Source organism: Perna viridis, chromosome 12 (genome assembly GCF_037379345.1).
Source record: "Perna viridis isolate PV_CMFRI_1.1 ecotype Kerala chromosome 12, ASM3737934v1, whole genome shotgun sequence".
NCBI lineage: Eukaryota > Metazoa > Mollusca > Bivalvia > Mytilida > Mytilidae > Perna > Perna viridis.
This window is the reverse complement of record NC_142456.1, coordinates 19,953,118-20,097,296: the sequence shown is the minus strand read 5'-3', so window position 1 is coordinate 20,097,296 and position 144,179 is coordinate 19,953,118. Positions and strand designations below refer to the sequence as shown.

Sequence of the window (144,179 nt, the reverse complement as noted above, 5' to 3'; positions counted from 1 at the left end):
ACAAAATAAAACAAAACAAACAAAAAAATTGAGATAAGGAAACAAGATGTAGTACATAATAATTAAATCACTGGCAATATGAAGAAAAAAAAACAAAACAAAAAATCAAAAATTAACATCAGGTGCTCCTGAAGGGTAAGCAAGTGTAATGTTTTATAAGGAGAAGTTGAAATGCCAAACGTACTAAAGTTGGAACTTTCGTAGACAAAACAATTTCTCCACATTGGTATTAATCTGAACGAATATGACCTAAGACTCTTGAAACTGAAAGACTGGTTTCAGTCAGACACGAAGTGAAAATATTTCTAGCGCATATGCAGAAGTTAAAAACTTAACAAGAATGTTTTTTAATTGTCAAGCCTTTCTTGCCTGTCACGGTATTTTCTGTAATATTTTTTTTTCATTTTATGCCAACAATATTATATGTCTTAAACCAAACCCAAATGTGTTTGTTAAATTAACATTGTAAACACATCGCTTGGTCATAAATTAACAGAGGGAAAGTTAAAATAATGCACCTTAAAACTGAAAACAGACTACCCTGTTAAGACAAAAGTTAGCTGTAATAGTGGTAATCAAAAGCAAGTAATCCAGGGACAGACCAGACATGAAAAACAGACATACACAACAAAGAACATAATGTAACTAAAATCATACATACAAAGTAACAAAAGCAAATGAGCAACTCGGACTCCACTAAATCTGGGAGCATGGATCAGGTGCACCGGTAGGGTAAGGGTTCTCTGCTTCTCTAGAAACACCCGCTCATAAAAAGTCAAGTCCGGGATAGACAAACGAGGAAAGAAAAACTATGACACGTTGAATAAATCAGTTTTCATGGCGCAGATAAATACACCATAACGACCCACGAGTTCATGATGACGATTGTTTGTTTGTTGGGATTTAACGTCCGAGCAGCAATATTTCGGCTATATTCAAACAATGAACATGAAATGGATGATAAAATGAACGTGAAGTAAAAAATAAAGGATGGGACACAAGGACAATAGGGTCAACAATTTTGATTACCACAAGAAAAAGGGGGGATGGGTAAGGTCGGGCAATTTAGCCTCCTGTGGCGGAGCGCAAAGGTTCCTACTCCTATCGAATACCATAGCAGGGTTCCTTAACGTGCGAGGAAGTGACATCTTTCCCAACACGGTGCATCACTATGGTTTCCGGTCAGGTTTTCCGTATTATAGCCTGACAACCCCAGCATGTAACACGCCAGGGGTACCCCATTCCACCACCTACGGCACACGTCCCAGTTGCTCTGAGGGCAGAGCGCCTAGCCCCGGCTAGGTTGGTTCCTGAGCACTATTTAGTCGCCTTTACGACAAGCTTAGCACTGCTGCAGGCCTTTTCTTTTGACACCCGGACCTGCACGGGCCTCATGATGACGACCATAAAACTTCTGTAGTAATGAATTCAATCTTGTAGCAACATAATCCTGTTCCAGAAACCTATTTGTTAAAGTTCAAGCGCGATACAAAAAGCCTGCGTACTTTCGGCAAGCTCTGGCATAACGTATGAGTTGTGATACGAACACTCCATGTGCAGGTGCTGAAGGGATATTGCCACAGATAAAAGGAAAATTGACAATTCTGAATGAAAATTCATCACGTTTGTCGTAAAGTTTGGTAATTAGTTTTCCGTTATCATCGATTTCTAAGTGTAGGTCAATATATGAGGCTGACCTCACAGTGTCTGCAACATCCTTTATCTCAAGTTCTTTGGAGTAGATTCGATGTATCAAATCCCAGAAATTAGGATTGTTTAAAGATAATACATCATCTATATAGCGGAAACTGAGATTAAAGGATCTAGCCCAACGGTATTCTTTCTTTTGGATCAGATCAGCTATAATGACAGCCTCATAAGGGTGAAGGAATAGGTCAGCAAGTAGAGGAGCACAATTTGTTCCCATTGAAATGCCGACCATTTTTTGAAAAACACGTCCACCACACTGGACAAATATGTTGTCGATTAAAAATTCCAGCATTTTGTCAACCTGCTTCTGTATATTTGGAAGATGATTTGAAATTGTTTCTTACAAAGAATGAGGAATCTCTACCAAGAACTATATTTGTATCTAGGTGTATCATCTTTTTTTTTTGGAAGAAACAACGATATATGTTTTAAATCGGGATTTTAACTGAGTATGGTGAATAGAAGTATACAGTGTTGACAAATCATAGGTTTTAATGCTATTATATTCAGATAATAGTCTTGAACTGATTGTCTTCAAAAGATCTTTTGAATTTTTCAGGATCCACATTGAATTAATACCACTACGGGAATAACAACTGTTGTGGTAGGACTGCAGACCAGCTTTGACAGTTGTGAGTATAGAAGTGCTGAAAGAGGTTTTGTGGTACATTTTGCAGATCCAGCCATGAAACGTTTTTTGTATGGATTCATGTGGAGTATAGGAATCCAGTACATAGACGGTAAATCACAATCACCGTCCTTGGTAGAGAGACCAAAAGAGGATAGCACAGATTTATGGTTTTCCACAATCTCTTCTTTGGAGAGTGTGGAAGGAGTATAGGTCTTATCACTGCTATTATTTTCTACGTCTACCTTTGATAATAAACATTGGATGTGAAAAGTTTTGCAGACAAAAACAATGTTGCTTTGGGCTTTGTCTGCTGGAACGACAACATATTTGTCATGTATAGTAGACAATGTCTTTGCTACATCGGGGTTTTTGAAAACCGATGTAGCCTTGGCACTCATTGACCTACTTAAAACTTTCATTCGTTCAAAATTAAAGACCTCACGGCCTTTAACCACTCTGACAGAGAGTCAATGTCTTCTTGTTCTCGTTTTATCCATTTTCTTGCAAAGTCCTCGACGCCATCCATAAGAACTTAAAAGTTATAATTCCAATTTATGGAGCGTGGTTCATGGTACTTGGGACCTTTAGAAAGGATATTACTCAGAGATTCGTTTTAGATGATGGTTAAATCTCCCGTGACGACGTGACCAAAAGGACCATATTTGAATGGAGATTTTTTGCAAGAACAGTCAGGTGGTTTAGCCTTGAAGTCCTCAATCTCGAGGTTCTGCAATGGCCTTTTATAATTGAAAATTTTGGATGCAATAGGTGAAGTACAGGAATATGAAATAATTGGTATTGATTTGTCTTTGAAATATGGGGGAATTTTGTAGGTAACGTTTTTGTGATGGAGGTTGTTAGCCAAATTAATTGCATCTATACCTTTGTTGACAAACGGTAGTGGAAGAAATGATCGTTTTTATTCATTTTGACTTTTCGCACAAACTGGTTTAAAAAGTCTGTGGAAACGAAACCACTATCAAAAATGATGGCAACAAGTCTGTATAATGATGAGGTGGGGTCAGAAACAGGAGTGTCAAGACTTGTTTTGTAAAGGGAGTGTAGTAAAGTGAGAGGTATAGAATAAAGTTTGGTTCTAATGTAAAGAGGTTTTTGTATGAAAGGAAGGAGACCATCTATGGAGACATCATGTAACTTAGGTGACGTATAGTGGCGATGGCCATGACTCATTTCCCTTCTTGGATTTTTATCAAATAAATTAATCACATTCATGCTATTTTTATATTGGCTTGAAAGGTTTTCTATAATTATGATGTTGTCATTGCATCCGTAAGGTATTGCAGTACTTAGTCTGCGTATCCAGTACACCTCTCTTTCCCTACGACAGATTTACTAGAACGGAACAGTTCGTAGGCTGGTAATTGTTTTCAAAAATACGAACTTACATAGAGAGGATTGAATGATCTTGTTGATTCAAATGTTGATATACTGTCGGGAATTTGGTGGTGTTAATTCCCGAACAATGACGGCACATTCTTTTGTTTAATTGTTCTTGTGTTTCTCCGACACATACTAAACAACATAAGTTGCATTCTAATCCATATATTACGTTTGTTGATTGCCAACTTAAGTTATCGTGACTTCTTGTATGGAAGGTTTTGTTTGTAAGGGAACTGGAGAAGTAAGGGTCGGTTATAAGAATGTTGCATGTTTTGCAATGTTGATATGGTACAATGTGGTTCGTCATCGTTGTAGTCAAATATATCATTTAAAATGATGGAACATGGGTTGATAATTTTGAAATAGTCAGAATTAAGATATAGACATTATAGTTTTAGTGCAACCAAAAAAGTGAGTCTTCAACGGCTGTAAACTATAAGATAAATTTAATCCAGATTTGCGACATTGCTTATGGACTGCATATGACAAAAACGCATGTAGTTATAAATTTATTTGTACTCATTAAAAGACGAACAAACAAAGACTTTTTTAACGGAATATTCTACATTGTATTCTGCCAATCAAGCAATTGCTTAAAAAATGGAATAAAACACACAATTCAAACAGTAATTATGTAGGAACGAAAAACATTATAAATATGTTTCTTGCTGTTTTTATTCAGAAACCTTTCGCTAAAACTAAAAGGAATTCTGAGAAAAATACTTATCATTTAACCAACTACATTAAAACATTTGTTATTTGTTACAAATCTTATGACAAAGAGTACGGGGATATTAAGTACCACTACAGATATACATGTGATACATCTAAAAAATAAAGGGCACACATTTTTTATTTTTGTAATTAAGGTGTTCAAAAGGTTTATACGAGGAAATGTATAATTACTCATTCCAATCTGGCTGTTCTAACGAGATAACTAACATTAACAATCTAATGCTTTTTATTGTATTTCAGTATCAATTACATAGTTAGTTCACTTATTTTTTTTTTAAATTCTGCTGTACACTCTATATAATTTATATTTCCTAAAAACAAAGTTTATGAATTAAAAGCCGCATGTTACTTTTTGTGTACTATGGCATTTTCAATAAAATATCAAAAATAAAAATATGTAGCCTTTTTTTCGGGTAGCATTTACAAATGTTATTTAATTGAAGTTTGAGACCGGACAAAATAGGGAGAGACAAGCTACAATGTATATATAGCACATCTTAGACCAAAAGGAATAGGGAGAGAGACAAAATACCGTATATATCACAATCTGAGGCCGAAAGGAATAGGAAATGAGACAAGTTACAACATATATATAACCCAGCCTGAGACCAGAAGGAATGGGAAGACACAAGACAGACATGGCGAAAAACCAAAGAAAGGAAGATAGGTCACTTTAGATTTCCTCATGGGTAGGCAATGCAAGAGAAACCCCAGGCAAAATAGAATGTCGTGTTCATATTTTCTATAGGAGATAATTAATTAAATTGAACACAATTTACATCACCTTATATCACATTGAAATACCTCAATAATCCACAAAATACTTAAACACAAATTTGCTTTAAAGGTAATATGACTATGACTATGTTCTTAACCTTACACAATTAACTTGAAAATCAAGAAAAAATATACAAATTATATGTATAATTCAATAATAAATGATAGAGTAACTGCAAACGGAGATTTTCTAATTTGGTTTCCAAAGAACAGTTGGTTTGTATTCAAATTCTAGTTCTACCATGGTTTATTTACGACCAATCGCTTTATTCTATCCTTTGTAGTGATAAAAGCATAAATATGAAAAGGAAAAAAACATCTTTTGTTTTCTTTTCAAAGGAAGCGTTTCTATTAAATCCGTTTATTGAAAAAGTAATTTAATATCTTGCAGTAATGATAATTGGAATGAAGACAATAATTGACTCCCATGAAATAATAATAGTTGGACGTTCCAATTATACTTTTTATGTACAATGAATAAAACAATGACTTGAAGCTTTTTTTTTTTAAATCAGATATTGCATCGATCATTTTTAAATGAGATGAAGATACAGGATTGTCTTTATGAGGCTAATCAAGGGAACCAAGATTTTAGCGAAAATCAATAGAATGTAACTCTGGGACAAAGACCAGAAATGGAAAACAGACAAACACAACAAGGAACATAAAGTAACAAAAATAATACATAAAAAGTCTCAAAAGTAAATGAGCAACTCGGACCCCACTAAAACTGATAGTATGGACCATATGCACCGGTAAGGTGAGCATCCTCTGTTTTTCTAGGAACACTCGCCGAGTCTTTATAAATATTCCAATTTTTTAGGATTAAAATTCTGTTGGTTTTTTTTTTCAGAATTAATTATTGTATATAATTTGATCACGTACTCATTCAAGACGGATATCCAAGGACGTTTGTCAGATTTAGTAATTTATCAATTAATTCTGGAACGCATAGTTTGTTATTGGTTTTTAATATTTGTCTAATATGATGTTATAAAATTGTTTTGTTTTTTGTTTTTTTGTTTTTCGTTTTTTTTTTTGTTTTTTGTTTTTTTGTTTTTTGTTTTATTTTGGTTGTTTATTTCATTTATTTGTTTTTTTTTGCTTTTGTTATAGTAGTGGCCACTTAAGCATCAGACTGAAAAAAACAAAAAGGTGATTAAAACATACCTTAAAATACTGTACAAATTTTAAATAGTAAAAAAAATATCTGTAACTCAGTTCACATAGAAATGATGGAATTCGTATCCATTCTATTGAACGAACTTCATGCTGTCATACACAGGATGTCGAATGCATTTGTTTCCAGAAATGTCCAGACAACGTTAACCATGAACGTATAGATACTTTCAATGGTTTAGAACAATAACCCGAATCGATGTGAATGAATGAAATCAATCTGCCTATTATTAAGCGTTGATTTTAAACAAACCAAAGTACAAAACAAATATTGCCCTAAACATCTCTGAATGAAAACTTGAAATATTATGAATTTCAAAGTTAATACACAAGCGTGAACGGTGCACCTTCCTTTAGTCATATACAGTAAAACCTGTGTCCAAGGTGGGTGAGCAGAGTTATGGTCGCATAGGACAGGTTTCCTTTATGTACAGGTTAATTTTACTTACAATGACCTCATAGGGATATTTCAATTATAGATTTTTAAGACGTGTTATTGCTAAACACAAGTACAATGTAATTACTAAGTCTGGTTTGACTGTGTATTGAAACATTATTTTCTGCTAACAGTAGTTTGAACTTGCAAACATAACCAGTCTCAAGCGTTTTCGAAATTTTAAGAGAATCATGAACGAATTGTTTCAATACTTGTCTGGTACATGAATCATAAGGAGAAAGCATTTATTTTGGCATTCATGAATTTTACCTATCTGACTATGCACGTGGTCTGTACAATCTGTGCAGTAAATTGCACAGATTGCACAGACAGTTTGCACAATAAGATTGGAAAAAGTCATGAGTGTCATACATTAAGTACAATACTCTTTTCTTACAGTAACAAGAAATTTCTGTAGGCACATAGTTTCATTCAAAGCATATACATTATCATTATTCAAACTTCTTTCTTTTAAACAAAATTTTATTTTTTTTTTATATAAATCACATTCAATCTTTGACTATGTTTGTGCACGTTTTTACTTTGTATTCATATCATATGGTGTTACTGTGAATTATCAAACTGATTATATCTAGGTAATATTCCGTGTCAAAATGGCAATATCAAGGTAAAAATCGGAATGTTGGAAACCACCGCAATGATCTTGACTTGGTACAGGTATATGTATTTACGATAGGAAAGTTTGGTTAGACTTGGTTTTATAGCACACTAATTATCTTTAAATTCTATTAAAGGGTTTGTAATCCCCAGACAACGCACTGGTGCTATGAGTAGTTATCGCGTTTGAAGTTTTTTTTGTTCTTCAAAGATGACTTAACATTTTCTGGGAAAGTGTTTTGAAAGCCTACGTATTTTAAAGTCTTCAAAAATAAATGCTTTATAGGGTTTTTTTATGGAATATTGACTATTTTTGTTCCTAATATCTAAGAGTTTCAAATTATAGAGCACTTCATTTGATATCATGTCCACGTTTAATCTGAAATGCATTAAAATTCTATGATTTTTTGCGAACGTGATTATTTTCTAATGAATTTTACAAAACAGTCGATTATACTCAGTCAATGTTATTCTGAGATGAGTCATCAGTATTGGTCTTGGTAACAGAAATCTTTCATAAAATAGATCTTTCGACGTAGTTTCTTATTGTCACTGCTTGTTTGAAAGTTGTAACTATCAAAGGCTCAGTTATTTCATACACATACAGGTAATGCTACTTTTACATTTCGCGGTCTATGAGGCCATAAAAGAGATTTCCACTAAATTGACGAACGAACGGACGTACCAATAGGGATCGTCTGTTTTGTAATGTTGAATGACTGCAATTATAGTAGAAATAAAGCTCAAACTAAAGTTTAACTCATTTTGGTTTCATTCAAATTATAATTAAAATTAATGTAGTGCCTCTACAAACTGGGCCTTTTATTTATTAGACTCAAAATCGAGTTAATAATATCATTCATACCGTTCGTTCGTTACGATAAAATACATATCGCTAGGATTATGGAAAGACAGGAAACTTTAAAATGTTAATTGTCGCTCATTATCTCTTAGCCTAATTTTCTTTTCTTATAGCTTTTTAAATATTATATTTTATTATATAACCAGAATAAAAGAAATAAACTAAATGTATTTTGAATTTCTAAACTGTGAATTGTTATTTTTATTTTTTTTTTTGCAAAATATTTGCAAAAGCTAAACATCATTTAAACATTATAAAGGCAAATCATTTAAACATTATAAAGACAACAGTGTAGCACCATATATAAAAGTCGAATAATATTTCGCAGTTCTTCAGTAATCGTCTTTTCAACAGTTAAAGCTGCATCAGCTGCCAAATTTGTTCAGTTTTGATTCTACCGAATTTTGCTGCTTCAATGAAATAAGTTTGTGGTAATGCAATTGAAGCAATATATGTCGATAATACTTACAGAATACTGTGAAAACAACGTTTTGAAGTCGCTAACAGTGTTAGCGACTTCTTGCACTCGTAATTTCTGTATTTAGTATTCGCATATGATTTGCATTAATTTGTAGTTATACGCCACATAATCAGCAGATCCTCGCCGTGTTCACGTCTTTGTTCTAGCTATAAACCAGATAAAAATGTACCTCTTAAATATTATACACGTGTGTTCTACTTGTGTTTTTTGCTTCTATGAGAACGGGAAGATTACATGAAGTGATCAGATAGCTTTGAACTTTACCCGGTTTCCGATTTAGGCACTGAGACTAGTTATAAGACTATATAAGTCATATACATTAGAATGCCCGATATTTATGAATATTCATATAATATTAAGGTCACCAGAAGTCACATGCATACGAATTTATGTAGGGCGATTTTTTGTTTTTCAAGACAATAAATATATAGACCCCTATTTCATGTATTTAATGTATTTTTGTTGTGCATATCAAATGAAATTATGCAGGAAATGTAAACTTTAGTAGAAATAATTCAAAGTAAAGACATATTTCAACAGAAACCAAAAAAATGCGAAAATGACAGCTAATGCAGCTTTAAAGTGGCGAAACCGTTTGAAATATATAAATAAAAGTGGAGAAACCCTCCCAAATCCACGTGAGGTCTGCCAGAGCACCTACAGAACAGCCCTGCCCGAGTTCTTCGGTCTGATATCCCGAAGGCTGGGCTCCGCTACCAACACCAATTAGTTCTACTCACCACTAACATCCGACCGTGAGAGGCCTGTTTTGGTATTCAAGTCGTTAAAAACTCCCAATCATCAAATACTATTACAGTAACTGATGTCCAGTAGCCATTGACTATAGCTTATCTGAACCTATGATGTAGACTTGTAGTTCTTATCTCGATTAATCTGATCTGTCTATAAATTCATGGATTTGAGCATGTTACAGTCATTCCCGCTCAAGATGCATTGCGCAAGGTAAAAACGCGTAAAACTGCATGGCGTTTTTGACAAGGGTATTTTGTGAAGTTTTGTAGATATGCATACCTTTGCAGAGTAGACTCGGCGAATGACTTCTTAGGTACTGAAATATTTCACAAAGGAAGAATATCACCCGAGACAAAGTCTGAGTATGGTGATTTAGTGCATGTGTACCTTTTTCTAACTGCAATCAATTAAGTCGATTTTGGAAGAAAGTATATATGATCTGCACCTGTATATGGTTATTTTAGTGGAGTGGAAATGGCCGCTGATCTTCATTTACAATACGATGTTAGAGTTGAAATCAATATTTCATGCCAATAGAATTATTCTTCCCAATGTTTTGGGGAATGGCGCGTTCGCACGGTACGACTGTCCTTTGATCCGTTGATTCTCATCACTTTATTTTACACTTAAGTACTAGTATTCAAAAAGAAATTAGCGTGCTAAACTTAAGCGCATTTTTTATTTAGTTACTCGTATGCGGACACTTAGCATTCAGAAAGATCGAGTATTAAAAAACAAGAATTTTTTTTTAATTTTCGGAGAAACTTGTAATGTAGGCAGCTGGGAATTTAGACTAACAAACTTGTACATGTAGTATTTATAGGAAAATAACAACTGTAAATGAAACCAAACTCTTAAAATAAAATAGTGCAACAAAAAGCGTCGTCAAATCGAATTACAAAACATAGAATAGGTTTTACTTTGAACACGTCATTGAATATAAGGGGGAGCTAGCTAGTTATGCGTTTACTTTGTAGCACTTCAAAATGTAATTCTATGTTGTTTGTTCCTGCAGGAACAGTATAAATACCATAATTCAATTCCAATCTTATTGTTGAAATCTGTTATAAATAATACTTCAGACACACATTTATTTTCAATACTATATCTCAAATATCGAGGTATGTTGTGGGGCGATTTCCTTGCCATTAGACGTTTAAAAAGTGACAAAACAAGTAAATTGACTTTCAGCGGCATTTCAGAAGTTGCATAGTGTCATTGAACGGGACAAAACATCCCGTGTTTCATAGAAAATATGCGTTACTCCATACAATATGACCAATTAACTACAAAATCTTTCAAAATATGACACATATCCAGAACTTTAATTTGAAGTTTAAACGAATTATGTGTATATGAAACGCACTCAAGCTTGTATGCATTCGAACGACATTTGGGTTGATATATGACTAATTCTATGACTATAACTAAATAAATATCTGTGAACTAAAATATGCATTTTGCATTTACTTTCGCAGTGACATAACCGGAAGAAGTGCGGGGTTTGGAAACACTTTATTATTGGAAAAATTCACTACCTTTATGCATAATAAGGACAAAACAACTATTCATAGCTTTGTATCCTGCTTTTGCTCCCGCCGATCCTCCCTATTTTTAATCACTGGAACCGCTCCTTCTGTTGCATTTATCCGTTATCGAAGAACTGCACAGAATATGAGATTTGAAAATGTTGATCTTTAAAAAAGTTGTGAACTGTGAAATAGATATGAAGGGTTCCACGATTTTCATCTGCACTAATTATAAATAATTTACCCCTTCTTCACGGTCTGTCGCATAAGGTTCTGTTAGGATGAGTTTCGTTGAGTTACGGCGAGTTTTGTCAAATTAGCGGAAATGTCTTATTGGTGTATTGGATAATGCGTGGTCAAGTGTAAAGTGTGTAGTCTGCAGGTCAGTGCATGGTCTTTGGGACAATGCGTTGTCTAAAGGGTAATACGTTTGTATTTGGTGTGTGGAAAAATTCATAGTCTGTGGGCAAATGCGTAGTCTCAAATGCAATGGTATGTAGGGCAATGCATTGTTTGTAGGGCGATATGTGTCATATAGGGTAACGCCTGTTCTGTATTGAGAAAAAAAGTGACGCCTGTTTTGATTGTTATAACAATAATATTTCAGACTAATCCAAGGCAGTGAATGTCTCAAATTGTCAATTGTACATTCTGAATAGCATATTTATAACATTTTGTAACTGCCTTGAGATTCATGCAAAATTATACTCAGTGATTCATTCAGAAAAAAGAGTAATCAAAGGAAACCAGATTCTAGCTGAAATCAAAAGAAAGTAATTCAGGGACAAAGACTACAAAGGAAAATCAGACACAAAACAAATAACATAAGATAACAAAATAATACGTAAAAAAAGTAAATGAACAACTCTATTAAAACTGGGGACAAAACAAGGGACAAATACCACGCAGGGAAAACTGTTGTATGTCGATAAAAGAAAAACAAAGTATGTCTAAATTGTTATAACAATTATATTTCCGACTAAACCTGAACAGTGAATGTCTCAAAATTGTGGAGAACTCTACTAAAAACTGAGAGCAAAAGCAGGGAAAAGAGACACACACAACAAAGAACATAAAATATCCAAAATAATACAAAGAAACATAACGTATATATGAATTGTGAAAACTCCATACGAAGGTGCTGATATGGACATATGGACACTACCATAAATGAAAGGAAAGTTAACCATACGAAAAGAAAAACCATCGCGCCTGGCGTATAGATTAGTCTATATTTTCCTGTACCATCGTACTCTAAGTGTAGGTCAGGATATGAGGCTAACATAACAATGTCTGTAGTAACCTTTATCTCAAGTTCTTTGGGTATCAAATCTGCGAAACTAGGATTGATTCACGATAATACATCATCTTTAAAACTGAGATCAAAGAATCTAGCTAAACGATGTTCCTTGTTTCAGATCAGATCAGATAAGCTATAAAGTCAGCATCATAAGAGTGAAGGAATGGGTCAGCTAGACGAGGAACACAATTTGTTCTCAATGGAATGTCGACCGTTTCCTGAAAACGAGTCTACCACACTTAGCACATATTTTGTCGATATTCCAACATTTTGAAAACAACTTATTTGGTATATTCGGAAGGTGATTTGGAATCGTGAGAAAGATCACATTGCTATTTATTTTTTATGTATTTAAAAGACATTTTATTCAGTAATGGACAATGATTTTTCATAATTCATTAATGCCAATCAGGTAAATATTGCAAATTTTGGTAATCTGTACACGTGCTTTAAGGAGACACATATCACCTGCAGCAATAGAATCTAATACGTTAGTCATAATTACCATCTTGTAAAAGATATTAAAAATGTAAGTTATAGGACAATGTGTCCGCAAAATCAAGACTCCCCCCCCCCCAAAAAAAAAAATGATATACCATGCTACTATATAAAAACTTCTACTACAGATTATTTGAAACCATTGAGAAGCATCAATATTATGAAGCACTCTATACAATGTCAAAGTGAAACAAATCCTTCGGTTTATCAATTCTTAAAAAGTAAACCTATTTACAAGTATAAGTACAAATAGTCAGATGTTTGTACCAGTGCAAATATTTTAGAAAAAAAAAGGTGTTCACGGTTGCGAAGCCGGTCAGACATTGAAAGTTGTGATAAAAAAGACCACATGAAGGCTAACATATTCTCATAATGGTCTTAAAAAAAACAAACATCAAGGTGTTCTTTCTCTTTCTTGTTTTTTTTTTTTTTATTTCCTCAAGCTTTTCTTCTTAAAACAGAACTAACGTCAAAAATCCATGCTGAGTATCATTTAATGCATTTCATATCAGTATTTATCAATCTGTATTATTCAAATTGTAAAATAAATAAAAATTATAGTCTGAGTATTTAAAAAAAATGTTCTTTGTTCGACGAAATGTTTGATTATATCAATATAGCTAATTGCAATTATTTTTGTAAATAACCTAACATATCAAATGCTTTTTTTATTGGCAGCTTTTAAGCATGTTATTTGAGTTTACTTTAAGTGTACAAAAAATAATTATGAACGAAATAAAATACCTCGGATCCAGTGCTTCATTTGTATCAAATGCATTGTTGATAAAAGGGCTAAAAGTGAAAAAAAATTGTATTTGATCGAAAGGTTAATGTTGTTTAGTTACTTTGAATCTTTTCTTTTTTATTACTTTTGGAAAAGCATTTTATTGATAAAAACATAACAAAACCCATTGCAATGACTTATATTTTTTTCCTTTCTTGTAATTAATAAAGGCCTTTTTTGAATATTAACATAAGAAACCCTTCAAGACTTTAATTAACCCTATATTGACATAAAAGACATTTAAACCTTTTGCACGCACGAGATCGAAAATCTCATTTTCTAGTGGTATAATACAACACTTAATTTCTATTGCCAGCGAGTTTTAGCAGCAAACCCAGCTCTAGTATACATAGGTAGTCAATACACTTCCCATCAAGCAAATATGAGATGGATAGAATACTTTTTTAGTCGCTGTTATTGTTTGGGACTTCTTGAACTCGTAATTTTCAGTATATATTCGCATATGATTTGTATAAAGATGTGTTTATATACCACGCAATTCTGCAGATCTTCGCCGTGTTAATCGTCATTGCGTGATAGTTCTAGCTTCATACAAGATAACAATGAACCTCTTAAGTATCATACACGTGTGTTCTACGTGTGTTTCTTGCTTGTCCAAGAACGGGAAGTTTACATGAAATGATCAGTTAGCTTTGAACATAACCCAGTTTCCGATTCACAAGACTATATAGGTCATATACATTAGCATGGCCCGATATTAATGAATAGTCACTGCCAGTTGCTTAATCTGGTTCCTAAACTGGTTCTCTGGGCAATATCATAAGCGACACAAAGATCGCTAAAACGTACCTCTTTTACAACATATCATGCACATGTCTATGTGTGTGTGTGTATTTTTTTTTTTTTTTTTTTTTTGTTTTTTGGCTTGTATGGAAACGGGAAGTTTACATTAAAAGATAAAATGATCGGTAAGCATTGAACTTATACAAAATTACCCAGTTTCCGATTCAAACACAGGCATTCGTTACAAATGACTATATAGAAGTCATATATATTTTCAGGACCCTGATATCTGTATACATGTATAGGCATTGCCAGTTGTTTAATCTTGTTCCGGATGATTGTTTTCTTTTTTCGTTCGTTTTAACACAGCATCGACTTGGTAGAAATATAAGAATACCAAGTAGTTCCATACATGACTTAGTCCAGGTGATAAGGTAAACTGTTTCTTGGACTGAAATAATGAATGATCTTTAACCTTGTGATATACTTTCCAGAAATTTTTAGATGAATTTTCACGTAAAAATCCGAAGCTAGCATAAATATTGATGACTATCAAGTCCAGGAAATAGAATTCTTACAGTCGATTTAAATGTACTAATTAGAAGTCGAAGTCTCTGTCCTATTAGAGTATGGTATTGTTCTCCAATCATTTGACAAGTGACAGCCTGTTTCCTTTTTTACGTTATCGTTGTTTATCATTTAACTAACATTTTATTGTATGTCGGACTTGGTTCTTTGGTTTCTTTATGCAGTCTTTTCGTACATTACACTAAACATTTTACAATTTTTTATCAGTATTTGATTACATTTATGACGTCAGACAATCCCTTTCAGTACACATCATTGCTAATGAATTTTATGGATTGATCAAATTATAAAAAGAAGAAATACGCTTTCTATTTAAGTCGATCCGTGCGAATCTGGGAAATACTAGTTTTTTTTCTTCAAATACAAATGTTTCAAAGATTTCACGTGACGCATTGTATTTAATAGACAAATTTCTTTAATTGTCATAAAGATGGATTTTCAAGCAATACGTTTTTATCTAACGGAACAATAGACCCAAATTACGAACCATTGATATTGGTTTCAGATACTTTAAATAAATCCAACTTTTAAATTTCTGCAAGGAATAATATTACAAATACGCTCAAATTGGGGTAATTCTAGAGTCATTACAGTCTCAGTCTACATATGCTACATTTTCATATAACGAAAGGCCTTTTGCAAATATCTTTTTTCTTGGTTTTGTTTTGTTTTGTTTTGTTTTGTTTTTGTCTTTGTTTTTTGTTTTTGTTTTTGTTTTGTTTTTGTTTTCGATTTTTTTTTCATTCCTTAAAAAACCTATGCTTTCATGTCCTACATAAATCATGAGAGTGCATCTATATGGTTTTAAACTCAAATACAAAATGCAGGTAAAGTGGTATGTAATTGTTACTTGAAAATGATTTAAAATGAATTTTGGTAAGTTTTGACATGCATGAATGACCTGGTGTGTGAAGAACTGTTACTTATATTTTAATGAAACAAATAATATTTTATTTGAATTATGAACAATACATAATGATAAAATGTAACATAATTAAATATAAAAACTAGTAAGTATTAAGTTCGTACGTCATTAATTAGATTTCATAATTTCATAGATGTATTATTTTTGAAAGGTGTATACATATATGTGTTAGATTCCATTTAATTGATATATCATAAACATTTCGTGTGATGGTTGTTTTATTGTAGAATATTTGTATTAACCCGAAAGATTGGTCGAAAGAGTTGTTGGGACAATGACTGGTCTTGATGGCAATCGGGCAATCCGTTTTATTGGGTAATGCCTAGTATTTGTTGAGAAATAGAGATGTCCGTTTGTTTGTTTATTATATTTTGAGCTAAGACTACAGTAATTAATAAGACAATTGTCGATTATGTTTTATATAGCGTCCTTTTCTATTTCGTTTTCCATAAAAATATAAGTAGCTATGATTCACGCAAAATTAGAATTAAGTGATACTTACATACAAAGGTCACACACAAATGTATCTCATTTTTTTATGGGAGAGAGCTTGCATTTAGACATGAATTGAACAATGATGATTTTCAATAAAAAGCCTTCTGGCAAAAATATAGGCAAAATGTATAGGATATTTTCGAAAAAAAAAATAAAACAGTCCTCTAAATTTAAAAGAAAATAACAGACTATGCTGTTTGTTACTGGCTCATTACCATAACGAAGTAAAAGGTTTTATGCCATTGTATATATTTTTAAAGGGAATTACTTCGTTGTCTCATATTTAAATCTCTGTCACAAAAAAAAAAAGACAAAAAAAGAAATCAAGGAAAACAAATATGGCGCATAACATTTTTTTTAAAACGATTCTGCTGAAACTACTGGGCAAATATCTATATAAATTAATATCAAATATCGTAAAATTTTGCAAACTTTCCACTTGATCCAAAGACCCTTTTGCGATTTCTACCATTTTTTTTTTGTTTGCCGATTTTGGTTATTTACATGAAAACTATAGCAGTCAGATTAAAAAAAAATAATCATTTGTTTTTTCTTTTTTTTTCTTTTCTTTGCTATTTTATAGGATATGTAAGTCTCGTTTTAGTTTCATTTTCTTTACCGGAATTTACGACATAGAACGTATTGAAAACCGAAGACCGATCTACATTTTATTGTTTACTTCCGGGTACTCGAAACGCTGTATAGCAATGTAAAATTTTCTATTTTATGTGTTTTCTCATAAAATACCTTTATCATATATAAACAGATATTTGTCATTATTATCGGTATTTGTTTTACACAAAAAGATGTTTTGACCTCAACGCTGAACTTAACGCTCTCTAAATGGTGAATCTCCATGCTTTTGAATGATAGACAAGAACTCATTCTCGTGAAATCACGTAGTCACATGACGAGACTTACATACCCTATTGATATCATTGCAAAGGGTCTTCTTTTCCGAAACTACCATGATACTAATTAAAACCCAACTTGATACGTATAGTTCTTATATTTCGTATAGGTATTCTGTTAAGTATAAAATGTTGATGACCTTTATCCGTGAACAAACATGACTTGTATCGTTGTTACTTACGGGGTGAGCACAACAGTTTTGCAAATATCTATAAAACTATTAGGTGTAGACAATTTATGAAGTTTAACACAAGAGTTCAGCAAGATAAAACCTATTCATGGTGGAATTTATGTGAAATTCTCTTTACCAATGTTGACGTTATTGTCCTTTGTACGTATTTGTCTTTTTCGTGTTATTATTTCTAACATTTACTTCTCTTAAACTGTTAAACCTAATTTTACTAAGCTGTGTAAACTGTAAGCTGGGATATTATGAACAGGAATGATGTGAGGGTTTTTTGAAAATATGGCTGTCATTATAAGATATGGACAGTAGGGTCAAATAGTAGCTTCGGTTAGACAAAGTCGAACTTGGGTTGAAGTGTTTAGCATTTTTTGATACCATGGAGATATTTTCGTAAAATATGTCGACCAATGTTCGAGTTATTGTCCTTTTTAATCTTTTATTTTGCAGTTTTATTTCTTTAGTGCTCTTTATAAATGACCTAATCGTTGTGATGCCCAAATTGTTCAGCGAGTATCAGGAATGACATAAATATAGAGCCTATTCCAAACTAAGCGACTAAATGATTTATATTCATTTAGGTGAGCAAAAGGACTCTTTAGAGTATCAAGTTAATTTCCGCAACAATTAGTGTCTGAAAACAAGTAAAAACTAAAAATCGAAGAGTAGCCTTTTTTTTATGCATTTCATGTCAATATTTGTCTAATCGTCTCAGCACATTAATTTGTGAAATAATTAATAGTATAATTACTTTTGTTACTTTGTATGTATTTTTTTGGTTATTTCATATTCTTTACTGTCTGTGTCTGTTTTACATGTCTGGTCTTTTTACCCTGAATTACATTCATTTGATTTCCACTAGAATCTTGGTTGTCATTAATACTATTTCTCTTACCAGCGTTTTTAAATATCCAAAAATATTTGCCGATATTAGCATGTAGCAAACGCACTAGTGAGTAATTTTAAACTAGGAGCAAATTTAACTCAGTACATGTAATAGAAAAAAGTAAAAACGGAATTTTATGTAGATCGATTTCATTACCCAGATTCCATGCTATAGCATATTTGTATATATCAAGTATCAAGTAGTGATACGTTACTACAAACAAAAATTCAGTTCTCCCAACATATTGTCAATCTATAGAAAATATCGATTAACAGAAATATAAAATGTCAACTCAAAAACAACCCTTTGCCATGCATATAGCTTCTATCAAAATACCAAGATGCTGTGATTAATAGATTGAGAGAAAAGTAAATGCTCGGGTCAATTGCAACTTCTCGGCTAATCTCGGGATCAACCTCCGAGCATTGCATAGTCACTATGCTAAATACTTCTTTATACAATATTTTACACATAATCATGCAGCCTTGATAAATGCTACTAAAATCACATTTTGCAACCAAAAAGTGTAAATGCTATTTTTTTAAGTACATGTGCAGCTTTACAAGAACATTTTTTTTATTTTGATATGTATGCTGTAGGCTAAATATCTAATGCAGTGCAAACTACCATTAAGTTGTAACAAACAGCCAGATTTGAATGAAAATTTAATATCTTATGTTTATTAATTTTGGTTTTAGCTGAACCGTGCCATACTATATCTCATTTCATTTAAGTTAAAAGAAATGGCTATTTTTTTTTCAAGAAAACTAATGGAAGCTTACACTGGGAAACAAAACTATATAAATTTCAGACTAATATTGACAGCTGTAGATTTATTCTAAGATATGTTGTTTTACTCTTTTGTTGTTTATGTAATACAAAGTCATAAAATATGTTTCCCTTATTGAAGTTTACCTTGTGTATTAAAAGCATACAAAGATGCAGTTAGCAAAATTCCAACATGTAATGCATCATTAAAACTATGAATGAAAATATTTCAGTAAGGAATGTCCTGGATATCGACTTTAGTGGAACATTAAAGAGGTAGACCTAGGATAAGAGACACAACACTTACAAATCATTGGAACGTTTGTACTCAACATTTTACCTCAATCTTATGTAAGCATCGAAGTAACTTGGACTGATTTTATTCGGGGTCAAATGAAAGCTTTGGTGAAATAAATATGACACAAAAGTATCACTGATTTCAAGATTTATGTCCCTTACCCAAGTTCTACCTCCTTAAGTTGAGGTGATATTTGTTTAATATGTGGTAAATGCAAACTGTTTTATGTTATCGCCATTTATAGTATCTCAACATAATAAACACTATAATTTTGTCGGCCTTGGTCTTTTGGTTTCTTTTTTCAGTCCTTCTGTACATGGAAACACATTAGAAATATGACAATTTCGGATCAATATTCAATTAGTTTTATGATATCAGACAATTGCTGTCAGCAAACCACCATTGCTGATCAATTTCATGAATTGAACTTATAGCGATAATACATCTTTTTAAAACGACTCATGCGAATATTTTTTCTCTCATCATTTTATAGAAAACAAACTAAAAACAAAACGTGTCAAACATATCACGCGAGGCATCGGATTTAATCGACTTTTTATTACCAAAGAAATAGCTTTTCATTGAACACTTTTTAGTAATTATCAATAATGATGTGTAGACAGTTGTAAAAAGGCAACACAAGGGTTCCTAAAAAAGAATCTTTCACCTTGGCCTCTAATTGGATCTGTAAATCCCGTTCTAGTTTCATTTTCCACACCGGAAATTGCGATGTAGAACGTATTGAAATCTGCAGTTTATTATTAACTTAGGGATTCTCGAAACCCTGCATAACAGAGTAAAATCTTCTATTTTTTGCTTTTCTCAACACTTTATACGATAAGCAACATTATAAATTGAGTGTGATATGATTAACAGTTTTCATATGATCATTGAATGACTCTCTCTCTCTCTCTCTCTCTCTAATATAATATGTAATCACGTAACTTTTTCCAAGGTGTCCATTTGTTGTTTATGTATCATATCTGTACAGCACTACATGTAAGTTTCCACTTTTTATTGGGGCATAAAAGCTTATAGTTCATGTGGTAAAATGGAACGGTCACTCGAAAATGGCCATTTTGTCCATTTCTGGCCATTTTTGCTACATGTGGGGTTCAACAGGAGGAAAACAGGAACCAAAGCACATTCATCCCACAACCTGTATCCGGTGAAGGTCACTGAAGCCAAATAAGGGTCGTTACAGTCACGAGTGGGGGTCAGGAGTCCCCCAAAGGATCACTAGTGTGAACAAATGAGGATTTTTTTTCCAATTTTTGGCCTCTGTTTAGCACCTGCGTATGGAGGGTTCATATCACAACTCATACGTTATGCCAGAGCTTGCCGAAATTACGCCGACTTTTTCTATCGCGCTTGAACTCTAACAAATAGGCTTCTGGAAGAGGGTTATGTTGCAACAAGTTATATCTACAGAAGTTTTATAGTCGTCATCGTGAACTCGTGTATCGTTATTGTGTACCCATCTGTACCATGAAAACTGATTTATTCAACGTGTCATAGTTTAACTTTCCTTGTTTGTCTATCGCGGACTTGACTTTTTATGAGCAACTCGGCGGGTGTTTCTAGAAAAGCAGAGGACGCTTACCCTACCGGTGCGCCTGGTCCATGCTCCCAGTTTTTAGTGGAGTCCGAGTTGCTTATTTACTTTTGTTACTTTGTATGTATGATTTTAGTTACTTTATGTTCTTTGTTGTGTATGTCTGTTTTCCATGTCTGGTCTTTGTCCTTGGATTACATTCTTTTGATTACCGCTATAACCTTGGTTCCCTTGATTACTCTTGCCTAAAACCGGAATTAGTCAATACAGGGGGTCGACATAGAAATGGTGGTGACAGACATAATTCTTATTTAGATTTCAGGCGAAATAGTTTACCATATTGGTTAAGTTATTGGCCCGAGGCTAGCCATATTGGACTGAAACGTAGCCGAAGTCCAATATGGCTAGCCGAGGACCAATAACTAAGCCAATATGGAAAACCTTACACAATTATATCTTTATTGACTAACTAGGCCAGTATTTTATATTTGCCTATGCCAACCAGGCCAATAGGACGTATTGGCAGTTTTGATCATATTTTGTTGAAATGATAAATTCCATACCTTGACTAAAAAATTTTAAACATATTTAAGCTCAATTTGTTCGATTTAAGTTTGTCTAAATTCAAAAAAGGATGAAATCCAAACCAAAAACCAAACCACAAGAAAAGACCAATTCAAATTAAAAGGTTGACACATGCATCACTTCCATTCTTAATACAACAAAAAGATGATAATGACGACAGTGCTGTACCATATTATCACTCCAAAAGTGAATTAAAGAAATATGTATGAAATAATCCAGAATTTAATTTCGAACTTGTTCAATAAATCAGGTTATATGAACATTTTTTTCCAACTTTTTCATTAAATTTAATGTTATGAACAATTTAACAGAGAATAAACCATTCAATTAGCCAGTTCTAACTTTGTAATTGGCTCAGATTGTTCCTGGGAAGAGTTACAATTAATGGTCGACATTTTTTTCTCGCCTGAATACACGTTGACGTTTATTGCACCTCCTGTCACAGTAGCACCACATAATAATGCGAATGGAATATCATGTCTGACACCCAGTCTGACGGATTGTAGTTGCGAAAACTTTTCTTCCAGAATTATTAAATTTACGACCTTCTAATATACCCTTCTCAGTCATGGCTTTAACCATTTTGCTAAGCTCATCCCTACCAACAGTTTACCATAATTACCATTTGGTATGGGGAGTTGTCTTGAGTAAAATCTGAATTCATCCGCAAGTGTAGAAGCCGGTCTATGCTGCATGTATTCTTTATAAGAAAAAGTGGACGTTTGTCTCCTCCCTCTACAAACACTTTTGGGTTAAGTAGTAGTCTTTGTACGAATCATGCAAAATCTGAAAAATGTGATACACTCAAAAAAGGCTACACATTTATATTTTTGTAATTAAGTTGTTTTATGGGTCTATACTTTGAAATATGTAATTATTCATTCAAATCTGCCTGCTCTTAGGAGATAATCAATATTGAAAATCCAATAGATTCTATTGTATTTGAGTGTCATTTACAGAGTTATCTCCCTTAATTTTGAAATCTACAGCGTGTTCTATACACATTTCCTAAGAACACGGGTTATATGAAAAACTGAATGTTAATTTCTATTTACTATGGCAATTTAAATAAAATATCAAAAATAAAAATATGTAAGCTTTTTACCCATGAATCACATTTTGCATGATTCTTAGCTGGAGTGCTACATAACATCTCGATAGTGTGTAGTCTTGGTGCCATTTCTGCGCAATTGAGTTATTTACGATGATCGATGGACAGATAGATACATTGTTTGTATTGTGTGCGATATTGTACTCTAGATCAGTTTCCCTCTGTTTAAGAACTAAAGAAAAATGTAATTGATTTGAATGTTTCGTATTTACCCCTTGTATTGTGAGACTTCTCTTACTTATAAATAATTACCATTGAATTCTGAATATTCCTTTAATTCCGAAGTTTTCTTCATTTTGATAACCCCTCACGTTATTCAAATGCATCCTTTTTCAAAACATCAAGAAAAAATCGGGCCATGATGTTGTCGAGCTCTATTGCTGGAATATCAGCTGGGTCTCGTCTTTCATTAATGTTTTCCAAAAAGTCTAAAATTATTTTGATGTCACTTTTGGTTTTCAACTTAGTATACTTGTTTTGGTTTTCTTTAAAAGAAAAAAATCGTCCGTGTCATCAGTTGTCACCGCACGGAATCTGTTTGGACTTTTTCTATGAGCAGATTCTTCTTCGTCTGAATCTGACTCTGAGACTTAATGATTCTCTGCGTGAATGTTGTTGATATCTTACTGTTCAGGTTCATGTGCGTTAGCATTTGATTGTTGGTCTAAATCAATCAGTAGTAAGATCAGCTGGAAGATCGTCAACTTCTTCAAATATTATGTCACTTTCGTTTTCCGTTTCTGTTATCAGCTATACATGTAACTCGAATAACTTGCTTTTCCATCCTAGCAAGGTCTTCATAATAATAAACATCTTCTACCAAAGCACTCTGTACATCTTCTGAAGACTTTAGTTCCCTATTTGGTCTTCTTTTTCTGTTGCTTCCTCCATCTCCGACTTCCATGTGGTATAGACGACCGCTTTGGGAATGCCTCGGGGTTTATCCACCGTGAACAACTGATACCCCGAAAGGATTCGAGACGACTAATATTGGACTGGCGAACCGGGCAAATACGACGTATTGGACGGCTAAATCCCTTATTGGCACACTTTTATATTTTGCATCGCATTGGCAGTTTTTATCATATTTAGGCCTATATTCGTACGTTAGTCAATATCAGATGGCCTTATTTTAAAGCACAGTTGAGCTGTTCGCTGATAGACACCAATTGTGCTTTTCTAACACCGCCAGCACCAATAAAACGGAACCAAGGCCAATCCCAAACAGGTCCGGAACCAGCTCGACAAGGGTTAAAAGTTCAGTCTTGCTTTTTTTTAATAATAATTCAATAATTCAGTCTTATTTCCTTTGTAGTAGTTTTGCCTTGAAAAAGTAGTCAAGGGGGCCAACAACTGAGCGGAAATCAAATGAGTATTTTCCATGAAAAAGACTAAACAGAGAATATAGATAAACAAAGCTATGAAAATGAAATAAGAAAAATGATGCCTACAAAAAACATAAGTAAAGGAGCAACCCGAACTCCACCAAAAACTTGGAGTAACTCGTACACAAGAAAGGTTCTAGCGTTATCAAATACGTTAAAGGTTACTTATATCATATGTATTGTACCAAATACAAAAACATTTCAATTAAGCTATCCGGCAAGGAAGCTAACTCTGATTCATAACTTTAGGTTAGTCGCCTGCACATACAAGAAAGTAGTTCGTAATGATACGAAGCAGTCCAAATATTGCACCCTATCATTCTCCTTGTTTAGTAGAGGTATACAAACTTAGTGTCATCTGAAAGCTACTTAAATCAGCAATACTCTAAAAACTTCATTTACTTTATTCAGTGCAGGGTAAAACAATTCTGAACAAAAACACTAGGCCCCTTGATTTGAATAAATTTCAAAACGAAAGTAGTGATTTCTGCACCTGTCTATTTTCACTTTACCGTTCTTTTTAGAAGGCACATAAGGTATGTTAGTATTTTTATGAGAGTTAAGGTAAAGGGTGACCATCATAATGATACCCCTCTAGCACCATCTGTATTGAAGTAAAAAATTTTATGTGCCTTTTAAAAAGCCGAATTTAACACAGAAAGTAATGGAGACCAGAAATAGTGGTATGACACCTTTAATATCATTACGTTTAGATAAATAAAAAAAATCAACAATTATCGAAAGCAAAAGTTAATAAAATAGATTTTACTGCACAATTTGCATACATGTACCTAACACTTCTAAAGGGAAAAGGAATGGATTGCGAAAAAATGGATCTGCGATCAATTATTCACAGGAAATTATGAGGAAGTGCCTTTACAATGCAAACTTACATTGTAAGATACGGATTGTTATGCTTGATCAATCTCTATTTTAATGTACTGATCGATTTATTGATTTTTGGGGTTTAACGCCCGAGCAGCAATATTTCAGCTATATTCAGGCGATGAACATGAAATTGATGATAAAATGAACATGAAATGATGATGAAATGAAAAAGGGATGGGACACAAGGACAATAGGGTCGACAAATTTTGGTTGCCACTAGAAAAAGGGGGATGGGTAGGGTCGGACAATTTAGCCTCCTGTGGCGGAGCCATATGTTTCCTACTCCGGGAGAATACCACAGTAGGCTTTTTTAACGTGCGAGGAACGTGACATCTTTCCCAACACGGTGCACCACTATGGTTTGCGGTCAGGTTTTCCGTACTATAGCCTGACAACCCAAGCATGTAACACACCAGGGATACCCCATTCCACCACCTGGGGCACACAACCCGGTTACTCTGTGGGCAGAGCGCCCTAACTTCGGCTAAGGTTCTGAGCACTATTTAGTCGCCTTTTACGACAAGCTTAGCGCTGCAGCAGGCCTATTCTTTTACCACTCGGACCTGCTGCTCCTCTTACCGTAGAGATTTCACTTACTGTAGACCATAGTATTATCGCGGATACTCGTTTTCGTCATTTTGATTTAGTATCACTCATAAATATGTATTTCATAATTAAAGGACTTGTTCTCGGCTATTATCTTTTCCATTAACGACATATAATAGATCGCTTTTAAAAATAAATTGGTATATAGTTAAACGAACAAATAACTGATATCATTGCGAAAAATGTTTGTTTGTTGGGGTTTAACGTCCGAGCAGCAATATTTCAGCTATATTCAGACAATGAACATGAAATGGATGATATAATGAACATGAAATGAAAAAAAAAGGATGGATCACAAGGATAATAGGGTCGACAAATTTTGATTGCCACTGGAAAAAGGGGGATGGGTAAGATCGGGCAATTTAGCCTCCTGTGGCGGAGCGCAAAGGTTCCTACTCCTATCGAATACCACAGCAGGGTTCTTTAACGTGCGAGGAACGTGGCATCTTTCCCAACACGGTGCACCACTATGGTTTGCGGTCAGGTTTTCCATGTTATAGCCTGACAACCCCAGCATGTAACACGCCAGGGGTACCCCATTCCACTACCTGGGGCACACATCCCAGTTGCTCTGTGGGCAGAGCGCCTAGCCCCTGGCTAGGTTTCTGAGCACTATTTAGTCGCCTTATACGACAAGCTTAGCGCTGCTGCAGGCCTATTCTTTTATCACCCGGACCTGCACGGGGGATAAATAACATTCAATATTAAAAATGCGAACAAGTTTGTGGTCATTTTAACAGGGTTTTGAAGATGGCAAATAATTTAATTTATTTTTTTTCTTGTTTTTTTATTTACTTCGTAATAGAACAAAATTGTCTTGCATCATTTCAAAAACATCAAGTGTGATATCATCTGTTGTGATGAAATTTTCCTGTTAACAATGATCGAACTTAACGGTTTTATTGATGAATTTAATTTTGTAGACAAATATAACTTGTGTTATCTTTACTGTTGCTAAATTGAATTGATATTAAAACCACTTAAGGTATATTGCTTTTAGACAAATGTGACAAAGGATGCTATCTGAAGTTTGTGGTTTAGTACAAAAATAGAGAAAGCTTTGTTCATTTTTTTTAATATTTCATTTTTCTATAACACTGTTTCTTTGACCACTTCAAATCAATCCCGTCCTTTGAATCCGTTGTCATCACATTTATCACGACAATTTATCAGGTGAACTTGGCGTCATATTAAACCAAAAATTCAAAATGGTGGTCAACTCACAAACAGGCTTTTCTTTTACGTTAAAGTACATAGTTCTTAGTGCCGAGATTGATTACTTTAAATATGTACCAAATGAATTGATTTTAACTATACCGTAGATTATTGTTCGTTTTCGGATTCTGATGGTACCATTCCAGATCGTACGATTGAAAATCGAAGACACGGATGCAGACTACTTATGTTATTCGGTTTGAGTAAACTATAAATACAGCAACCAAAATGCACTTACCATAACTGAATGTAAGAACCGGATGTTCAGAAAGTTAATCCATAAATAACTCCCAAGCTATCTCGTTAATGTATGGCGCACTAAATTATGATAGCAAAGTTGGATTCAGGTTGGAGCTTCGCGGCATGGTGAAATACATTTTTTATTCGAAACTTACTCAAATTGGGAATTAACAGCACATTCGGTTGTTTTGTACTAAATACTGAACTTAGGTTATAAAATTTGTTTTGAATAGGGAAATGTAGAATTGGTTACGACGCTTTAAATTCCATAAAGACTAATTCGTGGCAAACGGGTTTCTATCATTACCCAAGTGCTTCTCGTACACGTTTCCGCTTTTAGAAGGTGAACGAATAAATTTATCTTGCATTACATACCTGCGAATTGCAAAACGTTCGAGCCCCGTGCAAGTCCGGGTGTCAAAAGAATAGGCCCGCAGCAGCGCTAAGCTTGTCGGTATTCATAAGGAGGTGGAACCTTTGCACTCCGCTTAATTGACTGACTCTACCTACCCTCCCTATTTCCAGTTGCAACCGAAATTCGTCAACCCTAGTATCATTTTGTTCCATCTCATCATTCATTTCATCGTCATATCATGTTCATTTCATTACCCATTTTATGTCAATCGCCCGGATATAGATAAAATATTGCTGCTTGGGGGTTAAACACAGACAATCAATCAATTAATCAATCGATCAAAATTGCGAAAAAATATTTCTAAGAACGTGACAATTTAAGAATTTATTTAAAATTTCAAAATACTGACAGGAGGTCATAATTTTACCAAAATTTCACTTCACACTACAAATCCCGCTTCAAAGTTGAATCTGAAAATGTAACACCAGGCCTCTTTCAAAACTACTAATGTCCATACTAGCAGTTGTAAAAGAGAGTCTTCAGTCTAACCACGACAGTTACTACCAATTCAATGTGAATCCTAAAGCATTCGAAAGATTTTTTGTGGAACTCTAAGTGCTTGATTATTTTCGGGATATAATAGCATAATATCATCAAAGCGTATCTTAATATCACTATTACCCATATTCAGTTGAAATACATACTAAAAACCTCTACAGCGTTACTCTGAAAAAGATTGAACATAAAGTAATAAATACGTAGTACTTGATAAATTCTCCATACTTCGTAAATGACTCCAATTCATCTCCAAATATATGGAAGATGCTTTCAAATTGCTGGATTTTTTTATCGACAACGTAAGTGGCCTAAGTGGTGGACATATTTTCCAACAGATGGTCGGTTTTCCAATTAGAACAAATGGTTCTCCGCTACTCACTGGCATCTTTTTATTCACGTATGAAAGAACATCGTTCAGTCAGATTCTTTTATATCAGTTTTCGCTATATAGATGGCGTTTTATTTTAAAACAGATATTGATTTGGGATTTCTTACCTCTTATCTACCATGGAGAACTTTAAATAAAAAAACACAAGAGACACTCTGAAATTACTAGCCTCATATTGTAACTTACTCTTCGATCGATGTCGATATAAAAGCAAAACTCATTACGAAACTATACGCCATACGCCTCTAATTTCAAATTGTCCTGTGCGGGTCCTCAGCAGCATTAAGCTTGTCGGAAAAGACTCCTAAATTGTGCTCAGAAGCCTGGCCGGGGGCTAGGGCGCTTTACCCACAGAGAAACTGGGTTATGTGCCCCAAGTGGTGTAATAGGGTTACCCTGGCATGCTACATGCTGGGGTCGTCATGCCATAATACGGAAAACCTGACCGCTAACCACAGTGGTGCAACGTGTTGGGAAAGATGCCACGTTCCTCGCACGTTAAAGAACCCTTCTGTGGTATACTCCCGGAGTGGGAACCATAGGGCTCCGCCACAGAAGGCTAAATTGCCAGACCCTACCTTCCTCTCCCTATTTCCAGTAGCAATCAAAATTTGTCAACACCATTATCCTTGTGTCCATCCCATTTTTCATTTTATCATCATTTCATGTTCATTTTATCATCAATTTCATGTTCATCGCCTGAATAAAGCTGAAATATTGCTGCTCGGGCGTTAAACCCCAACAATTAATCAATCAATCAATCAATCTAATTCCAAACCTCTCTACAGAATTTTGTATGGTCGAAACCCCGTGTCCTTGATTTTTCCCTTGAAGAGTATTCTTCTTTGATATGATGCACGTAGAATATGGCTGAGATGTAAACTGTTAAAGCATATTGTCTTACTTTAATGTTCAACAATGGAATCTGCTTAAAAAAGCAGAATATGCCTCCAAGCTTTGCGGGGATGGGTTTGTTTTTGTTTTTGTTTGTTTGTTTGTTTGTTTGTTTTTTTTGTTTGTAATACGGTCAATATTGTCAGAATGTGAAGTTACAGAACAGAAAAGTAGAATACTGGATTCTGTACACTGTTAAGGAAGCAGTTTTTTGGAGTTTTATGTCTCAGTCTCTTCAAATTTACATTTTAAAGTGAAGTGTTCATTTCTTTGGTGTAAATTTTGTAACAGTTGCCTATAATTCAGTTGTCTTATTGACATACATAACGCTACTAAATGAATGCCATTAATTCACCACAGCCCTATCCGGATTCTGGTTGTTCGATCGAAACTTAATATCAATCTCCTCCTCAAATCCGTATTTAGTTTGATTGTCCGTATTCCAGTTTATTCCAATTGTTATGCCACTTGTATGAAATATTTCTTTTAACCGGAAAATAATCCGGATTTGATTCTGTAATTTAGAGTTACGATGGAAGTTCCCGCTGTTAAACACGTTTAATATTCTGCTTGAAAAATCATCTGATGCCACGATGTAAGTTTTTATTTCTTATATGTATTATGTATTTTTGCAAAAGTATCATCTACATTACCTAATCGCCATGTTTGAGAAGTTCGATAACTGTATGAACATTGATTTAACTACAGTGTACACGGAATGTAATTTGTCAATCGAATAAATAACTTGTTACGGTTAAAGTGACGTGCATCACGATTTGCTATTAGTGAATCGTAAAAGTGATTTCTTACGAGAAACTTTTCCAACTTTCATACAAATGATGCATTGTGTTTTTTTTTATTTTTAGTTTGTATTTTTTCAGCTTGAACTTGAGACATACACTGGATATTTATGTTAGTCATGACACACACAGACACACATACTTAGTACTTGATTTATTTGATATGATTATTTCATGTACTTCTTTATTTGACTGTTGTCACATTGAAACTGTATTTCTTTTGTAGCTTTTCACCAATACGTTTATGTACGAATAAAATCGTAACTCCCTGATTTGTTTGTCTCCAAACACCTACATAAACTGTGGTTTAGCTGGACTGCGGCCTTGGCAGTCACAGTGAAAAGATCTAATCGGCATGAGTTTTCTGGCGACAAAAAAACACGGAAACACATTCAGACTGAAAAAGGACATGAACTTTTCTTTGCAACTGTTGATAACTTTGGCAGAAAACTTAGTCGTATATCGAGAGAAATTGAGGAATATTATAACATAGTTACAACCGGCCAGGGTGACCCCAGAAGTATCTCTGACCATTTGGAGTATCGTCACAATGAACTTCGTAATTACATGACCAAATCCGATGAATATGTTAGTTTCTTACAACGCACAAGGACTGATGAAGCTGAACAGGAATTGTCAGACCACATGAAATATAGAGAGAGTAATCAATGGAACCAAGGTTATAGCGGTAATCAAAAGAATGTAATCCAGGGACAAAGACCAGATATGGAAAACAGACACACACAAAACAGAACATAAAGTAACTAAAATCATACATACAAAGTAACAAAAGTAAATGAGCAACGCGGACTCCACTGAAAACTGGGAGCATGGACCAGGTGCACCGGTAGGGTAAGCGTCCTCTGCTTTTCTAGAAACACCCGCCGAGTTGCTCATAAAAAGTTAAGTCCGGGGTAGACAAACGAGGAAAGGCAAACCCGTTGAATAAATCGGATTTCATGGTGCTGATGGATACATCATAATGATCCACGAGTTCATGATGACGACCATAAAACTTTTGTATTGATGACTTCAATCTTGTAACAACAGAGAGTATTTAGTACAGAAAGTTGATTAAGTTTTTAAATCTTATTCAGCCACCAGAAACATGAACACATGACGTGAAAGGAGAAAAGATGTCCAAGAAATCGTCTAGAAAGGCGTCCTCTAAACGTAGTCATGCTTCAAGTACAAGTAGTTCGCTGTTAATGAGACAAAAGGCAAAGGCAGAAGCAGCAAGGAAAAGACTCGAATTTCTCCAGGAAAAATCAGACTTGTTAAATCAAAAGGCAGAGTATGGAGCCACTTATATATTACAGAAAGCTCGACTCGATGTCAGAGAAAAAAGATTGTCAGCAAGGAAAGAAGCAGCAGTCGCCATGGCTGAACTAACGGTATTTGAAGTGGAGAAAGCTGACGACGCTGCTAGCCATGCATCACCAGATGCCTCAGAAATAGAAAGAACAAAATACAAGCTCACAGAAAAGTATGTAAAGAAACAAAATGACATTTTAAATTCAGATAAGGATAAACAATATGATGTTATTCCATCAGCAGTCGAACATGTTAAACCTAAACTGTCTCCTTTTGCAGTAGAGTTCACACCACATCAAATTGCAAATGAAACGACTAATGTACCGCTCACTGACATTGCTATACCAAAGGCCAATTGTGTGAGATCTGCACAACCCGTACAATCAGCAAAAACGACCACAGTAGATACAAACAATAATGTAGATTTTGGCAAATTCCTTCTTCAAAAAGACCTGCTTACTTCTAGACTCCACAAGTTTGATGATCACCCTGAAAATTATATCGTGGAAGGATATCTTTAAATCCGTAATGACAGATATTGGTGCATTTTCTTCGGAAGAACTTTTATCTCTTGCTACAATTTAGTGGTCCTGATTCTTTGAAACAAGTACGATCCATCAAAGTATCTAATGCTGGTAAACCTGACATTGCGCTGAACCTAGCCTGGTCTCGTCTCGATTCTCATTAAGGTTCGCCCGAAAAGGTGGAATTCGCCCTGAAAAGGAAACTAAATTCTTTCCTGAAAATAACATATAAGGACAAAGATAGAATGTACGAACATTCTGATGTACTTTGTGAAATCAAAGCTGTGAGAGAAAAACCTGAATATTCTACCTTATTGAGTTTCTTTGATACTGCCTCCGGTGTTAACCCTACTATCTCAAAATTGCCACCAGGTCTTCAGACAAATGGCGTGACTGAGCCGCTTCATATAAACGCAACAATCATTTACTGTTTCCGCCGTTCACATTCTTTTGTGAATTCATAAGGGAAATGTCAGAAACAATCAATGATCCTAGCTTTGATTTTGAAGTCAGTGGACAAAGTGATGAAGTTCGAAACAGACAAAATCCTCGATATGTAAATGTTGCTAAAACAAGTATCTCAAACTCGAGTGACAATAACAAATTGAAATGTCTTATTCATAAAGCCGATCACACACTGAATGATTGTCGAGCTTTTAGACACAAGACGATACTAGAGCGAAAGGCTTTACTGAAGCAACATGGCATTTGTTTGCGTTGTTGTGTTGCCAAACATTTAAGGAAGGACTGTCACGGTCAGATAAAATGTTTTGAATGTAACAGCACATGGCACACAACAGGAATGCACATCTATGGACAAGTAAATGAACAATTAGAAGACAAACAATCTGTTCCAAATCATGGCAAGGAGCCTGGTATTCCCAAGGAAGTTGTGTCTATATGTACTGAGATATGTGACTCAAAGGGGGTTGGAAAATCATGTGCGAAAATAGTATTAGTTGACATTTTCCACTCATCTAGGCCACAGAAAGTGTTGCGTTTGTATGCAATAATTGATGAAAAAGCAATTCGTCTTTAATTCGTGGTGAGGCGTTAGACCATTTCAATATTGATTTTGAATCAAAACAATATTCACTGAGCAGTCGTCGAGGAAAAACTGTCATAAGTGGCCGACGAGCAGATGGATTTGTCAGTCAGTCTTTAGATGGACAGCAACTAAACCTTCCTACTCTTCTTGAGTGTGACATGATTCCTAATAATAGAAGTGAAATACCAACTTGCCAAGTAGCATCTCATTATCCACATCTTTCTGAAATCATGCCAAATATTCCACATCTTAATCCTCAAGCTAACATATCTCTTCTCATCGGTCGTGATTTGATTCCTGCTCACTACATTCTTGATCAGAAAATTGGAAAACCTTTGGAACCATATGCTCAGAAACTCACATTAGGTTGGGTGATAGTCGGAGAATCTTGTCTGAACGGAGCTCACTTACCTGACATCACTGCAATGAAAACCTTTATTCATGCAAATGGACGAGCTTCAATTTTGGAACCGTGTAGGAATGTGTTTCATATAGATTCTCAGGAGTCCAACTTATTTAGGACGACAAAGGCCGACAACAAACTTAGCATATCTGTTGAAGACCAATGTCTTCTTGACTTAATGCAGAATGACATGCAACGTGAAGAAAATCGCAATTGGTTAGCACCACTTCCATTCAAATGTTCACTTGCAACTTTACCTAATAACCGTGAGCAGGCTGTGAGTAGAGCCATGAGCTTTGATGCATCTCTTAGAATGGACTCTCGAAAGCGACAGCATGTATCTGAGTTTATTGAAGCTCTTTTTGACAATGGACATGCTGAACGTGCTCCTGATATTGACAATGATACTGAATGTTGGTATTTACCTTTATTTGGAATTTACCACTCACAGAAGAAAGACAAACTCCGTATAGTCCTCGACTCATCCGCTAAATTCAACGGGATATCACTAAATGATGTGCTAATGACAGGACCAAACATGATGAACAATCTCGTAGGAGTTTTGCTTAGATTCAGATCAGACAAGACTGCTGTGACAGCAGATTTACAACATATGTTTTATAGCTTTTGTGTCCACAAGGATCATAGAGACTACTTACGTTTTGTGTGGCATGAAGATAATGACTTGTCTAAGGAACTCTTTGATTTTCGTATGAAGGTACACGTCTTTGGAAACTGTCCGAGTCCTGTGGTAGCGAGTTGTGGTTTACGTAAGACGGCAGATGTTGCTGGTGAGACAGCAGGAAATGATGTCAAGGAATATATTTACCGTAATTTTTTACGTGGACAACGCTTTATCGGCTCATAGTACTAGTGATGAAGCAGTAGATCTACTGAAAAGGACTAAATCAGCCTTATTTGACATAGATAACTTACGACTACATAAGATATGCTCTAATTCAGTTGAAGTTTTGTCGGCATTCGATAAGGACGATTTAGCTAGTGAGCTTAAGGAATTTGACTTCGATCAAAAGGATAAGGATCTTCCTTTACAAAGGAGCTTAGGAGTATGTTGGAATCTCCAGCAGGACACATTTACTTACCGTGTTGTGACAAATGAGGAACCGTTTACACGTAGAGGAGTGCTCTCCGTTATCAACGTGCTTCGACGTTTCTGTGAAATTGAAATCATACGCTCAGACTGTAGAACACACATTGTAGGGTCAGTGAAGGATCTTAATGCGAACGTAATCAGTATACAGGATCGGCCAATTAAACAATATCTGACAGAAAAAGGAATAAACTGGATTTTTAATGCTCCCCATGCCTCACACATGGGAGGCATTTGGGAACGAATGATAGGTGTAGCAAGACGAATGATTGATGCTGTTCTCTTACAAGTCAAACAACTAACGCCTGAAATTCTTGTCACCCTTCTAGCAGAAGTTACGTCTGTCATCAACTCTCGTCCTCTTGTTCCGATATCCTATGATCCTGATGCTCCTTTTCCGTTGTCTCCGTCTAATCTACTTACCATGAAAACCGACCAAATTGTTCATTCTTTTCGCATCGATGATTTCAATCCGAAGGATATTCCCAAAGGTCAGGGGAAGTGTATTCAACAACTGAATTTCTACCATCGTTACAGTCACGGAAGAAATGGCAACAAGATCGAAATGATTTGCAGTAGGGGGACATAGTGCTAATACGTGACACCTCCGTACACCGTAATAATTGGCCAATAGGTGTGATCGTTCAAACACACAACAGCGAGGATAATCATGTGCGTAAAGTCGATGTTAGACTTGGTAGGGATTCGAAAGTGTTCAGAAGGCCTTTTACTGAAATAATTCTTCTCCTAAGCAGAGACAGAGATGTTGACAATTACTGACAGAGTCATTTCCTTTCTACAGTGCTACCATTTTATCATGTACTTTCTAGTTTATCTGAGACATGTAATTTTGAATTGAGTATTCACATTGATATAACTTAATATTAGAGTGTTTTTGATTACTCACAGATGTTTTGTAGCATATGTAATTTTTGCAGGTTACTTTATATTTTTATGATTTTTTAATTGTGTTTTGACGGCATCAAAATCTGAAAATTTTTGACAATTTTAGACCCTTTAATTTTGGATTATAAGGACTTTTGATTTTTGAACTCTGATAATTTGCATTTTTTTAAAGTTATTTGAGTGATATTAAATTATAATACCAGGCGATGAGTGTTATGCCACTTGTATGAAATATTTCTTTTAATCGGAAAATAATCCGGATTTGATTCTGTAGTTTAGAGTTACGATGGAAGTTCCCGCTGTTAAACACGTTTAATATTCTGCTTGAAAAAAACATCTGATGCCACGATGTAAGTTTTTATTTCTTATATGTATTATGTATTTTTTGCAAAAGTATCATCTACAGTACCTAATCGCCACGTTTGAGAAGTTCGATAACTGTATGAACATTTATTTAACTACAGTGTACACGGAATGTAATTTGTCAATCGAATAAATAACTTGTTACGGTTAAAGTGACGTGCATCACGATGTGCTACTTGTGAATCGTAAAAGTGATTTCTTACGAGAAACTTTTCCAACTTTCATACAAATGATGCATTGTGTATTTTTTTTTTTTTTATTTTTAGTTTGTATTTTTTCAGCTTGAACTTGAGACATACACTGGATATTTATGTTAGTCATGACACACACAGACACACATACTTAGTACTGGATTTTTTTTATATGATTATTTCATGTACCTCCTTATTTGACTGTTGTCACATTGAAACTTTATTTCTTTTGTAGCTTTTCACCAATACGTTTATGTACGAATAAAATCGTAACTCCCTGATTTGTTTGTCTCCAAACGCCTACATAAACTGTGGTTTAGCTGGACTGCGGCCTTGACAGTCACACCAATCATTATCGGAATTGGCTCATTTCGTTAATTATTTAATGGGATCTTATAAATAATGAATGAAATCAATAACTTTAACAGATTTTGTCAGGCTGAATGCGAAAAAAAAACGGGGCAAATGCGGAAAGGTATGCCCAACATGTGAAGGTTCGAAATGGACAATTCTACTTCTGGTGCATTTTGCTTCAGTTATTCGACAACAAAACTTGCTTGTTTGAACGTTCAAACTCATTTCTATACTGAAAATAATCAAAACCTAATAACATCCCATCTATTTAAACACTTTGGTAATAAAAGTGTCATAGAGTTGTGGCTTTATATATATTACAGCGGTACGAGTTCGAATCCCGCGGAGGGAACGACAAATTTACAAATTTGACAGTTCTAACATCGTTGGGAATTTTTCAGAACCTTCTATAAGTTTACGTTATCTTCCCTGTATCAATTTGATCCGATGGAGCAGTGTAGTGAATAGAGTCGTAACATTCTGAGACGTTGTATAATATTGATTTGTTGTGACCTGCATATTTAATTTGATCCTCTATCCTACATAATAACACCTAGATGAACTGTCCCGTACTACCATACATCGTGTACTAAGTTACAGCCCTAGATTAATCCTACGAGGCGGAATCACCCGGCCAGCGAAAGCTGTATTTTTATATAGCCTTACTGGCCGAGTGGTTTGGGGCGCTGGACTTAGTGCAGGCGTTGTTGCTAAAGATGTCACATCGGTATGAGTTCGAGTCCGTGGAGGGAACGATCAAAAATTTGTTTCGCAAATTTGACAGCTCTAACATCGTTGGGAATTTCTCAGACCCTTTTGTGCTTACGTTATTTTCAATGTATCGATTTGATCCGATGAAGCAGTGTACCGAATCTAGTCGTCACTTTCTGAGACGTTTGTATAATATTGATTTGTTGTGACATGCATCATTAATTTGATCCTCTATCCTAATTGATAACACCTAGATGAACTGTCCTGTACTACCATACATCGTGTACGAAGTTACAGCCCTAGATTAATCCTACGAGGTATGACCTGGCCAGCGAAAGCTATATTTTCATATAGCCTAGCTGGCCGAGTGGTGTAAGGCGCTGGATTTTGAGCAGGCGGGGTTGCCATAGATGTCACAGAAGTACGAGTTCGAGTCCCGCGGAGGGAACGACCAAAATGTTGCATCGCAAATTTGACAGATCTGACATCGTTGGGATTTTTTTCGGACTTTTTATATATACAATGTATATAGATAGATAGATATTGGTTCCGTATTATTTCATCGTTTTTGTTCCAGACATCGTAAGGGGTCAGCAAAAAATAATTCTTTAACACTATCTTGTTAAATAGTTTTTAGGAACCTAGTATTTAAATTTATAAACTATCTCCCTTAAATACGTTCAACACATTTGTTATTGTTAGTGCCTTGGGGAATCTTCCCGCTTACAAGGCCAAAGTTCAATTTAAAAAACGGTTAAGAAGTTTATATTTCAATTATGCAGATAAAATTATCCTTTTAGTAAACAGGCCCTAATTTCTTCACCAGTGAAGTACTATCAATAAAAACGCCAACGAATGTACGGCCATGATATCTATTTTCATTAAAAATTTTAAAGCTATGATGACGGATTAAATATCAGTTTGACGTGCGTATTCATATCTGTCAAACTTGAGATCAATCGATATGGAAATTAGTTTGTTTTTCTTTTAAGACTGTAACAGGTATGCGAACCATTTGTACGTAAGGTTTAAAATTTATGAATTATCGGTTATCAGTGTGGGCCATTTAGTCAGTAATATACGCTTGAATGGGTTATAGTTACTTGTTATCTATTTCATACGACTCGCGATGCATTGCAGAGGATATAAATAAGTAGTTACGGAGAAAATGGAGTGCGATGTCGTGTATGGGGAATCCAAACACGGGCATGGGATACTTAACGGCATCGCAGATCATTCTGGGACACAGACCGATGTGGAAACGAGCTACTGGATGAAAAACAAACCGAAGCCTAAGAAATATGCTGATAAACAAGTGGTAAGTCTTGTTATTGAGGCCACACAAATGATTTTTGTTTTTCGTAGGAGGGGGCGACTTTTCATTTTGTGTGCCTTTATTTGCTATGTGTATGTTGTTAATATGTACTCGAGTTTATTTTGTTGGCTTTTTTGCGTTTTTATTTTGTCTGATTTTGTCTTCCTTGTAGGTAGGTCCTAAATCAGGGGATAACGACTGATTTGACGCACATCAAAATAACGAACAGTTTTTTTTTTATTACATTTTACGAAAGTATATTGACGGGTCATTGTTGCTCTGTATGATTGATGTACTGGAAATACTTCAATACCACATTGCCTAGGCTTTTTGAAATCTCTGATATGCGTCCGTCCGCCCGCCTGTAAGAACCCGCAGGGGTACTTTTGTGAACAGGGGCTTACTCGTACTGTCAAATATGCAGCGCGACTAGAATATAAACGAATTGTACATGTAGTTGGATTGCATGCATATTTGAAAGTAGGAGCAAGGCCCCGTGCTTTGTTTACGACGATTGAAACACTTAATATATATATATATATATATATACATATTGTAGATATATTCACGGCTCATGTGAAGTTTTAATCTCACAGTTGATAAGTACTACCGATTATGTTGGATATCGATAAGTGAAGCTAATAAATAGAATAATTGACTGTACAGATACAAGTATTGATTAATTTTGTTTTCTTTATTTCATATGCAGTAACGTAATATAACCTACAACTTTAGAGGGCTTATTTCCTTTTTTTTACGATATTTAATTAACTTCAAATTCTACCTTAACTTGTAATTAAGTTTTATTTATAGATTTATAGCAGGAAACATTGTTTATTTATATATATATATATATATATCAGGTACAATATATTCTATTCATATTATGATGTACGCATGCATGTGACTCCATCCTTTAAGAAAGAAGGCTAAATTAGGGGTGGGGGTGGTGACTTACTTATATTCATTACCTCAGGTAGGGAAAACTGCATGAAATCTACTTTATACTCGAAGTCATAGCAGGATACAGTGTATACATCTCTGAGTGTCAACTTATCCTAGCCCTACATTTTATTCATTCGTTCCTTTGCTTATACTTTGGTTGTTTTTTACGCACATCTTTTATCCGACGTATTATGGTATACCGCTGTCCGTCCGTCCGTTAAAATATCGTACAACTTATTTCGAAACCTTTGGCAGATGGAATTATGGGTTTGTTTATTAACTAATTCTTCGTTTGCTGGTATTGGGATTTTTAAGTAGCTGTCTTTGTAAGAATCATGCAAAATCTGAAAAAAAGTGATACACCCCCAAAAAGGCTACATATTTTTATTTTTTGTAATCAAGTTGTTTTATGTGTTTATATTATGAAATGTGTAATTATTCATTCAAGTCTGCCTGCTCTTAGGAGATAATCAATATTGAAAATCCAGTAGATTCTATTGTATTTGAGTGCCATTTACAGTGTTATTTCCCTAATTTTGAATTCTACAGTGCATTCTATACAATTTTATATCCTATGAGCACAGGTTATATGAAAAACCAAATGTTAATTTTTGTTTACTAAAGCATTTTAAACAAAATATCAAAAATAAAAATATGTAGGCTTTCCAACCATGTATCACATTTTGCATGATTCTTAGCTGGAGTGCTATTTAACACCTGATAGGGGGTTGGATGTGTCATATGCTTTATTATATATGTACATGTTTCTGCAGCTGTCTATGCATAACTGTTTGTCCAATTACATTTAAGGTATCATGGTAGTATATTTTTTAATCTTGTCACTTAAAACCCAAATATCAATATTATTTTAACTCTAGAATGCTTATTTTTCGACTTAACTCATAAAAACCTATTTGCATGTATTTTAAGTTTAAATTAACAATTGAATTCATTAGTTTTGTGTCGGTCCACTACGCGGACAATTTGAATTTTATATGAATTCCGGCAACTTAAGTACCAGTCTTTCTAAAAATCAGACAGAAGGTAATTCATGCATGTTAAAAACCCACCAAATTCAGTCTTGTTTCTTGTTCAGAAACAGTCACTGGTCACATATACAGTCTTAGTTTTTCATTTGGTGGTTGTGCTTTTGAGATAAATATCATAGTGATTGTGCATGAAATTTGCACATTGGAAGATATATCGTTCTTAATTTGGCTTGATTTGGTTGACTTCAGTGAAAATGAATCATGTATGATTTTCTTTAAAGTGCAGATCTGAATACAGAAAAGATTGCTGCTATATGAAAGTTTAGCATATGTAGATGAGAGAAGCATCGTTTGTTTGGTGGGTTTTTCTTCACTGTGAATCACTTTGCAGTGTCTGAATTTTACGTGGGCTGGTACTTAAAGTAAAAAATGAATTTTAGACGTGACGAACAATACTCATTATAGTGATAAACATGCCTGAATCGAAATGCTTAAGTAGCTTTTTCTTAATCTAAAGTCATTTAATGGAAATGTCTTTAATTGGCGTAATGCATATTGCAATGTATAGATCTATTTACAGTGAAACCTGTCGTAACTCAACCCTGTAGAATTCTAAAACCTGTCTAAACCAGATAAATGTGATTTTAAAGTCTCTCCGTTTCAATTAAAATGTATTTTGAAACTTAGCTAACCTCTAACCTATCTAAAAAGAACATATTTTTTAAATTAAAAAGGGGTTCCGTTTAGGTAGATTTCACTGTAGCTATATTTAGAACCACATCAAAGAATAGAGTCGATCGTTTATTGTATAAGTGTTATGCAATTTAAGATCTAGTGGGAGAAGAGGATTGATCTTGGCACGGTGGGATGTTCTATATAAGTCGACAGGAAACTGCATTTATTACGAAATTCATCATGTCTTATAATTGTAGGCTACTTCATTTGATTAACTCTATGAGCGTTTTGGTTTTCCTTTTTCGCAATCAATTACGCTAGTAGTCAAAATATTTCAAGTTCGTACTTAGTATTATGTCTTCATTTGAAGAGAATAGATAAAGCATTGGCTAGTCTATCGAATTTTACTTAGACGAAATAGAATCAGAGTATATTTACATTGTATACATTGAAACCTAGCTATCAAAACAGAACTGTAAAACCCAGACGCCTGTTTAAAGCAGATGCTATCTAAAGTCTCTTTATATCAGTTTTAATGCATTTTGGACCTTTGTTAACCGACAACTTGTCTAAACCGAACCAAAAATGTTCAAAAGGTTTGGTTTAGGCAGACTACACTGTACTTCCTATAATGAAATACGCAACTCTTTTTTATTGTGTTTACTCGTCATTTAAAACTTTATTGATTAAGAGACACTTCTGTACAAAAACGAGAAGCAAATTTGTAGGTGTTGAAGAATTTATTAATATATACATGTACAAACACGAATACATCTATTTATACATGTAGCTGTATTTTTTTTTATTTATTTTATCAGTGTACATTGTATTACAAGCAGTAACAAACTATTCCAATGCGCATTTTTGTACTCTAGTGCAAATACCAATTTACTACCAAACATCGACATACAAAAGTACTTAAGTATGGTTTTGAAGTGAAGATAAACCATTTTGTTACTTTAATGTGAAAATGATTAGTTTAAATAACTTTAATGTGTAATGTAGTGAGGTTTTAGCGTTTTAGATAAAACGCACTGATAACCTCCCCTGCATTGCATTGTTGTTCCGGTACATGCATGATCCAACGTTTCGTAGCTTTGTTTAACAAACGGATGAAGCCTTAAATTTGGGTTTCTTCCAAATCAAATATACGATGGTGTAAATATGAAAATTTTTAATCGGTCAAGATTTTATTTGAGAAATAAATATAATAATGAGTAATTAAGTGGGTACATGTACATGTATGCATGAATAGAATGTGTCGTAATACATGAAAGAAAATTAAACTTTAAAGGCTGCTGACCGGCCACATCAATGAATGAACAAATTGGTTTAAACTTTGGCAGTGCGAAACGCGATTTATTCTTTACTTTACATGTAGTTCACAGTTATATATTTGAAAACTGTCAAACAGCTGCACATTGAAACAAATCAATTACAGACGTAGTAACAAAAGAATTTTGATTATTGGTGTACATGTGCATGTATCATTTGTCCTGGTTATGTTCTATTGATGACATAAAGAATACAAATCATATAAATATTTAAAAGGGCTTTGTTCGGTTCATATAAAATTCGGTTTGAAAATAAACTTGGTCTAATCCAACATGTAAACGTTTGCATACCTCGCCAGCTATAAACCTTTTTTTCTGTTGTTCACCCAAGGATAATATAGAAACATAGGTGCATACTGGAGTCTAAATGTGTTAGTTCTGGAAACTGGCGAAAAAAAAATTATTTCATCTCTTATATGCGTTTCTTTGCAGGAGATATTGGCCACGCTTGTCGATAACTTAAATAGTCCAACCATAAAAGTCTATTGTACCTATTGTAAACATCTTCTGGCAAAATATTTAGTTTGTCGAAGCATGTGGCCAATATCCGCAGACCGAAAAACAACTTATACATACAGATGTGTGGCAGGTCGGTCTACCCGCGTTGTTGTGAGTAGTTACATTTGTAGAAGTCAATAGCCAGTTAAGTCATTGACTTTCAAAAAGTAATTGGCTTAAGTAAAATTGACTTGTCATCGAGCGGTCAACAGCCCGATTCTCAGTAGTGATGGTATAAATTTGTAAGGTTAATCTACTCTCTCGTTACAATTTATTGGAAATTGCTGAACATGAACTACACTAGAAAAAAGGCGTGACATCATTTTGACATAAAAATGTTCTAATAACCCATAAACCTCTTTTTACCGGTGTCAGTGAATTTTTTTTATACAAAAAGGGGGAATTAATATTTTCAGTGGTTAAACTATAATAATTTTCACTAACTAGCATGGCCGAAAACTGGTATAAATAATATACCCATTCCTGTATGCTGTACATGTATTTCAGGGAGTAAGCTCTCATCATCTCATCAGCAGTTTTAAAACCAAATCCACAGAAAGATCAAAATTTGAAAAAGGTATATGCAGAAAGTACTCAAATCCAAAAATATCAAAATAGGAAGCCAAATGTCACAAAACACACGGTTGATCGGACAGATTGTAAACAAAAGGTAATTACGGTATGAGACACGAATTTAGACTCCGTGATACTATCTATGTGTTTGATCAAAATATTCAAAGGTGCTGACAGATAACGCCTTGTAGGATCATGGTCAATTAGACCATTTAAAACAATCTGACATTCAAGTTTTATCAAACTCGGTCGTGAACAATGAAAGATTGGTTGATACTTCTAACTTGAATTTATTTTCCCATGAATCAAATTTTGGACCATTTCCATCTAATTAGGTTTGGCCAACATGTAGTTTACGTAACAGGAATGTCATTAAATGTTTCTGATATGCAAAGGTGTGTTTTGGACGCAATACTTGACAAAGTGCACAACTTTAATACTGTTTTTTGGAAATGTTCCATCTTATTGTGTTGTACTGACCCAGTATAATGTAGTGGGCCGAATGTAATGACATGTTTTGTATATCCTTTTTTAGCTTCACTGACCCTGTACCTTGACGGAACTATATGATTAATTAGGCATATGATTAATTTCAAGCTGTATTGGCAGTCTTGTATTTTTAAATAAATTAAAATTGAAGCTCAATTGGTCTGCAGTTAAATTTGTAACTTGCAGCGAAGGACCATAAGATCTTTTCGAACTATCCTGTAATTTTGAATTTTGGAGTACAAGGCAATGATAAACCTTTATAATAAAATTCCGCTTCGATACTAGGGTGTAAACTACGAAAAAAACATTGTTCTAATGGAAATTTTAAATCAATCTAGTATTAGGCATTAGGCCAGAGAAAATCTTGTCTTTTTGTGGTTACCCTACGTACCCAAACACATTTTATTAATATTTTTCATAAAATGCCGTTTAACAATAATCATTTTAGTTGAGCACTATCAAAATCTACAACAACCCCAAAAAGTGTATATATAAAACTTAAAAAAAAATACACCTACCCCATGTAATGTAACCTTAAACAGACACATACATTTTTTTTTTGGAAAGGGGGGTGGGGGCTTAGTCCTTTCAAAGCACTTGTTTATAATTATGTTGACATATTCTGCAGATGTCAATTTTAGATTCACATAATACGTACTGTTTTATGCAAAAAAAAAGGAAAGCTTTGAAAGATACCATCATTGAAGAAAATTACTAATTTAGAATCGCAGATCAATTACATGATAGTGTATCTCCTACCTTTTACAGTAATTAGTTCGTTATCCAATATTCCAAAATTTCAAACGTATTTTTGTAGCTTTATAAGAACTTGTTTTTATCTCTTAGATTCCCGGAAATTGAATTTTGAAACGTAAATGTTTCAATTACGTTCTAGTGCAAATTGGTGAATTATTTGCATAAAATTTATAGATGAATTGCATATACATAACCATAGAATATAATCACAATAGCAAGAAACAATTTTCGTAATTAAATCACGAAAAAAAAGACATAATAGACGGATTGTTTATGTTCCTAACTGAAAATAAAAATTAAAAAAAAAAAAACTGATTTTAAACAATGAAAAACTTTCCGGTCTTTCCCGGGATATTGCCATTTGTTACCTTTTTTGACATTTCCTTTTGATTATTGCCTAGACTTCATCAGTACTACCCTTCATATTAATGTTACAGGGGAAAACCTATATATTTTTTGGTTTTTAGTGTTTTAAAAATACATGTACATGTACCTACATGTATAGCATCGACTCTGCATGTACATGTAGCTAGAGAATAGTGTATGACGTGTGTCACACCGTAATTCCTATGATTTTATTACCAACCACTTTGATTGTTTTTACATAGTAAGTGTTAAACCTACATGTACAAACACTCCCTGTCTTCTGAAGTATAATTATTTGAGGTATACATGAACTTGGGAAATTCCCAAAGAATGAAAATAACATTTTTTTTTTACACTTTCAGTTTATGGAAATTAGCTGTAAATTCTTGGCTGACCTTTGTTTTACTTCGTTATAGTCTGATCTGCCACTTGTCAAAACTGATCGTCTTTTTCTCAGTAGCACACTCGAGAGACTACGGGAGATAAAATAACGGGTTTGATACCTAACTGATCAATACGCAATGCCACTGTATACACAGCCATATGTGTCACATATGATAATCATATGATACGTTACATATGTTATTCATGTGGTTATTGTATGATTTTTCTCATACAGTTATATCATTTGGAACACCTCAGCCTTTCTAGTTACACAAAAGAAAAACCTCGGAGGCACTAGGCGGATGGATCTGTCCGGAAGTCGACTGATCCGATTCCGTAATTATAGTTAAACTGGTTGAATTGTTTACCATTACTTTTTTATTAGCTCCTCGCTTCACGCCAAAATTCTTGGAAGAGTTGTTGTTCTTAATTACTAGTGCTATCCAACTAGAATTTTTGGCGCCACCTAGTGGATAGAACTACTTTGATTCGCGTATGACTACAATTCCGGCAATTTTTTTCAGGAAGAAAGTATCCTTTCTGCGTTCGAGGTTATTTTTTCAGTGTAGCAGAAATTGCAGAGTAGTTCCGATAGACAATTATATGTTGATTTTGGCTTGGAAACAAATTATAACCATCTTTTTCATATATTAATGAAAAAAACATGATTATCATAATTATGATAATCATGTGCTGACTGAATCATATGATCATATCACGCTCGTTTCATAGATTATCACAATTACCAGCATGTTACCAACCATAGAATTCTCCTGTGTGGCACTTTTGGCTGTGCTTTTCAGTTCGGAGTGACATTACAGATTCAGTCTGACGTGTAGTGATCAGTTTAAATGTTTAAATGATTTGATGCGCATTCTGTTTGGTTATAGCTTCTGCATAAAAGTTTTGCTTGTCTGTTGGTGGTATATGTTTAATAATTTCAATTTTATTCATATGATAGATTTTCACCCCTTCAAATGGCATATGAGGAAAATGACAATTATGGGTACATTTTGTAGTGTTTCCCTTCTACAGAGAAGAGAAGAAAATAATAAATCATAATTCCTAGTTCCCTTTTGGATATATGTGAACATCTGATCAGTAGTATTAGTTTTTCGCCCATGATACTGTTTTTTTTATCACACTTCAGAAGAGACTTGATTTATTCAAGTTACAGTGAACATGCACATGCACGAAGCCATATACTGTTCGTTAAGTATCAAATATCATTACTATTAACGATTAATCAATTTAATATTTATTTGGTATTAAATCCAAGTAATTGGCTAGTCGAAATCAATTAATAATAGGATAATTAATTGGAAGGAGTGAATAACCAAAATATATTCACGAGTGCCGAAGAACGCATATTGTATGGAACTTGTTCCGCGCACGACTTCAATCTTACTGTGTTCTTGGTATGAGTAATCACATTTTAGTTATTCACGATAACCAATTGATTTTCCTATTTATGGTATAGAGTTCCTCGATTATTCTTTGCTATTTTCAACATAAATTTGAAATTTTGTGAACGCGGATTTATTTCAAAGTTGTGACGTTTTGGCGGGAGAAAGTCCGAGAGCGAAATTATCAAATTTATTTCACAGTGTGAATTATCGAAATTTATTTCACTGGGAACATTTTATAAAACACTGCTATCTATATATTAAATACATCTACACTACTTCATCATCAAGAACTGTATAGGAAAGTGAAAACTGTTATAGTTGCAAAAAAATCAAATTCAATAGACCTTTCATAAATCTGTCATGAACCAATTTTTATAGATATTTTTCTAATCTTGTCTTTACGCCCTTTTGTACAGGCATTAACTAAAAGATTTGTTGCGGTGTAACTTTTTGTATATGTGTTGTCGAAATAAGATTTCACGACTGTTTGTGTATGGAAATCTTCTTCGTGGATTACTTTGCTTTGTGTGAGAATTAGACTCGGTTTTGGTATTTGTTAACATAGCCATTGAAGGAATCTCTATAAGCTATCTATTCGATACCCGCGAAGGTTGGGGTTTTATCGAAATGCATTTAAACGAAAAATTCACGTCATTCAGTTCTAAAAGCTTTTAACAAATATTTGTTCTATCGTGTACAAGTTAAATGAACTTAAATACTACCAGTCAATTTTTATAGATTTGTTTTTATTTCGTAACAGTCTGAATGACGCAAGTTTGTTAGCTTCCATTCCATTAGGTACGACAGGGGCAGATTCATACACTTTGAAAGGAAGGGGTGCCAGCCGGGGTTCCTCGAAATAAGGGGGGTGTTAGGACATTGTTTCCCATTTTTTTTTCAATTTTACGCATGAAAATAACAATTTTTTCAATAAAAAGGATGGATGCTAACCCCCCTGCACCCCACCTTTGGATCCGCCACTGTACTATTCAAGTTTCAATTAAATTCAAATTAAAGCCACAAGCATTAAGTTTATTTAAAATCCGAAACAAAATGTGATAGAATTGTTTATCGAAGAAATAATGTGCTTAATATTTGTATCAAAACTAGTGATAGAGTGTATATCTTGTTAAGTGTTCATTTCTCTCTCTATTTAAATCGCTCTAGCCTACTATAAGTGTATTGTACACTTATTTATATAGCCCGTATTTAGGTATTTTCAGAAAATAAAGAATGTTTCATGAACTTTTTAACACAAGAAGACGTTTCTTTTAAATATTTTGATAACCTTTAAATCATATTAACATTTCAGATATGAGAATCGTGATAAGGTTAACTGAATAACCAACCCCTTGAGAGTGTATATGCAGCGTTGTGAGTGTCTGAATTTTTAGGTAGATGTTTTTTTCTACCTTTGAAAACCTTCTCCTCTTAGACTACTAGTAGCATGGATTGTAACCACATATGGCATGGATGTTTGTTAGGATATCTTGATCTGTCAAACACATGAGCATCATTTCTTAAAAGTGAGAATTTGTGGAAATAAGTCGAAAACCAATGGGTTTAACTAAATTTTTACGGGGTTAAATTGATAAGCATGATAAGAATGACCCATGCCAAATTTTTCATAAATGCTTTTAAAGAGAAAATATAAAAAAAAGCGCATAACGTTCTTTATGCTGCCCACAATAGTATAGATTTTTATTGTTTTTTAAGACAGTGGGTGGGCACATACCATATTTAGTTCTTAACAATTTTATATCCAGTAACGAGATTTCAAATGAATGTTGGCTTTTAATTTTTTGAAAAGGTAAAAAAGGGAAACATTAAATAGAAAGCACTTTAAAATAAAAGGAAATACTTTTTGGATCTGTTCAATATTAAGTTGCTTTGGTAGAGAATTTAACAATTATATTATGTCATTAAGTCAATAAAATCCTTATTGTTTCTGACATCACAATGAGTTGACATTATAGGGATATAATCTGGTTCCCTAGTCAATATCATAAGCGACTCTACGATCGCTAAAATATAGACTCGGTTATATTTGATGGAAACTTGTGGAACGGAAATATTACCCGAGCTTCCAGGTTATATAGGGATATAATTTATTCTGTGCCACCCGTATCAAAGGATCTGAGTGTGTAGTTAGCAAGAACGGATCACCGCATTTTTTCAGAAAGGTTACCCTACTGCCACATAAATAAGTCGTACAGATGGCCCCGTTAGGAACTACCATTTGCATTTTAAGGAGGGGACTAGAATAAAAGATGGGATTTAAATTCTTAAGACATTGTAAGACAGGAAAGGCCATGGGAAAAACAAAACGGCATAATCTAGTATTGTCGTAATATTTGTATTTATATTGAAGAAATAAAAAATAGGACCTATACTTAAAGTAAAAAGACAGGAAAGATAGAAAATATCACATTACGCACTCTCCCTTCCACCGTTAAAAAATCATATGGTTGCTCCCTTACTGTGACTTAGATGCAAGCATTACATGTATATACAAACCCTGGTACATCGATGCTTTGTCATATTAAGCTCATTAAATAACGGAGGTCTTTTGTCCATATATATTTTTATTTATCCATTGCTTTATTTAGAGCGTGCTAATACTTCCCGCTAAAATCATTTACATTTTTACTAAATAAGCAAACTAAAATGCATTAAGTGTGTTGCTTAAATTGAACAATAATTGAATTGGAAGGTTTTTTTTAAACATTTTTTATTCCTATATTTGTAGTCCAAGTTCAGTAACACTGCAAGTTTAGTTCCAGTCCATATGTGTACATATATGTCCAACTAGTAATTTTGTTTTGTATAATACATTTGAGGTTTGTGCATATATGAATGGTATTTTACTTAGTAAGGAATTGACATTAACAAATACCGTTATCTTTTTATCATTTTTTTCAGCGCTTCAATTACCCAGAGAAGATTACAGACATTCTTTTAGAAGATGAGACGTTGACGTTATGGCGTCCAGCAGTCACCACTACACAGTACTGCCTAATACCAGAAACAATTTTGGCCGAACATTGGAATAGCATCCTGCAGGTGTACTACACGAAATTCGATTGCGTCAGTAGCGTAATGCCGTTTGATGACGCAATTCAAATCATTCAACACCAAGCTACTACCATACTTCCTACACAAGACTACTCAGTACTTCGAGACTTTCCAAAAATTCGGGGTTTATGGTATAGACCTGATAAGTCCGAATGTATAGGAGTTGAAGATGAATCACGAATAGGTAACGTTAAGTTCTCGTTCTCGTTTCCGAAATCCGAAAAGGAAAATTTGTTAAGTCAGTTAAACATGTATTATCTGGAAGTTATGGACTACCAATCTGAAAACAAATCTGTCTCCCGGTTTTTATTGACTAAAAACAGATATGCAACGCTTCGATCATATGACGTTCACAAACCAGGAGGCCCTATATATGTGCGCAAAAATGAAACCCTTGAATGTATAACAGAAACATATTTCTATCTAAAAACATGTCGTAGTTTTCAAGGAAAGGTGATGGAACATATTGTCGAGTTTATGCTTGAAGAGGACCCATGGCCTTTGTGCAAACTTTCTACCACATCACATATTCCGTTCAAAAAACCTGAAGACTTTATCAATTTTGATGCTAGGGACACTAATCGAGTTCACACTCGTTATTTAGGAGCTAGCTGGAATAGAGCCATGGCTGGGCTATTTGCCTGGGCTCTTCAGTCCAAGGTTCCATGGTTGGTGTATGAAAGACTTCATGAGAACATTAAAGGAACAGTGAATTCCGTTGCTTGTGACGCGCCTTTGGAGGAGATTTTTACTGCGTCGCCTCCGATTTTATGCAAACGGTTGCTGGATCTATTGGTAGAGCTTTACCCGTTCATTGCAAAATGCCGGAATGACCAAGACTTAGCAGAACTATTGCAATTATTTAAGACCATTCATATATGTGAGAACCAATGTACAATGATCAGTATTAAATACGTTGACATTCCGATTTCAAGGATTCTAAACTCGTACTTAGCATTATTAGAAAAGGTAATTGCATCTTGCTCCTTTTCTCTCAAACAAGCTGTGATAACGACATTATTGCCTTGGTCAGTGCTGGGCTTCCATTATTACGACCACAAAATTGATAGTTGTAGAAAAATGGTAGCATTTATCAGCCAAATTCATGACCTCAGTTTCGCATTGTCTCCTGGAACTGGGGAAACACGTGACTTGCTGTTTTCTGGATCATCTGATCTCACTGGTAGAACTTCCGGTTTTGCCTCGATGTCTTCCTACTACGATGAGGACGAAGACGAATCGTTAAGATATTTATCCAAATAGGGCAACATATATTTGTTTTGTTAAAATGTTAGTTTCAAACAGTATATTCATAATGCCTGTTTATATATAGAAACATTTGTGATGTGTTGTGTTTTGTATTGTTCCGCTAAGCAACACATTACATGTATATGTATACATCTACTGTCCAATGTTTACTTCCTGTTATATAGGACTGCAGTTGAAAAAAAATTACGTCACAAAAATATCGGCTGCCATTGAATGGATTGATTTCAATTGTTTTTATGGCGTTATATAGACGGGACAAACGCTGGAATCGATTTTTGTTGCTGTCCAACACCAACTTTATGTTTCATGCGAATAAAACGAGTTAGGTTTACATAGCACAATAACGCTTGTAGCCATGTAGTTTGTCTTCGTTCATTTTGTTTGGTAGCATTCAATAAATTTATTTATCCGCGTTACAAACGAACTGTTTACCCATTTAAGTCGCGTTCGCAGTTGTTGTAGGATTGCCAAAATGCATTCTGTTAACATGAAAGTTTTCTTTCATGATTTGTACATTTATCTGATTTTTTTTTTTTTTTTTTGTAAATCTTATTCATAATTAGAAAATTTTGCAAGAAAAAGAAGATGCAAACATCTATCAAATAACATATATATTAAAAATAAATTACTCTGTGCTAGTTCATAAACAGATACCGTTCAAAAGCATAAGGCATATACGCGCACGTGCACTTTGTAGAATTTCAATTTAATAAACAAGATAAAAATTCAAAACAAAAACATATTAAGTATCACTCCAGCTAAGGATCGTGCAAAATGTGATTCATGGGTAAAAAGCCTACATATTTTTATTTTTGATAGTTTGTTTGAAATGTCATCGTAAACAGAAATTAACATGTGGCTTTTCATATAACCCATGCTCTTAGGAGATACAACTTTTATAGAATGCACTGTAGATTTCAAAATTAAGGGAGATTACTCTGCAAATGGCGCTCAAATACAATAGAATCTACTGGATTTTCAATGTGGATTATCTCCTAAGAGCAGGCAGATTTGAATGAATAATTACACATTTCATAGTATAGACCCATAAAACAACTTAATTACAAAAATATGTGTAGTGTATCACATTTTTCAGATTTTGCATGATTCTTACAAAGACAGTTACTTAAAAAAAAAGAAGTTTCAAGACGGACAGGATGCACAAATGCAACACATCTGTATAACTTCAATGGCAAAGTGTGAGTGTAACTTCATGCAGATAAAAAATCTGTCTTTTATTGCACTATGACAGAACGCAACAGTCATTTCTAAACTTCAGCGTAGAATAAAAAATATAGTTGCGCGCACATAACTGGTACATCGTAGCATCTATTTGAGGTCTTTTTGAATTAATAACGAAGTTTTTCTTACGTGTACTTGATTACTTATAGAACACCCACATTCAGTCAGATTAATAATCATAAATGCAGGGTAGTCTAAGAGTTTCGCATTATCTAAATACCATCCCCTAAGAATGGATCCAACAGTTAAAGAGGCGTTGCAGATAAATAATGAGTACCACTGCCATCCACTTGAGTCAATGTCAAAGTACATGTTATGCTAAAGGAAACTAAAATTTTAGTTGAATAAAAAAATTTACAGGTGCACAATGGCACTACATTATGCCAATTTCCTGAACGTTTCATTAAAAATTATTCACTGCATAAATACACGCGTATTATTGAGCTAGGTCATTGGCAAAATAAATGAAAGTGTAATAATTATGATAATTTTAAAGAGACCCAAATTTATTCAGATCAAATTTAAAGTTGTATGTGAAAAATGACATTTTCATAACTATTCTTTTAAAGTTTAATAAAAATAAATTAATCCATGCGATTTAGAAAAAAACTTGCGGATAAAAGTGAGGTACTAAATGGACATGCCGATCATTGTATGATGTATTTGCTTGCTTTAACGGGTAGGATAAAAAAAATAAATAAAACAATACACAAAAATAAACAACACATTTTATTAGCCACTTAAAGTGTACAACAAGAACAGTACATGTAGACCATGATATATTTTCTAAAACAGTGTTTCCCCTGTCATCTGTTAACCTTGTCTTTTATTTAGTACATGTGGCAGTAATTTGATCCGAAACATTTGTGTCATCACTATATATAACTGGATCCATTTTCTTCATAACATGGAAGCTGTCATGGTCTTAAACCTGTAAAATTATCAATCAATTAAAAAGAACCACATTTCAATATCCGCGGTCTTTGTTTTATTTTAGCTACAGTGAAGTGAAATCCGATATGGAAAAAAGCAATCATGATTTTTTTTCTTCAAAATATCACTAGAATCCGTACTGTTTATTTTTCTCTGTGTTTTTGTTTTAATTCTTTTGTTGTTCTACTTGTTCTGCGTTTTCTGTCCGTTTATAATGTCTAAGGTGTTTGTCAAATGTTTTTCCCGTATTTGACATGTGGTATTGCACCTTTGTTAATATGCTTTCTGCTAATTGTAGCATTTAACAATCTTGTTTCAGGTTTTAAAAACGATAAAAAGGGAAAATAAGGGAACCAGATTCGAGTAGTTATAAAAAAAATACATTATTCAAAGATTAACGAGAACACAATGAAAAAAAGACACAAAGAAAAAAAAGTAAATGAACACGAACTCCACTATAAACTAAGATCATCGACTAGGTGCACTGGTAGGGTAAGGGTAGGGAAAAGAAAGATAACAAACAGAATATAATTTTATGCTATACCTATGATGGTCGGAGCTCAATGGGCACCCTCAAACTACATTGAAGCTGTACACATTATATTTGGGTTGCCTTTCTGACTGTCACTATTATAGTTTTCAAATTGTTTGCTGTGAATTAACAGTTTAAACATACTTTTTGTTCAAAAGTATATCATGGAAAATTACAACTATAAAAATAGCCATGAAAAGTACTATAAAATCTTTTATATATATATTTGTTTACGGTGCACCGTCATGTTGCTATGGACGAAATCTCATTCGGTGAGGAGAATGAATGAGACTGATCTGGGAAAGGTTAATTTCTACACAGCCAATAATTTCCAAATTATCATCAAATAGATGAATACAGATATTAACATCAATTCTAACCTTACAGGGGAACTGTCAGAAGAGTCGGCTCTAGGACAGTTCTAACCTCTCAGGGGAACTGTCAGAAGTGCCGACTCTAGGACAGTTCTAACCCCTCAGGGGAACTGTCAGAAGAGCCGGCTCTAGGACAGTTCTAACCTCTCAGGGGAACTGTCAGAACAGCCGACTCTAGGACAGTTTTAACCTCTCAGGGGAACTATCAGAAGAGGAAGCTCAAGGAAAGTTCTAACCTCTTAGGAGAACTGTCAGAACAGCCGACTCTAGGACAGTTCTAACCTCTCAGGGGAACTATCAGAAGAGGAGGCTCAAGGACAGTTCTAACCTCTCAGGGGAACTATCAGAAGAGGAAGCTCTAGGACAGTTCTAACCTCTCAGGGGAACTATCAGAAGAGGAAGCTCAAGGACAGTTCTAACCTCTCAGTGGAACTGTCAGAAGAGGAAGCTCAAGGACAGTTCTAACCTCTCAGTGGAACTGTCAGAACAGCCGACTCTAGGACAGTTCTAACCTCTCAGGGGAACTATCAGAAGAGGAGGCTCAAGGACAGTTCTAACCTCTCAGGGGAACTGTCAGAAGAGGAAGCTCTAGGACAGTTCTAACCTCTCAGGGGAACTGTCAGAAGAGGAAGCTTAAGGACAGTTCTAACCTCTCAGGGGAACTGTCAGAAGAGGAAGCTCAAGGACAGTTCTAACCTCTCAGGGGAACTGTCGTCAGAAGAGCCGGCTCTAGGACAGTTCTAACCTCTCAGGGGAACTGTCAGAAGAGTCAGCTCTAGGACAGTTCTTAACGTGTCATAGAACAGTTCTACGGCCAGCTCTTCTAATAGTTCTGCCACTAGAGCCAGTTCTTCTCACAGTTCTAGCAGTGCCGGCTCTACGAGAATAGTATGTATTCTCATTTATTCCATTTCTTTCCTTTTTTTTTTGCATTCCGTAGAAACAGAAATTCCATTACACACATGCCATATTTTACAATATTGCACGATTAACGTTTTGATGGTTAGAAGTTGTATTATAAGGCTATTTTAAAGGCAACCACTCAACAAACTGATAAACAGGCACATGTCTAAAAGTATAACCCAGTCTTTACTTTCTCATTGAAATCAATTATAAGATATAAGTTTTTGAAATCGGTCACTCCAATATCATAGTATACCGACTTGACAAAAACTTTTGTAATGTGACTTTAATCCTTGGAAGTAATCCGCGCAGATTCGCATTTTCTCGTGATTGTAAAGTCCGTCAGTATATCAATTTTATGTCGCGTTAGATTTTTCAAGATCTAAGAGTTCAAGATTTTATTTCTCTCAGACAGTACAGGACTGCAACCAAATTACGACCTGGCCTTAATATAAATTATATACATGCAGATACAATATGGAATAGTATATAAATATATGATTTTAAAGTGCAGATGGCACACTCTACATGTTGACGTACTCCTTAATAGAGTGGGAAAACGCTCTCGTACCCATGTGGGGTCTGGGAGTAGGCCAGAGGGTCAACAAAGCAGCCCAGCCGCTAGTAGGACATACCCTGACTGAGTTTTTTGGTCAGGTATCCCGAAGACTGGGCACCGCTACCTCCCACTACTAACTGTCATCTACTAACACAATCCCCATAAGGGGCGGTCGTGTGAGATCCGTAAGGATAGTCAAAACCGTAAAAAAAAAACACCAATCGTCGTAGTACACATGGCACACTGATACAATTTAAGACAAATAATATAAGACCATGTGACATCAATCAATGTAGGACAAAAGAAGCCCGGTCAACAATCGGATCGCACGGATATAGTTACAAATAGTTATATTTTGTTAATGGAATATTGGTTTGTTCCAATACTTTTTAAACCAAATTAACTTTGGATGATTTATAAAGTATGTAATTATCAGAAGAAAATCTTGATCTGTTTAAAAAAAAAATAGCCACATTGTTATATATTCTAACATGACAGAGTCGAAGTAAGTAATGTCATTTATTTTCACGTGGATTTTCTGTATAGTAGTGATGGTTATACTGAGACCAGAGTTGCCTTGCTCATTTTTTGCATACAGAAACATAATGAAACTCATTGCCGATATGTTTATCGTCACATAATCAGTGTATATGTTCTTGTCGCGGAATATTGTCCCAGAGACCAGTTTCAATTAGTAACTTTACATTACAGTCTCAGCTTAGCCAATTCAATCCGTTTTTAATTGAGTTAAATATTTTCCCAGACAAAATTCTGGTTTATACGAGGTACTATACTATTTTTCTATGGAGGAGTTAACGATACTACTGAACCAACCCTGTATAAACTGGTCACACAATATCTTTCATAAAAATCTTTCAGACTGTTAGTGAATACACCATGCAGAAGAAGAAAAAAACTATGACGATCGATATTACATGTACTTGTTTTTGTGGTGACACAGTAATGAGGAAACATCTTAGTTACTTACCACACAGTCCACATGTATTTGGACAATGTTGTTTGAAATCTGAAGAGCAGATGCCTGAGCTTTGACAGTTCACAAAACGATTGTCAATACAAGGCACTGTAATGTGAGAAAACGGATACATGTAGAATAAGTGGTCTCAAATTTGAGTTTGTTTTAGCTTTTAAGTTTAATTCATATCATATTTATATGAGTGTTGTTCAAATGCAAATATTGTGTAGCCTGTATGTTTCTCAAAAGGTGCATTTTATTATAAGATCATTCTACAAGAAATTAACTTGGTAATTTACTTAATATGATTCATGCGTTCAACAAAGCTGTATGAAGAGATCAAGATCTCCTCTTTCCGTTTTACCGTCATATTTTGTAACCTATACTCGTCGTCAACCGTTGATAAAATTTACAGAGAATGAGAACTATTATCAGGCAATGCACATGCCATTGCACACGTGTCTGTTATTTGTGATTTTGGGTTGAAAGAGTTTTGGCCTAAGAAGAAAAAAAATGGACTTTTGCATTGATTGTATAATTAGGTATAGTGAGTAGGGGTGTCCACTTGTATCAGCATGTCCTCTTACCCTCTTAAACTGTATGATGGATTTTTATGTCTCCTTCCAGGGAATAACTAACAAGGGATAGTTGAATTAAACCTTTCTGTTGTGTGATTTCCATTAGCACAATGTTATTTTTTCCATTGACTCATATAAGGTGCAATGGGATACCCCTTTTGTATACATGTATGCATCTTTTCCAGAAGGATTTAAATGCATTAAATTTATTCCTGCTATTCACGTATATTTTACATTTGACATTTACCAAATGAATAGTGCAATATACTAGTTTTTAACATTTGAGAATTGAATGTTTCGGTTTTGACACTTCAACAGCGTTTAAGAGTTGACCTTAGCACATTTTCAATGAGGCGCAGTATGATAATGATAAAACATTGCTATCCTTTTGTGAAGCAATCGCCTCTGTCATTCTATTATTTTCATATTGTGTAATTATTATGTTTTGATACTGTTTGATATTGTTATGGTTTATTGATTGAATATTTTGGTTATACATGTATTCTTTATATTTTTACTTTGTACTCATCATCGATACTTACCACATGCACCACACGTTACAGTACAGTTCTTCTTGAATGGTGACGCACATATATCTGGATCATTGCAGTTCAGAATCTTGTTGTCTTCACACGGTTTTTTCTGGAGACCGAAATACAAGATAAACCATGATCTGAAACAATTCAGCTAAGTTTCTAACAATCTTTCTGATATGTTGGCCCTCTATGGACAAACCAGTAAATTTGCCTGATGTCGTTACCGTCAATCCGCGATTTAAATAAAAACAACACTAAATGACGTTTCGATTACGACCTAAATCTTAATTTGGATTATAAGCAACTAGAATTTTTATTAATTTAATTTTTCAGATATTTTAGCGGCCTATTAAAATGAACTAATCAAATGTTTAAACCACTCATTCTATATTCAAGTCGTAGTCAAACGAGACATTAGCACTTGAAAGGTAACTCTACGTTTTTAAACATATTTTTTTTAATATTGAAGGTAATGAAAGGAGAGCCTCCAAGTGACAACTAACATGCAGACAATGTATAAACAGAAAAAAAACACACAGAAGGAAAAACAGCGTACAACTCATAATAACACTTCGTCAGTATCGGCCCATACACAAAGTTTAAGATCTACATGTTCACCACCTGATTGTGGTAAACTTTCGCTTTGCGTATCGAACATTAAGAAATGGGACATAGAGCATGGGACAGCTGGAAATTGGAAACTGGAACTATTTAGAGACATGTTTATAACCAGCATGTTTAATCGTTATGATCACTTACGGACCGTTGGTATATATGAAAATAATGAATGGGGTTATTGGTAATTTGGAACAGTGTAAAAAGGGGAGTGGGTCGGAAGTTTACGGCATTAAAAAAAAACTTAAAAATCAATAAATATAACAGAATAGAAAATTGATAGACGACGTTTAAGTTTTTTTTTTAATTTCGTATACATTTACCTATTCTGATTAATACTTTTAGATACTTACGTTTTTTTATCTTTAGGAATTATACAGCGCTCGTTTTACAAATATAAATGGATGAGATAGTTATACAATTTCCACTCATACATGTGAACTAGAAATCATTAAGCAGGTAAATAATTTTGTAATTTTAATGAACTCTTTAATTAGTTCGCTTGAAATTAATCCCAAATATTTTACTTACCACAAAGTCCACATGTAACAGGGCAGTTTTTCCTAAACACCAGACCACAGAAAGCCGGGTCGGTACAATTAACTAATTTGCTGTCTTGACATGGCTTGACTGTTAACTCTGTTGTAGATGTCACAATATCATTACTTTTTGAAACAGGGAGTTTCTATGATGTTGTCGACACAGAGTACCTTGTATCCCACTACTTTTTGTTCAATGTAATGTTAAAATCATACATTGTATATTAATTAGACTTAGCAGGATATTGTGTGTATTAAGTGTGAATTACTCAGAATAATAACTTGAAGTCCCCAGAGAATCAACTCTATTACGAACATATCAAAGAACTATTGCTTAAGTAATAGTAGTAGATGATAACATTTTTGAAAGAAAGTATTGCATGTGCCGCCCACAACCTGGGCCTTTAATGGACACCTTCTAAAGTGTGTTTTGATTTTAAAAAAATACAATTACACAGTATATATTTGAATCGGTAAAATGTATTAAAAAAGGCAAGATTTATTTTTTGTCTGCCTATCACTGAAATGTTTCACATTCCATAAGGGATATTCCGATCAAAATGCTATTTATTAAATTATTAAGCAAATTATTATTTACAAACAAAGGGAGCTAACACACAAATAAAAAAACAGACAAAAAATTTAATTTTAAAATATACCAGTATGCATATAACAGTGGACGCAGTAAAACAAAATATGTGGGGATGGTGGTGGGTAAGCAGTTTTCCACGCAAAAATAGTTAGACATGTTTATGCCGAACCTCATAAAATCAAATAAATGTTCCCGTTCAAGTTTGAAATGTTGTTCTGTAGTAGGAAACAAGAAGTTAAAAGAATTCAAGTAACGAAGTTTAATGTGGTTGGTTGGTTGGTTATTGGGGTTAACGTCCGAGCAGCAATATTTCAGCTATATTCAGACGATGAACATGAAATTGATGATAAAATGAACATGACATGATGATGAAATGAAAAAGGGATGGGACACAAGGACAATGGGGGTGACAAAATTTGATTGCCACTGGAAATAGGGGGAGGTGGGTAGGGTCGGGCAATTTAGCCTCCTGTGGCGGAGCCCTATGGTTCCTACTCCGGGAGAATACCACAGTAGGGTTATTTAACGTGCGAGGAACGTGGCATCCTTCCCAACACGGTGCACCACTATGGTTTGCGGTCAGGTTTTCCGTATTATAGCCTGACAAACCCCAGCATGTAACACGCCAGGGGTACCCCATTCCACCACCTGGGGCACACATCCCAGTTGCTCTGTGGGCAGAACGCCCTAGCCCCCGGCTAAGGTTCTGAGCACTATTTAGTCGCCTTCTACGACAAGCTTAGCGCTGCTGCAGGCCTATTCTTTTAACACCCGGACCTGCACGGGGCAAGTTTAATGTGTTTGTTTGTTGGGGTTTAACGTCCGAGCAGCAATATTTCAGCTATATTCAGACAATGAACATGAAATGGATGATAAAATGAACATGAAATGAAAAAAGAGGATGGGTCACAAGGATAATAGGGTCGACAAATTTTGATTGCCACTGGAAAAAGGGGGATGGGTAAGGTCGGGCAATTTAGCCTCCTGTGGCGGAGCGCAAAGGTTCCTACTCCTATCGAATACCACAGCAGGGTTCTTTAACGTGCGAGGAACGTGGCATTTTTCCCAACACGGTGCACCACTATGGTTTGCGGTCAGGTTTTCCGTATTATAGCCTGACAACCCCAGCATGTAACACGCCAGGGGTACCCCATTCCACCACCTGGGGCACACATCCCAGTTGCTCTGTGGGCAGAGCGCCTAGCCCCCGGCTAGGTTTCTGAGCACTATTTAGTCGCCTTTTACGACAAGCTTAGCGTTGCTGCAGGCCTATTCTTTAAACACCCGGACCTGCACGGGGCAAGTTTAATGTGAAAAGATGTGATATGGCTATATTTGGTATAATTTTTCAGAAGAAAAATTATTATACTTTCAAATTAAAATTGTTGTACAAACATGTTTTGGTCACATTTTGTAACACGTTGCGTTTTGTAAGAACACCTGTTTTTTTTCACACAAGTCATATGCAGGATATTATAAATCAATTTTGACTATTTAAATGTTAGCATGTTTTTGTTAATGAACTTTGTGTCATTCAAAGTAAGCCTTACAAGAAGTTGCAATTTTGAATTAAATATCGTCAAACAAACATTATTCTCGTAGTTTTATAGACGGTATTTATTTTGCTGAATTCAAGCCAATCTTCATCAGTTATGTTGAACTTGAGCATGTATAATATTTATCGCCAGCAGAGGGTTTAAATATATAGAATTGTTAACCAGGTACCTTCCAGATGGACTTTCAGTATTATGTAATAATAAATAATTTTAATCAAATTTTAAGTCTCGCAAAAGAGTAATTAAGGTAACCAATATTCTAAAGAAAATCAAAAGAATGCAGATGTATACACTGTAACGATCCATGAGTTCAAGAAATCTAATTGTAAGAAGACTAGCGCGGTACAAAAAGTATGCGTAGTTACATGTACGGCAAACTCTAGCATTACGTATGAGTTGTAGAATAAAAAAAAACTCCATACGCAGATGCTGAAGAAATATTGCTACTGTTACAGTACAGTTGAAAGGAAAGTTGACAATACGGAATGAAAATTCATCGCCTTTGTTGTATAGTTCGGTCAATAGTTTACCATTGATCTAATAGGTGTAGGTCAATATATGAACTTGACTTCACAGTGTCTGTAATATCCCTTATCTCAAGTTCTGTGGGGTAGATGCGATGCATTAAATACCCGAAACTAGGATTATTTTACGATTATACGTCATCTATATAGCGGAAACTGAGATCGAAACATTAGACAAGTCACTTCCCGTGGGCACATAGCCTCGAAACTTCAAAATTCAGATTCAACATATCATTTTCACCTTCACCCTGAAAAACAAATTTCATCCAAATGTGACGTTTTTTGAAATTTTGCAGGTAAATCAGTTTCCATGACAATTGCGATTTTTAAATTGGCTCGAAACCTCAAAATATAGATCGGCTGATCGTTGTAACCTTTAAAAACAAATTTCAACCAAATTGGAGCATTTGGAAATTTTGGAATGAAAATCGGTTGCCATGGCAACGAGCACCATGGCGTTTTTGCATAATTTTATTTAGCATGCCAAACTCTACCACTGTAAGGGAGTAAAAACAATAAGTCACCTGCACTTCGTGGTCGGTGACTTCATAAGTAAACAAAAGTGGTCAAGACACATGTACCTTATAAATGTGGAAGAAATATTGAAGAAATCCTAGATAAATTATATTTTATGTATTCTTAAAGAGACGATTTGGATTTCCACTTCATTTTTTTTAATTGAGGTTCATAAAAACCGAATGAAATCAGAATGATATGTTTAAACTAAGGATTAGTCTTCCAAAACTTTACAAACAGAAACGACTGAGTATATAGACGAGTTATAGAAGAAAGTCTGTGTATACCAGAACATTTAAAGAGGTGTCCATATGCTTAACAAAATGGAATCTCGTTTCACATGTATAAGAAGACAATCATATCAAAAGTTTACAAATTGAATTAATGTATAAATTCGATGAACAATGTTTCAGCTTTGACCCCAACATTCTATTAATATCTAACAAAACGAGAAATTAAAAAGTACTTTGAGTTCACTGTTTCCTTGAATTTAATGTACATGTGAACGCTGGTTTCAAATGACACATGTTGCCAACAAAACAAAGGTGCTTGTCGCTTCCCTCCATAGGAAGATAAATGCAGACAAGGAATCTTGTCAATTACAAAAATTCTGCCGCTTATAAATGTGTTAACCTTTTGTGTTACTCTCGAAACGTTTGGTATAGGTAAACGAACGCCTTACAAAGCAAACAAGAACATATACTCATGATTATGTTACCTATGTCAGCATGAAAACGTCATATTGTTGTCACACCTAATGCTTCATATAGAAGACATTTGGTTTTTTAATTTGAATCAAAAAGAATCATAATCTGAACACATAGAATCAAATAGAACGAAGATCAAGGTCGACTCTTTATTTCGGACTGCTTAAATTCGGAAAAGACTTTTGTATGTCTACCCAAAACTGCTGCATAAGGCACTATTTGCTAGTTCTAATCAGAAAAGACAATTGATTGACAACTGAATGACTTTTACATTGATTTCACAGGGAGACTAGACCACGTTCTGATACGCAAGTCCCTAAAAAGGCTGAAGGCTGAATGGAATTATATGCAACTATCACATACCTTTTTACCACGTGATGCACCTGTGCATCTCTTCTTCTGTTTCTCCATCTGAATGCCTTTAGGGGTTTTCTATATGGTTTTTAGGGAAGGGGAGCAAGGTATCATTAATCATTAATAGTCCTTGGCTCAAAGATTATCTATTTATTTTGTAAGTTTGTAAAAGATATTAGGTTAAATGTATATCTGAAAAACTTACCTCTTATGGTGGTATCTGGCATTACTCGCACGGTTGTTCCCACATTTTGTAAAGTGGAAACCAACGTCTTTCTGCTTGCCCTGGTGCTTGCTGATGTCACAATGTTCTTATGGGTTTGATTTGTTACAGTTTTTGTCGTTGTCGGTGTTTTAACGTTAGTTATTACAGGAGTTGGTCCAGGTGTTTTGGTTCTTGTAGATATAGTTTGTGTTGTAGGTTTTAAAACACTCAAGTTCCTTGCTAGAATTAACATATACAGTAAAACTCAATAGTTAAAAAAAAATAATATACAGAATAAAAGAAATTTACTTACTTTAGGTTGATTATTTATGTCAAATAATACTAACATATTTTACACATCAATACTGTCTATTGACTGTGTCAGTTGTATATCAACTTTCAAAAACTTAAACGATGCATAACTAACAGAAACAAACACAAACCATCACAAAGATACATATACAACATACTCAGAGATCAATAGATTAATACGCAACACTGACTCCGCCGAAACATTTGAGTATAAACTAGGTGTAGGTCAAGTTTTTTTTACACGATTTAAAAATTAATAAATAAACAAATAAATATTTATGATGAGGCGTGAATCACATCAAATTATAATAGAAGCAAGAGATGTCATGTTATGATGACTTTCATCTTAAGGAAACATTCTTCGGCTACAATGCTTTTCAAGCACAACACGGTTAAAGACTGCAATACCTCTTCAAATTCTCGACAATGAATTAGACCCAACAAAGAAACAGATTTAGTCCTTTTTTACTGTTAGGTGGAAAATTAATGGAGCGAAATTTATGCAAGTCAAATATTCTAAATTAGGTTATGCCAAACATCGTTAGCATTGAAAAGCATTCTTATGCTTACGGAATTCACAGGCGTATGAATAATGGTATCCAATATTTGCAATTGGAGGATGACAGGGATAGTCGTGCCATTGTCCACCGTCGTCCCGTCTCAACAGAGCACAATCATCCGATGACCCACTGGTAAATAGAAATCCACCGTTGTAGTTATTACTTTGCCCACTTGCAAAATGCCCGTATGCAATTTTTGTACCTATTAAAAAAGCAATGAACACAGAATTATTTTCGAGAATTTGCAACGTAAACACATTGATCTATAAGGTACTTTTTGTATATAAATCCAGTGTTGTGATTATTACCTTGTCCACTTGCAAAATGCCCGTATGCAATTTTGGAACCTGAAAAGCGCTTTTATGTTGTATATTAGTTTTAATAAGTGTCATATTTAGAATGTGCATTGTATTCCACAGTCAATGAAAACAAAACAATAAACACCTGCAGTACTTAAATTAATATGTTTAACACTCACTGTTTTCTTGTTACGCCAATTCAAAAATGGTGGCTACAATTATAACGAAAGTACAATCACACTTATTGGTCAGCATTAAGAGAAGGTGTCAGGAATTAAATAATTAAAAATCAAGCACATTGTCAAAAACGATAAATGATTGAATCACAGATTAAGTTAGAATATATTTGAAAAATAATATAATACAAATTATAATACCAAATACAATCCGCTATTAATTCGCTCCAATGTATATATTTGTTCTAAATGGTCAACAGTTTATTAATCTATCAACAATAATTTTGATATCTCAAATTCAAAAATGTACAAAAGCAGACTGATCTCAAAAACTGCAAAAAAGGTGGTTCAGAAAAAAGTCGTAAAAATCTCCTGGTAAAGTAATCTTAGGAATTAGGATCGAGAAAAAAAAAGAGTTTTCTTACCGTCAACCCATTCCCAGTAACCCTCACGATGCTTGTCCGTCAGTCCGATGCAGATCTCATTCTTATCCCATTTCATTTAATCTTTATTTAGTTTTGAAACTCAGCGTCCTCTAGAAACTTTTCGCATTTTTTACAATAATCACTCGTTTGAAATCCTTTGTTTCAGCTTAGTTGTTTTGTTTCGAATTGATCGGATGTTTATGAAAAGGAATTGATGTACGAATTATAATTCGAAGACAAACAAATTTCTAGACGTATTTTAGTAACGCTTACAGAAAATGAGCCCGTCTCCGTATATTAAAAAAACCAAACATATTTAGAAAACATTATTATTTTACCGTCCACCCATTCCCAGTGACCTTCATGATGCTTGTCCGTCAGTCCGATCCATATCTGATTCTTATCCCATTTCATTTCATTCAACACCCGCAAGAAGAAATTCTGTTTCGTTGCATCCTTCAACATCACCAGATCACCTCCCGTATTTCTGCAGAGTTTGCGAGAGTCGTCCCATGATAGTTCGTTCCGAACAAACTGTATACATGTATCAGTGTACGCCCTGACGTATTGTAGGGTTTTTAGATTGTCTGGACATCCTGATAAGTCTAAGTTTGAAAAAAATCATAGAAGTAAGTCCTAGAATATGTTAGAATCAAGCAAAATTGAAACATAATGAATCATGCTCTGACAAAACATACGAATTTGACAGTTAGGGTACATAGAATATGATCTATTTAAGACAAATTTACAGTTCGTTTGTCTTAGAATTGTCAGAGGGTGAAGAAAACGAGTTAAAAGTATCATTGGAATATTAGGAGGAAAATTAAGTATCTCCCTTTGATGATGAAATTGCAATTAATTTCATGCAGTGTAGTTATACTTAGAATTACTGAAACTTAAAACGAAAAGAAATTAATTCCATTTTGGCATTTCAGATATCATTTTGATTCAGTTTTCGTGGGACGTCTTGTTTGTTTTTCAAACACGATTCACCCAATACCTAATTTTAACAGAAAATAACATTCACATTGCAATAAAACGATGATTGTTTTATACTTCTTTTTCGTGGATAAAATTTGCATGATTTAAAAACAAAGTAAACTTATCATTGATATATATTCATCATGTATGTGTTAAAAAACGCGGTGAATGCAAGATTTATATGTTTTATGAGCAACTCGCTTACCCTATCGGTGCTCCTAGTCCGTTCTCCTAGCTGTTATTAAAATGTCTGTGTTCATTTTCGGTATTTTTGTTGATGTCGTTCTGTGTCTGTGTTTTTGTGTCTATATTCTATATTTGGCCGTTATTCCTGGATAATGATCTTCTTGATTACTGCTCAATGCAGTTTCCCTTGATATCCCTTTCCACGATTTTGCATTGCATTTTCATTCTAGCCATCTACCCAGCGTTAATCTTGTTCCAATATCCATTTAATATCGAAGCATTTTATTTATTTAAACACAACACATTTGATCCGAGTTTTGAAACCAAAATAAGATAAATACGCATATGAAAAAAATCATTCATATTTATTCATGATCAAAGTCTATACTTATCAAATATATCAAAATAACGATAATCACCATTTTGGGCTCGAGACGACAAAATAAATACAAAAACAAGATATAAACTGAAAACATAGACCATAATTGTACAACCTTCACGCATACGCGTAATGCATAGCGGAACACATGATCATGTTATATTACATTAACGAAAAAAGAATTTTATTTGCTCAAGATTTGTAGGCAAATGTGATATTGACATGCAGCTCACTTGTTCATTTAATGATGTGTTTGATTACGTAATGTTGATTAACTACAAAGATATTTTCCCCGTGTCAAAGAAAAACTTTGGTTTGCAAGATTCTGGAAACTTTTCCCATTTGTCGACAAGCTCAAGAATGAGCAACCACTTGTACTTGTTTGTTACTAGACCTGCGCCTACATCTCCAACACCTGACTCTATGCCCCACTGTTCCATTCTTTTACCCAATCTTCCATTTTTATTCTCTACTGTCCCATTCCAATACCCTATTTTCCAATCCCATATCCAATTGTACCATTCTCATACCCTACTTTCCAATTCACAATGCCCCACTCTCTCACCCCATACCTTACAGTACAGTCTGTACCCACCTAGACCAGTTCCATACCCTACTGTCTCTGTCCTAATCTCCACTGTCTCATTCTCATTCCCCACTATCCTACTCTATACTATACTATAATGCCCCAATCATATACCCCATTGTACCTCTTCCATATTCCACTGTACCATTACCATACACCGCTGTCTTTTCCTATACTCTACTGTCCCTATCCCAAACCCTACTGTCCCACTCCAATAACCCACTCTCCAATCTCATGTCCCACTCTAACACTTCCATATCTCACTGTCCCATTCCCTATAAAACAAATCGTTACATTGTACTTTTTTTTATATTCATCACTTAATTTTGATTTTTTTAAATTAAATTAAACATGCTTTTGAGATTATTACTTATAAACAGATTATTCCCTTGCCTTTTTCCGTTCCAAATCCCTATTTCCCGATACGAATTCAACCATTTCAAATCCCATACTATTTTATTATAGAAAGGGAAGATGACCTCATATGCGTTTAATATGCCATTATGAGGAATGCCTGTCAAATGCAGAACAAATTTAACCATTTATGTATGCTATCTGTAATTAAAAGATGTACTAGCGCCTTAATGAATTTCAAAAGGTAGTTAACATCTGAATGTATATGTTTAAAGTGATAGCATATACAATTTAGCATCAAATAGATCGACCCAGAAGCCACACTATAAGAATTATTAAAATTAGAGTAGAAATCGGGAATGTATTAAGTACCAATCCGCATGAAATTCAGACACTACCAATGGTAAAGTGATTCATGGTCTAGAAAAACCCACCAAACAAACGATGCTTTTTTAGTCTACATATGCTATACTTTCACAAAGCAACAACCTTTTTCTGCATTCAGATTTGCACTTTTTAGAAAATCATACATTAATCTCCCACTAAAAGTAACCAAATGAAGCCAAATAAAGAACGATAACTCTTGCAAAGTGCAAATTTCATGTACAATCTATATAATAGTTATCTCAAACGCGCAACAACCAAATGAAAAACTAAGACTGGTTACATGATCAGTTACTGTGTCTGAACAAGAAATAAAACTGAATTTGGTGGGTTTTTGACATGCATGAATCACTTCCTGTCTGATTTTAGAAAGACTGCTACTTAAAGAAGCAACAATCCAAACATACTACAAAAAAAGAAGGTCAGTCAAGGGTAGTATATTTGTTTTGGCCTTACTTGTACGCTGAGAAATTATTTATGTCCGTAGACCGTCCTCGATTGGACACGAAAACAATTATTCCCTTTCGGTGAAATTGCCATCACACTACATATGAGAACAAAACCAAAATCACTTGATATTAACTAAGCAAGTTATATCTCACTCTGGACAGGCGTACGGGAGAAAACATGTCTTACGTCTAATGTTAAATCGGGGAAAAAATAACAAACCTAAAATATACTGGACTACACGCATCTACTGACTTGCCACTCTGCACCTTTGATGGGAAGACTGTGCCTCACCTCCTTAACCTAAATCGGAACACTTCCATACGTAAGGTATCATACATACACTGTTTGCAGTTTAAGGTGGTATATGTATACATGATAATTTCACTAAGGAAAAATATTACCCGATGCAAAATTCTTTACCACCATGAAATTTGACCAGAGGGTGACTTAATTGACTTTATGCATGACTATGTACAGCATTTTTAAATCAGTGGCCCACAGAGAAGGAATCCATCACAATATCTAGTTCAGTATTAGCAAAATTTTCAGCGGGAAAATTGGATTAGTTTACTTGACAAATACCCAAAGCAGCTTTCTTTCCCCTATTAACGTTCATGATGAGGACATTTGCAAACGCACAGAAGCATCAAATTGCATTATAGGGTGAGATGTTGCATTTTTCATCTTCTGAAAAATAGGTAATTGAAATAAAAGACAGATTCCTTTCTATCTATCATCTGCAAATGGAAACCAATTCGATAGACATCCTTGATTTGCCTGTTTTATTTGCAGATTTGGCAAATAAGTCTTAAACTAAGTGATCACGATTCTTGATCTGTTCACAATCAAGTTGCAATACTTGACATATAGATCTGTTCACGACAATCAAAGCCTTAATTTGTTGAGATGCGTATTTACTATTTTCCTTGCTTTGACCCCCCCCCCCCCCAAATTGTTCAGGTGGGAAAAAATCACGAATGAATCAATTGTTTTATTGTTTTAATGCTCCATAATATAACAATCAATATAAAACAACAAAATTATTAGATAGGTACAAAAACACAAACAACTAAGCCTGGTTCTTTTTACGTCAATGAATTAAACTATAGCGCACGAGTCTTCTTGTTGACGGGATCTTGAAGTTAAGCATTATTGAGGCCCTTAAAAAGAGAAACAATCTAAGAAAGCGACTTTAATGAATATATGACAAATGAAAGTCCAAATCCTCGAGCATATTCGTTTGTATTGAATTATAAAGGAGTGGAATATTTTCCTCAGAAGTAAATAGTAACAAGTAATTGACTTACAAAATTAATATGTTTCAGAGAGTTTGTAAAATCAATTTTGCATTCAAGTATCTGTCCGTCCAAGAATTGCACAGGATAAGAATTAAACAAATGTCACATTTTCTATTTCTATTTCGATTTGATGTTACTTGAGATATTTTATTTATTGAATGGAAAGTAATTTGTCATATGCATCATTCAAGTACATAAATACGAGGTAAAAGTTATAAAATGATGTGTTGGTAAATGGAGCTATTCGATAAACAGAAAATGATAGTGCATTATGTTTTAGTCCACGAAGAAAGACGGGTTGTATGAAATGTTAACTAAATAAAGTTAATGCAACAGACTCATCGACACAAATGATACCACAAAACTATTTTACATACCACACAGGCCACATGACTTTCGACAATGTTGTTTGTAACTCGAGCTACATACATCACCGTTTAAACAGTTGACAAAGTGATTGTCTACACAAGGTGCTGAAACATAACAAATTACCAGCTAAAATATATTATTAAGATATGGAAGTAGAAATTAAATATTTGATTTGATATAGTGAATTTGGCATAGTATGTACTGTTAAAAAGCTTTACTCGACCCTAATGCATATATATATATATATATATGGATTTGATATTCCATCACATTGATGCTGTATCCTTTAAAACACATCTTTTCACTGGATCATTTTTCAAAGTCTTAATTTAGTTTGTTAGGGTAAATACTTTTTTTATTTCCAATGATTTCTAAATCATACTGGTATTGGACCAAATCTAAAATGCTTATTTTATTTTATATTAAGTGTATTATTTTGCGTTATATAGTTTTCCTATCCTCGTTTGTCTTCCCCGGACTTGACATTTTATGAACAACTCGATGGGTGTTTCTAGAAAAGCAGAGGACGCTTACCCTACCTGTGCACCTAGTTTATGTTCCCAGTTTTTAGTGGAGTTCGAGTTGCTCATTTGCTTTTGTTACTGTGTATGTTTGATTTTAGTTACTTTATGTTCTTTGTTGTGTATGTCTGTTTTCCATGTCCGGTCTTTGTCCCTGGATTACATTATTTTGATTACCGCTATAACCTTGGTTCCCTTGATTACTCTTTCAAGATTTAATAGAACTATCCTTTATTATCATAAACAAGAATCTAGCACTACCACTTTCACATCTGTTACAACCGTTTCACCAAGGTAAAACAAAGGGTCAATTTATTTGCTATACAGACACATACAACGATATAAATATTCTTTTCATCCGAACGTACCAATACACTGATATACATATCGGCTGCCTTAATTTTCGAAAACATTATATTTTGGTATGTTTAATTTTGGCACCTTTAAGAGAGGCGCCAAATAATCAAAAAGAAAACTACGGTCAAATATTCCCAATTTATGGTAAAATGTATAAATGAAACTCGTTTGAGTTATTGATATATAATGTATCCCTTAAATGATATAAACCGTTATATTGGTCGTAAGAACTCTCTGATATTAAATGCTTTTCGAAATAGCAAAAAAATATACAGTAAATAAAACTATAAAACAGAGTTATTGACACATATATGAAATAAGATAATTTCGATTGAAATTGATTTTATAGTTTACTCACTACACAGCCCACATGCTACAGGACAGTTGTTCTTAGACGCAGAGTTACAAATACCAGGATCTTTACAATTCAGAAATGTATCATCTTCACATAGTTTAGTAGTGGATTCAGTAGGTTTTGTTGGAGCCACTATTAAAATATAATGATAATGATTTTGTTTTTGTTTTTGTTTTGTTTTGTTTTGTTTTGTTTTTTTTATTTTTTTTTTGGGGGGGGAGGGTTCCGATTTATATTTAAAACTTAAATATCAACAATTTTATTACAAGCTTAGCTCAGTCAGAATGAAGACGTTATTTTGATAATATTAAATAAGTATATAATGAGCAAATTAAACCTAACTTAAATTTCTGGCCTTTTTCCACTTTTTTTACTGTACTTTATGTTGCATGAGTATTTAGAGGCAACTATTTCGCTGTACATGTTTTAATGGTGTTTTGGCCAACGTCAGTTTGCCCAATAATGTAAGGGTTTCGTTGTCGTTCATTGGAGACCCATGTGTGGCCGACATTATTCATTCTGTTGAGGTTGTTGTTTTTGACGTATTCACCATATTCATTTTCCTGATATATACAATTAAACCTGTCTTAACGAAAGAATCCGAACCTGTCTAAAGCAGACACATTTTAAACTATTTTCTAACAGTCTAAAAGTATTTTGAACTAAATAATTAGAAACCGTGTCTGAACCGAACCACAAAGTGTACACCAGGCGTCAATTTCACAAAATCGTAAGTGTAAAGTTGATCGTAAGTAATGACATCATAACATAAAAAAGCATTGTTACACCAGTACTTACGATCAATTTTACACTTACGACTTTTTGTGAAACTTATGCCAGGCTTCAATTTCACAAAAAGTTGTAAGCGTAAAATTGATCGTAAGTTATGCTAACAATACTATTTTATGTTGTGACGTCATTTACTAATGATCAAATATACACTTACGACTCTCTTTGTGAAATTGACGCCACGTGATTTCTTAAATTAATCATTGTTAACAGCTTGACAGTTTATCTTTAGTGCGTCATATCATTATTTAATGAGCTGCACGTGTGGCATGTTGTTTCAAAATTCGTTAAGATATGATATCAGCGAAATTCATGTTGGTCCTCTAGTAAATGTTAAATACAAAAGAATGTCAAAAATAAGCTTTATAAAAATCATTGCTTATTTGCTGAGAGTAAGTATATCTACCGCATAGACCACATGTCAAAGGACAGTTCTTCCTAAAAACTGGACTACAGAAAGCAGGATCTGAACAGTTAACTAATGTGTTGTCTTCACATGGTCTGTCTGCTGTTTTTGAAATTGACATTTGTTGTAACGTCATTGTACTTTGATGGAATGATGCACTATCGGGTGGAGTTGTTGATATTTCTGCAGCAAAAGAGATAAGTCTAGAAACTTGAGCCTAAAGTACATGTACCCTAATTTTCTTTTTAAATGCTCTTGATATAAGTGTTAATAGATTTAGCAAAACCCTTTTATTTCTAACTTTCCGAATGATTTTCCTCATATTTATCCATGAAGACTAATTTATACTTTAAATTTATAAATTAGAGTTATGAAACTGTACAGTAAATATTGAAAGGTCTTATAAATACTAATAATTCTGATGAAATAAAAATTAAAGTGCATAGTAGTTCATGTTCTTTTTACTCTTCGTGTATATGAGTAGCACATTTTATACAGACAATGTTTTCGCACAGATATTCAAAATATGTTTCAGTTAAGGTGTCATGTCCGTTACCATATAAATGTACTTCTGATGCACAACTTTAGAAAGGTATTCTCTATCAGAGGCACCCCGTGCAGGTCCGGGTGTCAAAAGAATAGGCCTGCAGCAGCGCTAAGCTTGTCGTAAGAGGCGACTAAATAGTGCTCAGAACCCTAGCCGGGGGCTAGGGCGCTCTGCCCACAGAGCAACTGGGATGTGTGCCCCAGGTGGTGGAATGGGGTACCCCAGGGCGTGTTACATGCTGGGGTTGTCGGGCTATAATACGGAAAACCTGACCGCAAACCATAGTGGTGCACCGTGTTGGGAAAAATGCCACGTTCCTCGCACGTTAAAGAACACTGCTGGGGTATTCTCCCGGAGTAGGAACCATAGGGCTCCGCCACAGGAGGCTAAATTGCCCGACCCTACCCATCCCCCCTTTTTCCAGTGGCAATCAAAATTTGTCGACCCAATTATCCTTGTGACCCATCCTTTTTTTTTTCATTTCATGTTCATTGTCTGAATATAGCTGAAATATTTCTGCTCGGACGTTAAACCCCAACAAACAAACAAACAAATGTATCAGAGGCTTAAATAATATTTTCGTAATTAAGTATGAAGGAATATTTCTAGAAGAGAATCTTTACCAAGTGTTTTTATCGGCAATGGGTTTTTTTTTTTTTTTTTTTTTGGTTAATCACCACTACTAATACTTACATTTCAAGAGGGATGTGTGCCAAGAAAGTAAGACATGTCTGGCCATGAAAGTAACATTCAAGCAAATTATCTTTTTTTTAAATTCCATATCGCAAGTCCTATACTTGTGTCACATGGTTGCTGTAGACGCAGATAATGATAATATAATTCATGTCGGCTTTTTGACTGTTAAAAATAACATTATTTTGTAGATGTTTAATTGTATATGCTTTTAAAAGTTGTGCTAACAGTTCCATACCAATCAAGTTAAACGAAAGATACAAAATAATCGGAGATTCATTTCAAACAAATTCACCCATGACACTTACTAAATTCACAAGCAAATGAAAACTGATAACCCAAAGACCCAACAAGAGGTGCGCAGTGGTAATCATGCCATTGACCTCCATCGTCCCGTCTAATGAGAGCACAATCCTCGTTTCCACCGTTAGTAAAGAGAAAACCAACTGCGTGGTTGTTACCTTGTTCTTTTGCAAAACAGTTAAAGCTTAATTTGCTACCTAAAAATATATAAATGCAACTCACTCATTAGAAAGCATTCATGTTGTAAACATGCCAGCTAAGCAAAAACTAATTGTGTTAATGCTAAATTCATTCTGCCTATACGAAATAGTTAAACAATCTTGTGTGTCAATAACAATCTCATATAAACAGAAAATTGGAAATTTAGAAATGTTATACACGTGTTTAAAAAGTAACACATCTTCCTAACAGCATTAAAACCGATGTATAGAAAGTGACATTCAGATAAAAATTGTATACTAAAACCAAAACCAAAAATATAGGAAAAAAATCAAATTCACGATCAGGTTCCCAAAAACTTGTAAGAATGGATGTGACATTGCTGATGTCGGTAAATATTATATGTTATCCTTCAATTCTGAGTCGAACTATTTGGCTAATATTAAACCTCGGGGACCTCTAAAATGAGTGTACACCTTTGTGTATTTAACAACATACAAACCATCGATCCATCGCCAGTCTCCTTCTTTGACCTGATCTGTGAGACCTATCCAAACTTCGTTTGTTTCCCAGTGGTTCACTGCGAGATATTGCATTATAAACTGCTGCTTTCTGGCATCTTTGATGGTAATCAGGTCACCACCTAGACTTTTGCAAAAATTTCTAGCATCCTGCCATGACTTTTTAGTCTTGATAAATATGACACAACTGTCTGTGTACAAGTGGATGTATTTGAAAGATAGTATAGTTTTTGGACATTGAGAAGTATCTGAAAATATGAATAAAGAACAAGAAAGATATAGGAAATATGTAAGAAAACATTCTGACATGATGTGGGATTCTCATAACCTTATATTTGTTGGTGGCGGATTTTGGCTTATACTTTATGCAGATGTATAGTTGGAATTTGCCTCAGATTTCTCCATTGTTTAATATCATATTTTTTAGCTTTTAAAAGGATCTACAAATTCATAACAATGAACGCATCAAGTGTACATCGTTTTTTACGATACATTTAAACTTAAAATGAAAAGTCAAGCATCAAAATCAAAATGGAACTTACCTTGAAGTGCTGCAACCAACCAAGCTAAGCATATGATTGTAATTGACACTAAAAAGCTGGTCATTTTATACATACATGTAATACAGATTAAATATATGTAATCAAAAGTTCTACACAATCTTCTTCTCCTTTACTGTTGAGGAATTTTATTTGTAATTTCTTTAATGGTAAATATGTATCAGTTAAATGTTATCAATCTTAATGGTCAAATGAGGTCCAACAAAATCAAAACTAAACTATTTTGATTTTAGATATGGACTGTAAATGCAAATGGCCTCCAAAAGGCTACGCGTATTCTATCCATAGGCTTTCAAGTATAACATCGTTACATCTTTAAATTCACCTTCAATAACGGATATATCTTATAAGGGCCATTTCTCACTGGTTCTGCTGTAAATTGTAGTGAATGTTGAATGTTTTGTTTTGTCAAAACTAAACCCAGACATGACCTGGAAGAGTATCTATTTATGCAGTTGTTTGGTTGTTAAGAGTAATTGGACTTTCGGAAGGGTATTTAGAAATAAAAGGGGCATCTCATTTCTTTGGTGTGTTTATATATCTTTATTCGTATATGATATAATTTGATTGTTTATCTCTCATCTATGCAAAAGGTTATTTTCAGTACTGGTACTGTGACGCCAATTACATCCATAGGTCGGTCCGCAGTCCGTAATGCAAATAATTTTAAACTAAATAAGGCTTTGGTGGAGGGACAAATCTGATTTTTTTTTTAATCGATTAGAAATTCAATTAAAAATTACGCTCGATTAACCTGATCACAATTAAATCAATCTTTAAATGACTGATGAAAAAATAAAGATTTCAATCGTATCATCCTATATTTGTTTATCTTAAGGGTTATAAATCGATGAAAAAGTGAATGCACCATTCCAGGAAATTGAATTGGTGTAGTTAATTACTTCTGAAATCATTTGTGCGGTTTTATCTTGTGGAGATCACCATATAGAAGATTTTTGTTCATTTTTTAAGAAAAGCATAATTAACATAACAATTTTCTTTTTTCTCATTTTTCGTTTATTTTTAAAAAAAACTTACCACCACACAAATAGTTCAACGTTAAGTACAGCATACCGTTTACAGAGGGAAGACCTCTTGATTTGAAAACTTGCAAAGCCATGCGGCTGCAACGATGATACATTGTATCAAAGAGTAACCAAGGGAACCAAGGTTATAGCGGTAATCAAAAGAATGCAATCCAGGGACAAAGACCAGACATGGAAAACACACATACACAACAAAGAACATAAAGCAATTAAAATCATACATACAAAGCAACAAAAGTAAATGAGCAACTCGAACTCCACTAAAAACTGGGAGCATGGACCAGGTGCACCGGTAGGGTAAGCGTCCTCTGCTTTTCTAGAACCAAAAGTGTAGGCAATCAGTTCAGTCTACGCTGTAGTTTTGTGAATGTGATCACTATGCTCATTTAAAGTCAAAGTCACAAACGTAGTCAAGGAAATAGATGTTACACCTTTCCATTCTTGTACAACATCTCTATAGATGGTCCACTGTCGTACATGAATCAACCACTAGGTATTAATGACACTCGTACGAAACTATACGCCCTACCTCTTTCTAAAATTACAATTATGTTATTAGGAATGTTTTGCCATATCTGCAGCTGACCCATTTCGCTTAGATATAAATTTATTGCCATATTTCTGTACATTGGCATTTTCACATGCTATTTAAACGCGTTGGCATAACCGAAAATGAGCTAGAGAGACGTTCATTCTTGAAAGTCAATTTTGTTAACAAAGGTCTAGATGCGGTAAATCTTGGCAATATCTTACACCATAAAAATTCTACTTGACAGATTTCCATATTTAAAGGACCATGTACCTACCCTAAATCAATTGCAGCCAGGGTTTTTAATTATAGAAAGTAATTTCACGATCTCCAACTTGCCGACCTAAAATCCAAACCACTTGACTGTGTCTATTCCTCTTCGCCCTTTATATTCTTGCAAAAGCTCATGAAGCTTTTTTCAGTTTTTGTGTGTAATTTATTTTATTCGGTTAGCAAAGTATATGAATTATCCCACTGCTGGCTGGTGGGTATTTGTTGCGGATATTTATCCAAAATGATAAGAGATCGTGTGGATACATTTTTTGTCTGGTTCTACTATAAGTTTGTAGAATGTTTCTTGTTTAATTGTTATTAGAAACCTATACATGACATGGAATGCCGTCTAAATCATTATATGTCTTTGTTTTGGTGACGAATGTATTGATAGGAATTACGGTGGCTTCTATAGTAAAATAAGGGGTACCTCATGTGTGTTCATTCTTTAAAGTGTATAGAGCTCATGAGTGAATAAGATTTCAAACCTATCTATATTTTGTGTTTTGAAATAGCAATGTGAACTTACTCCTGGAACAGTACATTTTTTTCCTGACAAACAAGTGATCAAACAGTCCCGAAATACAATGATTATAAATTCTGCATAACATGTCGCGTTTTTACGCCGATATCAAATGTCGATGAACACAATCAAATGGTGTGCCCTGAAAAATAAAAAGTAGAATGTTTACATGTATATTGATATTCAGCTCATTTCAAATAAAGGGAAAGACCATCTTTACATTAAGTTAGGCTGAAATCATAAATCATACCCATGTAAACAAACATAAATAACCTTTAATGCAAAATGCGCTTTTGTAACATGCACAAGGCTATGCAAACATCGAAATCTTAGAAGTATGCGTGGATAGCAATCTTGCAGAACTCTTCTGTCTGAAGGAAGACCATAAGCAGACTTTATTGTTATTTACCGATAGCTTCCGATTAGCTCGTGACGTCACTAAGTCGGTTTGGTTTCCGATACAAGTACTGCACATATACTTTATAAACAAAAAATATTCCGTAAATATTTCTACGATGCTGTTTTTTTTCTGATCACTAAAACATGTTGTCTGGTCAAGCTTCCACTGCACAAATGATAAAAGAGATATATTCAAAAGGTTTTATGGCCGGCAATACGAACACTCATCGGATTTTCCTCAGACATACTAGCTTTCTAGCTGCAAATCCTACAGTTCATCAATGTTTTCTAACATTTGCTCACACATTATGCCTCAATCTATTCTTCTGTATAGTTTGGGTTGAAATTATAGAGGGAACGTCCCAAATTTTCGCTTTCTTCGGACATCGTAATCAATTACCAATTTACTTTCGTTTTACAAACCGACTTCGTGACGTCACAGCTCAAGCGATCCTGGTCGCGCCCGGATTCCTTATTTTAAATAGCGATTGATTAGTTAAGACAAGGAAATTATCGTTTTTAAATTTAATTTGCATGAGTATTTAACAGATTAGTTTCGATATTTATGACCTGCATAATAACATGGTCTTCTCCTTTAAGGAATTTTCGATTCCGCTTAATTATCGAAATTTGTACTAGTTAATACGTGTAAGTTTTATATCATTATATGATTTTTTTATCCAAAGAAGAACTAAAATTCGACGCAGGCTTCAGATTCTAGTAAATAAATAAGAGAATATTCTTTGATACTATTCTCCATTTTATAATATCAGAATTTGCATCTTGTAATAGTTAAAATATGCTTTGAATCTTCATAAACTGAACACCAGATTTAACTGAACCAACTTCGAAGTCAAAAATGTGTTCGGTTTAGACAGGTTTCACTTTATACATTAAAACTATGGGTGACAGTAAGCGACACTCTCAATTATCAATTCAGTAACAAACGACAATAACAATCAATCAAGAATACAAATATGTTTCAATACAAAATACAACAACTAAACACACAACCGTCAAGATTTCCGACAATACTGTTTGTTCCGACAACGGTCTTTGTCCCAGGATTACATTCTTTTGATTACCGCTATAGAAGAATTTCTGTAAGGATCTGCCAGGGAATATGGCAAAATGTGTCCCGACCCAAGATAGCCTCTGTCAGACCCTGTCAGGATCTTTCGGCTAGGATTTCTGTTCTATCTGCTGTCGTAGATCAGAAATCCTGACAGATTCTGACAAAATTTAAAGAAAGGTTAGAAGTGCTCGCAACTGTATGGTCGGGTTTGTTTTAGCTTGGGGTGGCTTGGTCTTAAAGAAACTCTATGAAGATGTTTAATGCAAAGTGCTTCTTCGTTTTGCTATGAAGAGATAAACAGAGCGTTTTATATCGATATTTTAGTAATTACCTATTTTGTAAATTTAATATTTTAAATGATACAGTTCAGTGTGTTTCCCGTGACTGCGCATGGTTCTTTTTAATTACGGGAAAATAAAAGGGTATTTAAATTTGCTCTTACCGAATAAAATCATTTTTTTCTACAAATTATTCCAACAACGTTAATGAACAAAACATTCATAATTTGTTAAATACGTATCCAAACTGTAAAAGTACCAATTTTCATGACGATATTTATCAATTTTGGTTTTGTTGTGCGAAAACCAAATCGTACACACGTGCAACTGAATATAATATAAAATTACATTTTGGCACCAACGATAGCCTTTTTATCCTCTATATTTCCCTTTTTATCTCACCTGGCCGACGACCATGGGAGCTATTGCCATCATTTGTCGTCGTCGTCGTCGTTTATAATTTTTTAAAACTCTTCTCCGACGACACTACTTCTTGACTAATTGGAACCAAACTTTGTTACTAAAAATAGAAAAATATAACAGAATTAAGGTTCAGAAAGTAGTTTTTCCTATATGCCTTCAAAACCGGTTGGTTAAAAGTGTTCAGCATGGTGAGATCTATCTATGGTGAAATTTTCGTTTTAATCTGTTATGCCATGTTGGAGTTATTGCTTTTTGTAGATGTTTTTTTTTTTTGTTGCTATTTTTGATGTTATTTCTTTCAAAAATTTTCCCCTCTGACACTACTTGAACAATTGGAACCAAATTTTGTATGAATGTTCCTTGTGGAATTTTGCATTGAACTGATGTAGGAATTTACATCCGTCAAAAAATATGGCTGACGTTACTAAAACAGAACATAGGGGTCACGCGGTAATTTTTCGCATATTATATCTCCAATACAGTAAGGTTTATCCAAATTCTTTCAACTGCTGAAATTATCCTTATTATAAGGCACACAAAAGTTTGGAGGGATCAAAGTAGTGCAATAACTCCCTGTAAGAGTTACTGCCCTTGAAAGGTGGAAAAAACGGGTTTCTTTGTCTTTTTTTTTTTTTTTTTTTTTTTTTTTTACAGTTTTCAAGATATTGGTTTTCAAAAAGTACATGCAAAAAAAATCTTCCCACAAGTTTCAAAATAAAATAATTTAAAAAAAATAAATGATTTTACCCACCTATCATTTTTATCCTATGAATACCTTAAACAAACGTGGTTTTTTCCCTTAAAACAGAATAATACCTATGACAATGATCGAGAAGGAGGTAAGTTAAGGCTTCCCTGAACCGAGAACCATTCACTTGACAAAGCCCCGACAACATTAGATGTATTTGATTCGGTAAAATTGAGTTTAAGCACCTTCTCCACTACATGACATAAAATATTGCAAAATTATAATATGCATTAATATCTTCAGTTTTATTTGGTATAGACCTATTGTCTTCACTAACTGTATTTTGTTCTATTAGCTACATTGTGTATGTATATATCGTCTCTGTTTCCTGCTTTTACAGTGGCGGATCCAGGGGTGCAGGGGCTTTGCACCTATCCTGTTTATTGGAAAATTTGTCATTTTTATGTGTAAAAATCGACAGAAAATGGCAAATAATGTCCTAACACTCCCTTTTTTCCGAGGAACCTTCATCTGGCACCCCTCCTTTTCAAAGTGTCTGGATCCGCCCCCTCTTTTAGGCTATAGCCATGAATTTGATTTTGATATCTTTCAATTGCCTTTCTATGTTGATGCTTCGGTATATTGTTTGCCAATATTTCGTTTTTCCGGTATTTCGTATCAAATAAACCCGTTACAGTTATCCCCATCTTCAGTCTCTTGTTCTGTTACTGTCATCCTACGTTCTTCGTTACAAAGTACGGTCATCCCGCCGATATTTTTACCTTGTAATTTCTCATTATTCATACATTTCACCCATATGCATTCTGCTTCAATTATCAAACATAGATGAGTAACTATTTGTCATATATATTTTGTTGAATAACTTGATTAGACAACTTTATCAAAGAAAAAATATTCTTACCAGAATTTCCAACCTACATCTTGGGATGACCGTAACGGCTGCTACGGTCATGGCCGTTACGATCATCCGCTTTACCAGAGTGAGAGTTCAGAATGAATTTCGAACGTCAGACGCTTTTCGGAACTTGATTTACAGGTAACTGCAAATAATAAGATTCTGTAACATAGTACATAATGTAAGACACAAATTTAACAAGTCAATGAAAGTTTCTTTGATTTTCCTCTCGAAAATTGTGTTTCGTGTTTAAAAAAATTTTCCAGGGGCGTAGCTAGGCCTGTTTTATTTGTACGCAAAATTACGGCGAGGGGTCTGGGGGGGGGGTCGCTCAAGGCCCCCAGTGACTCATCGCATAAAACCTTTATTTTATCTTTAAAATGTGTGTTTTTATTTTTGTTACTTTTTCCGAAAGTACGCAACTGCGTATTTGCGTATAGACAGCTACGCCCCTGGTTTCCACATTTTCTTTAGTGGTTTGAGATCTTTTATTTTGAAAAAAATATAAGTACATATTTCATTAACTGTGTTCCTTCTCAATCGTTAAAACATTTGTGTCTATCAGTGGTTAAACACAACATATTGATTACGTTGAAATGAAATTGGAATCGTAAGCGATGTATTTATTTAGTATTTTAATGAAAATTATTATGCTGTCAATTTTATCTTCATGTACTGTTTATTATATTGCATTATTTTATACTCTTAGATACAAATCGATGTTGCAAATAAGTTGCTTTGTAAAAGTAAAAAAAAGTAGGGCATAAGCATATCATGATCAATTAACTTTATTTCAGCCTTAAGCGTAAATTTGCTTTACCCTAATAGGACTGTCAGTTTAATGAAATTGATACTGCTAATGAAATTGACAAAAGACAGAAAGAAAATTCACTGTCATGGTTTTTTTTACGGATAAAACTTTGGAAAATAGTTTAATTATATCATGAAGGGAAGAAATCCGAAAACGGCGCTATGGAATTCGAAATTTACAACAGAACCAATTTCAAAGTTCTTACAACAATGTGGCCTCATTCCTTCAAATGCACATGGTTCTAAAAGCCTCTCTGTGCTGGATTTGGTTTTCTATTTTGATAATTATGGTTATAAATACCTCTTGGAAACAACTGATATTTTGTTTAGATCTCTTGGTCCTAATGCCGGTGATAAAAAGTTTGTTATTGTACTCATTGAAACACGTGTACAGCATACCAAAGTTTTCAATAGTATTACCAGTACTACATCATCCAAAATTACTGAAGTTATCGTCTTTGTTTCATGTATTCCCATTAGGTCATGTTTTTGGATTTTGCCGTATTTGAATCTAACCATTGCTGAGGTCTTTTTTTTTTCTTCACGCAGTAGACGGTGTGTCAAAGTCTCAAGCTAATTGTAAAAATGTGTCGATTGTACTGTGGTGTCGTATATTTCATTTTAATTTATGAACGATAATGTACATTCATACTTTTGTAAGTACAGTTTATCATATTTGTACAAGATAACAGTTCTAGTGAATGTTGGTTTCATGTGTATTGTCTATATTCTCATTCCATGAGTTTGTCGACAAAAAAAAATGTAATTCGAGAACACCTTTAAGAGAAATATTAGGTAGTATTCCTGATAAGAATCATGCAAAATGTGTTTCATTGTTGGAAAGCCTACATATTTTTTATTTTTGATATATGTTATAATAAACAGAAATTAACATATGACTTTCCATATACATGTAATCCTTGTTCTTAGGAGATAAAATTTATATAGAATGTACAATACTGTGGAATTCAAAATTAAGGAGGATAACCCTGTAATCCTTAGGTTTATCTCCTAACCAGATTGGAAAGAAAAAATAAACATTCCATCAAATAGACCCTTGAAGCAACTCAATAACAAAATTAAAAATGTGTAAACCTTATTGGTTGGGGTATGACATATTATAGAATTTTCTTACGAAGACTTCTACTTGTCAAAACATTCAGGGTCAAGTGCCCGGTAACTTAAAAAAAATCAAATCTGAGGATTTTCCTCAAATCTATCTTAGACTCACATTCCGATCAATCAGATTGCTTGAACTTATAAATCTGATAAAAAATCTAAGTTTCCCTCAGTTCCTTTAAAAAAATTTAGGTTTACCAAAAGCACTAAGATCTCCTCAATTCAATCCAAATTTCAGAATTAACGAAAAGCTGAAGACATTAAGGAAATTGTCACACATGCATTAATGGTTGATTTCAATACGGTCAACTAGTCATAAAATTCAGCGGTCCAATATGAGATTAGCAATATTCAAAAAAGACAAAAAAAAGAGAAAAAAAAAATAACCAAATTAAGATAATATTACACAATAATAACTTACCTTCTTGGGATTTAATGGACCAAATTAAACACAAGAGAACAATAAACTTAAAAACACTGGCCATATTCTGCGTATTACATTAAGTAATTAGAACAAGGTTAAACGGTAACAGAAAGATTTTCTACTTAGAAATATATTAATATGATGTAGCGGTCATATCTATTTCGAATACTGATAGAGGGTATATCCGTGTATACCTACGGTCATTTCGTCCAGATTACAAGTAAATGGATAAACCATTCGACAAGAGTTTAAATAATTAATAGATAGTTGTCTCAATTAAGCTGGGCTCCAGTAGTCTTCGATTCGTGTAGTATTTTAAGAATAGTACACAGGACTGTCTTGTGTATTGCGGCCTAGACATGTACATGAAGCTGTATGTATGTGACAGTATCTGCAGATCTCTTAGGTAGACGTTGTATTTGTTTTATCAAGTTTTTTTATGAGCCGAGTTCAGATTTTCCACAAAAACGTATATCAGATATTTCAGTCGAACAACTTTTACTTTGTTGTCCATATAAGAATCTCGGAACAATATATTGTTCACCTTTTTGATCGATATGCTGGACATATTCCATTCAAGGCGTTAAACCCGATTCCCATTATAGAATAGGCAAAAAGATCGTTCCACCAGCAATGAACTTTGTTTGCTACCATTGTCTCTGTGTATTCAAAGGTGAACGAACTTCTTCACAGTTGGTATTTCAGTGTTGATAAGATTCCTTTACTTTTCCGAGTCATCAAAAATAACGATTTAAATGTTTGTCTTGGTCTAACTTATTAGGTAACTTTCAAAGCGTGCAAAGTTTTGCAGCATGACTAGCACGATTTGAATATCAAGTGGATTTAAAACTGACTGGCATACATCTGCTACAGTTTGGCTAACACCGAAGATGGAGCCGATAAAAGATCCACATCCACTCGATTGAAATATATCCTTTAAGTCATTGATGAAGATCTTGTATCCCGTGAGCGACCAGATCCTTCCCTGGCCCACGCCCTACTTTCCTGTAAAGGTCTTGACAGCACTGAGTTTCATTTCACTCTTTAGCTTAAATATGTGTACCAGTCCCTCGTGAGCACCCTATTATTTCAACTAACTAAACACCAGATAGATATTGCTTCCTGATTAGGATGTTTATAAGCTAAACTACATCATAACACAGAAAAAGTGAATTGTTATTGTCGGTCACTTCGGCCATCAGTTCATGATGATCCTCGCGTAAAACCTGTCTGCATTCAGTTCAGGTTTTTTTTTATTTGTTTTCATGTCTGTTCAGATGTATCCTTTCACATATTATTTACCTATCAGACTCGTAATACAAAGTCATTGCTTACACTACTGTCCACTTAAATTTCAATTTCTCCACTTTCCACAGTGGAGTCACTATTTCCCTCCACTGTGACTCCTCTGTATCTCCACCCAAGTAAAAAATAAGATAAAGTTGGTCTATTTTAACATATTTTTAATTATTTTATTCTGCTTGTAACTGAAATGTTATTGAACTTCAAGAAACATATAATGTATTTTTGTATGAAGACAGAATGATTTAACTACATGTATTAATAGATATATTTTGAAAATAATGATGAATTCATTGTGTTAAGTGGAGACACTGAGACTACACTGTCATAATTTCTATCGTGGTGAATGGAGAATTTAAGTAATACTCCCGCTAAGAATCATGCAAAAGGTGATTCATGGGTGAAAAGCCTACATATTTTTATTTTTGATATTTTGTTTGAAATGCCATGGTAAACAGAAATTAACATTCGGTTTTTCATATACCCCATGCTCTTGGGATCTTAGGAGATAAACATTATATAGAATGCACTGTAGATTTCAAAATTAAAGGAGATAACTCTGTAAATGACACTGAAATACAGTAGAATCTATTAGAATTTCAATGTTGATAATCTCATAAGAGCAGGGAGATTCGAATAAATATTTACTCATTTCATGGTATAGACCCATAAATCAACTTAATATCAAAAATAAAACTATGTAGCCTTTTTTGAGGAATATCGCATTTTACAGATTTTGCATGATTCTTACAAAGACTACTATTTAAATTTGTGCTGACAGTAGGGTATCTGTTGGTGTGTCCAGTTAACCATGTCCATATTCTTCTTCGTTTCTTCTCTCCTTTGATTTGAATACCACTACTGGTAGGTATGGTTCTACTTTCTAAAGCACTGATAGCTTACATGTAATAGTATTTTATATGCATGTACCTGGGTATAAATCAATACTGTGAGAGGTCATGACTCCATTGTGTATATTCATATATTTTCGATTTTTTTTTTAGAATTATACAAACGACAACGAAAAAGCCATTATACGAACTTGGCTTTAATTGAATCGTGTACATATTTACACCTAGTACTATCTTAAAACAATTTGTTCTTTTTACTTAAATTTATATTATTCTACATTTCATTCAGGAAATTAACGCATGGCACGCAATTTTAATTTTCGATACAGTTTAATATAGTCTACTGAAAAAAGGGCGAGTCCATAATCTTTCAACTGAATGCCAGCTGGATCTGTTTGATAAACTTGTCAAGCCAATCTTACTGTATGATTGTGAAATATGGGATTTTGGTAATAATGAAACTATAGAAAAAAATCCATTTGAACTTTTGTAAACTTCCACTCCGAGTTAAATCAACCACGCCTAGCTCCATGGTTTATGGGGAACTAGGAAGATGTTCTTTAGTCTTAGATATTAAAGTAAGAATGCATTCTTTTTGGATGAAACTTTTAAACGGTCCAGAGCAAAAATTAAGTACCGTTACTTATAAGCTGATATTAAACCTACCAAACACGGCATCTTTTTCGTCATCTTGGCTTCAAGGTATTGAAAATATTTTGTATGAATGTAGCCTGCAATACATATGGCGCTATCAATTTGTCTTCAATGGTAAATGGCTAAAAAGTATTGTTGAACAAACTATTTATGACCAATTTATCCAAAGTTGGTATTCAAATATTGAAAATGGTGCTAAAACATTAAATTACTGACTATTCAAAAAAGATCATGGTATCGAAAAATATTTTGATATACTTAATGATAAAGATATTGCAACGTTATGTAAATTTCGACTCATAAATTATAAACTTCCGGCTGAAAGTGGGAGATTGAAAAAACATATCAAGAGATAACAGAATCTGCCCTTTTTGTGGGGATGGAGATATAGGTGATGAATATCATTATTTATTATATAGTAATAAATATTTTCCTATTCAAATCAATAGAAAACAAAACATGCAATATATCCCGGTATTTTCACGTAAACTTTCATTCATATCTGGTAAAATTCGGAGACGTTCCTACTATGTTTTTAAATTTGTTGCACTGTTGTCGTCTGCTAAAAAATGGCTGAACGGGATATTGACAGGTTGTTATAAAAATGGCAATGACCTCTTTATATGGGTCAACATATTTCCCTGTTTGGTGACAGTTATTGTGATTCCATTTTTCTTTCAAATAATAGAAACAAAAAATGCATTCCTTTCAATTTTACTACAATTCATCAAACATTCATAAATTCATATTGCACTAGTTCATATATTTATTATGCATCATATTTGAACTAGTGCAATAAAACACATACAACGTTGTCAAATCCATTACATCCAACAAATTAGTATGATTTAACTGAAATATTTATTACTGTATAATAAAAGGGTTATTGCATGAATACTGGTGAATATTGTCCCTCGCAGAATATTATATTGCACTCGCAAGTTCGTGCAATATAATGTTCTTCTCGGGACAAGTATTCATGCAATAATCCTATAATACTAAAATGCAGTTCCTTCATGGAAAAATATATATATAGATGAGAAGTTTTGAGTGAATTGCAATGTCTTAAATTTCAATAAACTAATGAATACCACAAATATGTCTGCTCTCCGCAAGTTGTGTCAATTTATCAGAATTATCAATAAGAAAATGGATTCTCTCATTTAGCCATGTACTCATCACCCTGATTTTATCCATCTTTTTATATGTAACTTTGTATTTATCTCTCTTATTTTTTGTTAGTTTGTCATTTATACTTCAAACTTCGTTCATCACTGTATTTATCTTTCCTACATTTTTTGTCTGTTGGTTATTTGTACTTCAATCTTTGTTCCACAATAACTGTACATTAATATTGTAAAATATGCATGTTTTTCTGTATACACATGTTTCTACATAGGTTTAGCAGAAATAATGTATATAAAAAAAAAAACGTTGACTTTACCAAAATGTACATGAAATTTATGTGATTTTCGCGTGAAATTCACTTAGCACTTAATTTTATGTGAACAGTTCACGTGAAAGCTCGATTCACCCGAAAAGCACGTGAACTCTCTAGCAATTATTTAATCAATAAAGGTGAAAATTACCTGAAATTCGTATGCAAATCATATGAAGTGATTTTGACTCTTTTTTCTTTAACATTAAAGACGAGCCTTGGTAACAGTGTCACTCCATCTTTGCTTTACTATTTCAAAAACAGATTTCATGCTGACAGATACGTCATACGTGTACTTATGCTTTGAAGATCATCCCTATGCATGTAGTTACCAAACAATGTGATAAAGGGTTACAGCGTACACGTCCTAGTACATGTACAAGTATGTAAACTCAGATTTAAAGTACGACAGTAGACTTGGTGTATGGGTCAAATTTGTATAATTCGTAATTAGATAATAAGCAGATTTTAATTATCATATTTATCAAAATTTGCAGTGTTCAAATTCCAAAATACATTTACCTAAATAAAACACTGATGCTTTACTCCATGTGTTGCACATGGTAAACCTCTCAGTGATTGATTTGGCTTCGTATTTCGATATTTCTGGTTTTGAGTACTTCTTAAAAACAATTAATTTTCATTTATTTAAAGCCTGCTATATACTTGATCATAATACTTAAGATGAGAGGTTACTCCTTGAAACTCATGTACAGCATATCGAAATTCGCAAAATGTATGATTGGTATTTTTGTCATTATGCCATTTTTGTTTATTAACCTTAGTTATATTTTGATTTAATTTAGCTCTAAATTTCACTCCAGTTGGAGAAGATCGTTTTTTTTTATCTGTACGTTAATGTATCTACGTCCATTTTTTTTTTTTTTCATTGATCGAGAGTTCAGTTTCCTTAATTTCTCACCAGAGGCTCAAAATCTTGTAGGATGTAATTACAAAATTTGACGCCCCAGATGACATGGTTTATTTTACATAGAACACTGCATACTTTTACATGTAAGGTTATTGAAATCACCGTCTTTTAAGACAGGTTGTACATACTAAATATAGGTGGTCTTGAAGACAGGTTATTACTGAATACAAGAGGTCGCTTAAACAGACGTGGCAATAGTTCCAACATGCGTAACTCTGAAAATTCAAGGACATACTAGTCTAGTATGCTCAGAGTATATTGAGTTAAATTCAGAAGCACACCTGAATATTAAAAAAACATTTGTTTCTTAACTGTCGATAATTTATTCGTACATGTTTCTTTGGGGAAATACTACAAAAAATATTGATAATGAATGTATTCACCGGACATCTCTTTGTCAAATAAATACAGTAGTATGTTTCCTGATAAAGGCAAAGATGTTGGCCAAGGGGATATATACATGAGGCGACTTCTACAAATGTATTACAAGATGACACCAACGTGCCTTTAAGATCATTTTAGTATCATACATGTAATCAACCATTGATTAAAGACCTTTGCATAGAGGCGTTACAAATATAAGGGGGTCCAGGCTTTTGTTGGTCAATTTTTGTAAAAAGAAAATGTATGAAATTAACCAATTTTTCCTAAAGGGGATCGGAATTTGCGAGTTCCATTATGTTGATTGTAATAATAGGCAAATCGGTTTTCTCAGGAAGTACAGACAGGAAATTCACCTGTAACTAGATGTTAGTACTGCTTTTATAGTAGCATGCGTACTCTTACTGTATCGCATTTACATTTCTCCTGTCCCTGGACGAGTCCAAAGGTTCAGTTTTCTCGTTCTACATTCTCTTCCACTTCTCCTACTTTAAAATCATCTGCAAATGACATTCCTAATAACATAGCAATACAAACATGTCATCTTGGACTTCAAATTGTGTTATCTCTTGCACTTGAAACTGCACATACATGTATAACTACCCTCCTTTTCAAAGCTAGTTACTCGTTACAACCACGACTGCTCTTTGTGTTGTTTATTACTGTACGAGTTGGAACATGGTGAAGTTTCTTGCTCTTTGTATCGTCTGTGGTATTATAGGTTACAGTCGTTCACAAAATGGTAAGTATAATGTGCGGTTACGGCATTTTAGGGATTGAATTATTAAAAAAAAATTCAGAAATACACATGTAAATTGCAGATATTATTGCCACGGTACAAGATACGTACATGGCCTGGAAAAGCATAGCATTTCCTCCATCTGCAGTATGTTAAACTTACTCTTTGGTCTGTTGACAAGGAGTTGGCCATAGAAAGTCAAAGACTGAATTTAGTCTTCAAAGTCGCTAATCGTATTCTCTGTCATTGATTTTGACTTACTTTCAACATCCGAATTGGCACGAATGCGATATGCTCTGAAATCGGGTGAGTTCCGCTAAAATCTTTGTTCCCTTGATATGATTGCGTACTCCTTCATAACCGTGATGGCCCAAATGTTTTCAATTACCCGGAACCAGATTAAACAAGTGGCGATCGCTATATATGGATATCGAGGTCCTGATAATGTTTATGACAAATATATAGACAATTGTAACGGACCCCTGTGTTTTAATCGAAAACTGAGTATTATTACAAAAAAATAAATGCTAACCGATTAATTCATGTAAACTTCCCGCATACAACTAAGAAACACACGTAGAACACACGTGTATGATATTTAAGAGGTATGTTTTTATCTCTTACGAAGCTAGAACTATTACGCTATGGCAGTAAACGCGGCACATATCTGCAGCATTACGTGAAGTAAAAATATTATGATTATGCAAATTATATGCGAATACTAAGTACTGAAATTACAAGTGCAAGACGTCGGTAACAATATTAGTGACTTAAAAAGAGTTTGTTTGATTTTCAAGTACCAAATTAGAAATTGGAGATGTTGCTTTTTGCATAAGAGCTTGGATTTAGAATCCAGATCAAGCGGTTTTCAGTCAGAATTGAACGTTGAAGTTGGGTAATATTCTTTTGGTGCGGTGTTGTTATAAGACTAAGTCGATTACAAAAAAAAGGAAAAAAATCAGTTAAGGTCGACTTGACACTATTTACGTAATTAACTAAGAACTATTTTCTTCTAAGCTCCATAAAGTACTTGAAATTTACATTGAATTGTAATTTTTCACAAAAAAAGTTTTTTTTAAGTTTTTGTATTTATTTATTTATTTATTTATTATTTTTTTTTTGGCATTCTATATGTTTGAACTATATTATATTTTTTGTTATATAGATTTATCAGGATGTCCAGACAATTTAAAAACCCTCCAATACGTCAGGGCGTACACTGATACATGTATACAGTTTGTACGAAACGAACTGTCATGGGACGACTCTCGCAAACTGTGCAGAAATACGGGAGGTGATCTGGTGATGCTGAAGGATGCTACAAAACAGAACTTCTTCTTGCGGGTGTTGAATGAAATGAAATGGGATAAGAATCAGATATGGATCGGACTGACGGACAAGCATCATGAAGGTCACTGGGAATGGGTGGACGGTAAAATAATAATTTTTTCTAAATATGTTGGCTTTTTTTAATATACGGAGGCGGCTGATTTTCTGTAAGCGATACGAAAATACGTCTAGATAATCTGGTCATATGAATTGTTTGTCAACGATGTATAATTAGTACATTAATTCCTTTTTATAAACACCCGATCAATTCGAAACAAAACCACTAGGCTGAAAAAAATGTTCTAAAACGAGTGATTATTGTAAAAAATGCGGAAAGTTTCTACAGGACACTGAATTTCAAAACAAAATAAAGACTTTTATGGTTATCTATTGTATTTACTTTTTGTGTACATACATAATCTTGATGTCTTTTTTTCCAATCTAATTTGAATAATACCTTCAGTCACTACATTTAGAATCTAACAATACATATATCATTGACTTCTTTGTTCTGCCAATCAAATTTCAGCTAGCCGTCGATACCAGCCCGCATGGAAGCTAGCCGTCAATAACTTAGCCGTCAAAAATTTAGTCGTGTCTAAATTAATAATTTTATACAAAATGTACATTCTAGATCAATGTGTTTACGTTGAAAATTCTCGAAAATAATTCTGTGCTCATTGCTTTTTTAATAGGTACAAAAATTGCATACGGGCATTTTGCAAGTGGGCAAGGTAATAACCACAACGGTGGATTTCTATTTACCAGTGGGTCATCGGAGGATTGCGCTCTACTGAGAAGGGACGACGGTGGACAATGGCACGACTATCCCTGTCATCCTCCAATTGCAAATATTGGATACCATTATTCATACGCTTGTGAATTCCGTAAGCAATTGTATTGTCATATATCTTTACACTTTGAACGGAGTACTTAAATACATGGAAGGTTATGGTGCAAAAGTAACTTACTTCCCTACAATTTAAGTATGGTTCGTTCTAAAAAATCATACATGTCGTCACATCTTTAGATTTGATGTATGGATAAAACTCTTTAATAATCTCCTGCCATGTTTGTTAAAAGTTTTGGAGGGAAATTTTCCTGCACTTTTTTAAATAGAAATACCAACTTAATTTTGATAATAAATTTCTCTTAAACCAAATTTTAGTGTTTAAAACATTGTCTTTTATTGCTACTTAAAGATTCCCCGTCACAATTTTTTTGAGAAATTAATGTGGTTACAAATTTAATTAAAGACGGAAAGTTTTCAGTCTTTTCTTTAAATGTTGATAAATCATAAATATTGCGGTCAGTGATCTACTCTCGATATAAAATGCCGAAATAAAAACAATGTAAGTATGATTTTTTTAATTTTAATTATCTTGTACAATTTTTGTTGATGTAAAAAATCTGCATTGTAAAGAGTAATTTAGTACTTGTATATGTACAATTTATTTTGTAACGAGGATCTTTTAAATGTTTGATTTTTTTCAATTAAGTTTCCATTGTAAGTAATTGGCAATGCCTAAATTTTGAGGATACAACCGTCCATATTCAAAAATGTGGACAGACAAACGGACAGGCATTTTCCCATATACCATAAATTTTGGATAGTTTATCAACATTTTAATCAACAAGATCATTCAATCCTCTCAATGAAAGTTCGTATTTTAGAAAAAAAAGTTATCTTCCTACGAACAGTCCCGTTCTAAGTAAAAAATATCGTAGGGAAAAAGAGGAGTACTGGATACGTAGACTACGTACTGCAATACCTTACTGGTGCAATGACAACATCAAAAGTATAGGAAACCTTTCAAGTCAATATAACAATAGCATAAATGTGATAAATTTATTTGACAAAAAACCAAGCCGGGAAAGGAGTCATTACTATACGACACCTAATTATAAGTTACATGATGTCTTCATTAATGGTCTCCACCCTTTCATACAAAAACCTCTTGGACTTCATCATATCAGAACCAAACTCTATTCTATACCTCTCACTCTACTATACTCCCTTTACAAAACAAGTCTTGACACTCCTGTTTCTGACCCTACCTCATCATTATACAGACTTGTGGCCATCATTTTGGATATTGGTTTCCACAGACTATTTAAACCAGTTTGTGTGAAAAGTCAAGATGAAGAAAAACGATTATTTCTTCCACTACCGTTTGTCAACAAAGATATAATGTTGCAATTAATTTGGATAACATCCTCCATCACAAAACGTTACCAACAAAGTTCCCCCATATTTCAAAGACAAATCCATACCAATTATTTCATATTGCTATACTTCACCTATTGCATCCAAAATTTTCAGTTATAAAAGGCTATTGCAGAACCTCGAGATTGAGGACTTCAAGGCTAAACCACCTGACTGTTCTTGCAAAAACTTTCCATTTAAATATGGTCCTCCCGGTCACGTCATTACGGGAGATTTGTCCTTCGTCGAAAACGAATATCTGCGTAATATCCTTTCTAAAGGTCCCAAGTACCGTGAACCACGCTCCATAAATTGGAATTACAACTTTAAAGTTCTTATGGATGCCGTGGAGGATTACGCAAGAAAATGGATAAAACGAGAACAAGAAGACATTGATTCTCCGTCAGAGTGGTTAAAGGCTGTGAGGTCTTTAATTTTGAAACGAATGAAGTTTTAAGTAGGTCAATGAGTGTCAATGTTATATCGGTTTCCAAAGACCCCGATGTAGCAAAAACATTGTCTACTATACATGACAAATATGTTGTCGTACCAGCAGACAAAGTCCAAAACAACATTGTTTTTGTCTGCAAAACGTTTTACAATCAATGTTTATTATCAGAGGTATACGTAGAAAATAATAGCAGTGACAAGACCTATACTGCTACCATACTCTCCAAAGAAGAGATTGTAGAAAACCATAAATCTGTGCTATCCTCATTTGGTCTCTCTACCAAAGACGATGTTGATGATTTACTGTCTATATACTGTATTCCTAAACCTTTAACTTCTATACCTACAGCTGTCAAAGAGTATCTGCATTCCTACCACAACACTTGTTACTCCCATAGTGGTATTAATTCAATGTGGTTCATGAAAAATTCGAAAGATCTTTTGGAGACACAGTTCAAGACTATTATCAGAATATAATAGCATTAAAACCTGTGATTTTTCAACACTGTATACTTCAATTCCCCATACGCGGTTAAATTCCCGACTTAAAAAACATTATACATCGTTGTATTTCCAAAACAAGATGGTACACCCAGATACAAATATATATAGTTCTGGGTAAAGATTCCTCATACTTTGTAAGAAATAATTCCAAACATCTTCCTAATATACAGAAGATGTTTATAAAATGCTGGAATTTTTAATCGACAACATATTTGTACAGTGTGGTGGACGCGTATTTCAACAAACAGTCGGCATTCCGATGGGAACAATTTGTGTTCCATTACTTGCTGACATATTCCTTCACTCTTATGGGGCTGACTTTACAGCTGATCTGATCCGAAATAAAGAATACAGTTTAGCTAGATCCTTTAATCTCAGTTTCCGCTATATCGATGACGTATTATTTTTAAACAATCCTAATTTTGGGGATTTGATACATCGCATCTACCCCGAAGAACTTGAGATAAAGAATACGACAGACCCTGTGAAGTCAGCCTCATATTTTGACCTACACTTAGAAATCGATGGTAAAGGAAAACTATTGACCAAACTTTACGACAAACGTGATGACTTTTCATTCAGAAATGTCAACTTTTCTTTCATCTGTGGGCAACATCCCTTCAGCACCTGCGTATGGAGTGTTCATATCACAACTCATACGTTATGCCAGAGCTTGCCGAAACTACGCCGATTTTTTGTATCGCGCTAGAATTCTAACAACTAGGCTTCTGGAACAGGTTTATGTTGCTACAAGATTGAAGTCATCACTACAGAAGATTTATGGTCGTCATCATGAACTCGTGGATCGTTACGGTGTATCCATCTGTGCCATGAAAACTGATTTGTTCAACGTGTCATAGTTTTCCTGTCCTCTTTCGTGTACCCAGGACGACTTTTTATGAGCAACTCGGCGAGTGTTTCTAGAAAAGCAGAGGACGCTTACCCTACCGGTGCACCTGGTCCATGCTCCAAGTTTTTAGTACAGTCCGAGTTGCTCATTTGCTTTAAATCATTACTTTGTATGTATAATTTAGTTACATTATGTTCTTTGTTGTGTATGTGTGTTTTCCATGTCTGGTCTTTGTCCCTGGATTACATTCTCTTAATTACCGCTATAACCTTGGTTTCCTTGATTACTCTTTCAGTAGTTTTATTTTTTTTTTTTTTGGCACTTAAAGTATAAGTGTTGTAAGAGTTACTAAATTATCGAGTTCATTCACTACTTGCATGGTATTTTCTTTTTTTTTTTTTTTTGCTAGCAAGAAACATGAGCGCCACGATCGCCCCTCCACCAACTACGACATCAACAACTATCGAGACAATGGCGCCATCTACCGCCATGCCAAACGTCGAGACTCCAGCTCCAACACAGCCAAATGTAGAGACACCTCAACCCACTATGCCAAACGTGGAAACACCAGCACCGACGTCAGCAGCTATTATCGGACGACGTCGGAGGCAGGCTGTTAATCGCTTATTCATGCGATCAACTAATTAAATTTACTTGACAATTTTGTACAAATTTATTGAATTAATGTGATAATCAAATGCTTGAATTTCATTCCTGATTGTTTAAATAGCGTTGAATTCAGTGTCACGTTTAGTTGGACTTTTTAATTTTATTAGTTTTTGTTTTGTTTTGTTTTTTGTTTTTTTTACTTTTCTGTTTGTGGTCGTTATGTTGTGTGTGGCTTAAAATGAGCCTAATTTGTTAATAAACCAAACATGTAAAAATACATTCATAAAGTAGTTTGAATTTCTCGACTTTATTCTGCTATAAAGAAAATACGGTGAATGAAATCGCATTGATGTTCATATTGGAAATACATGCAACTGAAATTCATATATTTGGATCCAAAAGCAATAATTAAAAGTTGTTGTTTTGCACCTCTTTGAATTCTAGCAAGATTGTTTAGCTGATAACATTTTTACTATCACAAAAAACACGAAATAGTTCATCATATGTACTCTCTTTCTTGTATTTGTTCTCTAATTTAGAAGTATTAATTTTAATACAAGAATGACATGCCAACAAAGGACACAAATTTAAGTTCTAAAGAATTAAAGTATGAAATATTGTAAGTTTTTTTTTATTTGGAGTCACTGCACTCAATGCACTTAAGCACACTGAGTTGCTATTAGGCCTTACGACATATAGTTTTAATAATTATAGCGAGAACTGCAAAGCGGTGTGGGCTCTACGACTATTAAGTGTACTTTCTAAATTTCCCTTAAGGTTCCCCAATATACTAACAAAAACAAAAACTGATGTCCCGGAAGTAACAAAAAGTGACTGTCCGTACGGAGAAAATTCATCATTTCCTCCAATCAATCAAATAAAAAAATGGTAGGTTAAGATTACGCTTCAGTAAAAATAAATTGATCTTTCCTGATAGTTTTCTAGTCTTTTTTTATTTATCTTTTTTTTGACATATTTAAAAAAGTGAATGTGATGTTTTTAAAAACTCCGGGATACAAGTGGATGTACGTACGTGTATTTCCGCTGTTCAACTGCTGCTATTGTCAAGAACCTAACCCGCCTTGTAAAAAATATAATTCCGATTGTATTATCCAAATCGAAGCATAGCTTTTGTAAGATAGGAAAAGCAATCATTTTTATGTTTGGAATTTGCAGTTGTAGTCTGAATTTTGTTCACGTTACATGATATGTGTGAAATATTCCCACCATCCGTGGAGAACTGTAATATTTCCGGTATCTGTACTGATTGATCTGACCGGCCAAAACTGAAATGACTGTTGCTAGAGATGTCCTTAAGGGATACAAAAATGTAAAGCTATAAAGTTATCGACCATTTTGAAAGCGAAGGGATAGGGGGTATGGGTTGGAATTTTTTTTTTTATTTTATTTTGGGGGGGGGATTCAAATTATTCATTTATTGAAAAAAAGCTCCCCCATTAATTAAGAAATGGAAATATTGATTTCGCTTGCTGCTTAAATATAAATAAAAATATTGCACTTGCGAAGAAAGCATTTCATCCGGGTCGACTCCAACCCTCTTTGTAATGTCCTTCATTATTTTTACGAGTCTCGAACAGACGGTACATGTATGGTAAATCTCATGGTGCTCGCTGATTTAGGCATTGCCTACTCCATATTATTAATATGTTGATTGTGTATACCGATCCCAAGTAATATGATAACAGCATCACAGGTTATTTCAGCTGACTCAATATTGAAAGCAAGTTTCATGTCATGTGTTTTATTACCTATAATAGCAATAGTCTGAATTTGTTCAGGGTTGGCATGCACACAATACATTTTAAACCATTTTCTTAATACAGTAGTTTCCTTTAAAATAAAACACATTACATCATCACAGTTATTATCGGCAAAAGACAAGGTGTTATCACCAGTAAGACTATAAAAAGTACTGCGCTTAATGAAACAAAATATATCATTTATAATTATGTTAAAAAGCAGAGGACCAAGTATAGAACCTTGAGGTTCACCTATAGTGATGTCAGCCCAGTCACTGACGACTCCCTGCAGATTGGTTTGCATGTTGCTTTCGACTTGTTAATAATTATCGAGTAATTTCACAGATTAAGATTATCTGCCGTAAGCAGACAGTTTACTTAAAAGAATATCATGTGGTCGACTATCAAAAGCTTTCGAAATGTCAATTAATATAGCTGCCACATACTGTTTTTTATCAGGGTCGATTTCCAATCTTCAAGGACTCTCAGCAAAGTGGTCTGACAACCATGCCCCTTTTTAAAAGCACATAAAAAAGAATGAAAAATGTTTTCAAAATAATTTGTCAATTAGTCAGACAAAACCATTTCATTTGAGTTAGATATCGTTGGTAAAATACTAACAGGATGGTATTTTTTCTTGTCCAATAGATCACCTTCTTCATACAAAGGTACAACATGTGCTTCTTTAAGCCTGTTTGAAAAAGTACTATTACAAATAGTATTATCAATAGATCCAGTTTATCGACAATATTTTATTGTTTTCTATAATCCTCCCATGTCTTGCTACATGTAGATCTACATTTGCCGACTTTGCTTCGAGCATTTGTTTTGTATATATGGCATTCCTCGATTTCCTGTTCATAAATGGAATTAATTCTTTGCGAGGATATGTCTGCTTCATTGGAACAGTCACGTCCAGTAATATCATTAAGTACTTTCTCTTCAAAATCATTATACAGAGTATTGCGGTCATTTGTATTCTCATCAGTATTGTGTAAAAATTCTATTTTTTCAAGATCTCATTCACATTTGTCAATATCAAAATCTCTGAAACTCCTGTATTGCAATTTGACATTTTCAAAAATTGGAGTTTTACCTTTTGCAAGAAAAGATACAACATGGTGACAATCACTGACCCCAGTATTAAAATTTAATTTTTTTTTAAAAACATTTAGTATCACATCAACTAGTGAAGGTTCATGACCCTTTGTAAAACATGTAGGTTTGCCCACAATATTTGTGAGGTCATAGGTCAAAGTAAGTATCATCTCACTTTACACCTGAAAGTGGTTTAACCACAAAACATGAACATGCAATTTAGCTAATTCCAGAAATTAAAGCATTCAGATTTAGATTCGTTAATTCACCAGAGATGTGTTCGAATGGCCTTTATTAATAAAACCGACATACTATTATTGTTTTAATCTTCCGAGTAAAAAAAAATTGCAATCATGCAGTACCATTTTCTCGGAATATAAACCTCGGAACACTCTCTTGTACGTACCTTTTTTGGCTAAAAACCACTAATTCCACTTCCCATAGGCTTCTATGCTAATTTCACAATATTCAATGGCTTCTCTGGACTTTACCTTAACTTTAACCTGCAGATGACTATATATCAGCATGATTCTACATATGTCAGCTCACAATCCTCAGAATGGCATGTGGGGTTAGCAGACTTGCAGTGCAGTACTGGTCACCGGAAGTGAAGGGTCTATAAATAGCATGGGAAATCCCAGTGTTTTCACAAGATAGGGGTATATTTAAAAATCATTATGGAGATTAGGCTTCACATCACAAGAAGCAAAATGCACCTATAAAATGTACAGAAATGTTTTTTTCTTTCAGAAACTGTTTAAATTTTTTAAATAAGATGAGAACTTTTTTCACAGCACTATGAGGAACAGGGGTAATTTCTGCGTAGGACTATTTTTGCGTACGTTCCAAATGCTCATTGGTTGAATTGGTGGTCTGTAACCTAAATTTTACAATGAGACGCACTGAAAAACACAAAGATATCTTTATTGACAGAAAATCACATTTTGAAGTTGCGTATTACTTATTCTGACAGCAGAACTTGCACACCACCTACTGTTATCAAAGATTATCAAATATTTCAACTCCTTTCTATGACATCGTATTTAAACAGTTTTGTTTTGTTTTTGTCAGAAACGAAACAGTATACAGTTTCGTGTTAACTGCGAAGCATTCGATCAACATGCGTGTCATTTACTTCCGAAAGGTGGGCTTGGGATAGAAGAGATGAATTTTCCACGCGGAAGTGTATATTGAACATGCTCAACGACTATGTACGATACAGTTAACACGAAATGGTCTATTGACACCGTATTTTACTTTCCTAATTTAAAGATTAACCGGATATGACATTACAAGCGAGTTATTTAGACCAATTAACTTACAATGTACATGTGCAATTTAAAACACATTGACTACATTGTGGACAGAACCGCAAAGCGGTGTGAGCTCTACGGTTGTTACATGTTCTATATTTAATTTTCCTTAAGGTTCCTCAGTAAACTAACAAAAAACAGTCACGTTACGGAAATAACAAAAAAGTTACTGTCCTTACGTTAAGATTACGTTTCAGTAAAAATAAATACTTCTTTTCTGATATTTTTCGAGTTTTTTTCTATTTTTTTTTTACTTATTACAAGAAGTGAATATGATGTGTTTTAAAAGTTCGGGAAAAACGTGGATGTACGTACGTGTATCTCAGCTGTTCCACTGTTGCTGCTGTGAAGAACCTAACCCGCCTTGGAAAATATATTAGTCCGATTGTAATTATCAAAACAGAAGCATAACTTTATATAAGACAGACAAGGCAGTCATTTTCTTATTTGGAATTTGCCGCTGTCAGTTGTGTCAGAATTTTGTTTACGACACATGATATGTGTAATATATTCCCACCATGAGAACTGTAATATTTCCGATATCTGTACAAATTGATATGATCGGCTAAAACTGAAAAAGATGTTGTTTGAGATGCCCTTAAGGGTTAAAAATTGTAATGTATGGCGAAGTGCTGCAAGGTTATCGACCATGTTGAAGGCGAGAGGAAAAGAGGATGGGTTTGGGATTTTGGAAAAAAATTGTAGTTACTCATTCATCGAAAAAATATCCCCATTATTTAACAAGGCAGATTTTCAAATTAAAGTAATTATTTCACTTGCTGCTGTAATATAAATAAAAATATTGTCCTTACGAGACAAAAATTCTCATCCGAACCCCCCCACCCCTTTGTAATGTTCTTTATTATATTACAAGTCTCGCAAAGACGGTACACGTAAGGTAAAGTTCACGCTACTCGCTAATTTAGGCATTGCGTACTCCACATATCATAAGTTGATAACTTTTTTTTCTCAAACGAATGACCTTTTACAATTACGAACCGAATAAATCTAACTGATGTAACCTAACTTGTAACTTGTCGCGATCATTTTCTTTTGATTTTCGCATTGTATCTCCATAACTGCCAGAAAAATAAAAACACAACGTAACTGCTACAGTATTATACATTAAAACTGTAAAAGACCAAGCCATGAAATCACAAAAAACAGCAACGGCAAAATAAAATGGGCATATGTGCCACACATGAGAATCATATGGTTTGCGTCATATGATTATCATATAAATCGAGCACCATATGATAATCATATGTTTCGGTACATATGATTATCGCATGATTATCATATGATAATCATGTTTTTCACAAACATATGATTGTCATATGTTTTTAAGCCAAAATTACGATATGAGCATCATATGATAATCATGTGACTATCATATGTTCAATATCATATGATTGTCATATGATTACCATATGATTATCATATGTGGCACATTTGGCTGTGTATAGCTCGCGTTCTTCAAAAGACTTTGGCTATGGTCTGACAGGTCTTGTAAGGAATGTTTCCAATGAGAAAAGTATATGTCTTCGTGATACTGAATATTGATATACATAATTGTATGACTTACATGTATGTCAGGTATTGCCTACTTACATAACTATGAAACATGACGACCTTAAATTGAAATTTATTGATCATGGTGACACACCTGATTTTCGACAAGCATGACCACTACATGTATTTAAAAAAGAAACCCGATAAAATGTCATAAATTGAAACAATGATTAACGTTTTACTTAAGTAGACTCAGAGCTGTGCTAATAAATTAAGATAGACGTGTGTAAATACCAAAACAAACATGGAGCGGGTTCGTCAAACCCGGACAAGTCATACAACTTCAGAACATCAAAGTTTCAAAATCTGTTATCATTGATATACCCATGGTACAAACAAACTCGTATAACCTCTCTGTAAATCATCATAAACCTAGGTAAATATACCGGGGTATATAATGTTACTGACCGTATATGGACTTATTGTAATCTAAAAGCAGTTAAATATGAAAATGAAGCTTTACACAATATTAGCATTGCTTGGATTAGCTGTTTCACTTTCTAGTGCAGGTTTGTAACATTGTTTCGGGTAATTTTGTTGTTTTCTATCATTCAAGATCGGACCGAGCTCTTTAAGCTGCTGGGTTTTGCGTTTCAAGTTAGTTTTTTTAATATAGTTTTATTACTGCTGTTCTTGTTTTATGTGCTTTTTTCTTGCATACTTCTTTCAGTTTTCTTATACATGTATCTTATTTAAAGAAAAGTTTTGTACATTCAAACAGATTTATATTAAGACAGTGTCCATGCAAAATCAAGCATCGCGAGGCTATGACCAATTTTCTTGTAAAGTAATTCCCATCCATTTCATATCACAAAAGCATCCTTTCTTGGGTTCTGATTAATTGCAATGAGTTAAGCGAAATTAATTACGTAGAAAGCATTTACACTCATTGAAAAAGGGAGACAACTCTTTATTTTGTGCAAAATAACTTGACAATTATTTACCGAGCTACCCATTTTAGATTAAAAAAGAATCGTTGATACATGTACATACCTTTTGTTTCATATAAACATTATATTATAACCATAAATTCAGTGAGACAAAATATGTTGTGCTACCCATATCAAAGAATTTGCTTGATTTGTTCATAAATTAACTTTTCTGAAAACAATTATTAAATTTAGACAAAAATACTGCTTTGAACAATTTGTGCAGAAATAAAATTTAAAATACAATAAATTAAAACCCGTCTAAAACGAATCTGAATAAACCGAAAACCTACTTTAACGATAAACAGTCTCTTTATACAGTAATTATATGGGGAAAATTTCCCATTCTATGGTACATGGGGATGGGGAATGGGGATATCGTATGGGGGTGGGGATATTGAATGGGGAGGATGGGAAAATAAGTTCCAAAAGTGTTTATTGACGTGAAAAAAATATTAAACTAATATCAAAATTATAGATTAAATGTTGAAGAATTCATAAATATAAACTTTGATTTGATAGTGTAAATATTTGATAAGAAATATGAAATGGGATTCACTGGGGAGGATGGAGATTTTTCTATTGGGAATGGGGGGATTTGCAATGGGAAATTTGATGGGGTTAATGGGGAATGGGGAATGGGGAGATGGTACATGGTGTGAGTGAGAAGTTTATACCATCCAAGAGCTCTATCATTTTAGATTATTTTGAACCTTGATATACCAACCATGTTTCGTAGTTAAACAAATTCTACAATTCAAAAGGGATTTGGGTTTCACTGAATTAAACTGTGTCAGGATCATAACGACTCGGAAGAATCTCTAATAATCATGATTTTGTTTTTGTTTCGCTATTGTTTTGTTATGTATTTGTTTTTGTTTTTGTTTTTTGTTTTTGTAATTGTTATAACTTTGTATTTATTTTGTTTTGTTTTTTAATCTTTGTACTCTTGCCCCTCGAAATAGCTAACACGTCCGGCCATGATTTTACCTCAGTAAATGCCATCAGTGTGCCATGACGGTGGAGGAAATTTCTTCCCTATGTCGGCTTTATTTTGAATACCATTACATGTTTGTATCTATACGTTTTGCTATTTTTCTAGATACTTCTCATTGCCCAGCAAATATTCGAGCGTATAGGTACCTTCACGAGTACATGGACTCTTGCGTCCTATTCGTCCGCAATAAAAAGTCATGGCAGGACGCACGTAATTATTGCAGAAAACTTGGTGGTGACCTGGTAACGATTAAAGATGCCAACAAACAACAGTTTATACTGAAATATCTCACTGTTGATCACTGGGACACAGATAATATCTGGATCGGATTGACGGACCAGAGCCGCGAAGGAGACTGGAGATGGGTTGATGGTTTGTATGCGTTTTTTTTTCTGTTGTTTATAGATGGACATATGTTGTTTGAAATGGAGAGAAAGTTACATTACATAACTGTGATATTTTTTGTGAAGAGATAACACAAAACGTTCTTATGCTTTTGAAAACCGTTCGAAAATGACGGTAGCCTTTGATCACATTGGACAACAGTGTTCAATAAAACATTATAACAGCTACATAGAAAAAGGAATATATAAATAATGGTGAAACGCAACAAATGCACCATTATATAAACTTTATAAAAATAATAAATACAGATCACCAAATGGTTGATGTATGAACACCTTTAAGTAAGCTCCGAAAGGCCATGACAACAAAAGTGATATATAGTATCCACAGTAACAGAACAACCGTTACGACACTCTTTCAAAGTCGCCAATATTCATAGCTACTTCTTACACTCGAAATTTTAGTACTTTATATTTGCATATGATTTGCATAATTATATATTTATACTCCACGTAAGCCTGCAGATCTATGCCGTGTTTACAGCCTTAGCGTCAGAGATAAAAATGTACCTCTTAAATATCATACACGTGCGTTCTACGTGTGTCTCTTGCTTGTACGAGAATGGGAAGTTTAAAATTGATTGGTTAGCATTGAACATTACCCAGTTTGCGATTCACGCACAGGGGCTCGTTACAAAGACTATATAGGTCATATACATCAGCACGGCCCCGACATCTATGAATTTTCATTGCCAGTTGTTTTATCTGGTTCCTTATCTGGCTCCCTGGTCAATATCATAAGCGACCCTAAGATCGTTACAATGTACCTCTTACACGTGTCTTTGTTAGCTTTTTTTTTGGGGGGGGGGTGGGGGGGATTGTTTTGTGTTTGGTTTTTTATGTATGAGAACGGGAAGTTTACATTAAAAGATGATCGGTTAGCATTGTATTTATGTAATATCACCCAGTTTTCAATTTCAACACAGGGGCTCGTGACAATTGACTATAAATAGGTCACGTATATTATCAGGACCCCAATATCAATAAGTTTTCAATCTGGTTCCTAGTAATTGAAAACATTTGGGTCATCACGGTTACGAAATAGTACGCAATCATATCAAGGAAGTCAGGATTTAAGCGGATGTCACCCGATTTTAGAGTATATCGCATTCGTGCCATTTCGGATGTTGAAAGTAAGCCAAAATCAGTGACAGAGAATATTTGAAGATTAGCGACTTTGAAGACACCAGTCTTTGATTTATTTTTATACGCCTAGGTCATATAATGACAATTTATAATACAGCGGACTTTCGTTTAGTAAAAAGCCCGTATGTAAAGTGCTCATTTTTTTAAACGTGTCAACGCCAAAAGCAGTTTTTGTGGATAAATACACTGTACAGATACCTATATTTTTATATCTTTCTTCCTGAAAGTGTTGAGAATTGGTTATTTATGTACCATCTTTAACTCAAAATGAAAAGCAGATTATCTGAGAATGTTTTAATTGTAAGACATCAACTCAATAACATGGCTTCATAAAATTACATTAGTGGCTACTTTGAGCCAACATTAAACACCTGAACATTATCCGTGCTCACTTAAAACACAAAAAAAGCACACACACACAAGATCAATTACAAATTCAACCACGAAACGAAATTACGAATATAAGAAAAGCAGTAAAAACAAGAATTAGTATTAATATGGCCTTCTAATCTGTTTTTGTCAACAAGGGTATAGAGAGGCATGCTACTGAAAAATAACATAAAACATTAAAATTCAAACGTTACCAAGCTTCATAGTAATTGAACTTGTCCATCAGCATGGTGACAACAAGACAGACGGTCCCAACTACATACTGTTGATTAAACAATTTATAAATGCATGTGTATCTTTCTTTACAGGATCCAGGATAAGCTATAGTCGTTTTGCCCCCGGACAGGGTAACAATCAGAATACTGGTTTCCTGTTGGCTAATGGTGGTAACGAGGATTGTGCTCTCATTAGACGAGACGATGGAGGTCAATGGCATGATTATCACTGCGCACCCATATTTGGGGCGTTTGGATATGAATATTCATATGCCTGTGATTTTCGTAGGTATTTAGTAAATATGGTCAAGTTCGTTGGGTAGGAGTCTCAATGGTATCTTTCGTCTTTCACAATTGGCTCTTGGTTTTTGTTTTTGTTCTTGTGTTTTTTTGTTTTTGTTTTGTTTTTGTTTTGTTTTTTTGTTGTTTTTTTTTCTTTAACTATTTTCTAATTTATTTGATGTCACACTTTACACTATCACAAATTTGCCGAATGACAACACAAAAAAACCTCATCTTGCAACTAGGCGTCTTTCTCTAGAAGTACAGTGTGCCTAATAAACCATTACTGTATGTGTATAGTGGCATAGTACCGTCTCCTGTTTATTTTTTTTTCATGTTGAGTTCCGTTTAACACAGAAAAATAATTACATTTGTTGTGCACATCATTCAATTACGCTAATTTCATTGGATAACCGGCTTTACACGCGGACGTGATGTGTCGTGCGTCGATTAGACATGTCTTCGCGCTACATAGGCCACGCCCACAATTACATTTGTAAATGGACTACTTTTATTTAATCACTGTGTTTTGCCAATTCTTAATGTATAATAAAAATATAATACAAATACAATAATGGAAACATATGGAATATTAATTTAAAAATTGAATGTTTCATTTTTTGATGTCTCATCGACGTGTAAAAGCGTTGACCGTAGCACATTTTCAATGAAGCACTAATAGAATGTTTACTGAGCTCTTGCAATCACTTGGCGTCCGTCGTCGTCGTGCGACGTCGTTTACAATTTTTTAAAACTCTTCTCGTCTGAAACTACATGACAAATTAGAACCAAACTTGGTATGAATGTTCCTTAAGATATTCAGCATAGAATTGATGTGGGGTTTTTGTCGAAAAATATTGCCGCTGTTACTAAAAATAGAACAGATTGGTCTGATAGAAGTTGCTCGCATATATATCTAGTTGATGTTTCGAAAAGTGTTGACCGGTCGCACATTTTGGACAGCGCGCTTCTTGAAAATTTGCTACGGTCAACGCTTTTACACGCCGATGAAATATCAAGCATGAAAAATTCAATTCTTAACAAGTTACCAAAGGGTGCCTCATAATACGTCCGCGTTGAAGATAAAGATATATCATCTTTTTCCAGGGTATAAGTGAAATTTGTCAGTATATAATGCATTAGTGATTGATGATCCATAATGCTTTTTAACTAAATTTGACCTATCAATGTCTTAAAAAGGCAAATTTTACTAACACTTTGATATATATTAACTTTATTTCCTTCATTACGAAGATTTACAGTGTTCAATCATATAATGCAGCAACGGTAACATATCAAATTATGTAAATACATCAACTCAATATTAGTTCATTAAGACAAGCTACGCACAATATATATATATATATGGACTTAGTGCAGGCGACGTTGCCATAGATGTCACAGCGGTACGAGTTCGAGTCCCGCGGTGGGAACGACAAAAATTTGCTTCGCAAATTTGACAGTTCTAACATCGTTGGGAATTTTTCAGGCCCTTCTATAAGTTTACGTTATCTTCCCTGTATCAATTTGATCCGATGGAGCAGAGTCGTCACATTCTGAGACGTTGTATATATATATATATATATATATTGCCTGATTCTTAAACGGAGAAGTACTTAAGTGATGGCGATTTCAAGACTTAGAATCTGTGAATAAACAAAAGAGAAGGCGTTTAAATAAATGCCATCTGCATTAGGTAGCGTCCTTCATCGTTTCTTAAGTAAGGGCTAGAAAGAAGGATCTCGATGAATTTGTGAATTCGATACACTCATTTTTTTCATAAACAACATAATCTGTTTTGAACACCTGTAATATTGTTACATGTAGTCTCCGCTTCAAATTGTGTTCATTGAAGATACACATGTATCTTTGATCAAATCATCCTTATTTCATTTTTTATTTTATTGGTTTGGTTAATTTGTAAAGATGTCATGAAGTGATTATTTCTATACTGCCATTGTTATTGCTTCTCAGCCAGTTGTATTGGCCTTCGGCTGTGCACCAGGCTTCGGACCAAAACCTTGGCCAATACAGAAGTCTTCATGTAATTAAATATTATTGTTGTAGGATAAAACAATATATCTACATTGCCTGAAATACTTTTTCACTTGGTTTGAAAGTTAGAATAGCTCCGGAAACTCTCGCCGCGATCTGACCTGTTTCTAAATTTCGTACAAATAAATTTTATATTTTCCGGCAATGTACATGTATTGTATATTTATAATAAAATATGTTGCATTTTGTCTCAATTAACGCATATATAACAAACTAGTGCAACTCTGTATTCATATTAATACTTTTCATGTTTATGGCAAAGTATAATATCACAAAATGCTTTATTACATTGCAGGAACTGTTTATTTGTTAAAAGATGTTAACACTTTAATAATTATTCGGAATTTTTTTTTCAGCAAAAATCAAGGTTGCGACAACATTCAATCCACTAACATTTAGACCAACTACAACAGTGAAGGTGGAAACACCAATACCAACTACAACATCCAATGTTGAAACACCCATTCCAACGGCCAAGGTTGAAAAGCCCCGCTCAACTACAGTAGCAAATGTAGAAACTCCAGCACCGACCTCAAAAATGCCTAATGTAGAAACTCCTCGTCCAACAACCATGGCTAACGTTGAAACGCCGCGCCCAACTACAACAATGGCCAATGTAGAAACACCACGCCCCACAACAATGGCCAATGTAGAAACGCCACGCCCAACAACAATGGCCAATGTAGAAACACCACGCCCAACTACAATGGCGAACGTAGAAACCCCAGCTCCAACTCAGCCAAACGTTGAGACCCCTGCTCCGACTACGCCGGTTATAATTATTGGAAGGCGTCGCAGACGCTAATATGTACAATAGACTCATTAACCGAATAATAAAAATGTTGTACAGAAAAATGTACAATCGTATGGCTAAATATGTCTATTTACATACCAGACATTGTACAATTTTGCATGTTTGAATGTGTTTTTTGCTGAGCTTGTTTTGTTTAATTTGTTGATGTCTTGTTCTGTACAGTTTTTTTTACTATTTTTTTAACGGAAATTTGATTGAAAAAAGACGATATTTTGTTCCTTTTGTCGCATGTTTTAATAAATAATAATAAAATGAAAAATGACTCATACGTGTATACTAGTATTAAAATATACTTGTAACTGTGTTAAATTATTAACTCCGTTTTTGTAGCATTCACTTTAACAGAGGAGGAAGTCCTAATAACGGTATTTAATGCGAAATAAAGTCATAGTTTGGAAGCACTGAGAGCCTGATTCTAGTGTGGCAGGAAGTCACGTCTTTCGGAGCTTTCCATACAAAGTTCGGTATTTTCGTATCTTCATCGTCACAAAACGGTTATTATATAGTCTTCCATAATTATTTCACTTCAGATTCTTTATTTCCTCGTTTCTGATGTGCCATAATAGTGGGCATTTCTGGCCTTAGCGACAAGAAGCGTTAAGAATCATCAAGATGTTGAGAAAAAGCAACAACAGGAGAGGATAGCAACGAGAAGATTTTAAAATATTAATGTTCAATTTCGTTCTCTTACAGGTTACACCTGCCTCATATTATATTTCAGAAAAATCACAATGTGCTTCTTCAATTGCAGTACAGATCTTCTAAGACCATTTTATAACATAATCAAAACCGTTACAATTCATTTAAACGCACAACATACTGTCTTTGCTAATTTATGTCATTCACAAATGTGTGGTTGAGCTTTTTTGGACAGAACGTAATTTTACATCAGTTTGACTGTCCAAATTATTTCTTTTTAATTTTCATTAGCTTTTGTTAAAGCATGTTCATAACCAGTGTGAAATTCAATATAGAAACGTACAATTTGTACTGTACTCCAGTATCGTGTGTACTGAACCAATGAGAGAGCTTGATTTGTTGCCATTTGCTTAATTTATTTTAGTTACAATGTACATTCATACACTACGACTAGTACTACGCGGAGATATTCACAACCATAATTACATGCACGTCGCCATTTTGTCATAGCGTTTAGGTTCTATATTTAGTAGATATATTTCATCCGATTCAGTCTTCTTGACAAGTGGTGTATGCCTTTTCTAGAAAAGCTGGAGAGGCTTATTCTTCCAGTGCACATGACCCATGCTTGCAGTTTCAGTGGAGACCCGCATGCTCATTTACTTCTGCTTCTTTGTGCTTTGTTATTTCATGTCATTGTCTTGTCGTTATCATTATCAATATTCGACATGTAGATTAATATTGTATTCCTTTGATTGCCGTTCGAAGCATGGTTCCCTTGATTTCCATATGACTTATAATTTGTCAGATCAGCTTCAATACACAATGACCTAAGTAAAACTTTATTTGGACATTCATGTAATTAAGAGCAATCAAAAGAATTTAATCCAGGGACAAAAACCAGACGTGGAAAACAGACATACACAACAAAGAACGTAAAGTAACTAAAATCATACATACAAAGTAACAAAAGTAAATGAGCAACTCGGACTCAACTAAACAAATTATCAATTGAAGTATAAGAAAGACATATCTTAACAATTTTAATGGAAGTTATTTCTTCTTAGTTGCATGTAATTTGTACATGTATGTAAACATTGCTTTCATTTAATCAAACAATAAGACGAAACGTTTATTAACCTTAAGTTAAACTTGCATGAAAAGTATCACTTAACAATTGTGAAATGGTTGATTGATTGATTGATTGATTATTAGGGTTTAATGCTCGAGCAGCAATATTTCAGCTATATTCAGGTGAATCTGTGACATGGATAAGCACTCCAAAGGTTTTTTGAAGACATGATGTGTTTAATGCAAAGGTAACTTCTCTTCTGTTGATTTTTTGGTCCAGATATATTTGCCATATGTTTCGACTAACTAAACATTTGCCAAAATTTGTTATGGTGCAATAGGCTTTCGATGTTAAAATGTTAAAGTTGTCTGTATTTTGTCTTCTAAAGCCTTTTTATTTTTGTTATTGTAGCGAAAATCATTTTAAACACACTGGACTTCCCTTTAAACACTTTGAAAAGTATGAACAAGTACGTACATTTTGTATACTCTATGAAACTTTTTGATTATAATAGTCTTTCCCATTAATTAAGCATAATTTATGATTTGTTAAAACCTTATCAGTAGCATACCATTTACACTAAGTTTGGTTCTCACTCGGCACATCTTAACTACATATATTAAGTCGGATGACCCCGACAGTGGCCAAACACCCAAGAGGCATATTCAATTTCATAAGATAAATGAGGCATACAAAGCTGATTCGCTGTTTTAATCATCGAAAACACATTGATTGGCTGAAGGACAATAGTTTGCATGTACTTTAAACCTTTATATGAAAGTCATTAAACATAAATTGTTTTACGCCATAAATTCCATTATTTCCTAGAACATAAAATTTACACTTACGTGATAAAGAAATTCTATCACAGACCCTGCAAATCCGTTTTAACAATGGTTTTGTTTTATTTTAAAGATAAACTGGAATAGCAGTTTTTATAGAGACCTCACAATTCTGAGTATAGAATTTACGGTAAATTGATGACGCGATTAAAGTGATCAACACTCATCCTATGAAAGATAACATATCGATATACATTTATTTTTTCGTTGATTGTCTGTATTCCTCCCATTAAAAATGAATTGAAAATTGACCAAGTTGACCTATTTAGTCAACTAATTGCCACAGTGCTGATTTGTTAACAGTACACGCATTTCTTAGTTGCCACATACACCCCTACTTGTACCGGAAGTTGCGACGTTTGTTCGGTGTTAGCAATGAAAAACATGTGTATGTAAAATGTGTATGTACTTTATAAAGCATATAGTTCGGAATAATAGTCTTTTTCAGTCTTGAAAGAAATTTGAATCATGCGCACCTACATGTAAGAGTAATTTACTGAAACGTGAAATTTTCAAATTTTAATATATCAATCTGATTTTTATTTTTTTAAATTTTAAAATGTTTTGGGTTTTCATAATGCTATGTCAAATTAAGTACATATTACGATTACAGTCACCTACTAATAAAGAGTTCAAAATATATGACATCACACCAAGTTCAAGTTCAAGTTCAAAGGTCTTTATCTTTGAGTTCAGAATATGTCAACAGATCTACTTAAGACTTTATCATTTGCCCTATTTCTTGCATAATTTAAAGAAATAGACTTACAGCCTGGACGAATTCAAAATGTGCCATCTTAGTTTTGTAGCGATCTTAGTGCTTTATGTTTTTGGAACTTTACTTGGTGCAGGTTTGTCTAGACGTAATTCTTTAAGTATCAGTCTTTATAGATGTCAGACAGGAGGTAATACATTGTACATGCATGACAAACACCAATGTAATTCGTTAACCAGTACTTTTCAGGAATAAATTGAATGCTTTACCATGCTCTCTAATCTTAATTACAAATATTTTCAATTGTTTTTATTTCTAACTTTCATGTTTGTTAGTAGTATTAAGGTAAAGAGTGAGAAGAAAATATTTACTTTCTAACTGAGAGCAAATGCATTTTTTGCTTATGTTACACAGACCGAGTTGCATTTTTACGACTTTCATACATTTTGCTTCCAGACGTTTCAGAATGTCCCCAAAACGTCCAGTCTATGAGGTATCTCCATCCATACCAAGATAGCTGCGTCCTGCTAGTCAAGGATCCCCAGTCATGGGACGTTGCTCATGGTATATGCCAAAATCTTGGTGGTGATTTAGTGACTATCAAAGATGCGAAAAAGCAGTCGTTTGTTTTTTCCTACCTTTCGGTGGATAATTGGAAAGATGATACGCTTTGGATTGGCGCGAATGACCAGAAATATGAAGGAGAATGGCGCTGGGCCGACGGTATTGTTAAATTACAACTTGAAAAACAAAACTTATCATTTTTGTCATTTTATGACATATTTTTTACGTACATAGTCGTAGTAATGGATATTGTGATCCTGATTAACATATCTACAATGTAATTAAAACGGATGCAAGGAAGTTCTCAAATTTCAGCAGTCATCTTCAAGTTGCTAATATTGTTAGCGTCTTCTTGCACTCGTAATTTCTGACTTTATATTCGCTTATGATTTGCATGATTATATATTTATACTCCACGTAATGCTGCAGATCTGTGCGGTATTTTCCGCCATAGCGTCATAGTTCTAGATTTATACAAGATAAAAATGTACCTCTTTAATATCATTTACGTGTGTTCGACGTGTGTTTCTTGTTTGTATGAGAACCCAATGTTTTTATGAAATGATCTGTTAGCAATGAACATTACCCAGTTTCCGATTCAGGCACAGGGGCTCGTAACAAGACTATATATGTCAAATACATTAGCAGGGCCTCGATGTCTATGAACATTCATTGCCAGTTGTTTAATCTTGTTCAGTCTGGTTCCATTGTCAATATCATAGACGATCCAATTGAAAGATCGCTGCAACGTACCTCTTTTCAAAACTATCATACACATGTCTATGTGTGTGTTTTTTTATTACTGTAATTGTATGAGAACTGGAAGTTAACATTAACAGATGAAATAATCGGTTAGCTTTGAATTTATGTAATATTATCCAGTTTCCGATTCAGACACAGGGGCTCGTTACAACTGACTATAAACAGGTCATATATATATTACACAATGTATGATTTCGTGGATAGTCGGTTTGATATGTTATTGTAGGTGATGTGTGTCGTCGATCGCTGCCATCTTTGAGTACTTATAAATAGAGTCGGGCAGCTATTTTAATAGGCAGTATGAAACGCTCTAATTGAAAATTCAACAATACTTACGTATAGATACATATATACACACGATTATAGAAGACACCACTTCTACACTTAGTATCAAAAATACATGTAATTGTAAGCTAACTTCTACTTTGAATCTAAACAATTACCCAAGAATAATCTGAATTATTAATGAAACCGGAACTTGGGGATGATTAGCCACACGACTTCGTTCTAACTTGTTTTCATATATATTTTAATCGTCGAAACAAGACTGATCATTTATTTTTAATTGGAGGAAATTTCCAAATTTCTCTTTTTTTCATAAAGAATACTCCCAAGACCATATCTTCGCTCAGATTTGCAATTATGCAAAAACAGAGTAGAATTAAATACAGTTTTTACGCCCTTTCAGCATATCTGACAGATGTCTACTACCCTTTTACCCTGTCTACATTCCAAATTGTCGTTATTACTTTCGTGTGCGTTCATTTTTCTTTCTCGTGAACATCTTCTGGCCTCGCTTTTCCGCTAAGGTTATGTCATTTTTTATAATTCAATTTACGAACGAAATATTCACGGGAATTTCGATTGCCGTCGAACAATTTTTAGTCAGTGTTCAAAGATAAATAACTCCCACAGTAACGATAACGACAACGTTTTTCCCCGTAATCCGTTAGGGGCGTTCATTTACGTAACTCCTACCTTAAACTCACCCTAGGAACGTTCGATTAAACGCACGATAGAGGCGTTCGTTTATCGTGCGTTTGGTGAGCGTTTAGCGTCCGTTTGGGGTATCGTGCGTGTGGGAAACCTAATCGTCTCAAGGAGTGTATCAGGACCCGATATCTATATATAGCCATTGCCAGTTGTTTAATCTGGTTCCGGGTAATTGAAACATTCGGGTTATTACGATTACGATAGAGTACGCAACCATATCAAGAGAACTAAGATTTTAGAGGAAGCTACTAGTCACCCGGTGTTAGAGCAAATCGCATTCATGTCATTTAGGATGTTGAAAGTAAGCCAAAATCAGTGACAGAGAATATTTGACGATTAGCGACTTTGATTATAGAAGTCATTATAATTTTTGGTAAATTTTGAAGGCATAATTTATGTTTCTATAGTTACTGCACTCTCAGAGCCCGGTTTCATAAAAAATCTCAAATTTAGATTTCGACCAATCAGATGACTTGAAATGAAGGTTCGAGGGTCTGAGGATAATCTCAACTTGAGATTTTTTATGAAATCAGGCCAGAACTTACATTTACTTCAATACACTTAAGGCTGCTTATCGGTCGGGACGGGAATCAGTATATATGAATCTCTTACACATCTACAACCGTTAAACATTCTTATTCAATCTGAATTGTAGGCACAAGACTAATTTATGAACATTTTGCCAGCGGCCAAGGGAGCAATCACAACTCCGGGTTTTTTTGGGCAAGTGGCGGAGGTGAAGACTGTGCCTTGCTTAAACGAAATGACGCTGGACAGTGGCATGACTATCCCTGCTCCAGGAGACATCCGTACGCTTGCGAATTTGGTATGTAGAACTAAGTGAGCATTAGATTGTGAAGGGCCTTTTATGAGTTAAAAAAATATTTTGACATAAAACATTTTTGAAATTGATTTTGAAAATGGGAAGAAAAAATGTCTTGATCCTACTAAATGAATGCTTGTATATATATGAAAATACATATTTTGAACCGGAAAAATCTTTCAAACCCCACTCAATATCAAATGGCCGTTCCCGTACTTCATATATTAATATATAGTGGTAAAAATGTGAAGCGAAACTTCAAGCCACAAAATGGAATAGCATTTTATTCATCGAACTATAAAAAGATGTCATGATCTCCATCGCCATTATAAAGGCTACAATGTAAAAAATTATCGGGAAAAGGTATTTAAAGGTTAATATTGGGGACATGGTAAAATCTTCCATTATTTCGTTGGTGAATAGTAGACAATGAAGTAATTATCTAACATGTTTCATAGAGAAGAGGGAAAATATTAATCCAGATTATAACAAGAACTACCAAGGAATTATGGGGTGTGTGATTTGATGAGGTATTTTTCAATCCAGATTATAACTAGAACTACCAAGAAATTATGGGATGTGTGATTTGATGAGGTATTTTTTAATCCAGATTATAACTAGAACTACCAAAGAATTATGGGGTGTATGATTTGATGAGGTATTTTTCATATTATTTTTTTAAAGCAAAGACACATATACCAACAACTAGTTCTCCAGTTTTGAAAACAACATTGGAACAACTTATTCGAACGTCTACGAAAGAAGGACCCAGTACCGTAGAAACATTTGTGACTGCTTCACTAACAACAGCTAAACCAAGTACAGCAGTACCAATTAAAACCACCAGTCTACCAACCTCAATGAAGACCTCTAATGCAGTGATATCACAGTCAGCAGTCATGAAAATCAAAAGTACGACATCTCAACAACCACCTATCGTAAAGACAACAATGAAAATCACGCCATCAACAAAACCACCATCACCAACAACAACACCAACACCAACACCAACAACACCACCACCACCAACAACAACAACAACACCAACAACACCACCAACAACACAACCACCACCGGCTATTTTTGGACGAAGGAAACGTTAAATACTATTTCTATTTTGTATTTATATGTTTGAAACAAAAATCAATAAAATATATACCCAACAACATAAAAGGGTTGCATAAAACATTGGAAAAAAAAGAAGTTATAAATTTTAAAGAACTAACTAAAGAAAAAAAATCAATTTTTCAACAACACCTTGGCTTGTAGCAAAACAACAAAAATCACACGATAACAGTAAACTTGAGAATTGGTGCCTTTAATTTATCAAAAATAATTTTGGCATTGAAAATGTTTGTTCTGAAGAACGTTTATCATTGGAGAAATACCACCAGATTCTTCTCAATGACTACAAATTGAGCTAGGATATATAAGGAGATATAAGGGTATTCTTCGACACAACAAATCATGCCTACGGTGCACACCCCAGGAAATAGATGGCGAAAAACACTTTTTATTTACATGCACTGATGACGATAATTTGTATAGAAAACAATCTAGATTTCATCAATTCTATATGTGTTAAGTTTAAGTACCTTGGCGTCAATGATTAGTTTAATAGGTTGCTTAATAATGAAAATAACGGAATACAATTTCTGGATTGATGACTGCTAGTTGGGTTTGATATACTTATAAGTTTTCTTTTCTGCACCGAGTACAAGGTAGACATAATGGTATTGATATTACCCACTATTCGTATTGATCAATTACTGTGTACCATGTTTTTAGATTAAAATATATAATTTTTTTGGTATATGCATTATAAGTGTTTGTTTAAACCCATGTATTGTCTACTCTACATCGCATACCCTATATCACACCTCTAGACCTATATCGCATACCCTATATCACACCTCTAGACCTATATCGCATACCCTATATCACACCTCTAGACCTATATCGCATACTCTATATCACACTCCTAGACCTACATCGCATACCTTATATTGCACCCATACTTGAAATATGGTTAAAATATATGATACAACGAACATGACATGTTAAAATCTGTATAGCATACTGTATAAACCCGAGACTCCTATAGTAATTATTATGTAAACATATAATCTGTATTAAGTTACTTCAAAATTGAATTTTCTATTATACCACAGAACCAACGGTATGCCTTAATGCATCGTCCCTTGTTACTCTTTGCATGTAAGTCACCTTTCTCAAAATATCCACTTGTATAATGTTAATCATTTTAGCCCCTTCAATTATTTTTCAACTATCAGATACAGTGCATTTACGATTACATGCATATTTCCGTATGTAACTTCATCAAATTGTTTTGTTTTATGACTATGCCTGATATGGTCCTTTTGATGGTAAAAAACCTTCTTCTTCTTCTTCTTGTTTTCTGATTCTGTTGGTATGTAAATATTTCAGCTATAAAAGAAGTTCAAGAACTAGTTTTAGAATCTTACTCGGTGAACAACACCATGACTTCCATATTTCTGTGATCGCGATACATTTGCAGGGAGGGATCCAGTTTTTCTGGTCAGGGGACGTTAATAAAAATAAATGCCGAGCGAAGTGAGGCAAAACAGTTTTGTGTGGAAGAATTAGTGAAAAAATCAAGATTTCATGCAAAAAAAAATAAGAAGAATTCCCTAATCTTTATTTTACTTTTTTTGTGGGGTGGACAACGTCCCCTCTACCTCCTCTGGATCCGCCTTTGATTTGTAACACGGGATTATAGAAATTTATCTTACTAATGAAGTTTGAACCCAATGTATAGTAATTGTACAAAAAAACCAATTTTCAATATATGACATGCATTATTTTTACATACTTCCTCCGCGTCATATCCGGAAACATTTAATGTCCCTCAGATGACAATCTCGCGTGACGTAATCACTAAAGTTTCTATACCGCCTCGGTTGTTCCGTGGTGGCATACTCGAATCGATTGAGCGAGATGAAGATTAAAATTAAACAAAAAATAAGCTGGGTTAAATATACATGTAGCAACAATTCAGATGTTGAATATGTACTCTTTGTTTGTTAGTTTATTCTACCCAATGATGACTTGCATTGTCGAAGCAGGTGTTTCTCTATTTAGCTGCGTTGGGACCGGTGTTTCTATATTTGGCTGCGTTGGGGCTGGTGTTTCTCTATTTGGTTGCGTTGGGGCAGGTGTTTCTATATTTGGCTGTGTAGGGGCAGGGGTTTCTATATTTGGCTGCGTCGGGGCAGGTGTTTCTATATTTGGCTGCGTTGGGGCCGGTGTTTCTATATTTGGCTGCGTTGGCGCCGGAGTTTCAACGTTGGTTCCCGTCATTTCTAAAAGAAAACATAACGATGTAATTTTTTGGAAAACTTCTCATTGTGTCAACTAATAGTAATTAAATTTTAATTAATTTAGAACTGTAGAAAAGAAGCAAGGGATAATGACTACCACGTCAAACTCATTCGAAAAGCTTCTACATAATTACTAATACACCTTATACAACTGTACCAGAAAATTTAGCATTAATTATTTTACTGACGTAACGGACGTATCTAAATAAACCAGGATTGTCTCTCTTTTATTACATAAATTAACTAAGAAGGAAAAGTTAGTAACAATTTAAAGATAATTCTCTGACTAGGTGTTTCATAAATATACAAATATTTTTCAAACTCGAAATTTTGCGATTTTTTGTGTAAAACCTTCGTATTTAAATAACTTAATTTTTTGTGTCAAAAAATAATCATGTCCGAAAACCCTTCTGTAATGCACCTACATGTAAGACCCGGTCTAGTAATGTATCAAATTGTCCTGGTTAGTCGTATGGCAAAAATAAATTCCTTTCGTAAAAGTTTGTTTCGTTTGCACATTCTTCAAAGAAAAAAAAACAGAAAATATAAATATAAAAAGAATAGCAGACGATGTTATTGTCGGTAAAACAACAAGATTGATATGCAGTTCTTTCATCAGAATGTTTGGGATATGTATCAGACACTGAATGTACATGTACAACTGTATTTCCCATCCTAGTTGAGTACTTTATTGTACCGGACATTTGATATCTTTCCTGAATTCTCCAGTCATAAAATCTTTCAAAACATTCATCCTACAACAGTTTACATACTTTCAAACATGTTCTAAATGCCCACAGTTTCGCGGATGTATCCTAATGATTGTTATATTTTAACAGTCTATGAAGAAATAATCTCACATGATGCACATTAAATAACCTGCGTAGCAAGTTATTTTCAAGTGTGCATCGGGGACATTTTAAATAGACCGAACAAATGTAACAGTCATTTCTTATAATTTATTTTAAGCATCAAAACTCAACGAGTAAATCATCAAAAAATTTGACGTCACATTCATTACAAAATTTGGTCTATGAGATGATAAGAAACCGTGTTACTTCTAAAATTAAATATACGTACAAATGTACTTACTATATTCACAGATACTTGTGTATTTATATCCATATAGGTCACAAGGGAAGTCATGCCACTTAAAGCCATCGCTGATTCTGATTATGCCGCAATCCTCCTGCAGTCCGGAAGCAAACAGGAAACCAGTACCTGATGCATGACCTGGTCCTTGTCCGATCTGCCAATTTCCCCAGGCAACATCGTTTCCTTTAAAGTAACAAAAAAGGGAAACCAGTGGAATATTGTAGGTCTCTTTTAGATAAATTAAACACTTTTTTAAATATAATTTGATATTTATAAGACAGGTGTAACCAGTAGGAAGACGAAGTTGAATATACACACTCTGATATTTTTCATGCCTTTTAATAGTTTACACACATGTATTTAGCTAATATTTATTTTTTTGTCATAATTTAACACGATGTTCAAGATGTTAACAATAAACATTATACTTTTGTTATATGAAACTTACTCGGTATAACATATAAACTTCCTGTCAGACAAAAATCGGTCTCCCGGTGCTTCCTAAGGTCATAGGTCAAATTCGTATTGATTACCGTTATGAGGACTTTGACCTCTATAATTGCAAAACAAGTCATAAAGAATTTTTATTGGCTTATATGAAACAGAACTTAATTTCCTGTCTCATTCCGTAAAATTATCTACTAACACTTAAGCAATACATTTTATGATTAAATAGCAGACAAAATGAAATAAGTCTAGATGTTTGAAAATTCAGAATTTTCCGAGCCAATTCAGGGGATTTGTAGCAGTTTCTTTCCTCACCATCTATCCATTTCCAAACAGATTCTGTAGCTTTGTCAGTGGCACCGATCCACACTCCGTAGTTAATGTACTTCCACCTCAAAGTCTGTAAAGCGTTTTCAATGAACTGCTGTTTTGAGGGATCTTGGACTATGACTAAGTCCCCGCCACGCTTTACACATTGTCGTCTGGAAGCTTCCCACGTAAGAGTGTCATTGACCAATTGAAGACAAGTATTTTTGTAAACCAAGAGGGTCTTTGTACGTGGTAGCTGTGATGGACAATTTGCACGTGGATCTAGAAGTAGAAATGGGGGAAACAAATGACTTATCGCTTTTTTATGTGTTCTATATGTTTTCTTTTCAATATAAATATTATGGCCTCCATTAAGTTGGAATAAATAACCTTGCCTAACTACTAAGGAAAATAAAAAGTATGACCCACCAATACTTTCTAATCTGTTCCATTGTCATTAAAACGAAATCAACTGTCCTGCTACCACTTGAAAATTAATATTTGCTCCAGAGGTAACTCGTAAACAAAAAATCTGACCATTCCAAAATTTTACCAGCCCCTTTCCAGAATGAAATAGTCGGAGGTTTTTTTTTTTGGTTTGTTTTGTTTGTTGTTTTATTTAGGGGGTTGAGGTGTGTTCTTCTTTTTTTAATTATGATATAAACAGTATTTTGGGCGGTTTTTTTGTTTGTTTTGATGATGAAATTCTATTATTCCTTTTTTTTGTAGCATGTACTTCCCTGCGAGAAATTCAAACAGACCTGAACTTAATTTAAATTAAAAAAAAACTTGGTCACCCCTACCAGGAAAACACATATGTTAAACAGAAACAAATACGACAACATCATGCAGGGGGAAAAACAAGGGGTCACTCCTTACATACTAGTAAACAGGGATGTGCATTTAATGTTTTTTTTTTGTTTTTTTTTTTTTTGATAGATTTGTGTGTAGTTGTTTTTTATGGCAGACATACATTTGATACAAATTATCTAATGGTGCGTAACGTGTATATACATGTATATGAAACTATATGATAACGATTTTCCGCGTATGTTGTGGTAAATCTGTATCCAATCCCTTATCCTTTTTTAATTCGATTTTCTTTGACATTGTATGCATGTTACATACATTTGTAGCAGGAAGGCACTTCAGATTGTAGTTAATACATTGACACATACATGTACATTAACCAGGTATGGCTTCTTTTCATAGATTTGGGTATGTTTATTCAAGCTTTGTCTTACAAAGGTTTGGGTACGGATTTCATTTTAAAAATGCACACCCGAATCAGGAAATAACGGAGTTACCCCTCAAGGAATGAAATCAAGACAATAATCCCGAATTTCGCCTCAACTTTGTATTACATGTATGCCATCCAGAACCCAGTAATGAAGGTCATCCATGTTGTGTACTGTTTATTTCAATCATAACGCGCAATAACAGAAAAGCACATGCAGCTTGACAAAAAATTCTTTGTTCACGTTATTTAAAATATTCTTAAAGAGGAGTAACACTAGTGTTTTTATTTAATATTTCCTATTCGAAGCAACTGTTTTAATTAATCTTTTTACAAATATAACTTTGAATAGCGTCTGAGTCGTTAAAAATTTCATATGACAGAAATGCCGTCAGCATTATGGAGGAAATACATGGCAGGTAGCAGGTGTTTAGTTACCATAAATCATCGAGGATTGCATGGAATCATCTTCTTTAACAAGAAAACAGACGCTTTTGTAAGTTTGACTTTACGTACTTACCTTGTCCTGGGGTATAGACAGCCTCCAAATACGAAACTAAACAAAGAGAAATTATAGCGGGAAGCATTGTGGTAAATATGTCAGTCACCCAATTCTACAGTGCTCTGACTGATAAGCGTATATAATTCATGATACTTATGTCCTGATAAGACACTCAATATAACCAAAAATCTCCTGAAACTTACTAAATTCATAGATGTAGGCGTTACTAAATGTTACTTTTTTATTTCTGGGCGGATGTCTATTTTATTCTTTGTTTTGTGAAATAAAAAGTAAATGAGTTGGTAAATATATGTCTACCTACAAATTATCAGTCGAGAGGAATGCTGGTAACATCAAAAATACAACAGGTGAAGGCCAAATCATTGCCAAATAAAACACACACACACACACAAACCATACGTATACACATGCAGAAATAATTAAAACGTATTCCATTAATAAGCGGGTTGATCTTCTATGCTCAAGAATAGGGCCACTCCTGTTTCTTAAGGCATCTTGAAAATATGTAATTTTTGTTTCTGTTTTTGTTGACCAAAATTATAGATTCTAGCATATAGGTCTTACAATGACTGAACAAAAATATTAGTCCTCGTGGAGGATCCGTAATTTAAAGAGGAGATATTGGGTGGAATTCTGTCCCAGAAAATTAGAAAGTGGGTTCAAGACTTATTTTTTTTGGTCAAAATTTTGAGTACTTTTAGCAAAATGTCCATTAGATAGGGTGTACAACCCTTTCCCCAGATATGTGCCAGGAGGTGCCGATTTCAGGCGTACAATTACCGCATACACCTTTCCCTTGATGAACCCGAGAAACATTTCTTAATTTGCTTCGTCTTAGTGATAATGACTAATTCTGAAAACCTCTTTAGGCAATGGATGGACCAAAAGTCTTACGGTATTGTATCCTTGACTGATGAGATTGATAGTATACATGGAAGTGGAGAAAGTTGTAATTACGTTTGCTGTTCTCAAATTCTCAAAAATATATTTTAACGTTTTACTTAATTAATTAGTATAAACTTCTATGATTTCTATGAGCAAAACATCGTAATCAGTCAACCGGAAGAACGTGCAATTGCTACATCCGGTAGCATCGATTAGTCGTGACACTACCAAAAGTTTAATTATTGTTGTGGTTTAGTCATATTAGTCCAATTATCTCGTACACTGTCATATTATGTTAGAATTGATATTATATCAAGTCGCTCTAGTTATCATACTAATGTATTTATCTCTTATACTATGATAACAACAAATGTTTCGACTTTATTTTCGGATTTTAAAGCGATTATGTTCGTTTTTTTCTACATGTATCTTAATACGAATTTAATAATCTGTTATTAAATTAATTGTTTTCTTATAATCATTTCTATGTACGTACTTAAGTTCTCAATTACTTATATATTTTTAGAAAATGCTTTAATTATTAGATAGATCTATATTTTAACTTTCCATTGCGAAAACAATTCAAGGGGAAGTCACGTTTATCATTCCAAATACTGCGGTCTTAAAAGTCAATTTGCCCGGAATACAAAAAAAGTAAACTGTTTTCCTAATTCAATAAAGCCTAAGACCAGTATGCATGTACATGGTGGAATATAATGGGGAAACATACAGAATGTGTCGGAATTAAACATTTTTTCGCACTTCGAGTTTTTACATGTATATCGACCTTCTAGTGTATACAATGCTGTAACGGATACCGATATCAACCCAACCCTTGTGGTCTCTAACCATATCAGCCTGTGCCACCATGAACTATCTACTGCAACGTCCATGTTTGTTTAAACTGATACGAGAAAGATCATGTATGTATAATTATAAAGGATACACATTTGTAAATGCATAATCATTTATTTACAAACTATCAATATGAAGAGATTTTGTTGGTTGTGTGTATTATTTTTGTTGTTTGTGAATTCCGATGCATTGTTTCTTGATGGCAACAACGGAAATCAAGGTAAGGATTTCAAACCCCCTTCCTTTTTCAGTACCTTTGTTTTAGCACAACTGGATATTTTAAAATTTCGCCCTGTTTCCTTTACATAAAATACGTTCATTGTAAGCTTCACCAAGCTGGTCCGTTGTCTTATGTTTCCAAAGTTTTAGCGCCCCGTGCAGGTCCGGGTGTTAAAAGAATAGGCCTGCAGCAGCGCTAAGCTTGTCGTAAAAGGCGACTAAATAGTGCTCAGAACCCTCGCCAGGGGCTAGGGCGCTCTGCCCACAGAGCAACTGGGATGTGTGCCCCAGGTGGTTGAATGGGGTACCCCTGGCGTGTTACATGCTGGGGTTGTCAGGCTATAATACGGAAAACCTGACCGCAAACCATTGTGGTGCACCGTGTTGGGAAAGATGCCACGTTCCTCGCACGTTAAAGAACCCTACTGTGGTATTCCCCCGGAGTAGGAACCATAGGGCTCCGCCACAGGAGACTAAATTGCCCGACCCTACCCACCTCTCCCTATTTCCAGTGGCAATCAAAATTTGTCGACCCCATTGTCCTGGTGTCCCATCCCTTTTTCATTTCATCATCATTTCATGATCATTTTATCATCAATTTCATGTTCATCGTCTGAATATAGCTGAAATATTGCTGCTCGGACGTTAAACCCCAACAAACAAACAAACAAACAAACAAAGTTTCTGCTCCATTTAAATATGATGTTGTACGTAAAAGTGACCACTACATATATCAAACTAAAATGTACGTACCACTGTCAGATCAAGTTAGAAGGAGGGGTCACGGCGGATTAAATCAATCTTTTGAGGATGCAAAAATGACCAAAATAGCCTGGAACACATTTGTATATGTGTACAGTGAACAGTATCGTCAAATATTGTCTTGACACCGTTTAAGCTTCTGAATCATATATATATTATAGTTCATATTCTTTACGACCTACAAGAGAAAATGTAGATGTCCCAAAAGCTGACCAGCTTCCGGTGTATCTGCTCTGCCTTTAATTTACAGAATTCACGACCACGACTCATGGGACCTGTACGTACATGTATAAGATTTTGAAACGAATTGACTTGTCTTTTTCAGGAAACAACGCTAAATGCCCATCCAATATTTCTCGGAACTATTTGTTCACGTATAAAGACACTTGCATCCAGTTTATACAATCAGAAAAGACCTGGACTGATGCCAGAAAAAACTGTATACAACAGGGAGGAGACTTGGTTGTTATACAAGACAAAGATAAACAAAACTTTATTGTCAATGCCATTAAATACTATAAATGGAGCCATCATGGCATTTGGATCGGAGGCTCCGATGCTGACAGGGAGGGACTGTGGAAATGGGTTAACGGTAAGAATAATTGAACAGGTCTCTGTAACGTAAAGTGCTCAATTTCAGTATTTCTTCAACCTTAACTGAAATTTAGAATTGAAGAGAAAACTCAAGGGTTTAAGACAGGGTCCAAATCTTTGTTTTTGAATGTAATGCTGTATGATATATTGTATATAAAATCTAAAAACGCTACCGAAGAAACAGGTCGCCATTTTAGTAGTACGAAGTAATGGTTTCAATTGACATACTCCAATTATTTAAGATCGATATGCCCTCATGCCATAAGTTTAATCCTTCCATAACACTTAAACGCCTGAATCTTTTTTTTGCTAATGACTTTAACAATCCATTACCCTCATTTACGTGTATCAGAAGCTACAAAGTACATTCAAACATTCAAAGTACTCCTGTACTGAATCAATTAATAATCGATATTTTGAAAGATGAGTTATTTAAGGAATGACTGTTATATTTTATCGGTTTATTTTGTTGATTGACTCTCCAACTGGAGACTGTTCTTTCATGTATTGGGGATCTCGCACATGGAATAGTCTTTATGGATAGGGTGTTGTTGATGGTGTGCATTTTATTGTGTCCCAAAATAAATTGTGCAATTAAAATCAAGAAGGTTTTCCAACAAAAACAAAATATCACAGAATAGAATGAAACAGAAAAGTCCGTAACGTCCTATGAAAAGACTAGTTTACAGCATAATAGCAGTGTACCAGTTTTATGTAATATTCAGATTCGTTATTAGTTTATGTGGAACATCTACATTGTACATGTAGACAGATGAACACAAAACTGTCCGACATCCTGCATAATTAAAGAGTAATCAAGGAAACCAAGGTTATAGCGGTAATCATACGAATGTAATCCAGGGACAAAGACCAAACATGGAAAACAGACATACACAACAAACAACAAAAAGTATCTAAAATCATACATACAAAGTAACAAAAGCAAATGAGCAACTCGGACTTCACTAAAAACTGGGAGCATGGACCAGGTGCACCGGTAGGGTAAGTGTCCTCTGCTTTTATAGAAACACCCGCCGAGTTGCTCAGAATAAGTCAAGTCCAGGGTAGACAAACGTGGAAAGGAAAACTATGACCCGTTGAATAAATCAGTTTTCATGGTGCAGATGGATACACCATAACGATCCACGAGTTCGTGATGACGACCATAAAATTTCTGTAGTGATAACTTCAATCTTGTAGCAACACAACCCTGTTCCCGAAGCCTATTTGTTAGAGTTCTAGCGCGATACAAAAAGTTTGCGTAGTTTCGGCAAACTCTGACATAACGTATGAGTTGTGATATGAACACTCCATACGCAGGTGCTGAAGGGATGTTGCCACAGATGAAAGGAAAGTTGACAATTTTGAATGAAAAGTCATCACGTTTGTCGTAAAGTTTGGTCAATAGTTTTCCTTTACCGTCGATTTCTAAGTGTAGGTCAAGATATGAGTCTGACTTCACTATGTATGTAGTGTCCTTTATCTTAAGTTCTTTGGGATAGATGCGATGTATCAAATCACCGAAATTAGTATTGTTTAAAGATAATACGTCATCTATATAGCGGAAACTAAGATTAAAGGATCTAGCCAAACGATATTATTTCTTTCGGATCAGATCAGCTATGAAGTTAGCCTCATAAGAGTGAAGGAATAGGTCAGCAAGTAAAGGAGCACAATTTGTTCCCATTGGAATGCCGACCATTTGTTAAAAACACGTCCACCGCACTAGATAAATATGTTGTCGATTAAAATTTCTGCATTTTGTAAACATCTTCCTGTGTATATTTGGAAGATGATTTGGAAATACTTCATACAAATTATCTCAACCGAGAACTATGTATTTGTATCTAGGCGTACCATCTTTTTTTAACAACGATGTATAATGTTTTTTAAGTCGGGATTTTAACTGAGTATGGGGAATAGAAGTATACAGTGTTGAAAAATCATAGGTTTTAATGCTGTTATATTCAGATAATAGTTTTGAACTGATTGTCTTCAAAAGATCTTTCGAATTTTTCAGGATTCACATTGAATTAATATCACTACGGGGGTAACAAGTGTTGTGGTAGGACTGCAGACCCTCTTTGACAGTTGTAATTATAGAAGTTAAAAGTTTTGATAGAGGTTTGGTGGTATATTTTGCAGATCCAGCTATGAAACGTTGTTTGTATGGATTCTTGTGAAGTTTAGGAATCCAGTACATAGACGGTAAATTACAATCATCGTCCTTGGTAGAGAGACAGAAAGAGTATAGCACCGATTTATGGTTTTCCACAATCTCTTCTTTGGAGAGTGTGGTAGCAGTATAGGTTTTATCACTGCTATTATTTTCTACGTCTACCTCTGACAATAAACATTGGATGTAAAACGTTTTGCAGACAAAAACAATGTTGTTTTGGGCTTTGTCTGCTGGTACGACAACACACTTGTCATGTATAGTAGACAATGTTTTTGCTACATCGGGGTCTTTGAAAACCGGTGTAGTTTGTCACTCATTGACCTACTTAAAACTTTGAGTCGTTTCAAAATTTAAGACCTCACGACCTTTAACCACCGTGACAGGGAATCAATGTCTTCTTGTTCTCGTTTTATCCATTTTCTTGCATAGTCCTCGACGGCATCCATAAGAACTTTAAAGTTATAATTCCAAATTATGGAGCGTGGTTCACGGTATTTCGGACCTTTAGAAAGGATATTACGCAGAGATTCGTTTTCGATGATGGTTAAATCTCCCGTAACGACGTGACCGGAAGGACCATATTTGAATGGAGAGTTTTTGCAAAAAACAGATGGGTGGTTTAGCCTTGAAGTCCTCAAGCTCGATGTTCTGCAATAGCCTTTTATAATTGAAAATTTTGGATGCAATGGGTGAAGTATAGGAATATGAAATAATTGGTATGGATTTGTCTTTGAAATATGGGAGAATTTTAGTAATGTTTTTTTGATGGAGGATGTTAGCCAAATTAATTGCATCTATACCTTTGTTGACACACGGTAGTGGAAGAAATGATTTTTTTTTTCATCTTGACTTTTCACACTAACTGGTTTAAAGAGTCTGTGGAAACCAATATCCAAAATGATGGCGACAAGTCTGTATAATGATGAGGTAGGGTCAGAAACAGGAGTGTCAAGACTTGTTTTGTAAAGGGAGTGTAGTAAAGTGAGAGGTATAGAATAAAGTTTAGTTCTAATGTGATGAAATCCAAGAGGTTTTTCTATGAAAGGAAGGAGTCCATCTATGGAGACATCATGTAACTTAGGTGACGTATAGTGGCGATGGCCGTGATTCCTTTCCCGTCTTGGATTTTTGTCAAATAAATTCATCACATTTATGCTATTGTTATATTGGCTTGAAAGGTTTCCTACACTTTTGATGTTGTCATTGCATCCGTAAGGTATTGCAGTGCTTGTCAGCGTATCCAGTACCCCTCTCTTTCCCTACGATAGTTTTTACTTAGAACGGGACGGTTCTTAGGGTGGTTTTTTTTTCTTGAATGATCTTGTTGATTAAAGTGTTGATAAACTATTTGGAATTTGGTTGTGTTAATTCCCCAACGATGACCGCACATTCTTTTGTTTAATTGTTGTTGCGTTTTTCCGACCTATATACTAAACCACATCAGTTGCATTCTAATCCATAGACAAATGTATTAAGTCTGTTGATTTGTTACTTAAGTCATTGTGACTTCTTGTATGGAAGGTTTTGTTTGTAAGGGAACTTGAGAATTTTTAATACCACATTTTGAAATGGTACAACGTGGTTCGTCATCGTTGTAGTCAAATATATCATTTAAAGTGATGGAACATGGTTTGATAATTTTGAAATAGTCAGAATTTTTGTACTGGAATAGATGGTCCTCAGACTGAAAGTGTGATTGGATACTTTTTAGTTGAATTCGTTGGGACACTTTCCATACCAGATGTGAGTGTGCTAAGATTCCAATCTGGGGACACCACATACTTACAAGACAACAGAGTGTCCGATCTGCTGTCAGGTTCGGAACTTTTTAAAATTCCTTGAATTTAAAAGACTAATTATTTTGATTTTGATGGTATTGTCACTTTTTGATGTGGTCCTAGAAAGCTTTTATTAACTGCAAGCGTTCTTTAAGTAGTTATCTCATTTTGTCTTTATTGTGTATGTTGAGGTATTCCATGAAGCAAATTGGATGTATTAAGGTGTGTTTGTTTGTGGTTTCAGTTCATTTTGACCTTCTATTAAAGGGGATGATTAAGGCCTTTTAAAACTAGTTTTACCCTACCGCAGGCATGTCCTTGTTTACATTCAGTAAAAGTTGGTCATTAATGTGTTCTTTTGTCGTTATTGTATTTTTCTAGATTATTTTGAAAAGTGTTGTAATTCTGTAACCGTGAATTTTTTTTTGATGTCGAATGTTTTGTTATGTAATTATTTAATATTTTGTATTAAGGATATTTTGTGTTATAAAAGTGACTAATTAGTATCAATTATTATTTTTAAAGAATGCGACCGGATATATACGATGAAGCATATGTTGCCTTTTATCATATCCGTTTCTTTTTCTATTCTTCATTAAATATCTTAAGACAGCTGTTTGAATGTTCCTAAGTTTTCATTCACATCCATTTCTTATTATGTACATGTACATGTACCAGAAAAACATGGAAGTTAAAAAAATATAGTGCATTTTCTTTTTGCCTTCATGCAGACTAATGTTTTGCCAAAAGATATGAAAAATGACTTCTGAAATAAAGCAGACATAACACTATAAGATGACACACTTTTTGTTAAGAAAGTTTTACATTATAACATAAAAATTGTTCTACTGAAAAGGTTGGTTTGATGAGTGCAAAACGAAAGTGGAAGAAAATTTAACATTATAACATAAAAATTGTTCCACTGAAAAGGTTTGTTTGATGAGTGCAAAACGAAAGTGGAAGTATAGAAAATGGCTATTTATAGTTCAAGACTACTTTTCGTTCCATTGTTGGTGGACTCATCCTACTTTTTTTGCGGGAAATTAATTTTTTGCATATCCAAAGAAATACAACACAAGTGAAAGTTTTATTGAATCAGTTTACATATTGTTTTGTTTTAATTCTAAAACTATGCACTTCACTATGGAGTCTATGGGAATATTATCTCAATACTGAGGCCATTACTTCGTCGAAGTGCATTGTATTTGTAGACAACTTAAATATATTTATTTAACGACTAGTTTATTAGGGTTGATGCATAGAAAGGAAAAACAGGTACTGATAAGAGGTCTTTTGTTGGATGTTATTTCAACCAAAATTAAGCAGCATATTTAATTCGGAAGAAACATTGTTTATTTTGGTTGAGTATTGTAGTAAATGATATATGATTAACTTTCATTTTTAGGATTATTTGACATGGGACCTAAGTATTTACATTTGATTCTCAGCGACGTATGCCATTATAAAATGTATTAAGGTGCTACATGTAGCAGGTTTTACAGGTCTTGATTCTGGCGACTACTATATCAATTCTGAAGTTCGATCTACAATGGTTTCAATCGAAAGAACACGCTTCCAATTAAAAAAGAAAAAAAAACATTGATGGATTTCACCAACAAAGATAGTCGGTGTAAAATTTGCCGTATCTACTTTTTTCTTTAATGACATCATTAGCTACTACTATTGTATACACCTACGAATTTTACTACCACTGGTTATTGATGTTTGTTTTACCTTTTCAATTCATTTTTTACTAATAGGAGAGAAGATCACGTGGGAAAATTGGGAGCGAGGCCAAGGACCTACTAACAGGGGTTTCCTCCATCCATCTGGCATCTTTGAAGACTGTGCATTACTAAAAATAAATGACGGATACAGATGGCATGATTATCTCTGTAGTTCAAAGTTGTTTGAATATACAAGTATCTGCGAATATAGTAAGTTGGATACTAGATGGACGATGCACCTTGGGTTAGAATACCAATATTAAAATTCCTTGTGCCACTCATGCATATATGAATCATAAAACATAATTATCAGAAAATACAGAATCTGAAATACCATGAAAAAAACCCAGTCTGAATAAACCACTTTTAATTAGACTAGTGGAGACAATGTGTCTTAATGAACATTTAATAAATGGAAGTAAAAGCGATCAAACCATGATAAAACGAAAAACGCGATATTCATGATACGGGAACAAAAACTGGACCAACGAAATCGACATATCACTACAAATTTATACAAGAATACAAACAGAAAATGATGGTGAAATTTTATTAATGAGCAATCTAGTCTCCAACAAAAAACTGGGGGCATGGATTTAGCGAATCATATTCTGAATTGTCAACGCCGTTTTGTAAACAAAATAAGATGTCGGAACAGGACATCATCTATCCTTTGAGTCGAGCAGAATTGGTCCGAACCGAACTCATTTAAGTTGTTGACAAAACCAAAGTAAACAAAATATAAATCAGCAGAAAAGTAAACAACCATAAATTATACGAAAAAAAAAAACGTCTTAAAACATGGTGTACGAGTGGGTAGTAGTCGAACTTCAAACGACTTTTTTGAACAAGAATGCGTATTGAATGACTATATTTAACTTAAAATTTAATCCAGCTGTTTAGTGATTGTAACCGACCAAGAAAGTATCAGAATATTTTGCCAATCGCCAGCTCATCTGAAAGTTTATCTATAATGTTTCAGTTAAAAGAATTTAATGAAATAATTAAAAAGTATAATATTTGTTGATTTTATTAGATACTTTCAAAACGAAGGAAAGCTACAGTCATGTTTCACAAGTGCTAATATCGCTATATTGGACATAGTGTAATATTAGAACAATGTGAAAATATCCCACTCCAGCTACAACAGTACTATAGGAGCACTAGGAAATGTATTACTATACGGTAAAAGGATTATTGCATTAATAGTGATGAATTTTGACCCTCGTATAGTATCATATTGAACTTGCAGAGTAGTGCAATGTGATATAGGATATCTGCTCGAGGCAGTTTTCACCAATATTCATGCAATTATCCTATGATAATTTATGTAATATTTGCAGATTTTCTAGATTCGACAACGCCACCCTATTCAACGCCAATACTGACGTCGACACCCGGAACGGCCACTGCAATTCCGACGTCAACAATGAAATTGACATCTAGGACAACTATGAATACAGGAACTAAAGCTTCAACTACAATTCCAATGAATGAAACCAAGGCTTTAACTATTCCAACATCAGTACCTACCACAGGAACAAGTCAAATAATAGACAATAAACCAACAACAACAAAATCTACATTTTCTGTAAATCAAACGACAGATAGAGCAGCTTCCGGCAATATAAATGATGCAACAACAACACTATTAACCAGAAAAACATATGGAATATCATCGACAAACAATATTTCATTACCAACGACCGAGATCCCTTTACAGCCGATAGCCAACTCTACACACACTAAACGATCAAGTACTTTATTCTTTACAACAAAAACAAGTTCAAGATTCACAACAAACACTAAAACGAGGACAACTGAGAGCAAAATAACAGAAACTACCATGAATACGACTGCTACATTTAAAACAAAAACTACACAGAAAAAGAGCACTACTGTGACAACAAAATCCACAGTGCAACCAACAATATCAACTTCCACTATATTACCCTATAATTCAAACGTTTCGACGGAAACGGTCACATCAACAACTTTTAAGGCAAGCAGAAGCACCCTAAAGACATCCACAAAACAAAATATGAAAACAAGTACTAAAACAATTCCTACAATAACAAGTGAATCGGAGACGATTAAAAATTTTACAACAAATGATACGCCAACGACAGAAACTAATTTGAAAACAACTGCGTCACCAAAGACGGTTTCAACGATTCTTGTTTCTACACCAACGACAAACACTTTCGTTACTTTTAATATTCCGACGACAAAACTATCAAATGTCACACATATAACAGAATCCACAATGCCAACGACCAAAATTGAAACTACTTCAAAAGTAGTTTCGGTTAACACAATACCTACAACCAAATCGTCTTCTGTGACAAAATCAACATCAACTTATAGACCAACCGTACAACCAAAATCGTCATCAACACAACACGTGCATTCAACGAGCCATAGAACTGTGTCATCAAATTCATCAAAATTTACTAAAAAGTCAGAGAAAAAGACTACCATGCTAAAAATAAAAACTACACATAGGACTTTACCTTCAGCATCATCAAACAAACAGACGGACAGGCCACAGATAATGACATCAAAGGGATATACGCAAGAAAAACAAAACCATCGTCATCCATCGTCATCAAATTCGATCACATTAAGTACCAAAACAACAGCTACAATGAAAAACACACCACAGAAAATAGGTAAGTATTATACCATGTATACAAGGTCTTTGTAAGATCTGTTTATTTCTCTGTACCAATCATATAATAGGATCTGCCTAGTTTCTACATGGACAGTCTCTCAGCCCAAATGTTGACTCTCAAAGTTTACTGGATATGTTTAAGTAAAGCTGGGTAAATTAAAATAAAAGTAGAAACCATAGAGATAGTTGAAAGCCTCAAATCCGTTCTATCATATTTTTTTTTAAATCAGTTCAAAGTGGATCTTGGAAAATTCGAAAGGTCTTCTGGAAACGCTAAATTCTATATTTTCATCGGAATAAAGTAGCATCAAGACATTTGATTTTCAGCCCTTGATATTACTGCTTTCAATTCTAGACCTGACTCCGTATATTTACTTTGTTGTTACTCTACAAAAGATAAAACACCTAGATACAAAAATGTAGTACTTGGCAGATATTCTCCATACTTTGTAAAAAGTATATCGAAGATGTTGTCAAATTGCTGAAGTGTTTTATCGACAATATGTTTGTCCAGATCGGTGAATGTGTTTTCGACAGAAGATCAGCATTTCTATGGAAACAAATTGTGCTCCGCTACGCCATGACGTTTACTCCCTCCTTAATTACTTAATTCTTTTACTCTTATGAAGCATACTTTATAGCTAACTTGATCCAAAAGATGAAAGATCTTTGAGCCTAATCATTCGATCTCAGTTTCCGCTGTATAGATGACAATCCTATTTTCGGGATGTTATACGTCGCATCTACCACAATGACCACTGCACACTCTATTAATGGGTCATTGGTAACGGCAAACTCATTACCAAATATTCGACAAACGCGATATATTTTTTTAAGTGAAATTATTTTTTTTTCAAAAATATCCCAGGCCTCCCTCAATATAAAAATGGTCGGTGCTTAACTTGTCATTCTGTATTGTCAGCTTACCTCCATATAGAGTTTCATATTCACAACTCAAACGTTATGCCAGAGCTTGACTTTTTTGTACCGTGCTGAACTACTTACAACAAGGTTATGTTGCTACATGATTTAAGTCATCATTACAAAATATTTATTGTCGTGATCATGAGTTTGTGGAACGTTATAGTGTACCTATCTGCACAATGTGAACCGTTTTGTTCACCTAGTCATAGTTTTCCATTCCTAATTTGTCTGTGGACGTGACATTTTATGAGTTGCTCGGTTGATGTTTCTAGAAAAGCAGAGGACGCTTACCCTACCGGTGCACCTGGGTCATGCCCGTAAATTTTAGTCGAGTTCGATTTGCTCTTCTTTTTTTTTGTTATTTCATGTCTTCCTTCCCTGTCTAGTCTTCATCCTCATCCTCGGAATATTTTGTCGGTTTTGATTTCCACTTGAATTATTGTTCACTTGATTACTCTTTCCAATTGTAAAGTGCGAATATCTTTCTGTTGAAACATTTCGCTTTTTATAAACCCTTTCGTGTTGAATGCATGATGGTCGATGAACATACTCAATATACACTTTCTTTCGGGAGGGAGTGTTATTTGCTTCTTTTCCTTGCAGAAGTATATAATAACACATGCTCATTGACTATCCCGCATTTAACCCGAAAGGGTATATTTTCAAAGATAAAACGCAGTAAGGAAACTGTTGACATTTGTGTAATGCGTTTGGTTCGGTTCTAACTGTATTCTTCTGGATTCTACGGATCGAAGTTTTGAGAAACAAAATCTAAGCATTATGTACAGTGTTGCGAATGATGATTTTTCTTTTCAGGAGCAGAGAAAACTAATTTAAAAACAGAAAAGGAGGAAAAAGAAACAGGTAGGCAAAATAAATATAAAACCAGGAACAGTCATGTGCACGCTCAGAAAACTTTTGGGAGGAAAACTATTTTGCTCTGACTACCCAAAGCACTTTATTGTAGTATATTTCACACATCCTCGTTGTCAAACTACCCTTAGTAAAGAAAAAGTTACCTACCATGACACACTAATTTTCAAAATTGCTACAATAGATATCACTTTGTTTTTAGATGTTTTTTTATTTATTCATTTATTTATTTATTTATTTGGTTAAAAAGCGAATAAAATATAATCCAGCTCCATATTAATGATACCACATAGGCAAAGTGATATTGCCCTCAGCATTGATAATACACTCACCTAGGACACTCTTTCCCGGACAGACAGTTAATCATAATACCATCTATATAAACATTTATTAATAAATGTTAGAAGTTTTGTAGCATATAAAACCTATGTTTATTTGAATGAATTTCTTTCAGTCTATATAATAGCTGGTATATGTGCAGCTATAGGAGTTGTGGTCCTGCTTCTACTGTTTACTCTCGTAAGAAGGTAAGTTTATCTAGCCGTCAAAGTGGCAAAGCAAAGTTTCTTTAACACATGAATGGATATTTGTCAAACTTTGAACACTAATTTACTCTGTTAAGATACAGATAAAGCTTACTTTTGGCGCAATCACATTCTTATTTCTCCAGTTATAGCGTTTAAAATAATGTTATTCCTCTTCTTTTATAGATTTGATGTGCATAGTTTTTTCTAGCAACGTGGCGGGTAATAATTCATGTCCCATAGTATGCGATATATTTCAGTTATTGGTCATATTGTGATTGGACATATCGACAGTGATATACCTTAGTACGTCTATCAAATTGAATGTTCATGCCATATAAATAAAAAAAAACAAAGCAATTAGTAAGAAAATACTTGACCAAACGGCTGCAGTACATATAAAGTATAGATCGTCTCCCCATTAATTAGATGTGAATATTTAATGAAAATTTTAAAAACATATTCCCTATATATATATATATATATATATATATATATATATATATATATATATATATATATCCTGTTGGTAGCAGGAAACAAAAGACTTTTGTTTTTAATTTTCTTGATAAACAAAGGTTTGCTTTTACCATAATCTAGCGACGGCTGGAAATTCAAGTGTTCTTCACATACCGGTTTTTACATTTATAATACACAGGAGACGAAAGGCGAAGGCATCCAAAAAGGTCTTATTCGCTGATAACCCGTTATACTGCAGTAGTGTCGTGTATGACGACAAGTCTATTCCCAACAACATAGGATGTGACGTCACTACAGACGGTCACGCAATTGTTGGAGGAGAGCTAGGAACGACAGAGCTTATATTCGGAGATTTTCAGGAACCAACTTACAAGTACCAGTTCAACGAAGAGGATTATTAAAATAATTTTACATGTGTCCATTACTAGAGATCTGTTGTTACGTTTGTATATTGTATAGTTATTGTAAAAATGAGGAAATCAGAGGCTTTTTATCTAATAAATAAAAAAAAACGACGAAAATGGAGATAAATGAAGGGTATCTAAATTCATTCATATATGTTGTATAACACTAAACATTGAAGTATTTGATGCATTCACATATCTTGTGTTTGTTGGTCTAATGTTTTAATTTTGGATGTCGTAAAATCAAAAGAAGACTTAAAAAGGCATAGCGCCCGTCTTTTGACAAGCGGAAAATTTGAAGAATCCTGTACAAACTGTCCTGGATTTTATAACAATTCTTTTTTTTTCAAAACAATATATTAAATATCAAGCGAATTGATTTGTCGAATTTTCAATCAAGAAAACCGGTATCATTCACTTTTACGTCGATCAAAACTGGTCCAGAAATTATAAAGGTGATTTCATATTAACGATGTATTTGTTATTTGTCCTTTTAAGGAGAGAAGTGTAACAGAATGAACCTGCTTATCACCCTTTTTCTTTAGAAATATTAAAGATTCTATATAAGCTTTTCGAATATTCCGATTCATGAATCCATAAATTAAACTGTTCATACAACTATTTGCACAACCCATGTAATATCCGAAGGTACTTAGCCATGGAATAGGGACATTCGTCGAATTATGGATACTTGCTATTCCAAACGGCATGTATAAAACTACAGAAGCATGGAAGACCGAGAATTGTGTTCGTGTGACCGTCAGTTCGTGCAAGATTCGCTGACGAGCTTATCCATTGTTTTACTTTTTATACAGTTTTAGCGCCGAAGATCTGACATAAAAAATATTTTCTGATAGCAACGAATTGTGATAATAATGGACACAGCCAAACAAGAGATGGAGTAACTCGACGTGTTTAAACCATTGTTGTGACGTCAACCTACTGTTAAAACAATTGAATTATTTTTTTACGAATCAACGTGGACAAACAATAGACAAGACTTTATCAGTAAGCTTCTAATTACCATTAGCACAAACAGGACTAACGAAAAAAGTTCATTCGTGTTTATTACCGTTATTTCTGAATGCATTTCCGCAAATCTATGTTGGGTCTTCGCTAGTTCCTTCGCTAGTTGTTTTGCCAGTTTTTAACAAACTGCACCTTTGTGTCTGTACCCTCTGTTTGCTTCGTAGTGATGACTTGCGACTTCAAATATCAAATTGTCCATTCAAACCATAAATGCATGTGCATTGTAGCTATTTGTCGAAAAAAGGTTTGGATGGGATCTTTGTTATATGGTATTAGGTCATATCATCGGAAATCCAGATCATCAACTTTGTACATATTGACTTCATTTTATGGTTCAAAGCCCTTCAGGCTCGTACGTTTTTTTTTTAACAAATCAACGGTATTTCAATGTGTTTCTATTAGGGAAAGTGTGTCTACGGTGTTAAATATGGAAACGTGGTAGTCTTTGTCTAATATAAATGGTTTAAAGGCAAGACGGGCACAAAAGACAATAACTAGTACATGAAACACGCACAACATATCACTAGAACGATCTGGAAAGTGTAGATTCGATCAAACTAGTGCGAGTTACATATCCGTTTGTACCTTGAAATGCCCACATTATCAAGAGAAGATCACATAAAAAGTAAATGTCCAAAAGTACCATTGGCTACTAGTATACATGCTGACTCCGACAATGGTTAATCACTGATCACCAGTGCTAGAAGTGCAAACGGTAGAATATAAATGGTCATTAAAAATCAAGTGCAACTAAATTTCCAACAAACACTTTATGCACAATCTTGAGTCTTTTGTGTGTGTGTGTGTGCGTATTAATGTCCATATCATAAGAATATTTCCAAAACTGCATGAAATTAGAGTCACAGAAACCCTAGTTTCTAAATTGTAAAGGCTCATCTGTAACAGAACCTATCTAACCCAAACCCCTTTTGGACTTTCAAATTGGTTCGGATTTCACAAGGAACAAATGTGTAAGTTTCAACATACATTTCGAATGAGATGAAGTGACTTTTTAAAGTGCCTCCGATGTGACTGTTTAGAACTTTAGTCCTGTGACAATCTTGCATTTGTATGTAAATTTAAGACAAATGTTTAAAACAGATTTTCATATATTTCAGAGCTCAGTTTCAACGGGTTTCGTTGTTTAAAATCTAATGATCTCTCCGTAATTGGCACTGTCTACGCAATGCTTGATTCTTACATAACTAGAGGCCTTAGTTTTTTTTTCCTTTTCTGGATTGTAATTTGTCATCAGCAATCACAACACTCTGTTAAATTCATGAAATTATGTACCTAGAGCTAAAAAAAATCCCTGCCTAAGATGTCTCAAGAACTTTTTTAATGCTGTGACAATACTGCATTTATTTGTAAAGATAAATAACTTCATGGTTGGAACTTAATCAACCCAGTCGTAATGACTAATACTAACTCAGCAACAATAAGCTAGACAAGTTTAAAAGTTGTTATTCGAGATATATTTTGAAACCTTTTTGAAATCCAACACAGAAAAATCCGATAAACATGTCTAAACCAGACACTTTCTTAAAGTGTCACTAAATGTATTTTAAACCTTCAGGAGGGATCGTTCAATATTTATTGGATTTAGCCGGTGCAATTACATACATGTACTGGTAAAAACGAGTTCCCTCATTCTCTTACAATTGGGCATACAGATTTATTAGAAATGAACAGGTGCTAGTCAGAAACTTTTTTAAAAAAATGAACAAAAAAATATGATTTTGAAAAGATAATGAGCAAGTACATTATATGTAAGTATGCAGGTTTATTTATCTTGCATCCACAGCAGGTATTTTTAGATTTTTTGTTTCGCTTTTTCTGTCATGCGCGCGGGCTTCATGTACAGTGAAACCTATCGAAATAGAACCCCTTTCGGATGGTTTTATATATTCGGTTTAGGCAGGTGTCCGGTTTACTAAGGTTCAAAATACTTTTGAATTGACACGAAGAGATTAAAAAATCATTTCTGGTGTAGACAGGTTATCTTTTTATGGTTCGCTGTAGACAGTTTTTATTGTACTTTAGGAGCAGTGATGGACAGTTAACCAGAAACTCAACCAAGACAAATTCAGGCCTGAAACTTTTTTTTGAAAATAATATACAAGTTGAAGTGTACAGTCCGAACCATTTGCAAACTTCTTTATAAATACTAAAACAGGATATATGATATATCTTCAAGAGACATTTAATCCTTTTCGCTGCAAAAAACAGCCAAAACCATATAGCAGAGCCACGTTTTTATTCCCCATCATGTACTCCTTAGACTAAACATAATCATTTACCAAATTACCCTCACGTTATTTAATCCTTGACTGAACATTACACATCAATTTATGTAATTTATAATTTTTAATATTTTGAACTTTTTGTAAGACGGCAATATGCAAAAACAGACTTTTGCTGTTATTGCTATCAACATCAATCACTAAGAAGAAATTATATTTGCTTGTGTTCATCTGAACTATTTACTATGTGTCGTAACTTCAAAATCAATGGTCTCGGGGTTAACAATTACCATTGTAAAATTTTGATTTTTAATTGAATATCAATCAAAATAAAAATAATAAAATAGAGACACTGTCTATGGTAGAGGTTATTCATTGTTTAGAAAAAAAGTAACGAAAAAGCTATGCTATTTTGATGTGAATATGCTATATATATATATATATCGTTTGTCTACCCCGGACTTGATTTTTTATGAGCAACTCGGCGGGTGTTTCTGGAAAAGCAGAGGACTCTTACCCTACCAGTGCACCTGTTCCATGCTCCCAAGTTTTAGTGGAGTCCGAGTTGCTCATTTGCTTTTGTTACTTTGAATGTATGATTTTAGTTACTTTATGTTCTTTGTTGTGTATGTCTGTTTTCCATGTCTGATCTTTGTTCCTGGATTACATTCTTTTGGTTACCGCTATAACCTTGGTTGCCTTGATTATTCTTTCAACTTTACAGTAATCCGTTCTATATTCAGATATGTTTTTTTGCGAAAACCATACATTACATCTCGAAATGATAACTGGTTATATAGTCATAACAGTTTCTTAATTCGAAAAATGTGAATTCGGTGAGTCTTTTTTATGCATGAGTCATCTTTGCTGATTTTATAAAGGCAGCGACTTAAGTAAAAGCTAGCAAAGAGTTTTTGTATTTAATTCAGTCTACATTATTGCTAGTATATGTGCAGCTATATGATTTGTGGTCCTGTTTATATTTTTATTTCTAGTTAGAATATGCGTTTATCTAGCTGTCCAATTGGCAGAGCAAGAGTGTGGGACAGATGGATGGATTTCTATACAGATAAAGTATTTTTGACGAAATCGCATCTTTTTATAGATTTGTTTTTTTTTTTAAAGTTCATAGCTTTGCATGTATCATTTTATGTCAAATCAATTTAGTATCAATGTATTTCATTTATTGTACTTTTTTTCTGATCAGGAGGATGGACAGTGATATACTTTGGTACGTCCGTGAAAGTTTGTTGCTGTGGTGTATAGTGTTTTTTTTTAAATGTCTGTTCTTTTTAGGTTTGTTTATTTATGTAATATTTTCCAAAGTGGCCAGATTTTCTAGGGGAGGGTTGTGATCACGACAAAGTACTGTAACTCCGCTGCATGTTTTGCGCCTGTCCCAAGCCACGAATTTATGGCATATTCGTCACACCTAATATCGTTACATAGTAAACATTTTCAAAAAATGAATGGAAATCTTGAAATACTTGATCACACCATTGGATACAGATATTCCTAAAGGAAGGGACCCGCTTTTGACCTTTAAACGGGTTGCTCAAGCGATTTCCAATTTTTATTTGTAAAATTTGTTCAAGCAATTGGGAGGTACGACAATCATTTTATTTTTCCTAATACACAAAGGTTTGCTATTACCATAATCTAGCGACGTCACCAAAATCTAATATTTTTCACATAACATTTTATACAACAATAATAAATAGGTGACGACAAAGTAAGGCTTCTAAAAAGGTGTTATCCGCTGATAACCCCTTACACTGCGGTAGTGTCGTGTATGACGACAAGTCTATTCCCAACAACATAGGATGTGACATCACTACAGATGGTCACGCAATGGTTGGAGGAGAGCATTGAACAGCAGAGCTTATATTCGGAGATTTTCAGGTGCAAATATACAAGAACCAGTTCAACGAATCGGATTAGTAAAATAATGGTACATATGTCCATTACAAGAGCTCTGTAGTGATGTTTGTATTTAGTTTCCTTGTTTTATTGTAAAGGTATTAGAACGTCAGATGTGTGCTTATCAATAATTACAAACAAAGTTATCATCAACTTTTTGTTACATTTAGAAGGCAGTTTATTTTAAATTCACATAGAAAGAAAAATTACATTGTTACAGCCATAATGAGGAGACATATAGGCCGTTTACAGAACAACCTTTCTTACGAAAATAGAAGAACTTAATTATTAAAGAGTATAAAATTACAATTATATATTTTGTGCAACAATGCAAATGAGGAATTTGAGAGGATGATTTTGTGATTACTATGTTGATCTTATCTTTTAATTGTGAATGTCGTATAATCAGACTAGTATAAAAAGGCTTTGCGCCCTTCTCTGACAAGTGGTAAATTGTTTGAATCCTGTACAATCTGACGTGGATTTTATAGACATTCCTTACTTTTCAACAAGTATATTGAACTTCAAGCGAAATAATTCGCCGAACTTTCGATAACGAAAACTGGTGCCATTCATTTTATCAGTTCGGAAGTTTTGGTATTACCCTTCAATCACTCTTTTTTCTATCCTAAAGTTTTTTAGTTTCGTTGCTTAAGAACAAGAAATTGATAAAAAAAATTGTTTTACAGAATTAGAAAGATAATATCATACTAACGATGTGTTTGTTACTTGTCCGTTTAAGGAGAGGTGAAGCGGAACAGAATGAACCTGGTTATCTTCCCTTGTCTTCAGAAATATTAATGATTCCATGTAAGCTTTCCGAATGTTCCGGTTCATGAATCCATAAATTAAGCTGTTTATACAACTATTTACATAACCCATATAAAGTCCTAAAGTACTAAGCCATGGAATAGGGACATTCGTAGAATTAAGGATACTTGCTACTCCAAACGGAGCGTATAGAACTATGTAAGCAAGGAAAATGGAGAATTGTGTTCGGGTGATCGTCAGCTCATGCAAGATTCGCTGACGAGCTAATCCATTGTTCCACTTTTTATATAGTTTTAGCTTCGAAGATCTGACATAAAAAAATATTTTCATATAGCAAAAAATTGTGACAACAACGGGCACTGCCAAACAAAAGAAAGAGTAACTTGACGTGTATAAAGGGCTCTCTAAGGTGTTAAATATACAAACGTGGTAATCTTTGTCAAATATGAATGGACGGTTTAAAGTCAAGACGGGCACAAAAGACAATAACCAGTACACGAAACACGCACAGCATATCACTAGAACGTTCTGAAAAGTGTAGATTCGATCAAACCAGTGCGAGATACATATCCGAATGTACCTTGAAATGGCAATGCACATTATCAAAAGAAGATCGCATGAGAAAAGTAGATGTCCAAGAGCACCATTGGCTATACATATTGACTCCGACATCGGTTTATCATTTTTCAATAGTGCTAGAAGCGCGAACGGCAGAATATAAACGGTTATTAAAAAATCTAGTACAGCTAAAATTCCAACAAATACGTTTTGCGCAATTCTGAGTCGTTTTGTCCGTAATAATGTCCATATAATAAGAATATTTCCACAACTGCCTAAAATGAGTGTCACAACTCCCAGTACCAAGTAGATAACCCTAGTTTCCAAATTGTATAGACCCATCTGTAACAGAACTTATAAATACTTTGAACAATTCACTGTGTTATGA

The 144,179-nt window shown here is 34.2% G+C and overlaps 9 protein-coding genes across 15 annotated transcripts; 6 read left to right on the top strand and 3 right to left on the bottom strand.

Moving 5' to 3' along the window:
* Positions 1-29,742: 29,742 nt before the first annotated feature.
* On the top strand, positions 29,743-31,910 carry LOC148601616 (uncharacterized). Of its 3 annotated transcripts, XM_088556725.1 has the most exons (3): positions 29,743-29,869; positions 30,301-30,633; positions 31,172-31,910. In XM_088556725.1, exon 3 carries the CDS (start codon positions 31,211-31,213, stop codon positions 31,907-31,909), a length of 699 nt encoding a protein of 232 aa, XP_088412851.1. In that variant the 5' UTR covers positions 29,743-29,869; positions 30,301-30,633; positions 31,172-31,210; the 3' UTR covers position 31,910. The 3 variants fall into 3 exon arrangements, 2 of the variants coding, with proteins under 2 accessions (XP_088412851.1, XP_088412852.1); XR_015917364.1 differs by lacking the exons at positions 30,301-30,633; positions 31,172-31,910 and adding an exon at positions 30,156-30,292; XM_088556726.1 differs by lacking the exon at positions 30,301-30,633.
* A 3,749-nt stretch (positions 31,911-35,659) lies between these two features.
* Positions 35,660-51,686, top strand: LOC148601615 (uncharacterized). The gene is made up of 3 exons (XM_088556721.1): positions 35,660-35,730; positions 36,170-38,317; positions 49,655-51,686. The coding sequence occupies exons 2-3, from the start codon at positions 38,168-38,170 to the stop codon at positions 51,068-51,070; spliced, it is 1,566 nt and encodes a 521-aa protein (XP_088412847.1). The 5' UTR covers positions 35,660-35,730; positions 36,170-38,167; the 3' UTR covers positions 51,071-51,686.
* Positions 51,687-53,034: 1,348 nt separating this feature from the next.
* LOC148601614 (snaclec agglucetin subunit alpha-1-like) lies at positions 53,035-66,827 on the bottom strand. Of its 4 annotated transcripts, XR_015917363.1 has the most exons (7): positions 66,676-66,827; positions 65,428-65,694; positions 64,200-64,391; positions 63,318-63,557; positions 57,716-57,846; positions 56,608-56,703; positions 53,035-53,249 (listed from the first exon to the last, which is right to left on the bottom strand). XR_015917363.1 is itself a non-coding variant. In XM_088556723.1 (5 exons), the coding sequence occupies exons 1-5, from the start codon at positions 66,758-66,760 to the stop codon at positions 53,236-53,238; spliced, it is 798 nt and encodes a 265-aa protein (XP_088412849.1). In that variant the 5' UTR covers positions 66,761-66,827; the 3' UTR covers positions 53,035-53,235. The 4 variants fall into 4 exon arrangements, 3 of the variants coding, with proteins under 3 accessions (XP_088412849.1, XP_088412848.1, XP_088412850.1); XM_088556723.1 differs by lacking the exons at positions 56,608-56,703; positions 57,716-57,846; XM_088556722.1 differs by lacking the exons at positions 53,035-53,249; positions 56,608-56,703; positions 57,716-57,846 and adding an exon at positions 58,833-58,963.
* A 2,583-nt stretch (positions 66,828-69,410) lies between these two features.
* Positions 69,411-83,907, bottom strand: LOC148601613 (uncharacterized). Of its 2 annotated transcripts, XM_088556227.1 has the most exons (9): positions 83,788-83,907; positions 77,665-77,800; positions 76,326-76,411; positions 74,709-74,975; positions 74,053-74,244; positions 72,505-72,687; positions 71,313-71,441; positions 70,085-70,180; positions 69,411-69,569 (listed from the first exon to the last, which is right to left on the bottom strand). In XM_088556227.1, the coding sequence occupies exons 3-9, from the start codon at positions 76,405-76,407 to the stop codon at positions 69,559-69,561; spliced, it is 960 nt and encodes a 319-aa protein (XP_088412353.1). In that variant the 5' UTR covers positions 76,408-76,411; positions 77,665-77,800; positions 83,788-83,907; the 3' UTR covers positions 69,411-69,558. The 2 variants fall into 2 exon arrangements, with proteins under 2 accessions (XP_088412353.1, XP_088412352.1); XM_088556226.1 differs by lacking the exon at positions 76,326-76,411.
* A 6,023-nt stretch (positions 83,908-89,930) lies between these two features.
* LOC148601612 (snaclec agglucetin subunit alpha-1-like) lies at positions 89,931-96,500 on the top strand. Its single transcript, XM_088555172.1, has 4 exons — positions 89,931-90,089; positions 91,252-91,518; positions 92,111-92,302; positions 95,835-96,500. Exons 1-4 carry the CDS (start codon positions 90,026-90,028, stop codon positions 96,071-96,073), a joined length of 762 nt encoding a protein of 253 aa, XP_088411298.1. The 5' UTR covers positions 89,931-90,025; the 3' UTR covers positions 96,074-96,500.
* A 6,852-nt stretch (positions 96,501-103,352) lies between these two features.
* LOC148601611 (uncharacterized) lies at positions 103,353-109,266 on the top strand. Its single transcript, XM_088555281.1, has 3 exons — positions 103,353-104,075; positions 105,952-106,143; positions 108,552-109,266. The coding sequence occupies exons 1-3, from the start codon at positions 103,721-103,723 to the stop codon at positions 108,998-109,000; spliced, it is 996 nt and encodes a 331-aa protein (XP_088411407.1). The 5' UTR covers positions 103,353-103,720; the 3' UTR covers positions 109,001-109,266.
* Positions 109,267-112,270: 3,004 nt separating this feature from the next.
* On the top strand, positions 112,271-117,186 carry LOC148601610 (uncharacterized). Its single transcript, XM_088555942.1, has 4 exons — positions 112,271-112,413; positions 112,734-113,000; positions 115,252-115,422; positions 116,104-117,186. The coding sequence occupies exons 1-4, from the start codon at positions 112,350-112,352 to the stop codon at positions 116,520-116,522; spliced, it is 921 nt and encodes a 306-aa protein (XP_088412068.1). The 5' UTR covers positions 112,271-112,349; the 3' UTR covers positions 116,523-117,186.
* A 1,268-nt stretch (positions 117,187-118,454) lies between these two features.
* LOC148601609 (macrophage mannose receptor 1-like) lies at positions 118,455-122,501 on the bottom strand. The gene is made up of 4 exons (XM_088555943.1): positions 122,390-122,501; positions 120,639-120,914; positions 119,874-120,059; positions 118,455-118,763 (listed from the first exon to the last, which is right to left on the bottom strand). Exons 1-4 carry the CDS (start codon positions 122,454-122,456, stop codon positions 118,495-118,497), a joined length of 798 nt encoding a protein of 265 aa, XP_088412069.1. The 5' UTR covers positions 122,457-122,501; the 3' UTR covers positions 118,455-118,494.
* Positions 122,502-124,193: 1,692 nt separating this feature from the next.
* Positions 124,194-137,841, top strand: LOC148601608 (uncharacterized). Its single transcript, XM_088555575.1, has 7 exons — positions 124,194-124,352; positions 125,439-125,705; positions 131,425-131,601; positions 132,735-134,063; positions 135,806-135,853; positions 136,317-136,389; positions 137,045-137,841. The coding sequence occupies exons 1-7, from the start codon at positions 124,265-124,267 to the stop codon at positions 137,265-137,267; spliced, it is 2,205 nt and encodes a 734-aa protein (XP_088411701.1). The 5' UTR covers positions 124,194-124,264; the 3' UTR covers positions 137,268-137,841.
* The last annotated feature ends 6,338 nt before the right edge of the window (positions 137,842-144,179 follow it).

Bases quoted from the DNA above. Each gene is read 5' to 3' on its own strand.
- LOC148601608 (XM_088555575.1), top strand. From the start codon at position 124,265: ATGAAGAGATTTTGTTGGTTGTGTGTATTATTTTTGTTGTTTGTGAAT. The intron at 135,854-136,316 runs GTAGGCAAAATA...AATTTCTTTCAG, and splicing joins AAAGGAGGAAAAAGAAACAG to TCTATATAATAGCTGGTATA. The intron at 136,390-137,044 runs GTAAGTTTATCT...TATAATACACAG, and splicing joins CTGTTTACTCTCGTAAGAAG to GAGACGAAAGGCGAAGGCAT.
- LOC148601610 (XM_088555942.1), top strand. From the start codon at position 112,350: ATGTGCCATCTTAGTTTTGTAGCGATCTTAGTGCTTTATGTTTTTGGA. The intron at 112,414-112,733 runs GTTTGTCTAGAC...TTTTGCTTCCAG, and splicing joins TGGAACTTTACTTGGTGCAG to ACGTTTCAGAATGTCCCCAA. The intron at 115,423-116,103 runs GTATGTAGAACT...ATTTTTTTAAAG, and splicing joins TCCGTACGCTTGCGAATTTG to CAAAGACACATATACCAACA.
- LOC148601613 (XM_088556227.1), bottom strand. From the start codon at position 76,407: ATGGCTTTGCAAGTTTTCAAATCAAGAGGTCTTCCCTCTGTAAACGGT. The intron at 74,245-74,708 runs GTTTGTATGTTG...ATATATTTTTAG, and splicing joins AGACTGGCGATGGATCGATG to GTAGCAAATTAAGCTTTAAC. The intron at 70,181-71,312 runs GTGAGTAAACTA...GTTATGTTTCAG, and splicing joins TGTAGCATGTGGGCTGTGTA to CACCTTGTGTAGACAATCAC.
- LOC148601609 (XM_088555943.1), bottom strand. From the start codon at position 122,456: ATGCTTCCCGCTATAATTTCTCTTTGTTTAGTTTCGTATTTGGAGGCT. The intron at 120,915-122,389 runs GTAAGTACGTAA...TTCTACTTCTAG, and splicing joins TGTCTATACCCCAGGACAAG to ATCCACGTGCAAATTGTCCA. The intron at 120,060-120,638 runs GTGAGGAAAGAA...GTTACTTTAAAG, and splicing joins TGTTTGGAAATGGATAGATG to GAAACGATGTTGCCTGGGGA.
- LOC148601612 (XM_088555172.1), top strand. From the start codon at position 90,026: ATGGTGAAGTTTCTTGCTCTTTGTATCGTCTGTGGTATTATAGGTTAC. The intron at 91,519-92,110 runs GTAAAATAATAA...CTTTTTTAATAG, and splicing joins TCACTGGGAATGGGTGGACG to GTACAAAAATTGCATACGGG. The intron at 92,303-95,834 runs GTAAGCAATTGT...TTTTTTTGCTAG, and splicing joins TTCATACGCTTGTGAATTCC to CAAGAAACATGAGCGCCACG.
- LOC148601611 (XM_088555281.1), top strand. From the start codon at position 103,721: ATGACGGTGGAGGAAATTTCTTCCCTATGTCGGCTTTATTTTGAATAC. The intron at 104,076-105,951 runs GTTTGTATGCGT...CTTTCTTTACAG, and splicing joins AGACTGGAGATGGGTTGATG to GATCCAGGATAAGCTATAGT. The intron at 106,144-108,551 runs GTAGGTATTTAG...TTTTTTTTTCAG, and splicing joins TTCATATGCCTGTGATTTTC to CAAAAATCAAGGTTGCGACA.
- LOC148601616 (XM_088556726.1), top strand. From the start codon at position 31,211: ATGTCCAAGAAATCGTCTAGAAAGGCGTCCTCTAAACGTAGTCATGCT.
- LOC148601615 (XM_088556721.1), top strand. From the start codon at position 38,168: ATGGAGTGCGATGTCGTGTATGGGGAATCCAAACACGGGCATGGGATA. The intron at 38,318-49,654 runs GTAAGTCTTGTT...CATTTTTTTCAG, and splicing joins AATATGCTGATAAACAAGTG to CGCTTCAATTACCCAGAGAA.
- LOC148601614 (XM_088556722.1), bottom strand. From the start codon at position 66,760: ATGCGTGAAGGTTGTACAATTATGGTCTATGTTTTCAGTTTATATCTT. The intron at 64,392-65,427 runs GTAAAATAATAA...CTTTTTTAATAG, and splicing joins TCACTGGGAATGGGTGGACG to GTACAAAAATTGCATACGGG. The intron at 58,964-63,317 runs GTAAGTTTTTCA...CATCTACAACAG, and splicing joins GCCAGATACCACCATAAGAG to AGTTAACAGTCAAGCCATGT.